The sequence below is a fragment of the Amia ocellicauda genome, chromosome 7 (assembly GCF_036373705.1).
Source record: "Amia ocellicauda isolate fAmiCal2 chromosome 7, fAmiCal2.hap1, whole genome shotgun sequence".
Classification (NCBI taxonomy): domain Eukaryota; kingdom Metazoa; phylum Chordata; class Actinopteri; order Amiiformes; family Amiidae; genus Amia; species Amia ocellicauda.
This window is the reverse complement of record NC_089856.1, coordinates 37,103,859-37,224,503: the sequence shown is the minus strand read 5'-3', so window position 1 is coordinate 37,224,503 and position 120,645 is coordinate 37,103,859. Positions and strand designations below refer to the sequence as shown.

At 41.1% G+C, this 120,645-nt stretch overlaps 7 protein-coding genes and 1 long non-coding RNA gene across 9 annotated transcripts; 7 read left to right on the top strand and 1 right to left on the bottom strand.

Annotated features, from left to right (window-relative positions):
- The first annotated feature begins 6,584 nt into the window (after positions 1-6,584).
- On the top strand, positions 6,585-12,242 carry LOC136753399 (extracellular calcium-sensing receptor-like). Its single transcript, XM_066709473.1, has 6 exons — positions 6,585-6,724; positions 6,892-7,183; positions 7,311-8,141; positions 10,388-10,612; positions 10,876-10,999; positions 11,332-12,242. The coding sequence occupies exons 1-6, from the start codon at positions 6,615-6,617 to the stop codon at positions 12,240-12,242; spliced, it is 2,493 nt and encodes an 830-aa protein (XP_066565570.1). The 5' UTR covers positions 6,585-6,614.
- A 1,262-nt stretch (positions 12,243-13,504) lies between these two features.
- LOC136754115 (extracellular calcium-sensing receptor-like) lies at positions 13,505-18,921 on the top strand. Its single transcript, XM_066710445.1, has 6 exons — positions 13,505-13,734; positions 13,955-14,246; positions 14,349-15,179; positions 16,877-17,104; positions 17,394-17,517; positions 18,011-18,921. The coding sequence occupies exons 1-6, from the start codon at positions 13,505-13,507 to the stop codon at positions 18,919-18,921; spliced, it is 2,616 nt and encodes an 871-aa protein (XP_066566542.1).
- A 10,364-nt stretch (positions 18,922-29,285) lies between these two features.
- Positions 29,286-34,249, top strand: LOC136753871 (extracellular calcium-sensing receptor-like). The gene is made up of 6 exons (XM_066710254.1): positions 29,286-29,368; positions 29,576-29,867; positions 30,179-31,009; positions 32,134-32,361; positions 32,905-33,028; positions 33,372-34,249. Exons 1-6 carry the CDS (start codon positions 29,301-29,303, stop codon positions 34,247-34,249), a joined length of 2,421 nt encoding a protein of 806 aa, XP_066566351.1. The 5' UTR covers positions 29,286-29,300.
- Positions 34,250-46,406: 12,157 nt separating this feature from the next.
- On the top strand, positions 46,407-50,594 carry LOC136754114 (extracellular calcium-sensing receptor-like). The gene is made up of 6 exons (XM_066710444.1): positions 46,407-46,621; positions 46,816-47,107; positions 47,238-48,068; positions 48,918-49,145; positions 49,360-49,483; positions 49,684-50,594. The coding sequence occupies exons 1-6, from the start codon at positions 46,407-46,409 to the stop codon at positions 50,592-50,594; spliced, it is 2,601 nt and encodes an 866-aa protein (XP_066566541.1).
- A 5,652-nt stretch (positions 50,595-56,246) lies between these two features.
- LOC136754113 (uncharacterized) lies at positions 56,247-57,160 on the bottom strand. The gene is made up of 3 exons (XR_010817538.1): positions 56,927-57,160; positions 56,716-56,811; positions 56,247-56,599 (listed from the first exon to the last, which is right to left on the bottom strand). It is a non-coding gene; the product is annotated as an uncharacterized LOC136754113 (long non-coding RNA).
- Positions 57,161-72,981: 15,821 nt separating this feature from the next.
- LOC136754112 (extracellular calcium-sensing receptor-like) lies at positions 72,982-76,680 on the top strand. The gene is made up of 6 exons (XM_066710443.1): positions 72,982-73,196; positions 73,304-73,595; positions 73,737-74,567; positions 74,900-75,127; positions 75,471-75,594; positions 75,770-76,680. Exons 1-6 carry the CDS (start codon positions 72,982-72,984, stop codon positions 76,678-76,680), a joined length of 2,601 nt encoding a protein of 866 aa, XP_066566540.1.
- A 14,829-nt stretch (positions 76,681-91,509) lies between these two features.
- LOC136754111 (extracellular calcium-sensing receptor-like) lies at positions 91,510-95,524 on the top strand. Its single transcript, XM_066710442.1, has 6 exons — positions 91,510-91,724; positions 91,925-92,216; positions 92,562-93,392; positions 93,759-93,986; positions 94,309-94,432; positions 94,614-95,524. The coding sequence occupies exons 1-6, from the start codon at positions 91,510-91,512 to the stop codon at positions 95,522-95,524; spliced, it is 2,601 nt and encodes an 866-aa protein (XP_066566539.1).
- Positions 95,525-112,010: 16,486 nt separating this feature from the next.
- Positions 112,011-115,988, top strand: LOC136754110 (extracellular calcium-sensing receptor-like). Of its 2 annotated transcripts, XM_066710440.1 has the most exons (6): positions 112,011-112,225; positions 112,416-112,707; positions 112,930-113,760; positions 114,227-114,454; positions 114,756-114,879; positions 115,078-115,988. In XM_066710440.1, the coding sequence occupies exons 1-6, from the start codon at positions 112,011-112,013 to the stop codon at positions 115,986-115,988; spliced, it is 2,601 nt and encodes an 866-aa protein (XP_066566537.1). The 2 variants fall into 2 exon arrangements, with proteins under 2 accessions (XP_066566537.1, XP_066566538.1); XM_066710441.1 differs by lacking the exon at positions 112,011-112,225 and having other exon boundaries at positions 112,435-112,707.
- Positions 115,989-120,645: the final 4,657 nt, after the last annotated feature.

The following is a 120,645-nucleotide window of genomic DNA, read 5'->3' as shown; positions in this document are numbered from 1 at the left end:
TATTATCAGAATCTTTGTCAGAGTAACAATTGTTTTAGGTAAAATAAAGATTAGGGCAGATTTTGCTGTGTCTTTGTCGTTCCTCGAAAAATATTACTTAACCTAATTACAAAACCTAATATTAACCTCAGCCATGTCTGTAACCTGTAGTCTGTTTCAGGAATAATAGTCACACAACAAACTCTCAGATTATGCAGGACAGATATATATTCAGAAACCTGCCACAGCAGTGGTATTGCAGGGCTGTTACATCACTTTTTAACAGGCAGTCTTTACTAGCAGCCTCACAGCCTTCAGCTCTGTAGGAACAGATGAGCCCAAATGTGATGAGACACATGTGGCAGGTAGAGATTTATTCACCCTCTATAAGTACAGGCTAGAGTAGTGACTGATGGTTGCTGGGCCTATGTGCAACAAAATTAGATGCCACAGATGGTGTAAGGCATGTAGGTTTTGTTGTGCCAACCACAAGCAGGATGTACAGATGTAACTAATCAGAATACATATATTTTGGATATTCCAAACAATAGCGTAGCCAGAAAAAATACTGTGGGTGTGCATCTGAAAAACTTGGTGTGCCACATCGAATTTTCTCTATAACATAGTCGTTAATTCTTTGATTGTTATTTTAAACATTACAGTGCAATCATTGTTTACATAGGCTTTTATTATTGTATTATTATAATTAGACCATAAGAGCCTAATGATGGGATCACACTACACGAATTTAAGCCCGATTTGACCCTCACGACAAATCGGCACTGATCGTCAAGATCCCCGCCGCCGATGCTCGTGTAGTGAGAGACGGGCTGATGCATCGCTGCCCTCCGATCCGATCGTAAGCTGGTCGGAGCCGCTGAGTTTATTAAACATGTTTCATATTAATGATTGGATCGGCGCCGATCGTGGAGAGTGACGTGATCAGCAGCCAATGAGCTGAGCTGACTGAAGAAGAGAGAAGAAACAGAAGAATAAACATGACGGGAGAATAAGATTTCCATACGTATTTATTAAAATTCTTCAAATACCAATGGTTGTTTCGGCGCAGGTTGTCTTAAAATACTCTAATACAGGGAAAATAATATGATACCAATTAGTATCTGTAATTGACCAGGTCTGCGCTAAAAATCGACCTTACAATACTATGCTCATACTGTGGGATGGATAGAGCCTGTGTCGCTCAGTGCAGCTCTCTGCTTTGTGTGTTTGTCCGACACACGAACACGAACAGCAACAGCAGTTTGTGGTCGTGCTCTTGTTGCGCAGATTTCCGCAGTTTTTCACAGATCTGCAGAAACATCTGCACTTCACGAACGTGTCCTGTAAACGTGCCCGTCCGTGTGTGTTGCCTTTTCTCTGTGCGGATCACTGGGTTTGTGCGGGATGTGGGGCTGCAGGCTGTGACGCAGATCGACGACAGGGATGTCAGATCAGTCAGTGTGTGTCCTGTACTGAAGGCTCGGCTGTGCGCGCTGCTCCACGACGCAAAAGACACAAATTCGGTTCAAAATAGTCGTTAAGTGTGAACCGCCACTGTTCACAAAATCGGGTCGGATTGTAGAAATCGTGTAGTGTGACCCCAGCATAAGGCTATAACAAAAAATGCATTCTGCATCTGATTTCTGGGTGTGCCAGCTGCCTCTTTGGGTGGCACAGGCACACCCGTGGCTATGCCACTGATTCCAAACCATATTAATAAAACCATGGAAGGAGGGATTAATTTTCTTCTTCTCATTTTTATGTCTATAGGTTCCGCAAAACAGATAATCAAATGTTACACATCTAATCTGTCTTCTTCTTTGTTCCTCAGAAGACTAAAATAACTATCCTGAGTCAAAATGAAGCATTATAATATGTCTAAAGGACAAGGTAGAAGGCAATACATTATTTAAATACACGATTTAGACAGTAGTGAAACACACATCCTCCTGGTTTAAACACATCAACACTATCAATCAGAAATGTTTGGAATTGATTCTTGACTTGTGGGTGAAATAACCATAACCTGGGAGTAACACTGTCCTAACATTTTATTAACAACATATTAATGTTACAGTAACACTGTCTTGTAGTTAAATATTAAATAAATATTTGATCAGAGGCAGCCATGTTATTGTAGGGCTGTTACATCACTTTGGCAGGTAGAGTTTTTCTCACTCTCCACATGATAAAATACAGATTTGAAATCCTGGTAGAGTGCTTGCTGGGCCAAGGTGCAACAAAAGCAGATGCTAAGCTTGTGAAGCATTTTGTGCATTACTATTAACATGGAAGAATAAACTATTTTGGATATGATTATTCATAAAACAAGCAGTAGTGTAGCCAAGGCCTGCAGGTATATGCTGTATGCCCACCTAATTTGGGGAGATTTTGCATATACCATTCAATAATGTATACGTATTGTAAAACCACATTATTTAACTCCGCAGACATACATCTTCTACTCTCCAATGACTTGCACTGCATGCAAGAATGTAATCACTAATTGAAAGTACATGTTGGCACACCAAGTGAGCAGCCAAGTGTTTTTTTGTTTTTCTTGCTAGGCCGCCCCTCTTATCGGAGTGATTGGCCAGTCAGTTTGTTTGGCATTGTGTGGTCAATTGTTTTTGGACTTGTCTAATGTAGAATTTTGCCATCAGACATCGGTTTTAACCATTTAAGAATTTAAGTTTCTATGTAGTGTTTTAACTAGTAAAATGATGCGTGTTCATGTTTGGTCCGAAAGCCTTGGGAGAATCAGGTTTATAAGCAGTTGCAACTCCCGATTAACGACCTCAAAAGTACTCGCTATCCATTTACAAAGGGCAGTACCAATCCTTTGATAGTAACCACGAGACACATTTACTCCTATCTTTTTTACATGAAAAAAGAAACACGGAATCAGATTGCAATTTTTTTTTTTTTTTTGGGGGGGGGTTGCCACGAGATAATTTTTTTAGTCCAAGACCATTTGTAGTTCTTGTAGGTAATCTTGCAGTAGGAAAGAACTGGAGAGGCAGGATAGAAACGTAATAAACAAACATATTACTTGTGTGAAACATTGTAACAGGACTCCTTCAGAATCCAGTGTGTGAAGGCATCTGGTGGCTTGAGTTACCACAAAGCCCTGTTGAATGCATTTAAGGTGCACCAGTTTATACCCATGTAGCTTCCCGTGTTTACAGATTTATGTCATCACAGACCATGCTACTTCAAGTAAATCGGTCACGTTTTTCCATTAAAAACCCTTCTGAATGGTCTCATACCGAGCACAGGGGGGCAATCTGACCCCGGGGTCCGTGACTCCTTCCCCAGCACGTCCAGGGGTCGCGAGTCTCGGGTGGACCAGCCAGCCTTTATGCACCTGGGGGTCAGGGAGTGATTGAAGAATTCCAGTGACCGTGTGCGGTATGTCCCAATGGAGGGTAGGCGATTGGCTGTATGATAAAGCAATAGTAAAAACACACACGCAAATGATAAAGCAATTAAACAACTGAATGAAAGGTAATTAAACAAACCAAGTGTAAGTAAATAATTAAATACACAAATAAACAGAATGTATATAATGTATATAAACGTGAATGATTGAAAATAAATACATATATATATATGTGTGTGTGTGTGTGTGTGTGTATACACAAAAATAGAAATATGCTATTCATAAAAAAAAATCCACAAACAATATTTAGCTTAAATGTTAAATCTAAATCTAAATGTTAAACATAAAATTTAAATCTAAATGTTCAATCTAAATCTATAAAATATATGCAAATACAGTCCCGCTCATATGGTGCAGGTCAGCCTTCTCACAGCAAGGGGTGTGGTATTATCTCTGTAAATGGCGGTGGCCGAAGTATACTGACAGCGAGTCCTGGGAGTCCCAAGTCACACACTTGCTCCCTACACCCTTCGACAAGTGTAAAATTCGCATGACGTTGTGCTGACATCTGAGAGTGTGTACTTGAGTGAGAGAGGGTGCAGGGTGTAGGGCGAAGCTAAAAACCTTAGAACATAAGAAGAACATAAGAAAGTTTGACCCATCGTGCTGATTTGATGTCCATTAAGAACTAAGTGATCCAAGGCTCCTATCCAGTCTTAAATGGGACACACTTCAGCGTCATCATTCAGCACGTTTATATTTGACCAAGAAATATCTATACAAGTCAGATTGTAATTTTAAAGAATGGGGACTGTTATAGCATTTGCACTGCTCCTCTTCCAGATACCTTTGACAAGTAGTGTCTGTACAAACATAATAGTTATTATAATAATAATGTGGAAATATATTGTTCACTTATATTCAGTAATTAATTAATTGATAGGTGCTGAAACATTGTTATTGCTGTACTTTCTAAACATATATTTAAATAATGATTATAGAATAATTGTATATTATCTATGTATTATACTTTACTTCATAAATAATTAATCAATATCTACAACTGTTTAGCTAGTTATATTTACATTACTTTTATATGCACCTGCCTCTGCCATATTTTCCCAATTTACTTGTCTCCAGCTTTAACACAAAGAGCTCTGGGGCTTCGGCGCTAAAACACTTCCAGATAGTATACTGTTTTGTACACTGCGTCAAAGGAAGCAGTGAAGCGCACAAAAAGCTTGATTAAGCTCCTTCACTCACTCCCTAAGGTATTGGGACACTCCTTAAGATGGCGACCATTGTACTTCCGCCGCACAAGGGAAGTGAACAAGGGAGCAAGTGTGTGATTTGGGATGCAGCCCAATATGAATATGTTTCTGTTATTTAGAAAAGAGAGATCCTGTCCTCACATTGCATTGATAAGGAAACAAATTGTCTTAAAGTCCTTAAGAGAAAAAAGCAGCAAAGTTTCAGCTTTCATCAGAAGCGCAACTCACAAAGTTTGTTTTTTCAGTTATTGAATTAACATTGTGGAAATTAAAAACATGTTGAAACTTCATAAATTCATATCTTATGAGGCATTCTAAGGGGGTGCTGGTGAAGTGCGGTCCAAGTTCCCGGTTGCGGATCACTACATGGATAGGGGAGCGGCGATCGGGACAAATAGGGCACTTTGTGGAAAAAGGGCAGGGGAATGAAAAGGTGCAGTGGATTGCGCCCACAGTTTGCAAAGACTATATTTATGATTAAAATAAATATTTAATCAAATGATAAATATTTATTTTTCAAAAAATGAAATTTAGCATTCATTTAAAACAATGAAATATTTATATTATGTGGGAAAAACGCCTCGGGAAAAAAAACACACATAACATTTAACTTAAATCTAAAAAAACACACTCGAAAAAAGTGTGCGCTGTTATAAAAAGCAAATGAGTAGTGTACGTGTGATGTCACCAACCATGAGTCCCTATACTGCAGTATGATGCATTGTGTTTCTTTTAATGTAATTCAGCATTGTAATTCTCAGACTTAATGCCTGATAAAATGGGATTCATGCAGTTTACTGCACTGTAACAATACTGCAATATTGAAATGTTGTATTAATGTATGATGCACTTTTTATGTTATGTTGTTGTTGGTGGGTTGGTGTTCCACTATATACAATTAAGATTGATTGATAATTCTTGAGTGAAAATTAAAGATCCTCATTGTTCAAAATTAAAAGGGACATATTCCAAAAATAACTAACCCAGTGAATTGCTACCACTATTGCTCTTTCATGTCTGTAATTTTACAATAAAATATCATAATCTGTCAGCAAAAATTGAATGACAACAAGAACCTGCATATTTATAATATTTTATAATATTTATTTATATTTTTTGCTCAGACTTTTCTTGCTTTCTATAATCCCAAACAATAATTGCACTTTTGAAGTGAAATGGTTTCAGTGTAATTATTCCCAAACAAAGTTCAGCTGTAAAATAATAATTATGGTTTTGTTATTCAATTTTAAGTCCAAATTAATTATTCTGTTATCTAAGGCTAAGACACACCTCACATAGATGTCTACAGGTTGGAGAATCTTATTTCTTGGCAGAATTATATTATAAAAAATGTATGGATAGTATCACTAGAAGATCATTTAAAAATATAAAAATGAATACAAGCTTTTTTTCTATGCAATCGAAAGAAAAATGATTCTTATAAACAGAAATCAGTTTTGTTAAAACATCTTACAGATACAAAATGAAAATTAAGTGAATGTTAATCAGTTATTCAGTGGACTATGCCTTACAATCAGATCTCTAAATCTTCGATAATTTTTAATCATGGCTAAATCATGTAATAAAAATCCATTATCAAAGTAAATTATCAAATGTTATTTTGGAAATGTGTAAATGGAAAAAGCCATTTGGGTGTTCAGTGGAAAAGAAGAGAATAAAATTATCTTAATAATTAAAATGTGCTTCAGATACTACTTCCTTTACTTTGTTTAGTCAAATCTTAGCCAGGGTACACCTACAGCAATAATGACATCCTTTATGTCACTCTATGCACGAATCTCCAAGGACTCACACGATGTATATATAGAAGCATTTTCTCAGACTTAAGTATACGTGAGGTTTTCTGTTCTGTAGTTATGAAACTTACTCAGAATGTTAATATATTACTCAGTTTAGTTTTAAACGTTATTGCAGAAGAAGAACCTGCATGCACGATTCAAGACACATTTGTTTTGAATGGTATGTATAAGAATGGGGATATTATTTTAGGAGGGATTTTTGCAATACACTTTAGTGCAGTAGTTCCCGACTTGCCGTTTATTTCCAAACCAGCACCATGGCAATGTGAGAGGTGAGTTGAGTCATGAAGAAAAATGCAGGACTCAATTGCAATTTTCCATACAACTACAAGTTTAATATGAATGTAATAGAGAGGATGATCTCTTCCTTTGTTAAAAAAGGAACTGATTCACAATGATCTTCATCGAATCTAACTCATATTTGTTTGTCTTCTGACAGTTTTGATTTTGCAGCTTTCCAGTGGGCACAGACCATGGTTTTTGCTATTGAGGAAATAAACAGAGACCCTTCCCTTCTTCCTAACATCACTCTGGGCTACAGGATGTTTGACAACTGTGTTAACCTGGCTGTGGCATTTCGGGCAGCCACAGCCCTGATCAGCGGAGTGGGTGACACTTTCACTGACTACAGCTGTACAGGGACACCCCCAGTCTTAGGCATTGTTGGGGATCCTGGGTCAACACATTCTATTGCCATATCGAGGATGCTGGGCCTTTTCCATATGCCGTTGGTACAGTATATTTATCTTTGTTTATATTTAATATTTGATAAAACTAGATACATGGGACAAATATTTAATAAGCCAGGAGAGGGAGATTTTTTATTTGATTTTTTAATGTGTGTATTTTTCATGGCAGGTCAGCTATTATGCCACATGCTCTTGCTTAAGCAATAAAGAAGAGTTCCCCTCATTTTTCAGGACTATCCCAAGTGATGCTTTCCAAGTCAAAGCCATGATTCACATTCTCAGGCATTATGGATGGACCTGGGTGGGGGCCATAGCAAGCAGTGATGACTACGGTCAATATGCTGTTAAAACATTTACAGAGGAAGTGAATAAATTTGGCTGTATATCATTCTCAGAAACTCTTCCCAGTGTGAATGCAAAGGATAGAATATTTAAAATTGTCAACATCATCAAACAGTCCAGTGCAAGAGTTATTGTTGTATTTTCCTCAGAAGCGTATTTTATTCCTTTGGCTGAAGAAATTGTTCGGCAAAATATCAGAGACAGACAGTGGATTGCCAGTGAAGCCTGGACTACCTCCAGTGTAATACTCAGTGAGGAAACATTCAGTTCATTTGGTGGCACAATAGGAATCGCCATTCGCAGAGGAGAAATCCCAGGGCTGAAAGAATTTCTGCTGGAGGTTCATCCTGTTTATGAATCAAAAAAATATTTAATCAATCAATTTTGGGAGAAAATGTTCGATTGCAAATTCCCAGAGAAAACAATTAATAACAGTTCATCTGTTCAGTTAAAGAGTAGAATATGTACAGGATCAGAAGATATCCAGAGTACACAGACTACATATAGTGATGTGTCGGAATTGAGGGCTTCCTACAATGTTTATAAAGCAGTGTATGCCTTGGCACATTCCCTTCATGATCTGATGTCCTGTGAACCTGGAAAAGGGCCCTTTGAAAATAACTCCTGTGCGGACATTTCACGTGTGCAGCCTTGGCAGGTAAAATGCAATAAAATAATAACAAAAACATAATCATTAACACCTGTTTGTTAGTCTTAGGTATGAAACATATAGTGATTCTACAGTTCTCATGAATTACATGTCAAAATCCATACCTTTAGGCTTATTCTTTGTAGTTGTGCAAATGTATTTCCTCCTTTATCATTAATTAAAATAATAATAGAGCATTTTGATATTGTTATGTAATATAACAAGCACTAGGATTATTGCCAGTTGCAGTTGTAGCAATTATCACAATTATTTTCATGTTAATTAACCAATCCAATTATGTTCATTGTAAACACAGGCAATTACTTGTCTATGTGGGTAACTGTAACTACACTAAATGCTTGTGGAAATAAAAATGATAATTATAACAAAACAGAACATGTTACAAATATTAAATAAATAAATAAAATGCAAAAGGTTCATAACACTGCAACATTGCATGTTAAATTCAAGGTCTGATGCAAAATTCCAATATTTGCACTTTTCACGTATATAACTATAAACAGTCAAATTACCTGTAGTCAGTAACTAGCAACTAAAACACATTATTTTAGCCTTAAGCCATAGTGTTTATAAATGCAATTAGTATGTATAATTACATTTTCAGTTACAGTGGGGGAAAAAAGTATTTGATCCCGTGCTGATTTTGTATGTTTGCCCACTGACAAAGAAATGATCAGTCTATAATTGTAATGGTAGGTGTATTTTAACAATGAGAGACAGAATAACAACAACAAAATCCAGAAAAACGCATTTCAAAAAAGTTATAAATTGATTTGCATGTTAATGAGGGAAATAAGTATTTGACCCCTTCGACTTAGTACTTGGTGGCAAAACCCTTGTTGGCAATCGCAGAGGTCAGACGTTTCTTGTAGTTGGCCACCAGGTTTGCACACATCTCAGGAGGGATTTTGTCCCACTCCTCTTTGCAGATCCTCTCCAAGTCGTTAAGGTTTCGAGGCTGACGTTTGGCAACTCGAACCTTCAGCTCCCTCCACAGATTTTCTATGGGATTAAGGTCTGGAGACTGGCTAGGCCACTCCAGAACCTTAATGTGCTTCTTCTTGAGCCACTCCTTTGTTGCCTTGGCTGTGTGTTTTGGGTCATTGTCATGCTGGAATACCCATCCACGACCCATTTTCAATGCCCTGGCTGAGGGAAGGAGGTTCTCACCCAAGATTTGACGGTACATGGCCCCGTCCATCGTCCCTTTGATGCGGTGCAGTTGTCCTGTCCCCTTAGCAGAAAAACACCCCCAAAGCATAATGTTTCCACCTCCATGTTTGACGGTGGGGATGGTGTTCTTGGGGTCATTCCTCCTCCTCCAAACACGGCGAGTTGAGTTGATGCCAAAGCGCTCGATTTTGGTCTCATCTGACCACAACACTTTCACCCAGTTCTCCTCTGAATCATTCAGATGTTCATTGGCAAACTTCAGACGGGCCTGTACATGTGCTTTCTTGTGCAGGGGGACCTTGCGGGCGCTGCAGGATTTCAGTCCTTCACAGCGTAGTGTGTTACCTATTGTTTTCTTGGTGACTATGGTCCCAGCTGCCTTGAGATCATTAACAAGACCCTCCCGTGTAGTTCTGGGCTGATTCCTCACCATTCTCATGATCATTGAAACTCCACGAGGTGAGATCTTGCATGGAGCCCCAGACCGAGGGAGACTGACAGTTATTTTGTGTTTCTTCCATTTGCGAATAATCGCACCGACTGTTGTCACCTTCTCACCAAGCTGCTTGGCGATGGTCTTGTAGCCCATTCCAGCCTTGTGTAGGTCTACAATCTTGTCAATGACATCCTTGGACAGCTCTTTGGTCTTGGCCATGGTGGAGAGTTTGGAATCTGATTGATTGATTGCTTCTGTGGACAGGTGTCTTTTATACAGGTAATGAGCTGAGATTAGGAGCACTCCCTTTAAGAGAGTGCTCCTAATCTCAGCTCGTTACCTGTATAAAAGACACCTGGGAGCCAGAAATCTTGCTGATTGATAGGGGATCAAATACTTATTTCCCTCATTAACATGCAAATCAATTTATAACTTTTTTGAAATGTGTTTTTCTGGATTTTTTTGTTGTTATTCTGTCTCTCACTGTTAAAATACACCTACCATTAAAATTATAGACTGATCATTTCTTTGTCAGTGGGCAAACGTACAAAGTCAGCAGGGGATCAAATACTTTTTTCCCTCACTGTATGTAAAAGTTAAAATATATTTTATTCCTTCTGACAAGCTCCTGCACTACCTGAAGAGAGTGAACTTCACTACTCACTATGGAGACAGGGTGTCCTTTGATGAGAATGGAGATGCTCTGGCAATCTATGATGTGATGAACTGGCAGAGGGCCGACGACGGCTCTGTGAAAATAGAAACAATCGGTCTGTTCGATGAGTCGGCTCCTGCTGGACAGGAACTTACACTCCATGAGGACAAGATCTTTTCATACAACTCTGAAACAGTTAAGTCTTCTGCTAAACAGACTTGCTTCTATTATATACAGAAAATGTTTTTTTGTTTCACATTTTAACCTTTGGGATTCTCCTCTTACAACCTTTTAACCTTATTGCTAATACAGCTTTAAATTACTACTATAATGCATTTAAAAAGGTTAAATCTTAATAGAAGCAGCAATACATTTGAGGGATTCAACAATGAAAATATTCAGTGTTTAGAAATGCAGGCAATGGAGTAAAGCTTGTTTAGGTAGATTTACATCTCTAGCCCCCCAGGTCTGTGTGCAGTGAAAGCTGTCTGCCTGGGACCAGAAAGGCAGCCAGGAAAGGGGAGCCACTCTGCTGTTTCGACTGTATACCTTGTGCAGTGGGAGAAATCAGCAACCACACAGGTAAGATGGGACCACATTACTTCAGATAAAACTTTAAACTTACAGTTTTTCTTATAGAGTACCACTGGAAGCCATTTTGATGGCATTGGCATTGAGATTTTTTATGGAATATTCTTTCATACAAATTTGAAATACACTGGAAACACCTTTTCTTTATATATGTATAGTTGACATTTTTTTTTCTTATTACCTTATTTGCATCATTCTCATTTGTCTCTGCCAGATTTTTATCTTTTCTATTTTTTGATTTGTTAGTTGTTGTTTTTTTAATATTTATGAATTGTCATACTTAAAATACCAGTTTTCTTACTGTTTGATATTCTTTCTCTCAGATTCTATTGAGTGTGTCAAATGTCCACCAGATTTCTGGTCCAACCCAAGAAGGGACCAGTGTGTGCTGAAGGACATTGAGTTTCTCTCCTATGAGGAGCCTCTGGGAATTTCCTTGACAACAATCTCATTATTTGGGGCATGTGTTTCAGCTGCAGTTTTAGCCGTGTTCATTTACTACAGGAACACCCCAGTTGTAAAAGCCAACAACTCAGAATTGAGCTTCCTCCTGCTGCTTTCATTGATTCTCTGCTTTCTTTGCTCGTTGCTCTTTATTGGCCAGCCACTGCACTTGACTTGTATGCTGAGACATGTTGTGTTTGGGATCAGCTTTGTTTTGTGTATCTCTTGTATTCTCGTCAAAACTATTGTCGTCATAATGGCATTTAAAGCCACACTTCCTGATAACAATGTCATGAAATGGTTTGGAGCTGCCCAACAGAGAGGCACTGTCTTTGTATTTACAGTAATCCAAGCTGTGATCTGTATCATATGGCTGAGCACAGCATCCCCTGTGCCTTTCAAAAACACCAAGTATCAAAACTCAAAAATCATTTTTGAGTGTAACATTGGATCCATCACTGGATTTAGCTGCCTGCTTGGGTACATAGGCTTGCTAGCCAGTGTGTGCTTTCTGCTGGCTTTCCTGGCCAGAAATCTGCCAGATAACTTTAATGAAGCCAAGTTCATCACTTTCAGCATGCTCATCTTCTGTGCAGTTTGGATTGCTTTCATTCCAGCATATGTCAGCTCTCCAGGGAAATACTCGGACACTGTTGAGATATTTGCCATCTTGGCTTCAAGCTTCGGTCTCCTCATCGCGATCTTTGTTCCAAAATGTTACATTATTCTGCTTCATCCAGAAGAAAACACCAAGAAATCCCTCATGGGGAGAACAGCTCCTAAGAAGTAACTTAAACATTACTTTCTTTAATCTTGTATTCATTGCATTGTTTTGAACTATATATCCTCATATTTTCTTTGCAAGTCCTTTTAATAGCTATTACTTTAGATAAAACTAGTGTAAACGACTTACAAAAATGGTCATAATGCCCCTACACCTTTTCTTAATTGTGACATTAAATATGTGACAGGTTTATTTTATTTTTTGAATTTTCAGTTATTTGTCTTTCTCCCACTTTAATGGTCTGGAGTCGATCACTCATTGTCAGATTGTTCAGCCTTTTAAAATAAGATATACCCATATTTTTAGATATTCTATATACACTCTTCATGAATCTTTCTGTTTTCACTTTCAAGATAGACTAGTGACCATTGAGTATGGGATGGGCGGTGTAGTGTGATCTTGAAAAATGCAAGCGTTGTGTAAATGTTAACTGGATTGCTTGTAAATCAGGGAAAGTACGGATTTCAGTTATATTTACTTTACTTTTTTGGAATTAAGAATAATAAAATGTTTGGTTCCTCTCTGTTTCTTTGTACTGTCTGCATTCCACTCATGCCAAACTAAAGAATGTGGTAAAAGCATTCACTGCACACTTTCACTTCACTTCAGCAGCTAAAGTGCTTAACATGGCATATCTCCCTAATATCAAAGGGCTGTTAAGTTATATCTTACACAGGAACCACAAAAGCATAGCATGTATATTATGTATTACATTCTATTCTGAAAATTAAAGAGATTATTAAAATTTGAGAACATGTTCTGCCCTACTATTTGACTAGGTGTAAGTAATAATGTTATTTCTTATAGTAGATAACTTTTTAATATATTTTTAATAATACTACTATCTTGATAGCATAATGGGTATATCGCACCTTTTGTATATAGTATGGAAAATAGAAAAATGATATACACACATATCAGATTTTGTACACACACAGTGAAATTGACATAACAAATATTTTGAGTATCATTTTGTTTATGAGTATAAAAAATTCAGAATCGCCTCCCCAGAAATAATGAAAACATAAGTGCATTCTAAGGCAATGAAAAAATAACAGATAAAAAAATAAATCACTCCGCATGCTAAATGTGGGGTTGTGCTTAATAGATGTTTAGCTGTAAAATGCATCTAGTGTCAGTAGTTCTCTACTTGCTTTAGCTGTGGGTTGTCACATAACGTCATATTGACAATATTGCTTAGCAAAGCACTCTCTGAGGATAAGATTGTCTATATAGCAGCGATAGCTTACATTAGAACAAGTAGAGTTATGTATTCAGCCACTATGAACATCATTCTGTGTCTTTCTTTATCACTGAGTTTGAATTATTTAGTTCTTTCATCTGAATTGCCAATTTGTGAAATTCAAGACAAATTTAAATTGAATGCACTGTACAAGAAAGGTGATATTGTTTTGGGGGGATTATTTGAAGCTCATTCAACAAGAGTGCATCCTGAATTGACCTTCACTTCAAAACCAGACCAGCTGCAATGTGAAGTGTGAGTTACAATCACTGAATGGTATATACTGGTATTAATTACTTTAGTTTAAAACCAGAAGTAAGGTATGAGGATTAAGGAACTCATATGAGATTTCATGTTAATCTCTTTAACTATAGCCATTTAGTCCATTGATGCATTTATTCTTCATTATCATTGAAAGTATTATCATTCAGTTAACTTCCTCTATTTCTCTAATGGTTCCTCTGTCTACTTTCAGCTTTTATTTTCCTGCTTTCCAGTGGGCACAGACCATGGTTTTTGCTATTGAGGAAATAAACAGAGACGCTGCCCTTCTTCCTAACATCACTCTGGGCTACAGGCTGTATGACAACTGTATCGACCTGGCATTGGCATTTCAGGCAGCCACAGCCCTGATCAGCGGAGAAGGTGACACTTTCACTGACTACAGCTGTACAGGGACACCCCCAGTCTTAGGCATTGTTGGGGATCCTGGGTCAACTAATTCTGTCGCCATATCAAGAATGTTGGGCCTTTTCCAGATGCCTCTGGTATATTAAACCTTTATGTATGCTACTTCTTCTATTCACATTGGATTTTTGGTTTGCGTGTGTAACTATCCTTTTAGTGTATGTTTGTTTGTGTATTTCTAGGTCAGCTATTATGCCACTTGCTCTTGTTTAAGCAACAGAAAAGACTTCCCTTCTTTCTTTAGGACTGTTCCAAGTGACACTTTCCAAGTCAAAGCAATGATTCAAATTATCAAGCACTATGGATGGACCTGGGTGGGGGCCATAGCAAGTGATGGTGACTATGGTCAATATGCTATTAAGAGTTTTATTGAGGAGTTTAATAAGTTTGGCTGTATATCATTCTCAGAAACTCTGCCCAGTGTCAATTCAATGTCTAGAATACTTAAAATCATCAACACCATCAAACAGTCAACTGCAAGAGTTATTGTTGTTTTTTTGGTAGAAGCTCAAATTATTCTATTTGTTAAAGAAATTGCTCGCCAAAACATCCGAGACAGACAGTGGATTGCCAGTGAATCCTGGACCACTGCCAATGGAATACTCAATGAGGAAACGTTCAGCTCATTTGGTGGCACAATAGGAATTGCTGTTCGCAGAGGAGAAATCCCAGGGCTGAAAGAGTTTCTACTCCAGGTTCGACCTGTCTTTGACCCCAACAACACTTTAATCAATCAGTTCTGGGAAGAAATGTTCAGTTGTAAATTCCCTGAAAAAAATAATAATAACAGTTCATCTGTTCTTGTAAGAAACAGAATATGTACAGGATCAGAGGATATCGATAGTACACAGTCTGGTTATACTGACGTGTCAGATTTGAGGCAATCTTACAATGTTTATAAAGCGGTGTATGCCTTGGCACATTCCCTTCATGATCTGATGTCCTGTGAATCAGGAAAAGGGCCCTTTGAAAATAACTCCTGTGCCGACATCACAAGTGTGCAGCCCTGGCAGGTAAGAAATACTGTTCTTTGGCTGCTAAATGTTTATAAAATGTTTTTATGTATATATACATTTAAAACTCCTTACATCCATTTATCATTTGGACACATCACATATACATATGAATCTTCTTCTAAAATTCAATGCTTAGTTTTTCCAAGTATTTAAAAAAAATATATATAAATATATGTACAGTACTGTGCAAAAGTTTTAGGCAGGTGTGAAAAATTTACAAATGTAAATAGATTATATTTATCAATTAACTAAATACAAAGTGAGTGAACACAAGAAAAATCTACATCAAATCAATATTTTGTGTGACCACCCTTTGCCTTCAAAACAGCATCAATTCTCCTAGGTACACTTGCACACAGTTTTTGAAGGAACTTGGCAGGTAGGTTGGCCCAAACATCTTGGAGAACAAACCACAGTTCTTTTGTGGATTTAGGCAGCCTCAGTTGCTTCTCTCGCTTCATGTAATCTCGATGATGTTTAGATCAGGGCTCTGTGGGGGCCATACCATCACTTCCAGGACTGCTTGTTCTTCTTTATGCTGAAGATAGTTCTAAATGACTTTCGCTGTATGTTTGGGGTTGTTGTCATGCTGCAGAATAAATTTGGGGCCAATCAGATGCCTCCCTGATGGTATTGCATGATGGATAAGTATCTGCCTGTACTTTTCAGCATTGAGGAGACCATTAATTCTGACCTAATCCCCAACTGCATTTGCAGAAATGCAGCCCAAAACGTGCAAGGAACCTCCACCATGCTTCACTGTTGCCTGCAGACACTCATTCGTCTACCGCTCTCCAGCCCATCGGCACACAAACTGGCTTTTGCTACAGCCAAATATTTCAAATTTTGACTCATCAGTCCAGAGCACCTGCTGCCATTTTTCTGCACCTCAGTTCCTGTGTTTTCGTGCATAGTTAAGTCGCTTGGCCTTGTTGCCATGTCGAAGTCTTCCATGAAGGCCACTTCTGACCAGACTTCTCCAGACAGTAGATAGGTGTACCAGGGTCCTGCTGTTTTCTGCCAATTCTGAGCTGATGGCACTACTGGACATCTTCCGATTGTGAAGGGAAGTAAGCATGATGTGTCTTTCATCTGCTGCAGTAAGTTTCCTTGGCCGACCACTGCATCTACAGTCCTCAGTGTTGCCTGTTTCTTTGTGCTTCTTCAAAAGAGCACATCTGGAAACCACTGTCTGCCTTCAAAGTTCTGCCTGGGAGAGACCTTGCTGATGCAGTATAACTACGTTGTGTCTTGTTGGTGTGCTCAGCCTTGCCATGGTGTATGACTTTTGACAGTAAACTGTCTTCAGCAACCTCACCTGGTTAGCTGAGTTTGGCTGTTCCTCACCCAGATTTATTCCTCTTCACAGCTGTGTCTGTTTCAGTTAATGATTGTGTTTCAACCTACTTATTCAATTGATGATCATTAGCACCTGTTTGGTATAATTGTTTAATCATACACCTGACTATATGCCTACAAAATCCCTGACTGTGTGCAAATGTACCTAGAAGAATTGATGCTGAAACTCTCTGAAAAGCTAAATATTTTTTTACAAATCACATGAAATCAAGCCAATACTAAAATACTGATTTGTATATTTTTTTATATTGTTCATTTCTTTATCAAGTTCTCTTCCAAACAGTTTTGTTAATCCAATGCATATTTACATTATTTAGTTTTTTTTTTATCCTGAGCTCCTGCACTACCTGCAGATAGTGAACTTCACTACTCACCATGGAGACAGGGTCTCCTTTGATGAGAATGGGAATGCTGTGGCAATGTATGATGTGATGAACTGGCAGAGGGCCGACGATGGCTCTGTGAAAATAGAAACAATCGGTCTGTTCGATGAGTCGGCTCCTGCTGGAGAGGAACTTACACTCCATGAGGACAAGATCTTTTGGAACTTCGATTCTAATGCTGTAAGTCATGCACGCAAGTGATATTCTTTTCTGAGGAACAAAGTTCTCTACCTTGACATTTATTCCTGATTTTCATATTATATGAAATTAATGCCTTTTCCTTAGTGTGCAATTGTATAATTTGCTGATATCAAAATACATTACAACATGTTACATCAAAATTCCTGAGAGATTTCACAGCAGATATATTTAAATGTGTATAACATCTTTCGCACACTTGAATTGAGAAAATGTAACTGGCAATCAATATTGGCAGTTTGAAGTAAAACATGGATGTGCACTTCTCTAGCCCCCCAGGTCTGTGTGCAGTGAAAGCTGTCTGCCTGGTACCAGAAAGGCAGCCAGGAAAGGGGAGCCACTCTGCTGTTTCGACTGTATACCTTGTGCAGAGGGAGAAATCAGCAACCACACTGGTAGGCAGGGAATACAACATGTGTCTTCACATAGAACTAATTTAAATTAGCAGTGTTTTTCTTTTTAAATGTACCACTAGTAATCATAAACCAGGGATATTCAAAGGCATTGATTTTGAAATACTTTTATATGTAACTTGTTCTGTCACACAGATTCCAGATAACATGGAAACTCCTTTTCTTTGTGTCTTTTATAAATTTATATATATATATATATATATATATATATATATATATATATATATATATATATATATATATATATATATATATATATATGTTTTTGGTCTTAATGTTTAGTTATAGTTTTTTTATTTTATTCCTGGCTAACATGATTCTTATTGTCCTATTTCATGTCATCATTTTGTTCCAGTTTCTCAGTCAGATATATATATATATATCTTTTGTCTATGTTCTGAATTATTTATTTAGAAAGTTTATGAATACTCAAAATAGAAATCATCTTTCTGGCTCATTAACTTCTTTCTCTCAGATTCCATTGATTGTGTCAAATGTCTACGAGATTTCTGGTCCAACCCAAGAAGAGACCAGTGTGTGCTGAAGGACATTGAGTTTCTCTCCTATAAAGAGCCTCTGGGAATTTCCTTGACAACAATCTCATTATTTGGGGCGTGTGTTTCAGCTGCAGTTTTAGCCGTGTTCATTTACTACAGGAACACCCCAGTTGTAAAAGCCAACAACTCAGAATTGAGCTTCCTCCTGCTGCTTTCATTGATTCTCTGCTTTCTTTGCTCGTTGCTCTTTATTGGCCAGCCACTGCACTTGACTTGTATGCTGAGACATGTTGTGTTTGGCATCAGCTTTGTTTTGTGTATCTCTTGTATTCTTATAAAAACTATTGTTGTCATAATGGCATTTAAAGCCACACTTCCTGATAACAATGTCATGAAATGGTTTGGAGCTGCCCAACAGAGAGGCACTGTCTTTGTATTTACAGTAATCCAAGCTGTGATCTGTATCATATGGCTGAGCACAGCATCCCCTGTGCCTTTCAAAAACACCAAGTATCAAAACTCAAAAATCATTTTTGAGTGTAACGTTGGATCCATCACTGGATTTAGCTGCCTGCTTGGTTACATAGGCTTGCTAGCCAGTGTGTGCTTTCTGCTGGCTTTCCTGGCCAGAAATCTGCCAGATAACTTTAATGAAGCCAAGTTCATCACTTTCAGCATGCTCATCTTCTGTGCAGTTTGGATCGCTTTCATTCCAGCATATGTCAGCTCTCCGGGGAAATACTCAGACGCTGTTGAGATATTTGCCATCTTGGCTTCAAGCTTCGGTCTCCTCATTGCGATCTTTGCTCCAAAATGTTACATTATTCTGCTTCATCCAGAGAAAAACACCAAAAAAACACTCATGGGGAGAGCAGCTCCTAGGAAGTAACTTAACCATTAATTTTCTGTAATGTTGACTGGTTCTGTAACATGTTACTATCTATCCTCATGGATTAATTGCAGAATAAAATCCCTTTAATGGCTATTAGCCTACCTAAGATGTAGAACTATTAAAAGTATCATAAAGTCATTTACTTCTTTATCAGTTTTAATTCTTTACCATATATAATGTGTTGCATGTTAATTGTGTGCAGAGTATTTTCCATTATTTGGTTTCTGGATACTTCAAAAAGTTTGTGTTACTTCTGCACTCCAATTTTTCAATTATTTGAAAAGTATGTGATTGATGGAAGGAGTAATGTGATCTCTGAATGCCATGGCATAAATGACACATGGGTAACTTGTGAAAGTGTAAATGATGTAAATGTGGGTTTAGTTTAATGTTTTGCACTTTAAATTTTAAAATGCTATTTAGAAATGTTTACTCTCTATTTCTCTGTACATCATCAGTCCATTCACCCCAGAGTAAATAACCTGGTTAAAGTATTACCTGCACTATTGAGCTGGTTTATGCAGGACACTGGAGAAAATAAATAAACGTTTAAAAAAATTAAATAACGAATTGGTAGCCATGTTTTCAATAAGTGTTGCTTTAAAAAGGAATCCCATTTCTTATACTTTGATTTCATTTTAATCTTTCAAAGCTGGCAACCAGGAGCAACAGGTTTCTCTGTTGGATCCATTTCTGCTCTTCCCTGTGACTGACACCTGGGCCTGGATCACTGCAGCCCCTGGGGATGGTGCTCTCCTGAACGCACAACATCAGAGCACCTCCCTCACTCCTACAGCAGCTCGAATTCACTCTGCTTGCTCTGCGTGGATACCAAGGCTGCGTCCCAAATCACACACTTGCTCCCTACACCCTTCGACAAGTGTACACTTTGCGTGACATTGTGCTGACGTCACAGAGTGTGCACTTGAGTGATCGAGGGTGTAGGGTGTAGGGTGAAGCTAAAAGCGTTCAATGGGACACACTTCAGCATCATCATTCAGCACCTTTATCTTTGACCGAAAAAGTACCTACGCAATCTTTACTTGTCAGATTGTAGTTTTAAAGAAAGGAGACTGGTATAGTTGTTGCACTGTTCCTCTTCCAAATATTTTTTTCAAGGATTTCGGCAAGTAGGAGACGTCTTTGCCGCGTTAGTTCCGTACTGAGCAAAGAGGAGTTTTTTTTTTTTTTATCATACATATGTTTATATATAAACGTTGAGATAATTTAAAATACTTTGATATTGCTTAATACAATGGAAACTTCACCTCATCTTACGAACGTACTTTACAATGCACCTGCTACATTTTTAATGTTTTAAATAATAGTATATTTTAGTTTAAATACAATAGGTAGTGGCCTAATATATTTTGCTTTACATTGGTTCAATATGAAATAGTCACTGCAAAAACAGAATGTAAACAGTAGTGCTCTATAAGAAATTGCATATAATAATACTAATGATAATAATGATGACGTTAATGATAACAACAACAACAATAATAATAATAAAGATACAAAAATAGTATGACACAGACATTCATGATACTCTCCCTTTAGGCAGATCGTCTGTTTTCTTACACCAGACTGAACCGGAGTATACCTGTTCTAAGGCTATACTTTGATGTGGAGCAAGACCTAAAGCAAGACTTTCGTCTGTCAAGAAGGTCAATGGATGCTCTGCTGCACCTTATCCACAGAGAGAGGGACCATGGCTGGGGACATGCCCTGGAGGTTCTGATGTTTGTGTACTGGCTGGCACACGGGCTCTCCATCAGGGTGGTGTCAAGTGTTTTTGGTGTCCCGAGAAGTACAGTGCACAGAGCAGTGCACAAGATTGCCAACGAGATTCTTGGACTACTGAGCAGAGTAATTGCATTCCCTAAGCCAGGAGCTGGATGACGTCGGACAGGGTTTTGGCCATCTGGCTCAGAATGCAGCCTTTAACAAGGCTGTGGGTGCACGGTACCCACCACCATTTTGGGTGATGAGCCAATCTGCCTCATCACACCCTACAAGGAGCCACTGCAGGGGAGAGTACAAGAGAGGTTTAACCGGTACCACTCAAGGGCTCATGCAATAATAGAACGAGCCTTTGGAATGATGAAAACCATGTGGAGGAGCATTTTCTTCAAAGCATTGGAGGTGCATCACACCTTTGTCCCGACAGTTATTTCAACCTGCGCCATCCTCCACAATGTCTGTTTGTCTGCTGGTGACCTCCTGGAGCCTGAGGCCAATGCAGCAGATGACAATGTGGATCCACTTCCTATACCTGGTCCTGGGCTGAATGAAAGGAGTGGCACTCCAAAAAGGAACCAGTTGGCAGACCAAATCTCTGCACCTGTTATTACTCCTGCACATTTGATGGCACATGATTACCTGTGATTAGGGCCATACCGAACACTTCTATAATGGGGGTGAAATGTTGGATTTCCCTGTTTGTTGAAATTTTGGAAGTCTCTGTTTGTTATTATTCCTCAATGTAAATAGTTGTATTTTAATACATTATTTGTAGAAGTTCATTTATTTTTGCTGTATATATATATATATATATATATATATATATTTACACACACACACACAATGTATATTTTATGTAACACAAAAAGTAAAATGTCAGTGTTCTCATTTTCTAAGACAGTGTTTGAGTATGTTTGTGAATAATAAATAAATCTCTTTGTTTGGGCCTCTGTTTGGCGGTGCCTTGCCTCATCCCTTGCTGCTTCCTTCTTTAAGAAATCTAATATTTTAGAATCTTCTCTCTTCCTTTTTTTGGGAGTGGGTGTTTTGGGGCTTTCTGGGGTCTGGGCTGACATCCCTGCTTCTGAGCTGGTGGCCTGCTCAGAAGAGCCTGCTGGTCTGGGAGTCAGCACAAGGGTGCCTGCTGCTGGTCTGTTGGCCTGCTCTGAATCTGCTGGTCTGGGGGCCTGCTCTGAATCTACTGGTGATGGGGGCTGGTCATCCAAAATGCATGAGGCAATTAAGTCAGGAGGATTAATAGAGGGCCTTCCCCCAATGCATTGGAATAAACCATAGCCACATTGCTGCTGTGGCTTCCCCTGCATCTACTCCTGTCCCTGTTGGTGGACATTTCAACTCCTATAACAAAGAAATTATAAATAATGTGTATGTGTGTACATGTGTGTATGTATAAATATATAATGTGTGTGTGTGTGTGTATATATATATATATATATATATATAGACCAAAGATTTGCTTAAGATTTTGTTAACTACTCAATTTACTGCCATAATTTGTTATATGATTATTAAGATACAAAACAATCTATCTAACCCTCCTTAAATCACTTTAAAACGTGTATTTTTTATTGATAGTTTTTTTCTACCTTCCCCTTCAGTTATGGACTGTCTAACAAGGTTCAAGTTACAATTAATCTATAAATTAACACATATCATTACATGTACCTTGTATTTTTTTTTAAGATTGTCCCACTTCTTGCTTGCCTAGATGTAGGATAGCTTCCACTCCAGTCCCACCTCTTTTAATATTGTTTTGTAAAACATGGTAGTTAGAATTTTTGCAGGAACAATTATGTGATGCGATAATACATATTTCTATTTATATTCTTCATACTGAAACAATTAGCTAGATATTGGATACTGCTTTGTATTATATTTTATAAAATTATAATTATATATTTTATATAATTAATTATATAAAATAAACATCATAGATAGTTGAATCATGTATTTCTACGAAGACACTCACTGCCAGCCCAGCTTTGCCGCATTTTGTTTCCCCGTGAACATGCCATCATTTGCAGCACAGAGCTGGATAAATTTAAGGGTCTCTTCATCGGTCCCTATATTTAATTAAAATATAAAATAGTAATAATTATAATTTGGAAAATATTGTTAGCTTATATCACGTCTTAGTTTTATAATACTTAATTAAGTAATTAATTAATTGATAGGTGATGAGATGTTTCTTTGCTGTACTTTCTAATCATATATTAAAATCATGATTTTAGAATAATTTTATATTATCTATCTATGTATTATGATTTCCTTCATAAACAATTTAACAATATCTACAATCTATTTTTACATTACATTTGTATGCACCTGCCTCCGCCATATTTCCCATTTGTCTTCGCCTTCAATGCAAAGAGTTCTGGGACTTCAGCACTAAAACACTTCCGCATAAGTGTGCTCTTTTGTACACTCCACTGAAGGGAGCTTTGAAGGGCACAAAAAGCTCGATTAGGCTCCCTTCACTCACTCCCTAAGGGCTTGGGACACCCCTTAAGATGGCCACCATAGTACTTCCGCTTCTCAAGGGAAGGGAACGAGGGAACAAGTGTGCGATTTGGGACGCAGTCCAAGGGCAGTTATCCTTCAAGTTGAGAAACCGTCCAGAAGAGGAGGGGGAGATCGGCGGCCGACAACGCCATGCTGCTCAGGGATGTCGTGGCCTACTCAAATGAGAGAAGGCTTCCCCTGGTCCTGATCAGCTTGGACCAGGAGAAAGCCTTCGACAGAGTGGGCCAGGAAAACCTGCAGCTTGTGATGGAGAGGATGTGTCTCAGTCTTGGCCTGAGGAGATGGGTTAAGATCATTTACATCAGCCTAAGCAGCAGGGTCCTCGTGAACCGCCACCTGACCAAACCATTTCCAGTCAGGTCGGGGGTTCGACAGGGTTGTCCCCTGTCGGCCCTGCTGTACGTCCTCTGTTTGGAGCCGTTCATGCAGGCGATCCACCGGGATGCCTGGGTCACAGGTTTCCCGGGTTCCGGTGGAGAGCAACTGAAATCCCTGGCCTACATGGACAACGTGGCTGTGGTTTGCACGGACGCGCTGTCCGTGGCCAGGGTTGAGGAACTGCTGGACGGCTTCTGCAGGGCGACGGGGGCTGCTGTCAATAAGGCCAAGAGTGATGTCTACCTCTCTCAGGCATGGCCTGTCGGCCGGGGCCCAACGACCGTGTTCCCTGTTCCCTGTTCCCAACATGGGCACCCGGAGCTGGGAGGAAGCCTTATCCAAGGTCCAAAGGGAGATCCACGGCTAGAGCACAAGGACCTTGACGATGGCTGGTAAGGTGCTGGTTGTAAAGACCATCCTCTTCCCGATACTTCTCTATGTCGGCATGGTATTTCCCCCAGACAGGCACACCGCGAAATTGGTAAACAGAATTATACTTTGGTTTGTCTGGGGGAGTGAAATGGAGAGGCTGAAACGAGTGCAGAGGGTGAAGGGCGCCCTGGACAGAGGTAGGGGGGTCCTGGACATTGTGCGGCTCATTAAGGCGCAGGGGCTGGCGTATGTGGTAAAGAACATCCAGGCTGCTGGCAAGAAAGTGAGTTTTATGAACTGCTTTTACTTTGCCAGCAGCCTGAGACCACTCGGCCTCTGCGCCATGGATAACACCAGGCCGCACTCGTGGGATCCCCCGCTGTTCTACAGGGCACTCCGAGCCTTTGCACTCGAAGTAGGCCTCCACAAAGCCGCGCTAGAAGAATAGAAGATTTTCCTCCCGAAACCTACCGGTTTATCTGGGCTAACGCTATGCACGTTTGCCTCACACGCAGAAATTGTCAAGTAGCAGTGTCTTTGAGCCCTGATTGGTAGTTTCATATCAAAATACACAGCAGTTTTTATGAGGTGATAATTACGGTAAAATTAATACATAAGAATAACGTGCAGCTCCAAAATGGGAAACGAACTCACCAAGACTCCCTGCAGCAATATTTTGGAAACGCATTAACCAAAAATACATTAAATGCGAAATAATGCAATGTGACAATTTTTGCAATTGCAAGAAGTTCTGAACTTTATTTTAAAATACTCATCTAACACCACAACTTTATTAAATACATTCGGAAACATACCTGTGTGTTCAAGTTCCAGTGAAAATAAAATATATAGCAATAGCTGGCTGTGTGTGTTTTAATGATATTTGTTTGTTGCTCCTCTTTCCTTTTCTGTCATTGCTAGTTTCGCAGAAGGGTGTTTGGCTTTTAGGTGGGTTAAGACACCAGCTGTATATTTGTGGTATATTAATTGCACTGCACATATTATACACTTTACAGTGTTTTAATTTACTTTGTCAAAGTATTTCCACGCAGAAATTCTCTGAGAGGAAGACATTGGTTTCGTTCTTGTAGCGCCGCAGATCTGCAGAATTGCACCAGAATTGCACCAATCCCATTGGCAGAGTCGCACGGATCTGTCATTGTCAGCCAATCACAGACAAGAAATAACAAATCCCACCCTCACGTCAATCTTCATTACAGCTACATAGAGAGCCAATCAACCGTACAGGCTTTAAAATAAAATCAACATTATTATTATTATTATTATTATTATTATTATTATTATTATTATTATTATTATTATTATTAAATACAGAGACAGATGACTTGAAAAGATTGGGTAGGTACTTTTTCGGTCAAAGGCAAAGGCACCGAATGCTGACGCTGAAGTGTGTCCCATTGAGTGCTTTTAGCTTCACCTACACCCTCCTCACTCAAGTGCACACTCTGTGACGTATGCACAACGTCACGCAAAGTGTACACTTGCCGAAGGGTGTAGGGAGCAAGTGTGCAATTTGGGACGCAGCCCAGGTGTGCGATTTCTAATAAACTGCAACATTATTGGCTTAAGCCATTTTATGTGAGCCTGGAGTTTTATTGGTTAGAATTGGAATGTCTGATCCTATTGGCTAGAAAGACTGAAGTGGGTTTGGCACAGTGAATGATTGACAGTTGGTCTGTCTCGCCGCAGATCAAACATACAGGCAAGCCAGCAGCTTTTTTTTTTTTTTTTTTTTGTCAGAGCTACTGTGGAGGGGTTAAAGAGCCACATGCGGCTCCGAAGCCGCGGGTTGTCGACCCCTGCCCTAGACTAAGGACTTTATTATAATTGTTTGATCATGCAGTGTTCATTAAGAAATAATATGAAAATAATGTAAAATAATTGGCAAGGAGGAAGCCTTTAAGAACTGGCAAATACAAGATCTGGGGGAGCTCAGGATCCCGTGATGGGACCCACCTCCGGGGACGGCGATCTCCCCCTGCTGGAGCCCGAGTCCAAGATCTTTTAACCTTTTTTATGAAAAGATTGGTTTTAAAAAATGACTTTAAAAAAAATGAATTTTAACTGTTTTTAAAGATTTAGTTGATTTTAAAAGCACTAGTTGTTTGGGTTTTTTGGTTAGTTTTGTTCTGTTTTTTTCTTTTGTCAAATACATTGGCTGTTTGGATTTTAATTTTAAATGCATCGGACTGTTTTGGTTTGTTTTTTATTTTATCGTTTTATTAGTTTTTTGCTTTGTCCGGTGCATTTTCAGTTAATTTCAATGTATTTGACCATATTGTTTATTTGTTTAATGGATTTATTTGGCAGTATTGCCCTGATCACAAGTTTATTTGATTTATTGCACGTATTTTGTTAATCACTATAAGATTTTAAAATAATTTTAAGTGATTTTAAGAATTGATTTAATTTTTTTTTTATCATAAGTATTAAAATTTGTTTTGAATGTTTTTATTATCGATTGTAAAATACTTAACCCAATAAAACAGTATTTACAATAATTGGCTGTAAACATGAAGTATATGTGATTAGTTTAACATGATTCTTTAGAATAAAACGTAACAGCATAATGCCGATTATTGCAAGAAAAAATATATTTTAAAATTCAAAATTGTGATGAATCCATACAGTGACGGAAAAAAGTATTTGATCCCCTGCTGATTTTGTACGTTTGCCCACTGACAAAGAAATGATCAGTCTAAGTGTACACTTGCCGAAGGGTGTAGGGAGCAAGTGTGCAATTTGGGACGCAGCCCAGGTGTGCGATTTCTAATAAACTGCAACATTATTGGCTTAAGCCATTTTATGTGAGCCTGGAGTTTTATTGGTTAGAATTGGAATGTCTGATCCTATTGGCTAGAAAGACTGAAGTGGGTTTGGCACAGTGAATGATTGACAGTTGGTCTGTCTCGCCGCAGATCAAACATACAGGCAAGCCAGCAGCTTTTTTTTTTTTTTTTTTTTGTCAGAGCTACTGTGGAGGGGTTAAAGAGCCACATGCGGCTCCGAAGCCGCGGGTTGTCGACCCCTGCCCTAGACTAAGGACTTTATTATAATTGTTTGATCATGCAGTGTTCATTAAGAAATAATATGAAAATAATGTAAAATAATTGGCAAGGAGGAAGCCTTTAAGAACTGGCAAATACAAGATCTGGGGGAGCTCAGGATCCCGTGATGGGACCCACCTCCGGGGACGGCGATCTCCCCCTGCTGGAGCCCGAGTCCAAGATCTTTTAACCTTTTTTATGAAAAGATTGGTTTTAAAAAATGACTTTAAAAAAAATGAATTTTAACTGTTTTTAAAGATTTAGTTGATTTTAAAAGCACTAGTTGTTTGGGTTTTTTGGTTAGTTTTGTTCTGTTTTTTTCTTTTGTCAAATACATTGGCTGTTTGGATTTTAATTTTAAATGCATCGGACTGTTTTGGTTTGTTTTTTATTTTATCGTTTTATTAGTTTTTTGCTTTGTCCGGTGCATTTTCAGTTAATTTCAATGTATTTGACCATATTGTTTATTTGTTTAATGGATTTATTTGGCAGTATTGCCCTGATCACAAGTTTATTTGATTTATTGCACGTATTTTGTTAATCACTATAAGATTTTAAAATAATTTTAAGTGATTTTAAGAATTGATTTAATTTTTTTTTTTATCATAAGTATTAAAATTTGTTTTGAATGTTTTTATTATCGATTGTAAAATACTTAACCCAATAAAACAGTATTTACAATAATTGGCTGTAAACATGAAGTATATGTGATTAGTTTAACATGATTCTTTAGAATAAAACGTAACAGCATAATGCCGATTATTGCAAGAAAAAATATATTTTAAAATTCAAAATTGTGATGAATCCATACAGTGACGGAAAAAAGTATTTGATCCCCTGCTGATTTTGTACGTTTGCCCACTGACAAAGAAATGATCAGTCTATAATTTTAATGGTAAAAAATCCAGAAAAACGCATTTCAAAAAAGTTATACATTGATTTGCTTGTTAATGAAGGAAATAAGTATTTGACCCCTTCGACTTAGTACTTGGTGGCAAAACCCTTGTTGGCAATCACAGAGGTCAGACGTTTCTTGTAGTTGGCCACCAGGTTTGCACACATCTCAGGAGGGATTTTGTCCCACTCCTCTTTGCAGATCCTCTCCAAGTCATTAAGGTTTCGAGGCTGACGTTTGGCAACTCGAACCTTCAGCTCCCTCCACAGATTTTCTATGGGATTAAGGTCTGGAGACCTACAGGACCTTTATGTGCTTCTTCTTGAGCCACTCCTTTGTTGCCTTGGCTGTGTGTTTTGGGTCATTGTCATGCTTGAATACCCATCCACGACCCATTTTCAATGCCCTGGCTGAGGGAAGGAGGTTCTCACCCAAGATTTGACTGTATATGGCCCCGTCCATCGTCCCTTTGATGTGGTGCAGTTGTCCTGTCCCAGTAGCAGATAAACACCACCAAAGCATAATGTTTCCACCTCCATGTTTGACGGTGGGAATGGTGTTCTTGGGGTCATAGGCAGCATTCCTCATCCTCCAAACACAGTGAGTTGAGTTGATGCCAAAGAGCTCAATTTTGGTCTTATCTGACCACAACACTTTCACCCAGTTCTCCACTGAATCATTCAGATGTTCATTGGCAAACATCGCTCGGCAGGGGGTTGTGAAAAACATGAATTTATGTGTGAAGACATGATATATACATATGATCAACTTCATTTATTAAAAATGAATTCCATATGAATGAGACTTTAAATCATTATGAATTCACATACTTGAATTACAAATTAATTTAATCTGAGTTTACAAGAATTACATAATGTATTCATGTGTTTTTCCTGTGTTGTACTATCGGAATTCATGAGGAATTAATGCCCATTATTGTAAAGTGTTACTCTATATAATCTCAAGCAAATTACAGGTTCTTCTACAACATGTATGTATAACATACTGCAACTCAAAAGGCAATTGATAATAACAACATCATTGTGTTGCACATGTTTCTCGGATCATTCATGTCAAAATAAAACTAATGTGTACAGTTTAGCCTTGGGATGTCACACAGCGTCATATTGACAATATTGCTTAGCAAGGGTCTCTCTGAGGGATAAGATAGTGTCTATATAGTAGCGATATCTTACATTAGAACACATAGGGTTATGTATTAAGCAGCTATGAAAGTCATTCTGTTTCTTTCTTTATTACTGGGTTCAGATTATTTCGCTTTTTCTTCTGATTTGCCAATTTGTAAACCACAAGGAAACTTTCAGCTGAATGGGTTGTATAAAAAAGGTGACTTTGTTTTGGGGGGAATATTTGAAATGCATTTAAAAACAGTACATCCTGAACTGACCTTCACTTCAAAACCAGAGCAGCTGAGATGTGAGACGTAAGTGATATCATTGGATGCTATGTTCAACAAACTACTTTACCTTTAAGTCAGAGGCAAGGAATGAGAAATAAGAAATTAAGAAGAGATTATAATCATTTAAAATAAATAAGTCCATTGGTGCATGATATTACTCATTATCATTCAATGCATTCTGATTCTCTTAATGTCCTCTATTTTTTTAATGCTTCTTCTGTTATCTTCCAGGTTTTATTTTCCAGCTTTCCAGTGGGCACAGACAATGGTTTTTGCCATAGAGGAAATAAACAAAGACCCTGCCCTTCTTCCTAACATCACTCTGGGCTACAGGCTGTATGACAACTGTGTCAACCTGGCCGTGGCATTTCGGGCAGCCACAGCCCTGATCAGCGGAGTGGGCGACACTTTCACCAACTACAGCTGTACAGGGACACCCCCAGTCTTAGGCATTGTTGGGGATCCTGGGTCAACTAATTCTATTGCCATATCCAGAATGCTGGGCCTTTTCCGTGTTCCTCTGGTATAGTCAAATAATGATAAAAGTATTGAGAATACAAATACATGTTAGTCCAGAACTATCTAACTTATTTAAATGTCAGCTAAAATAGACAGTCATGATTTGCTTTTCAATAATACTTCTGTTCACAACAATATTCTCCCAACAAATTTAAAAAGGTACAATTCTCAATTTCACATTTTCACCTTGTTATTGCTTTAAAATAATGAATGGGTCTGTGTGAAATCTGTGAAATTATTTTGTTTCCCTGTTATTTACATTTCCTGACATTTATGTATTTAAAATGCCTCTTTGTGTTTGTTTTCTATTGTCAGGTCAGCTATTATGCCACATGCTCCTGTTTAAGCAACATAAAAGAGTTCCCTTCATTTTTCAGGACAATCCCAAGTGATGCTTTCCAAGTCAAAGCCATGATTCAAATTATCAAGCACTATGGATGGACCTGGGTGGGGGCCATAGCAAGCGATGATGACTATGGTCAGTATGCTGTCAAGACTTTTATAGATCAAGCAAATAGATTTGGCTGCATCGCTTTCTCAGAAACTCTCCCCAGTGTCAGCACAAAGGCTCAAATAGTTAAAATTGTGGAAACTGTTAAGCAGTCAACTGCAAGAGTTATTGTTGTCTTCTCTTTAGTAGCATATTTTATTCCTTTAGCTAGAGAAATTGTTCACCAGAACATCAGAGACAGACAGTGGATTGCTAGTGAAGCCTGGACTACCTCCACTGGAATACTCAGTGAGGAAACATTCAGCTCATTTGGTGGCACAATAGGAATTGCCATTCGCAGAGGCGAAATCCCAGGGCTGCTAGAATTTCTCTTCCAGGTTAAACCTGCGTATGACCCCAGCTACACTTTAATCAACCAGTTTTGGGAGGAAATGTTCAATTGCAAATTCCAATTAATAACAAATAGTCCACATCTGTCAGCTCTGGTAAGGAGCAGAATATGTACAGGATCAGAGGATATCGAGAGTACACAGACAGCATATACTGATGTGTCGGAATTGAGAGCATCATACAATGTTTATAAAGCAGTGTACGCCTTGGCACATTCCCTTCATGATCTGATGTCCTGTGAATCAGGAAAAGGGCCCTTTGAAAATAACTCCTGTGCCGACATCACACGTGTGCAGTATGGGCAGGTGAGAAACACTGTTCTTTGACATGAAAATGAAAATTTGTTTATAAATTTTTTATGTTTATGATGAAATGACTTGTTGCACTAATCATTTGGATGATGAAAACAAAAACTTCTGGCATCTAGTTCTAGACACAAGCAAGAACATGCATATTTAAAACAGCAAATTTAAAAAAACCTTTTAAAACCTTTTTCCGCTTAAACCTCAAATATATTTTCAAGAATCTCTCTGAAAATACCTAGCAAATTTTTACAAATCAACAACTGAAAATGAGGTAAACTATAACTGTTATATATTGTGAGACTTTTTGATATAGGCCTACACTAAACCACATTTACATGATCTAAAAAAATCTAAATCATTACACCTTTGGTCAAAGTAGCTGGTACATGAGACTGCCCTGATCATCAAATTAAATCTGTTTCACTCCAGAAATAAATAATCCATAAAGCAAGCTTATAATTTGCAAACACACAATAATGCCATATTACTTACTGTATAATAATTATAAAAATAGCATGTATTGTATTCAGAAGCTCAATTCCATTCAGTTATGTTAAGAACATAAGAAAGTTTACAATCAAGAGGAGGCCATTCGAACTATCGTGCTCGTTTGGTGTTCATTAAGGATCCAAGGATCCTATCCAGTCTATTTTTAAATGTTCTCAAATTTTCAGCATCTACCACATCGCTGGGGAGTTTGTTCCAGATTGTGACAACTCTCTGTGTGAAGAAGTGTCTCCTGTTTTCTGTCTTGAATGCCTTGAAGCCCAATTTCCATTTGTGTCCCCGGGTGCGTGTGTCCCTGCTGATCTGGAAAAGCTCCTCTGGTTTGATGTGGTCGATGCCTTTCATTATTTTCAAGACTTGAATCAAGTCCCCACATAGTCTCCTCTGTTCCAGGGTGAAAAGGTTCAGTTCCCTCAGTCTCTCAGTAGGACATACCCTTCAGACCTGGAATAAGTCCGGTTGCTCTCCTCTGAACTGCCTGTAAAGCAGCGATATCTTTCTTGAAGTGTGGAGCCCAGAACTGTACACAGTATTCCAGATGAGCTCTAACTAGTGCATTGTACAGTCTTAATGTTATTCCAATACATTCCTTTAAATGGCTTTTAATTGATCTCAAGCTCCTGCACTACCTGAAGACAGTGAACTTCATTACTCACTATGGAGACAGGGTGTCCTTTGATGAGAACGGAGATGCTCTGGCAATCTATGATGTGATGAACTGGCAGAGGGCCGACGACGGCTCTGTGAAAATAGAAACAATCGGTCTGTTCGATGAGTCGGCTCCTGCTGGACAGGAACTTACACTCCAAGAGGACAAGATCTTTTGGAACTTTGATTCTAATGCTGTAAGTCATGCACGCAAGTGATATTCTTTTCTGAGGAACATAATTCTCTACCTTGACACATATTCCAGATTTTCATATCATATCCAATTAATGCCCTTTCCTTAGTGTGAAATTGTATAATTTGTTGATGTCAAAATACATTTCAATATTTTAAATCAAAATTCCTGATTGATTTCACGAGAGATACATTTAAATCTGTATAACATCTTTCGCACACTTGAATTGAGAAAATGTAACTAACATTTCATGATCTTCTGGAATTTCAATTTGAACACTGTAAATCATGTATTTCTGTGATATTCTGTTCTATCAAAAACATTAAATTCTCTGCCTTGATCTATTACAGATTCTAATTTTATTTCAGTGCCTACTCCTTATTTAGAAAATGTATAATTTGGTGTGGTAAAACAAATATGCCAGAAAAAATGTATTGCCTCAAGATTTAAAATGCATATTAAGAAATTAGCATACATGTATTGATAAATTGTAACTGTTGTTTAATTTTGGCAGCATGAGATGAACATGTTATTGTACTTTCTCTAGCCCCCCAGGTCTGTGTGCAGTGAAAGCTGTCTGCCTGGTACCAGAAAGGCAGCCAGGAAAGGGGAGCCACTCTGCTGTTTTGACTGTATACCTTGTGCAGTGGGAGAAATCAGCAACCACACTGGTAAGATGGGACCACATTACTTCAGATAAAACTTTAAACTTAGATTTTTTTATGAATATTCTGTCATACAGATTTAAAATAAACAGGAAATTATTTGTATATATATATGTTTTATATTTTTCCGGTCCATTTTTAGTTGTAATGTAAATTATTCCTGTGTACAAATGATTGTTATTATATCTGTTCTTGTGTCACTGTCAGATTTTTCTCTTTTCTATGTTTTGATTTTTTTTTCTTTTTTCAAATGATTATGAATGCTCATACTTAAAATTTCAGTCTTTTTACTGGTTGATTAACATCTTCTTTCTCTCAGACTCTATTGAGTGTGTCAAATGTCCACCAGATTTCTGGTCCAACCCAAGAAGAGACCAGTGTGTAATGAAGGACATTGAGTTTCTCTCCTATGAGGAGCCTCTGGGAATTTCCCTGACAACAATCTCATTACTTGGGGCGTGTGTTTCAGCTGGAGTTTTAGCCGTGTTCATTTACTACAGGAACACCCCAGTTGTAAAAGCCAACAACTCAGAATTGAGCTTCCTCCTGCTGCTTTCATTGATTCTCTGCTTTCTTTGCTCGTTGCTCTTTATTGGCCAGCCACTGCACTTGACTTGTATGCTGAGACATGTTGTGTTTGGGATCAGCTTTGTTTTGTGTATCTCTTGTATTCTCGTCAAAACTATTGTTGTCATAATGGCATTTAAAGCCACACTTCCTGATAACAATGTCATGAAATGGTTTGGAGCTGCCCAACAGAGAGGCACTGTCTTTGTATTTACAGTAATCCAAGCTGTGATCTGTATCATATGGCTGAGCACAGCATCCCCTGTGCCTTTCAAAAACACCAAGTATCAAAACTCAAAAATCATTTATCAGTGTAACGTTGGATCCATCACTGGATTTAGCTGCCTGTTTGGGTACATAGGCTTGCTAGCCAGTGTGTGCTTTCTGCTGGCTTTCCTGGCAAGAAATCTGCCAGATACCTTTAATGAAGCCAAGTTCATCACTTTCAGCATGCTCATCTTCTGTGCAGTTTGGATCGCTTTCATTCCAGCGTATGTCAGCTCTCCGGGGAAATACTCGGACGCTGTCGAGATATTTGGCATTTTGGCTTCAAGTTTCGGCCTCCTTATTGCAATTTTTGCTCCAAAATGTTACATTATTCTGTTTCGTCCAGAAAAAAACACGAAGAAATCCCTCATGGGGAGAACAGCTCCTAATTAGTAACTTATACATTCACTTTCCATAATGTTGTTTTCGTTGCATGTTCTATAACAGGTTCTATAATGTGATCTCTCCCCATGCATTGATTACAGAAAAAGGCCCTTTATCAATTACCTAAAATGTAGAATAATGCAGGGAACTATCCATCCATTTTTACCTTTCCCAGTTTGAAATTCTTGTACATGTTAATTTTGTGCACGGTACTTTCTATTATTGATGTTACCTGTTACTTCACTGATAGTGAGTTGCTTCTCCACTCTTTCAACTTGTCAGCTTTTTTTTAATTTTCCAATGAATGAAAGATTGCCCAGGAGAGCATTATGTGTTTGATTAGGAAAGTCATGTGATCTCAGAATTCCCAGCATATTATAATGGTCAGCCAGACTATTTGTGAAAGTGCATTTGCTTTAATTTGTATTAACTGCACTGCTTTGTAAAGTAAAATAAAACATCTTATTTCAAAATGTGTATTCTCAATTTCTCTGTAAATCATCAGTCTACTCACACCAGAGTAAAGAACCTGGTAAAAGTAGTCACTGCACTATTTCAGTGGTACATGCAACAGGTTTCTCTGTTGGTTCCCTTTCCATGTGACTGACACCTGGGCCTGGATCACTGCAGCCCCTGAGGACGGTGCTCTCCTGAACACCAGAGCACCTCCCTCACTCCTTAAAATAGCTCTAATTCACTCTGACTGCTATGAACAAAGCATGTAAGAACATTTACTTATTGTGCACATCTATACACACACACACTACAAACAGATGCACACTGCAAGTGGTAAAAAAAAAGAATATTGAAGCTATTGTTTCCATTAAGCTTATCATACAAAACAGGAAGATGCTAGAGTCCATTTAACTTATCAACATTCAAAATTTCATTTTGAAACTATCAAAAACAAAAAAATAACTGAAATAAATAACACAATTACAATAACTCAAAAACTCCCTTTCATGGATTTTCTGTTAGTTATATTTAATGCATTTTTATCCTATTAATATATAGTTATAGTTATTTACTATATGTTAATTACAGTTATTATTTTAGTTTAGTTATAGTTTAATAATATTAGTTACAGTGAAGGAAAAAAGTATTTGATCCCCTGCTGATTTTGTACGTTTGCCCACTGACAAAGAAATGATCAGTCTATAATTTTAATGGTAGGTATATTTTAACAGTGAGAGACAGAATAACAATAATTGATTTGCATGTTAATGAGGGAAATAAGTATTTGATCCCTTATCAATCAGCAAGATTTCTGGCTCCCAGGTGTCTTTTATACAGGTAACGAGCTGAGATTAGGAGCACTCTCTTAAAGGGAGTGCTCCTAATCTCAGCTCGTTACCTGTATAAAAGACACCTGTCCACAGAACCAATCAGTCAATCAGATTCCAAACTGTCCATCATGGCCAAGACCAAAGAGCTGTCCAAGGATGTCAGGGACAAGATTGTAGACCTACACAAGGCTGGAATGGGCTACAAGACCATCGCCAAGCAGCTTGGTGAGAAGGTGAGAACAGTTGGTGCGATTATTTGCAAATGGAAGAAACACAAAATAACTGTCAGTCTCCCTCGGTCTGGGGCTCCATGCAAGATCTCACCTCGTGGAGTTTCAATGAACATGAGAACTGTGAGGAATCACCCCAGAACTACACGGGAGGATCTTGTTAACGATCTCAAGGCAGCTGGGACCATAGTCACCAAGAAAACAATTGGTAACACACTATGCCGTGAAGGACTGAAATCCTGCAGCGCCCGCAAGGCCCCCCTGCTCAAGAAAGCACATGTACAGGCCCATCTGAAGTTTGCCAACATCTGAATGATTCAGAGGAGAACTAGGTGAAAGTGTTGTGGTCAGATGAGACCAAAATCAAGCTTTTTGGCATCAACTCAACTCGCCGTGTTTGGAGGAGGAGGAATGACCCCAAGAACACCATCCCCACCGTCAAACATGGAGGTGGAAACATTATGCTTTGGGGGTGTTTTTCTGCTAAGGGGACAGGACAACTGCACCGCATCAAAGGGACGATGGACGGGGCCATGTACCGTCAAATCTTGGGTGAGAACCTCCTTCCCTCAGCCAGGGCATTGAAAATGGGTCGTGGATGGTATTCCAGCATGACAATAACCCAAAACACACAGCCAAGGCAACAAAGGAGTGGCTCAAGAAGAAGCACATTAAGGTCCTGGAGTGGCCTAGCCAGTCTCCAGACCTTAATCCCATAGAAAATCTGTGGAGGGAGCTGAAGGTTCGAGTTGCTAAACGTCAGCCTCGAAACCTTAATGACTTGGAGAGGATCTGCAAAGAGGAGTGGGACAAAATCCTTCCAGAGATGTGTGCAAACCTGGTGGCCAACTACAAGAAACGTCTGACCTCTGTGATTGCCAACAAGGGTTTTGCCACCAAGTACTAAGTCGAAGGGGTCAAATACTTATTTCCCTCATTAACATGCAAATCAATGTATAACTTTTTTGAAATGCGTTTACTTTTTCCCCCACTGTATTATTACAGTTAATATAGTGGTGATAGCTTTGAATGTTCGGTATTAAGTTCGGTAATGTAAACTACCAACTCAGACTATCTGCAATTCTCATTCACTTATTTAATCATCAGTTTATGCTCATTTGGTGGGTTTTGACACAGGCGAGACACCATAAGTAGGCACTTCTAAAAACTTCTACACACAGGCGTAGGTTTGGTTTCAGGATTGGGGGGACATGGATATCTTTCTCTTGAAGTGTGGAGCCCAAACTGTACTCAGTATTCCAGATGAGCTCTAACTAGTACATTGTACAGTCTTAACATTACTTCCCTTGTTTTAAATTCTACACTTTTGACAATATACCCTAACATTCTGTTTGCTTTTTTATAATTGCTTCCCCATATTTCCACCATCTTAAACAGACATGAAAAGTCTATGGATCATTTCGAATGTTACCACAAATGGAAGGAACTCTACTCCAGACTGGTCTCACAAAAGACAATTGACAACAAAAATCAACGGATTATAATGGAATATAATCTGATTCACTCCCAACTGAACAATCAGTTCTGTCCATGCTCAGATCTGCTAAGTACTTTTTTTATTATATTAGACTGTACACCTGACAAGAGCAAAAGTACGGTGGCCCTGAAGTGCAAACCTGAAAAACAAAATGAAAAACTGAAAACAAAATGAAAACCTGAAAAACAAAATGAAAAACTGAAAACAAATTGAAATCCTGAAAAATAAATTACAAAACATGAAAAAAATAATATTTAGGACATATAAAAAATAAGGGGACCTGAAAAACAAATCCAAGGACCTAAAAAACTAATTTAAAGATCTGAAAAAACTAACTGAGGACACGAAAAAATAATTACGGGGACCTGAAAAACAAATCTGAGGACGTGAAAAATTCAGAAGCAATTACGGAAAGGGAGGGTATATAGTCAAACAGATTGGACTGTCAATTACTGTCAATTACTGTAACACACCATGCACTGTGGAGTGGCTGTGAAGTGCATTGCTGCTCTTCAAATCTGTTCGTAAAGTATTGACTGAAGGAGAAATATTTGTTTTTGTAGTCGTTACTTATTTATTTATACTTTTAATTTTTTTTATTTAAGCCATTGGATATACAAGTTAGGGCAAGTACACCAGTTCAAACTAAAACATCAAAAGAACCAGAAAAATGTAAGTGAAAGGATATCAAATAAAATAATCTAAACTGTGGTGCATTGCTGTATGTACTGTCCCAGCAGACACTCAACATAATTTAAACGTAGTTTTGTATTTCAGATTAAGTTGTGACGTTGAACAACAACACAAAGTCTGTTGCATAGGCCTCGTACTCACAAACTGCGGTTAGGTCGATAACTGTACTACACACACCTTTCGTTACTAAAGTGAGTGGGGTCGGAAGCCATGATTATGATCCCGATTTAACATTGAAGTTTGACTTTCTTATTCTTTATAAAAAAAGCCACGAATGTAATAATGTAAATTAATGGCTACAGGACAGAAGGGAACTTTCACATAACTATTTAAAAAGTGGTCAAAACTGACAATTAAAAATACAGTTATAGTAATGAATACGGCTTATTGAATGCCTTAGTTTAGTTCCTTTTTGTGTATCTGTTTATCTAGAATTGAGCAGACGTGTCCAGATGATTCAGGCTCTCAGTCACTGAGAAGCAAGAGCAAACTTGTGTCTTTTATTATTTTAAATGTTTTAAATCTACTATTTGTGAATAAAATTGGTGCTTGTTATTCCTTAATAATGCCTCGGCTGAATGATTTGAATATGCGATCTTGTGTTTCTGTTGTGTTTTGATCTGGAGATCTGTCATTCTTATTTAATATTAAATTAATTATTGAATTGGACTTGGTTCTGTTGAGCCTGTATAAGACGTCAGCTTTTTAAATAACTGTGCGTATTGGATAAGACACATTTTAGAAACACTCGGTCAAGCTTCCTGCGTTCGTACCTCACGGAGAGAGAAAGCGAAGTGTGACTGTAGTTCCGCTCTTCTGCAATGTATTTCTACAACATCAAGAGCAGGCTCTGAAAACACTGCAGCTACAGGACGAGCACAGCGAAGCAATGAGCAACACTGGATACAGGATAAGAGCAAAGGATACTTTTGGGAAATTAACATTTGCAGGTCAAAACATGGATAGACCATCGTCGTTTTGAACATCAGGCCAACGTAGGCACGTTGAGCAAAATCCAACGTCGGTCTGACCACTCATGATCCGTTGGGCCAACATTGGCCCAACGCTGTTGTGCTATCTGGGTTTCTACTGGGTTAAGTGCAGATAACAGTCTCATTACCTCTGAGCGTTTAACATTTAACTTATATTTTTGTTTTAATACCTGCCACATTGTGCAATAACCAAAGAGCTGTCCCAGTCCTCGCAACTCACACACAATGGCATTTCTCACATCCCTTAATGAAGAATAGTTACTTCTTTGGGATAACCCTAAGTGCTTTAACCTGCACTGTAAAAAAAATCCAGTAAAAAAATGGCAGCTGTGGTTGCCAGAAATGTACCGTAAAAAATACGGTCAAAATGTTCTTCTGTTTACGGATATACTTAAAAGTGAACTGTAAAATTTACGGTAAAAAACTGGCAGCTGTGGTTGCCAGAAATCTACCGTAAAAAATACGGTCAAAATATTCTTCTGTTTACACTATACTTAAAAGTGAACTGTAACATTTCAGTAAAAACTTGCAGTTTTGGTTGCCATAAAAAAAACATTCAGAACTGGTATGAAAAGCAAATACACTTTTTTATTTAAATACCACAAACATAGTAAATACATACTTTGGACAACCATATTCTTCTCCTTAAAACAGCAGTAAAAGAATGTACCCCCTGTTGGCTTCAACTTGCAGAACAAACATTTTGAATAATTGCAATCTTTACTAGAAAGCCACACATTCAATAACCTGAACAAGACAGCACACCTTTCTATTAACATAATGGATTAATCATTAACCAAATGCTTGGAAAGCATTAACATACAGCTTTTTACAATCTCAGATGCACAAAACAAAACTTCCTTTATGAAAACTTAAATGTATAAATTGAAAGGACATGAAAAGCATAACCATACAAAAATAAATAAATAAATAAATAAATAAATAAATAAATAAATAAATAAATAAATAAATGTGACATTTTACTTTAGGTACACACAATGTTTTGTTGGCTGCTCAAATAATTACTGGTATAGTACCATATGTACCATAAGTACAAAGCAGTATATAAGCCAAAAAAAGCTTTCTAAGAGGACAGGGGACTCACATTTAAGTAGTTTTTGACATTCAAAATTCAAGCATCTTTCAGTGTAAATTCAGATAACACAAAGTTGTAAAACATTCTCAGTGCCAACGTAATCTTCAGACATCTGTCAAAAAGGTTTTGTCCAACCTTAATCTGCTCTCCATTCATGATCAGCAAGGTCTGCTATGAGTGTAAGGACTTGGGGGCTCACTGGGAGCTGTTTTTTTTATTTTCCTCGATTCAACTTTGGTGCCCTTCTCTGGGTTTATACTGAAGAAGCACCTTAAAAAGATAATTGAATTACTGAATTTGTTGCTCACAAATATACACTGATTAAAGGGTTAGTTCACCAAAAAATAAAAGTTCTGTCATCATTTACTCACCCTCAAGTTGTTCCAAACCTGTATGAATTTCTTCCTTCTGTTGAACATGTGGGTAACCAAAGTTACTGGTGCCCATTGACTTCCATAGTATTGGAAAAAAAATACTATGGAAGTCAATAGGGACTAGAAACTGTCTGGTAACGCATATTTTTCAAAATATCTTTTGTGTTCAGCAGAAGAAACAGGTTTGGAACCTCTTGAGGGTGAGTAAATACCCAGCAATCATTTGGATGTTTAATGACCATTGAAAAGTCGTCCCTTTGACATGTCCCATCATGGTTGAAAAATAGTTCCAAAATGAAAGTTATGAAACGTACCTGAATGCATTTTTCAGAAATGTTCGGTGTTACATATTTTTACCGATTTATGCCGTCCTACCATGACTATTTTTGGCCAGGGACACGACATTGCCGTCGGACCAATGTTTGCTGGGTAATTACAGAATTTTCATTTTTGGGTGAACTATACCTTTAACCACAACAAAACTTTAGTGTACTATTTAGAGAGTACATTGTAAAGGAAGTCATTTATTAGTCAACTTTTATGCATTGTAACATTCTTTAAAATATATCATTTTTTAGATATGTCATTATTTTCTCATCATCTAGTCAATGTTCAATTTTTGGGTCAAAATTTGAACAATTTTTCTAACACTCTACAACAAGTTAACATTAATTACTCACCCTCATGTCGTTCCATCCCGTAAGACTTTAGTTAATCTTCGGGACACAAATTAAGAATTTAATGAAATCTGAGAGCTTTCTCTCCCTCCATTGACAGCTACACAACGACAACTTTCAAGCCCCAGAAAGGTAGTAAAGACATAATTAAAGCAATCATGTGACTCCAGTGGTTTAACTTCAATTTTATGAAGCAACATGAGTGCTGTGTTTCAGCAAAAAACTATTTACAAAAATATTGATCTGTAACACTTGTTGATGAGAGCATCATGACGCATGTGTTGTATGGATGCGAGAGCAGACATTGTGTGAACGCTTTTGTTAATATATTTTTTAAATAAAGTAGTAAATTATGCTCTTTTGCCCAAACAAAGCAATCGCGATGGTTCATAAATTGAGGTTTAATTGTGTTTTTAGTACCTTTCTGAAAGTAGTAGTTGCATAGCTGTCAATGGAGGGACAGAAAGCTCTCAGGTTTCATTAAAAATATCTCAATTTGTGTTCCAAACTTGAACGAAAGTCTTACGGGTTTGGAACGACATGAGGGAGAGTAATTAATGACAATTTACAGAATTTAACTAACCGTTTAACATGAACTAACGTTACTTTCAACATTAGTTAATGCACTGTGAACTAACATGAACAAACAATGAATGACTGTATTTTTCTTACAAAAACAGAGATTAAATACTGTTACAAATGTAATTCCCATTGTTAGTTCATGTTAGTTAGTACATTACCTAATGTTAACAAAGGAGACCTTACTGTAAAGTGTTACCACAAATTTAATGTAAAAAAAATGGTTTAATGCCTACCTTTGCATGAACTCCAGAGTAGAACCCAGTTCCAAAGGGTAATGAATGTTAAAACAGTAGTAACTGCCAAACATCATGCACAATGCAGAGATGAATGTGGAAATGTGTGGAGTTTTGGTCGATGCTCAGCATGAATAGTTTTGATGTATAGCAGGAAGAGCCTACAGACAAAAACAAACAATAAAATGCCTTTGGTTTTAATATATTTTTGAGCTTTAATCTCAGTGTGCTGACATTCACAACCAGCCATTCTGACAATGTAACTGTGAATTAACTGTAACAGTAACTTAACTATAGTTCACCCAAAAATGAAAATTCTGTCATCACTTACTCACCCTCATGTTGTTCCAAACCTGTATAAATGTCTTTGTACTGCTGAACACCAAGGAAGATATTCTGAAGAATGTTTGTAACCAAACAGTTGTGAGGCACCATTGACTCCCATAGTATTTTTTTCCTGGAAGTCAATGGTGCCAAATCGTCAATTTTGAAATGAGCCCATTTCACTTTCTTCTGACTCACCTGTATTTGCATCCAGGTCAGCAGGATGTTGCTCAGTTGAAACAGACGGTACAGTGAGGGAAAAAAAGTATTTGATCCCCTGCTGATTTTGTACGTTTGCCCACTGACAAAGAAATGATTAGTTTATAATTTCAATGGTAGGTGTATTTTAACAGTGAGAGACAGAATAACAACAAAAAAATCCAGAAAAACGCATTTCAAAAAAGTTACAAATGGATTTGCATGTTATTGAGGAAAAATAAGTATTTGACCCCTTCGACTTAGTACTTGGTGGCAAAACCCTTGTTGGCAATCACAGAGGTCAGACGTTTCTTGTAGTTGGCCACCAGGTTTGCACACATCTCAGGAGGGATTTTGTCCCACTCCTCTTTGCAGATCCTCTCCAAGTCATTAAGGTTTCGAGGCTGACGTTTGGAAATTCGAACCTTCAGCTCCCTCCACAGATTTTCTATGGGATTAAGGTCTGGAGACTGGCTAGGCCACTCCAGGACCTTAATATGCTTCTTCTTGAGCCACTCCTTTGTTGCCTTGGCTGTGTGTTTTGGGTCATTGTCATGCTGGAATACCCATCCACGACCCATTTTCAATGCCCTGGCTGAGGGAAGGAGGTTCTCACCCAAGATTTGACGGTACATGGCCCCGTCCATCGTCCCTTTGATGCAGTGTAGTTGTCCTGTCCCCTTAGCAGAAAAACACCCCCAAAGCATAATGTTTCCACCTCCATGTTTGACGGTGGGGATGGTGTTCTTGGGGTCATTCCTCCTCCTCCAAACACAGCAAGTTGAGTTGATGCCAAAGAGCTCGATTTTGGTCTCATATGACCACAACACTTTCACCCAGTTCTCCTCTGAATCATTCAGATGTTCATTGGCAAACTTCGGACAGGCCTGTACATGTGCTTTCTTGACCAGGGGGACCTTGCGGGCGGTGCATGATTTCAGTCCTTCACGGCGAAGTGTGTTACCAATTGTTTTCTTGGTGACTATGGTCCCAGCTGCCTTGAGATCATTAACAACATCCTCCCGTGTAGTTCTGGGCTGATTCCTCACCGTTCTCATGATCATTGAAACTCCACGAGGTGAGATCTTGCATGGAGCCCTAGACCGAGGGAGACTAACAGTTATTTTGTGTTTCTTCCATTTGTGAATAATCGCACCAACTGTTGTCACCTTCTCACCAAGCTGCTTGGCGATGGTCTTGTAGCCCATTCCAGCCTTGTGTAGGTCTACAATCTTGTCCCTGACATCCTTGGACAGCTCTTTGGTCTTGGCCATGGTGGAGAGTTTGGAATCTGATTGATTGATTGCTTCTGTGGACAGGTGTCTTTTATACAGGTAACGAGCCGAGATTAGGAGCACTCCCTTTAAGAGAGTGTTCCTAATCTCAGCTCGTTACCTGTATAAAAGACACCTGGGAGCCAGAAATCTTGCTGATTGATAGGGGATCAAATACTTATTTCCCTCATTAAAATGCAAATCAATTTATACCTTTTTTGAAATGCGTTTTTCTGGATTTTTTTGTTGTTATTCTGTCTCTCAGTGTTAAAATACACCTACCATTAAAATTATAGACTGATCATTTCTTTTTCAGTGGGCAAACGTACAAAATCAGCAGGGGATCAAATACTTTTTTCCCTCACTGTATCTCTGAAGCAGAATGCCGATGTGAATCGATAATGCTGTTTACTGAACAGTTCCTGTGCTTCCTAGACATATGAGAGGTAAAAGAGGACATGATTTGAAAAGCACTTTTGCACCCTCTCACTGGACAGTTAACTGCATTACCTTCCTTCATATGGTTCTTTAAGTGAGCAACAAGACTGTGCACATCCTGGCACTGATGACTACATAGTGAAATACTGCATGTCAAGGCCGTATCAACCACTGCATGTGCAGTCACAGCAGTGGTAGAGCTGTTATGGCGCCGATAGAAATGACTCTTAAATGCTACGTATTTGGAAAACGACTGTTTGCAAACATTTTAATGCATATTCAAAACTTATCCTGAACTCAACCAATAACCAATGCGAGATATCGTTTAAACATGAAGTTCGCCTCGCCATGGTTACAGCACGACATACTGCTAAACTGCATTACAAACGTTTCAAATCAAACAAATCAGAGCGAATTCGTTAATTTCCAATGTGTGGAAAGTAACACACTCCTACCACTAATCCTCCAGATCTTTTGTTCAAAAGTTTAACCCACAAAGATTCTATTTCGTTACTGGGATCTAATTTGAGTTCTTCTGCCTCAATGTCATTTTTGACGTATAATGCTACCCCACCACCTCTTTGATTTTTCCTGTCCCTCCTAAACTGTGTATCCTTTCAATTTGTATTCATCCCCATCATTTTCTGTAAGCTATGTTTCTGTCACTCCTACAACATCATAGTCACATGCCAGCACTGTGGCATCTAGGTCTAACATCTTGTTCCTTATACTCCTGGCATTGAGTCCCTAGTTTAAAAGATTCTCAATTACTCTGCACATACACTCTCCTAATGCATTAGCCCACATTCTGTTTAGATGTAGACCATCTGGTTTGTACAGGTCCCATCTATCTCAGAAGAAAGACCAATGCTCCATAAATATAAAACCCTCTTCCCTACACCAAGATTTCAACCGCATGTTAAACTTTCTAATCTCTGCCTGTCTCCCTGGCCATGCACGTGGAACTGGACAAGATATTTTCTTCTTTTGGAATTTCACAAATTTTCAAGACTGACAATGGTCAAGATTTCAGTAATTTCAGCAAATACCTAGGCTTCAGACACTGAAAATGTATCCCATACTGGCCAAAGGCAAACACAGCAGTTGCACATTTCATGCAAACCCTGAAAAAGACAGTCTCTGCTACTTCCTCATAAGGTAAACCATGGAAACAGAACCTTTACCAGTTTCTTATAAATTATTGTGGAACTCCTCACTGCACCACAGGCAAAACCACAGCAGAACTTCAACTTGGAAGAAAGCTGCACATCACACTACCCACCCTGGAACAACCTCCAGATGATTAACTGACTCCACAAAACTGACTACAATGCAAAGTAATGCATGAAACAGTTTGCAGATCTTCATAATAGAGCATGACTTCCAATTCTGAAGATAGGTGACACTGTACTTTGCCATCAGGTTATATAAGGCAAGTTGGTGACTCCTTTCCATGCAAAACCTTACAAAGTAGTGAAAGTGAAAGGCTCAATGGTGACTGCTTGACGTTGTGGACACAGCTTCATGCATAACCAAGGTCCAGCTAGATACCCGATTGAAAAAATGTAAATTGCTTGTCACATGTCAGAACCATGTGATTTTATGTTTAGCCTATGGTTATTGTTTTTACTGTTATTGGTGTATTGTATAGATTTGTTTTTTTTCCTTAGTTAGATAATGACAAGACATGTGCAAAATCATGGTATTGATCATGGAGTTAATTTCTTCCAAAACTCCAAAACAAATGTATTGTTGAAGAGTACCGGAAAAGTCAATTTCTTTAGATGAATTTGGTCTGTTGGAGAGTTCGTTCCTATAATCCAGTTTGTTGGATTATAACTACTGTTGTTAAGAGTTGTAAGCAGCCATGTTTGATATGTGTGCATTGTGTTTGAGTTAAAGAAACAAATGTTAATAATAATCAGACTGTCTGTCCTGTCTGTTCAATTTCTGTTACCATAGAGACATGTCACATGTAACAAACTGCATCCTAAAAGGCAATTCATAATACAAACATGTTATTATCAAAAACACTAGTACATATGTAATTTTGCCACATATGGGATATTGTGTTGCACATATTTTTGGATCACTCATGTCAACATATACTGATATAGAATATGTGTTTAGTTTCCTTGGTTTAGCTTTGGGATGTCACATAACGTCATACTGACAAATATTGCTTAGCAAAGGACTCTCTGAGGGATAAAATAGTGTCTATATAGTAACGATATCTTGCATAAAACAAGTAGGGATCGGTATTCAGCAGCTATGAAAGTCATTCTGTGTTTTTCTTTATTACTGGGGTCAGATTATTTAGTTATTTCCTCTGATCTACCAATTTGTAAATTGCAAGGAAACTTTCAGTTGAATGGGTTATACAAAAAAGGTGACATTATGTTGGGAGGATTATTTGAAGCACATTTAAAAACAGTACATCCTGAACTGACCTTCACTTCAAAACCAGAGCAGCTGAGATGTGAGAGGTGAGTGTAATACTATGGAATGCTACAAAACTACTTTAGTTTCAAACCAGAGACAAGGAATGAGAAATAAGGAATTAATAAGACATCCTTTCAATTAAAATTCAATTGTTGCATTATATTGTTCGCTATCAATCAATGTATTATGATGTATTTTAATATACACTATTTTTAATGTTTCTTCTATCATCTTTCAGCTTCTATTTTCCAGCCTTCCAGTCAGCACAGACTATGGCTTTTGCAATAGAGGAAATAAACAGAGACCCTGCTCTTCTTCCTAACATCACTCTGGGCTACAGGCTGTATGACAATTGTGTCAACCTGGCGGAGGCATTACGGGCAGCCACAGCCCTGATCAGCGGAGTGGGCGACACTTTCACTGACTACAGCTGTACAGGGACACCCCCAGTCTTAGGCATTGTTGGGGATCCTGTGTCAACTAATTCCATTTCCATATCTAGAATGCTGGGCCTTTTCCATGTTCCTTTGGTACTGAAAAAGAAAAAAAAATGTTTAACTGAATACATTATATATACTTCTACTGCAATTATAATTGTAAATTATGTAATGCTTTGTATAAGAAATTAAATATATTTTATGTGTTTATTTGTCTTTCCAGATCAGCTACTATGCCACATGCTCCTGTTTAAGCAACAGAAAAGAGTTCCCTTCATTTTTCAGGACTATCCCAAGTGATGCTTTCCAAGTCAAAGCCATGATTCAAATTATCAAGCACTATGGATGGACCTGGGTGGGGACCATAGCAAGTGATAATGACTATGGTCAGTATGCTGTCAAGACTTTTATTGATCAAGCAAATACATTTGGCTGCATCGCTTTCTCAGAAACTCTCCCCAGTGTCAGCACAAAGGCTCAAATACTTCAGATTGTGCAAACTATTAAGCAGTCAACAGCAAGAGTTATTGTTGTCTTCTCCCAGGGAGCATATTTTATTCCATTAGCTAGAGAAATTGTTCACCAAAACATCACAGACAGACAGTGGATTGCCAGTGAAGCCTGGACTACCTCCACTGTAATACTTAGTGTGGAAATGTTCAGCTCATTTGGTGGCACAATAGGAATCGCCATTCGCCGAGGAGAAATCCCAGGGCTGAAAGAGTTTCTCCTCCAGGTTCAACCTACCTTTGATACTAACAACAATTTAATCATCCAGTTCTGGGAAGAATGGTTCAATTGCAAATGCCAGCTGAAAACAATTAGTTCAAATTCTTCAGTTCTGGTACAGAGCAGAATATGTACAGGATTAGAGAATATCAAGAGTAAAAATAATTCTTATAGTGACATATCAAATTTGAGAGCATCATACAATGTTTATAAAGCAGTGTATGCCTTGGCACATTCCCTTCATAACCTGATGTCCTGTGAATCAGGAAAAGGGCCCTTTGAAAATAACTCCTGTGCCGACATCACACATGTGCAGCCCTGGCAGGTGAGGACATATTCTTTGAATGAGATAAATGTAAGTGACAGTGACAATTGTTATATGAATGAGATCTGAAAAAACTAAACAATAAAAGTTTTTCTTCAATTCTTTTATATGCATCAGTTATATGAATGAAAACTTTAATTATGTTTTGTTATTGATTTTTTTAAGTAAAATGCACGGGCATATGGTATATACAGAAGATATTTAGCTTTCCAAAGTTTTTAAACATATACATATGATAATACAAACATTGAGGTTTTTTTCAATCAAACATTTGCAAAAACAAGCACCTGTAAATTCTCAGTGCATCCACACCTGAGTTTTTGTAGTAGTAACAGGTAACAGTAGCTGGTAAATAATACATGGATTTTGTGATATCCAGAAATATGCAATTAATGCAAATCATATAATTTCATTTGATAGATCAATGGGTAACACTGTACAATAAGTCTCCCTAGTTACAGTATATTTACATAGTAGGTTACTCATAAGAACATGCATTATTACAATGTACTTAATGTGTAAAAATTATAAATGGTACATGTAAGTACACAATCGTCTGGTAAGGATGCCCACCGGGAGTCTACCTTTGAAGCTATACCAGGCATGGTCCACTTTTTATACATGAAGTAATGCATACTTACACTGTACTTATGAATAACTACAGATGTAGTTATTGAGCACCTACTATGTAAATACACAGTAACTAGGGAGACTCACTGTGAAGTGTTACCCATCAAGGTTACATTACTGCATGATAATTTAGAAAATAGCTCATATAAACAAATTCACTTCAATTCTAGTATGCAGTTTAAGGTGTTCATTTATTTTGCTTCACTGTCTAATCTCAAGCTCCTGCACTACCTGAAGACAGTGAACTTCACTACTCACTATGGAGACAGGGTGTCCTTTGATGAGAACGGAGACGCTCTGGCAATCTATGATGTGATGAACTGGCAGAGGGCTGACGACGGCTCTGTGAAAATAGAAACAATTGGTCTGTTCGATGAGTCAGCTCCTGCTGGACAGGAACTTACACTCCAAGGAGACAAGATCTTTTGGCATTTCGATTCGAACACCGTATGTCCCGAATATTGTTAAATTATCTTTAATTTTAAGATAATAGCTTTCTTTAATTCTGCAACTGTATCACTTGTTGATATAAAAATGCACTGAGAAACCATAAAGCAAAATGAATACAAATAACAATACAGGAATAATTTTCCATGTCAAAAACACATGCCATGAGAGAATTATTGCAGCATGCAGTGAAATTGTTTATTGTCATGTCTAGCCCCCCATGTCTGTGTGCAGTGAAAGCTGTCTGCCTGGTACCAGAAAGGCAGCCAGGAAAGGGGAGCCACTCTGCTGTTTCGACTGTATACCTTGTGCAGAGGGAGAAATCAGCAACCACACTGGTAAGCAGGGAATATTAATGTAAATTAACTGCAAATGTCATAATTCCAAAATGACCTTTCCTTTAAAACTGTGCAGAAAATACTAGTCATCATACCAGATCTCAGGGTATTAAGCTTAAAGAACATGAGAGGGGATAATGCATTTAATTTATTCTGTACATTTTTTTGGAATTATTTAAATTTGATCTTCTATTTTTCAGATTCAATTGAGTGTGTCAAATGTCCATCAGATTTCTGGTCCAACCGCAGAAAAGACCAGTGTGTGATGAAGGACATTGAGTTTCTGTCTTATGAGGAGCCTCTGGGAATATCCTTGACAACAATCTCATTATTTGGGGCATGTGTTTCAGCTGCAGTTTTAGCCGTGTTCATTTACTACAGGAACACCCCAGTTGTAAAAGCCAACAACTCAGAATTGAGCTTCCTCCTGCTGCTTTCATTGATTCTCTGCTTTCTTTGCTCGTTGCTCTTTATTGGCCAGCCACTGCACTTGACTTGTATGCTGAGACATGTTGTGTTTGGAATCAGCTTTGTTTTGTGTATCTCTTGTATTCTCGTCAAAACTATTGTTGTCATAATGGCATTTAAAGCCACGCTTCCTGATAACAATGTCATGAAATGGTTTGGAGCTGCCCAACAGAGAGGCACTGTTTTCTGCTTTACAGTAATCCAAGCTGTGATCTGTATCATATGGCTGAGCACAGCATCCCCTGTGCCTTTCAAAAACACCAAGTATCAAAACGCAAAAATAATTTTTGAATGTAACGTTGGATCCATCACTGGATTTAGCTGCCTGCTTGGTTACATAGGCTTGCTAGCCAGTGTGTGCTTTCTGCTGGCTTTCCTGGCAAGAAATCTGCCAGATAACTTTAATGAAGCCAAGTTCATCACTTTCAGCATGCTCATCTTCTGTGCAGTTTGGATCGCTTTCATTCCAGCGTATGTCAGCTCTCCGGGGAAATACTCGGACGCTGTCGAGATATTTGCCATCTTGGCTTCAAGCTTCGGTCTCCTTATTGCAATTTTTGCTCCAAAGTGTTACCTTATTCTGTTTCGTCCAGAGAAAAACACCAAGAAATCCCTCATGGGGAGAACAACTCCTAAAAGCTAATAGCTCTTTGCATGTTCTATAACAAGTTCTATAACATCTGCCCATGCATTGATTGCAGAATAAAGTTCCTATAATATATATTACCTAAGATGTAGAATTATAGTCTAATGCAGGGAACTACAGAAAATATCATAAAACAATGTAAACATTTTTGCAGTTTGAATTATGATTACATATCTAATGTGTCGCATGTTAATTTAGTGCAGGGTACTTTCCATTATTTATATAACCTGATACTTCACTGATAGTGAGATATATCGCCACTCTTTCAACCCATCAGCATATTATCAAGGTCAGCCATATTGTCTATGAAAGTGCAATTGATTTCATCTATATTTACTTCACTGCTTTGTAAATTCAATGAAAAAAATCTAGAAATGTTTGCTCTCTATTTCTCTGTACATCATCAGTGTAATCACACCAGAGAAAATAACCTGGTAAAAATATTCACTGCACTATTTCAATGCTACATGCAGGATACTAGCAAACATTATGAAAAAAGTATCACCTTAGAAGCCATCTTTATAAGTGATTACGTGAAAAAGGAATCACACCTCTTCTACTTTGTTATGATTGAAAAATTACAGCCAGCTGCAACAGATTTCTCTTTTGGTTCTCTTGCTCCTCTTCCCTGTGACTGACACCTGGGTCTGGATCACTGCAGCCCCTGAGGACAGTGCTCTCCTGAACATACAACAGCAGAGCACCTCCCTCACTCCTACAGCAGCTCGAGTTCACTATGCCTGCTCTGCAACAGCACACAGAACAGTTAGGTATCTTGCATATCTATATGAATTCAATCCTTTAATCAAAGTCCTGCTAAATTAGATTTTTACTATATATTATAAATACATAATTTATATATTATATATATATAATTTACTGCCATTATATTATTTGAATATATATATTAATAGAATGTAGCTGAATTCTACCAAATGTACAATAGTATATTGGTATTTTTTTGTATTGTTATCTATTAAGTATAATAAACTGATTAATATAGGAGATACAATTTGTGTATTAATTAATGTCTGATAAATGGTAAAAGATTACAGAACTCAATTGGATAACTAAAACAAATTTTGTTAAAAGTGTAAAACATAATGTGTATATAGACCATTTGCAGACTAATATTTATGAACATACGTACAGTGGCTCTCAAAAGTATTCATACCCCTTGGACTTTTCTACATTTCATTATGTTACAACATGAAATCAGAATGGATTTAATCAGGAGTTTTTGCCACTGATCAACATAGAAAATGTCCATAATGTCAAAGTGAAAATCATAATCAACAAATTGTTCTAAATGTATTACAAATACAAAACAGAAAATACTTGAATGCATAAGTAATCACCCCCTTTGCTATGACACACCTGATTGAGCTGTGGTGAGCTGTGGGCAGTATTGCAGATTTTCCACTTAAATGCTGCCTTTTAAGTACATTGTACATGAATACTGCTTTAACTGAAGTTATCGTTCAATTCGAAAGCACTGCCCAAGGGGGAGGGGTTTCTGTGCACTTCCATAGGAACCCGATCAAAAACGTCACTCTATCAAAGCAAGGACTCAGAACAGGTCCCTTCCCACTTCCTGTTCTATAAAATGTGACGTCGGCGCACATTCGTCGTCTTTTGCTACCCAAGAGCTTTCTGTGTGTGTGAGATTTCACTCTCTCAGCTTGCTGGGATCAAGCTCTGCTGTGCTGCACTGTCTGCGGGTGCAGCCTCGGTTCTAGGCCCTGCTTTGGCTGGTGGCCAAGTATCCTCGGACCCCCGGACCCCAGACCCCACGTCACTCGGTGTCCCTGGAAAACCCAGCACACATGGTGTGGTTAAGCCTACGGGCCTACACGGCACTTGTATACTGCACCTGGTGTTTGTACAGTGTTCTGTCCAGCAACAACAAGGTTGTATTTGGTTGGTGTTGCAGTGCCCCCGTGTCCATAAACGTTGCTTAGTGTAGCTTACACCCGGACCCGGCGATCTCCCATTCCGGCGAGTGATGATAGGGGTTTGGTGGCTCTGGACCTCCGTCTCTCCCAGAGCCCCTCTGTCTACTCCTCCAGACACTCAGCTTCGGAGACAGCTGCGCCTCCCGCGCCCACTCCTCCACCTGCATCTGCTGCTGCACCCACTGCCTCGGCTGCAACTGCCACAGCAGCTGCTCCCCCTGCGGCTGCCGTGCCCCCCCGCCTGATGTGCCGATGCATTCCAAGGCGTGGTGTGGATGTGAGTGAGGGACCCATTGCAGTGTGTGGCACTTCGCGTCGAAATCGCCACTCTCCTGGAGAAGCGAGCAATTTGCGAAGCACCCCCACTGTGGCAGCACGGCAGATTCTAAACCCCACACTAGTACCCAAGGGAAATGGCGGTTTCTGCCCCATCTTGGATTGGAGACACCTGATCCGTGCCTCAGGGTGTTGCGCTTCAGTACGCTCAACCTGCGCACCATGTCCCAGGCCATCAAGCCCGGCGACTGGTTCATTACGGTGGATCTGAAAGTCACTAATGCCCCGTTTCCACTAGCCATGTTTAGCTGCAGCTCAGTGTGGCCTTCCCGGTCCAGGGCATTTCCACTAGGGCTCAGCTGCACCTCTGCCTGTGCCTGAACTAGTTTCAGGAGCACAGTTTTGTATATTGTACCAGCTGAGTCCCAAACTGGTTCCGGTCAGTACTGTGACATACCTTACAAACGCCACTGGATTTGGAAATTGTAACTACAGTACAATTTGGAAGATGCGGTAGAAACTTTTCCAAAGAAGGAATATGTGTGTTTACCTTGGGAAAATGTTTCATCTGGAGCAGTTATTAATGTACGGTGGAAAAGTGCCACACAGGATTAATTGGTTGGAGCAGAAAGACATTTAAGAGGGTTTGAAAAGATTGCGAAAATTCTACTGGAGAAGGAACTGCATCATACTGCAATACAATGTGCTGTGCCGTTATAAATACACTCAAATATGACATATTTGTCCTGGATTTAAATTAAATGTCCTGATGTCTTGCAAATTCTCTCAAAATTATTTAAATGGAATGGTTTTTAGCTTCCCCCTGTTTACAATATCTTAAAACTATTAAAATGTTTAAAACAGAGGCTAATTTTTATGTGATCAATGAAGAATCATATATTTTAATTATATTTGTAATCCCTCATTAACTATATGTTAATGGTAATCCAAATACAGATGCTTTACCGACTGCAGAAATACAAACCTTACAACCTTACAAAACATAGCGATTAATACAACTGTTCCATTCATTACAGTGTCAGAGGTATTTTAATCCCTTTCAAAATAAAAGTTGATGTGACACGCAATGTAATTGATGTGTGATTCTTTTATTTTGCACATTGATAAAGCTGTAGGTATACAGAGAAAATGCTAACACTGAATTTGTGGAAAAACTGAGTAAATTATGGATCCCAGAGTGTTGCAGCCATATTTATATATACATGTTTTTGTTTTGTGAAACTGTCTGTGACTGTTATACTGTATATTTCATGATATAGATATGCAGTGGCTACCGGAGGTGGAAAGAGTACTGCAAAATCCTACTCAAGTAGAAGTACTGTTACTTTGATTAAATTTTACTCAAGTAGCAGTAAAAGTACTGGTATAAAAAACTACTCAAGTAAACATGATCTCCAAGCAAACACTAACACTATATATGTATATATTTTTTTGTCCTCAATCATGCCCCGAGTGCAGAGATTTGTAACAATAAAGTAAAGTAACAGTTGTATTGATTTAAAACTTTGTGTTTCTAAATGGCTGTAGCTGATATTTAAATAAATAAATACAAATAAAATCACAATACCAATTTACCTAGAACAAAAATAAATGTTGATATAACTTTATTGTTAGTTTATTGTGGGGAACATCACTGGTCAGGACAGGAGGCCGTATTTGGGACAGACTAAAACGAACGACAAAACAGAATGCCCATAAACTACAATGGGGAAAACAGAAGGCCTGTCTATATCTCCAAATCCCACACAGGAATTCAAAAATTCTGAACACACTTTATTTAAAATAACCTCATATATATATATATATACTCAGCAAAAAAAGAAATGTCCTCTCACTTTCAACTGCTTTTATTTTCAGCAAACTTAACGTGTAAATATTTGTATGAACATAAAAATATTCAACAACTAAGACATAAACTGAACAAGTTTCACAGACATGTGACAAACAGAAATGGAATAATGTGTCCCTGAACAAAGGGGGGGTCAAAATCAAAAGTAAAAGTCAGTATCTGGTGTGGCCACCAACTGCATGAAGTACTGTAGTGCATCTCCTCATGGACTGCACCAGATTTGCCAGTTCTTGCTGTGAGATGTTACCCCACTCTTCCACCAAGGCACTTGGAAGTTCCCGGGCATTTCTGGGGGGAATGGCCCTAGCCCTCACCCTCTGATCCAACAGGTCCATGACGTGCTCAATGGGATTGAGATCTGGGCTCTTCACTGGCCATGGCACAACACTGACATTCCTGTATTGCAGGAAATCACGTCCAGCAAAGGTGGGTTTGTGCCCATAGGTGACGTTGTTGCCGGTGATGTCTGGTAAGGACCTGCCTTACAACAGGCCTACAAGCCCTGAGTCCAGCCTCTCCCAGCCTATTCTGGACAGTCTGAGCACTGATGGAGGGATTGTGCATTCCTGGTGTAACTCGGGCAGCTGTTGTTGCCATTCTGTACTTGTCTCGCAGGTGTGATATTCGGATGAACCAATGCTGTGCAGGTGTTGTTACACATGGTCTGCAACTGCGAGGATGATCAGCTGTCCTTCCTGTCTCCCTGTAGCACTGTCTTAGGCGTCTCACAGTATGGACATTGCAATTTATTGCCCTGGCCACATCTGCAGTCCTCATGCCTCCTTGCAGCATGCCTAAGGCACATTCACACAGATGAGCAATGACCCTGGGTATCTTTCTTTGGGTGTTTTTCAGAATCAGTAAAGGGCGCTTTAGTGTCCTAAGTTTTCATAACTGTGACCTTAATTGCCTACCATCTGTAAGCTGTTAGTGTGTTAACAACCGTTCCACAGGTGCATGTTCATTCATAGTTTATGGTTCATTGAACAAGCATGGAAAACATGGTTTAAACCCTTTACAATAAAGATCTGTAAAGTTATTTGGATTTTTACAAAATTAATCTTTAAAACGCAGTGTCCTGAAAAATGTTTAATCTTTTAATCTAATGTTTAAATTTAATCTGCACCTGACGACACACAGTCCTGTCCTCTTGCAGGATTATTTATTTATTTAGATTGTAGCTATCCTGGCAAGTGTCTGTCAGTGTGTGCAGGGCACTCTAAGGGAAGGGGGGGGGGTTGTAAAAGTGTGTATGGAGGGTGGGCAGGTCAGTCTGGGGACACTGTCTGTGTGTGTTTTCGTATGCCAGGCCTGTCATTCCACTTTTATAGGAGGTTATTTTAAAGAAGGCATATTCAGGAGTTTAGGATTATCGTGTGGGATTTGGAGATATAGACCGTCCTTCGGTTTTCCCCCATTGCAGTTGTCTCCACCTATGGGCGTTAGGGGTGACCACACCAACCAGACTCCACCACTTCCCTCTACCCAGATTATCTCTCTCCCAGAGCAGGCTCGACAGACCCCAAAAGGCACCACAACACGGATGAGTAAGGTAGGTACAAGTTTTATTTTTCACACTATACAGGGCACGAAGTCTGTTCAGTCCCACATACATAGCATGTTACAATCACAATTATAATAGTAGAGACTATAATACTAATCCTAAAACTAAGTACAGTGCAAGTTAAAAATCCTAAAACCCTCACCAAAACAATATAAAATTACTAAGAAACTATACATCTACTAAAAAGTTTAGGAATGGTAGAGAACTCCAATCTCTCACTGTATTCCCGCAACTGGGACCACCACCACGAGCCCCGCAGGGAAGTGCGCGCCGCCGTTTGGCCACGAACCCATAGGCTTTACCAATGAGATCTGCAAAGGACAAGGAGGTCAGAGTCCTGCAAGCAAAAGATCAGTAGGTTAAGTCTGCAAAATGAAGCAAGGGGAACACATCCTGGTACACAATGCAGATCACACGAGTCTGTGCAACCATGCAAGAACACAACCGACTCACCTCCATCTCTCGCTCAGGTACAGTCACAGCAGTGACCCTGTCGCCGCAGTGGACAGTCTCTCCGGCAGAGGAAGGCGGCGATACAATACCCCGATCCTAACCAATGGAGGGAAAAACAGGACGCGTGTTGCTGATCCTTTTCAATAAAGAGGTCTTCACAACCGTATCCACACTCTGTTCATTTAAATCACACAACTCGGGTTCCTAGTACCAGCTTCATCGTAGCCTCTCGCCGTCAATTCGCTCTGCCGATTTCCTCTGCACTGGATCATCGGGTCTCGTCCGATTCCTCTTCGACAAGTTGTAATCCACCGAATGAGCCACTGGTCGCACAGGCTAATTCTCTGCCGTCTTCCTCTCCTGCCCTGGTCGTGCGGGGTTTTACGGCAGCTGCCCTGCTGGCTCACTGCGTCTGCGATAGGTCTGTGTTCCCCGTCAAAGGCCATTTCCAAGCTTTTAATAGCCGATTCCCTGGGCTAGGGGGGGCAGGTGAAAGCAATTAGTCTGATGACCCCGGGAAATCCACGTTCTGAATATTTTACTAATGACCCGAAAATGACCCGAAAATAACATAATTAAATAAACACACAATCAAACCACAAACAACAACCAATAAAGAGAATAGAACGCAATAAGTGAATAAAGTGCAACAGCAATAAAGATAACACAAAAAATAATATAAATCAATTAGTGAAAACAACCCAAGGTGATCAATGCTGTGACAGTCAGTGGGCATTCCATTTTGCAGTGCTAATTTGAAAATGGAGATATTGAGTTTTGATATAAATCAAGAATGTCAAATGTGTTGTGGCGCAAAAAAACAACAACAGTTTTTAGCATTGGGATTACAAGACATAACTCGTTATTAGATTAAACTGTGTATACTACGTGAAAATGGTACACTCTATGAGTATATCCATAGCAAGAACATGAATTATGTGTGGAATTGGCTTCATTGTCTCTTCAAATGTTTGCTCACTAATAGGGGTGTAACGATTCCACACATTTTCGATTCGGTTAAATTTTCGATTGTAGTTGTTATTTTTCTTCACATACTTGTCTCCAAATTAATAACTTTTGACAAAAATCGAACAATTAACACTGCCAGCCAGGACATGAACAATAACAGTATTAATAGTAAATGAACAGTAAGGGCTTATGAAACGCACTTTAATGCAGTGGTTCCCAAACTGTGGGGCGCGCCCCCCTGGGCTGGGTGCTGACGGTAAAAACTTACGATAGCTGGGGGGCTGCCGACGGTACAAATGAGAGAGCTGGGGGTTGTTTGGGTGGGGACTGACGGTATTTTCGCCGGAGTGCCAAACCGCGGTTTTTTTGGGGGGTATTTTGCCGCGGATCCCCTAGCACCCCCTAACGAACCCCTTGTGGGTCGCAGACCCCAGTTTGGGAACCTCTGCCCTATAATATAATTGGCATCAAACAGGTAATGATCAAACACTGATCCTGAGACCTGGCCTTGCAACGTAACCGAGACTGAATAGTAAACTTGCTGAGCCGAGGGGACACAGGGCAGGCAGACGGGCGCTATAGCAGGTGCAAATCTACAAATACAATACATAATGACAATAATATATGAATATGACTTCTAGAAAATCACGTTTCATGAATCAACACGATTATAACTTTTTCACAAAGACTGATGTTATTACAAATCCCAGATTGTCGGCTATATTGTACTCAGTATATTCTACCGCATAAACTGCATGTGTTGCGGTTGGAGAACAAAGTGTTTATAACTTATTACATTTGAGGAGTTCACAGCTGAAACGCCATATAGGTATTTAATTCAAATATTTAGTGACAAAAGAAGAACGGCTAAGCGGGAAAAATGCACACACGCAGAGATATTTATTGTCTGCTGTTGTTTGTTTTTGCTGATACTTGAATTAATATTGGTTTGGCGAAGCCAAATAAATTCATAAATCACGACCCCGTCTTTAAATTCGATGGTCGTCTCGTTTCGAATTCGATTAAAACATGTTCACCCCTACTGACTAACAATCGTGGCTATAGCTAGCTAATTTACCTCAGTACTGGAGACTGATTTATAATCTTTACTGACTGACCAACCGTGACCACGACACACACTGTGATTGGCCTGTTGGGTGCTGTGGGCGGTGTGCTGGACATTTGAATGTATTGCTCAACCATTGATTGGTCTTTCTGTCTGTAATCCACGTTTTTTTGTTTTGTTTTTTCATGACAACCTACAAAATTTTTACTCTATAACGAATGCCTTTTTTAAAAGTAGCGAAGTAAAATACTTACCTCAAAACATAACTTAAATTAAGCTATATTGTCAGTGTTAATCGGATCATGATACAGGGAGAAGTAACAGTTATTTACGATGTGCTGGTGAACAAAATAAACTAGATGAAGTTTTAAATTATGTCATTTGTTTTATATATAGTTTCAATGTGTCCCATTTCTACTTTTGAATATCTGGTATAACTTATACTATAAGACTGTGTTAGATATCATAAAAATATTTCAGCCCAAACAAAGTTTATTGCACTTTAATACCTCTAGTATTTCAGCCTCCAGTTTATAACACTAAATCCCAGAGTGCCAAGTGTCCCAGACTGCGTTTTTGACCTTTCGTGTCTAACAGTCACTTCCTAGGGCAGCTGTACCTCATGACATGAATGGAAATGCTGCCAGCAAAGTTTAGGTGCACGGTTACAGCTCTGCCACACAGAGGTGCACCTAAACATGGCCAGTGGAAACTGGGTATTACTTTCACATCTGTATTGCGCAGGTACACAGGAAGTTCCTACACTTCACCTACAAGGGCCGAGCATTTGCTGTTCTTCCCTTCGGCCTGTCGCTAGCCCCACACACTTTTTCCAAGTGCATGGATGTCGTGTTTACCCCCTTGCATTGCCAGGGGGTCCACGTCTTCAATTATGCGATGGTGCCAGAGAGAGTTGCCTCCATATACGTGTGTCTCTCCCTCTTCTGATTCAGGTGTCCCATTGTCAGAGGCTGCTGGGTCTCCTAGCAGCAGCATCACAGACCCTCCCCCTCGGCCTCCTCCGATTGAGGATCCTGCAGTGGTGGTTCGGGTCTTTACAGATACATCCTTGGTGCCTCGCCATATAAATGTCCTGGAGTTACAAGCAGTGCTCCTTGGACTGTGTAATTTCCTGCCAGTCCTACGGGACAGACGTGCTGGTTCGGACGCACAACACAACGGTGATTGCTTATATCAACAGGCAAGGAGGTCTCCAGTCCTGCAGATGCAGTCTATCACGCCGTCTGATTCTGTGGGCGTGGCTACAGCTCCGCTCCATCAGAGCAGTTCACCTTCATGGCCTATCCAACATGGCGGTGGACCTCCACTCTTGGGGAGGCCCCCTGGTTTCAGAATGGCGTCTCCACCCGCTTGTGATACAACAACTGTGGAGCTAGTTTGGCAGAGTGGAAGTGGATCTCTTTTCCTTGGCAGAGTCCACCCACTGCCCACTATTGCCTCGGTTCCACTGGCTTAAGCGTCATGTCGTGCCATGCCGTGCCAGACGCATCCGTCCTCAGACGCGTCCCAGAGCTTTTTTTGCAAAACCAGGCCATTGTGAATCCATCCCTCTGATGGGAGGAGCAGCGACTGTGGGTTTGGTTTGTGTTCGTGTTAAAAACAGAGACAGAGAACAACACTACGAGCGATACAGCCTGACGTGGAGAGGACTTGTGTGTCTGTTTTATTCTTTGTGCTTTACAGGATTGAAGACAGCGTAATAAATACACGTTTCTGTTAAGAGATATTAGTAAGAGCTAAACGTGTAGCGACAACATTATATTCAGACAAGCATGTTCCCATAAGAATACGTTTCCATGTGCAACAATAATACTAAATAGCAAATATGTATTATTATTATCGTCATCATTTGTGCTAGTATATATGTATTTTAAAAGGCACAGCGTGACTCCCTTAATTTATTACTCTTACTTCAGATTTGTAACTGCATATGATACTATTTGTCGTATTATTTATAATTTACTTATCAGTCTTCCTTAACCAGGGCAAGTTACAGTTTAAACAAAATACACACGTTTCACGATTTATAATCCAGCTACAATATAGCAGGTTTAATTTAACACACGTTAAAGTGTAAATGACAATATACAGCCAGTTGAGTAATGAATTATGTAGCGAATGTATTTGAATTTGTAACTAAATTTGTCAGAAGTGAAAAACAGAAGTATTCACATTTTCTCCACATTGTATTTTTCTTCAGTGAGCCGGTTTCATTAAGTACAGGTGTTGTGTGTGAAGATGCCACAGAAACAAGTTGTTTGTATTTGTAAGAGGACACTGAATTAGCCACAAATGTTTAATCTACTATTTGTGAATAAAATTGATGCTTATTATTCATTAATGCCTCTGCTGAGTGGTTTAAATATACAATGTTACATGTCTTTCCTTTGTGTTTTGATCTCAGGATCTGTAGGTGGCTACTTAATTTAATATTAAATGTGTTATTTAATTGGGCTTGGTTCTGTTGAGCATGTACACTCACCTAAAGGATTATTAGGAACACCATACTAATACTGTGTTTGACCCCCTTTCGCCTTCAGAACTGCCTTAATTCTACGTGGCATTGATTCAACAAGGTGCTGAAAGCATTCTTTAGAAATGTTGGCCCATATTGATAGTATAGCATCTTGCAGTTGATGGAGATTTGTGGGATGCACATCCAGGGCACGAAGCTCCCGTTCCACCACATCCCAAAGATGCTCTATTGGGTTGAGATCTGGTGACTGTGGGGGCCAGTTTAGTACAGTGAACTCATTGTCATGTTCAAGAAACCAATTTGAAATGATTCGACCTTTGTGACATGGTGCATTATCCTGCTGGAAGTAGCCATCAAAGGATGGGTACATGGTGGTCATAAAGGGATGGACATGGTCAGAAACAATGCTCAGGTAGGCCGTGGCATTTAAACGATGCCCAATTGGCACTAAGGGGCCTAAAGTGTGCCAAGAAAACATCCCCCACACCATTACACCACCACCACCAGCCTGCACAGTGGTAACAAGGCATGATGGATCCATGTTCTCATTCTGTTTACGCCAAATTCTGACTCTACCATCTGAATGTCTCAAGAGAAATCGAGACTCATCAGACCAGGCAACATTTTTCCAGTCTTCAACTGTCCAATTTTGGTGAGCTTGTGCAAATTGTAGCCTCTTTTTCCTATTTGTAGTGGAGATGAGTGGTACCCGGTGGGGTCTTCTGCTGTTGTAGCCCATCCGCCTCAAGGTTGTACGTGTTGTGGCTTCACAAATGCTTTGCTGCATACCTCGGTTGTAACGAGTGGTTATTTCAGTCAAAGTTGCTCTTCTATCAGCTTGAATCAGTCGGCCCATTCTCCTCTGACCTCTAGCATCAACAAGGCATTTTCGCCCACAGGACTGCCGCATACTGGATGTTTTTCCCTTTTCACACCATTCTTTGTAAACCCTAGAAATGGTTGTGCGTGAAAATCCCAGTAACTGAGCAGATTGTGAAATACTCAGACCGGCCCGTCTGGCACCAACAACCATGCCACGCTCAAAATGGCTTAAATCACCTTTCTTTCCCATTCAGACATTCAGTTTGGAGTTCAGGAGATTGTCTTGACCAGGACCACACCCCTAAATGCATTGAAGCAACTGCCATGTGATTGGTTGGTTAGATAGTTGCATTAATGAGAAATTGAACAGGTGTTCCTAATAATCCTTTAGGTGAGTGTATAACGTTGTATTGTATAATTCAAATTTTAGAAATACTCTGTCAAGCTTCCTGCATCCGTACCTCACAGGAAGAGAGAAAATGAAGCAGCACTGACACAGTGTGACTGTAGTTCTGCTCTTCTGCAATATATATCTACAACAGCAAGACCGGGCTCTGAAAACACTGCGGGCTACAGAACGAGGACGAGCAACACTGGATACAGGATAAGAGCAAAGGATACCTTTGGGGATGAGCATTTGCAGGTCAAAACACGGATACTGTATATACCGACCAACATTGGACCGACGTCAGGCAGTCGTCGTTTTGCTCATCGGGCCAACGTAGGCAATATTGGCCCGACGGCGTCTTCCAATGTCGGTCCGACCACTCATGATCCGTCGGGCCGACGTTGGCCCAACACTGCTGTGCTATCTGGGTTGGCACCCCAGTCCAGGCCTCCTCCAGCTTTGGGCCTGGCCCCTGAGTCTGATTGCCTGGGTCTGTCAGATATGGTAGTAGCCACTATTCAGTCGGTGAGAGCTCCCTCTATGAGGTCACAGTATTCACTGGCAGACGTTTAGCACCTGGTGCGAAGACAGTGGTTCACTGCCTGCATGGCGCCTTGATGTAGCGCCGGACACACTTTCCCAAGCCCCATTGAAGCAACTGAACTCAGCTGAGCTGAAGCTATTGTCACTTAAGACTGTGTTTTTGCTTGCAATCACCTCTGCAAAACACGTGAGCGAGTTACACGCCCTGTCTGTACACTAATCATGTGTCCATTTTGTGGGAAATGGTTCCAGGGTCACACTACGACCTAACCCTGCGTTCCTCTCGAAAGTGCTGTCTCCATTTCATGTTAACAGGCCTGTTGGGTTGATGGCTTTTCATCCTTCTCCCTTCGCTTCAGAGCAAGAAAATTGGCTTCACCTGCTCTGCCCTGTGCGGAGTGCACTAAGGATATTCAGTGCTCAGACCAACTATTTGTGTCCTATGCAGTGCGGACACAGGACCAGGTGCTTTCAACAGTGACTCTCGCATTGGATTGTGGACACTATTACCATGGCCTATGAGTCCACCGGGTCCCCGGTACCTGAACCATGGACGGATCTACATACTATGTGGCCCCTGGGCACAAGGGTCTTTGGAGGCACACCCACCACCCCCCCACCCCCCCACCCCCAAACTCATACAATGTTCCCACACACGAACACGCAACACCACCCACCCATTGCTTGTTATGACACACATGTCTATATTAAGACCATAGTACATCAAAAAAACACCTGTAGATAACTCACAGGATTTACAGCACAATCACTGCATCATGTAAAAAAAATATATATTCTACAAAAAAGGGACACTGCCTAAGAACACCTGTAGATCCACAATATTCAAGCAATAATAATAGCTTCAAAAGTGCTCAGATGAAACAAAGCAAATCTTCTGTCATGTGTTAAGTAGTAATTGCTAATAGTAGGCTATCCAATAAACCATAACCAGCGCAGAAGAGTAAACGACTCTCTCGTCTTCCTCCTAGCAAAGTCATCCACCACTTCATCGAAGTTAAGCTGTCTGACTAGGTCCAATTCTATGGTCATAAGCAAGAGAGAATTGAGGCACTTTTGGCACATCCTTGTCCTTAGTTCATTTTTAATCCAGACCAATTTGGAGAAAGAGCGCTCCCCCTCACAGTTAGTACGATGAAAACATTCGGGAAGGATGTTTCCGAATCCGAGTAGATCATTGTTTCGAACATCTTCATTGGGCACTTCTTTTGTTCTTCAGGCAAATATGATCTGAATTGGATCAGCTCATTCGCCAGGCTCATATTGCAACTCTCGTCTGCAAAGGTTCTCCGCTTTCTTGTGTGCTGGAGATCATACTTGTATGACTGCAATACACTGGGAACACTTAAAGCTGCCCTTTCAAAGCTCTCATACTGGTCTCGCTAAGCCGCCACAAAGTCCTGCAATGAAGATAAAAGTCGTGTGGCTGTATAAATGTTAATGTCATTTTTCTGTAAGTGTAGGCTTGTGGGCTGGAACCACTCAAGTATGGTGTCCCAGAAATGCGTAATGAATGCCATTTCCAAACTATCCAAGTGTAGTAGCTTCATATCTTGTTTTCCATTTCTCCTCCACATCTTTGGCTATATTTCCCAATACCTCTCTAATCTGTGCGTAATCTGAGTGCCTTAGTTGACTCTGCCCGAGTGCTCCACAGAGTAGTTGACAGTGATTTCAGTGCCAGTTTGACATCAGTGTTACGGAAAATTTTACCCCATCTATGTGTGAACGAGGAGCAAAATGCATATAGTGGCTGTATCATATCAAAACAAATTCCAGCTTCTGGGCTACTGCCATCTACAGTGTTAACATCAACTAAGTTTAGGGAATATGCTGCACATGGTACTTAGTGTATCAAAGGTTTTTTTTGTTTTAGGTGTGCTACTGTACCTTCCAGACATATTGCTCACCTTATCACATGACTGGCCCCTACAGTTTGACAGGTCCAATGCCATACTATCCTGCATGTGACGATGCAGCCTGCCAAGCTCTCCCTGGTGTGGCTTTCAATTGCCTTGAATGCAAGAAACCACTCCACAACATGTCCATCTACATTCATGAACCTGAAAATAAATGTCAGTTGGTCCACATGTGAGAGGTCTGTTACAGAAATTACAGAAATTACAGAAAAATATTTGGCATCACAAATTTCATCAGCTATGGCATATTTTGTTCTCTCCCCCATAAGCTCGTCACATATTGTAGATGATAGGTACGACATGCTGCCTTTTCCGCCAAACTTTTGGATGTGTTCCAAGATGATTTCCATTGTGAGGTGACCCTAAAATCTCATCATCCCCTCTGAATGCAAGTCCTCCTTCCCCTAAAAACTTGATCACTGCCACAACTCTTCTCAAAACTTCCTTCCAGTATTGCCTCTCAACATCCATTTGTTTAATCAACTCAGAGTCTATAGTCGCGGTGCTCTTTGATCACTGGTGAATTGCAAGCATAAAGGCTTTATGCTCCACACTCCTCTCGTGTTCTCCTATTATCTCTGAATGCTTCCAATCACTAAACCCTTCAACAAATGCATTTTTTTGGTTGGATAGCAACTTGCATGCAAAGCAATATATACACCCCGTTGAAGGATAGTACAGTAGCCACTGTCTAGATAAAGTCTGTCCATTTGGCATTGTGCAACTAACTAAATTTATTGTAAAACTCCGAGTCTAACCCCCAATAGTTTAATCCCTCTCTGATGCTGGGTATTTTGTAGGGAGCTGCTCTCCTTACAATCAATTTTGGATTTCACTGTGTCACTTGATGTATTGCCCCATAAAGCAGGGTCAGTGACTATCGCACCAGGAATTGGGGTCCTCATCCTCCACCTGCACCAAATGGCACTCTTTGTCCTCTTGCAGGTCCGAACCGTCCGGTTGTAGCTTGTCTGTGGCAGCCTGAGGTTGGGGTGACGTTATCTCGGGCTCTATTCCTGCCGGCTCTGGTTGCACTGCCAGCGCTGGGGCCTGGTTCTACGGTGGTGGTTCAAACTCAACCGACAGAACCGGCGCCAAAGTTGCCACTTCTTTCCCAGAGGAGTGGCTGACAGCTGGCACGGCAACCATGTTTACTCTGATAGTGATAGTGTCACACCCTAGTGGGTGTTTAGGGGCGACTATGCTACATGACCACGCCACCTCCTTTGTTAAACGAGAGATGACCTCGTTCAGGCTCAACAGAACCCCAAGACACTCCCACAAGGACAGGAAAATAACATGTATTAAATGAAATTCCAGTCAGGGCATGAAGACTGTCCTGGATGTCACAAGAAATTATAAAATAGAATTTTGCAGCTTAGGCTTCGGCGCTTACATTTGTCTGGTTCTACAGGTTGGACGTGACGGGACCGGTCCCTTCCATTGGGAATCCGGTGTTTGCTGCAGTCGAGCCCCAGTAGCCCACGGGTTCTGGCTCCTGATTTCCCCTCCCAGTCTGCAACTGTTAAGCGCATCCTGATGGAGCTTTCCCTTCCACTGGACTATGCCTTCCAGTTGCTCCTGGACTTGCTGACAGCCTGTCGAAGTGTTCCCAGGGTCTGTCATGCGGCCTACAGGTACGTTGCCTTATAAGGCCGTATATAGTTTGTTCATTATTGCATTGTGTTGTGGTGGTGCATGTGTCTGGCTTGTACCGCTAGCTTGTGTAGACTGGAGCTCACTGCCGCTGTTCCCAGCTGATGGTGCTCGAGTTGTTCTCGCTGCTTCACTGTGTGTATAGTTACTTAGTCAGCAGGTCTGTGGCCCACTCTGGCTGTGAGCCATAGAGCAAGAGACCGTTGCTGCTGTCCTCAGCGGTAAGCACTTGAGCGGGCTCTCGTGTTGCGCTGTGTACATAGTTCATTTGTCAGCACAGTAAAATACTGTTTTATTTGGTGAAGTATTTTACGTTTCAAATAAAAAACAATCAATACAAATTTTAATACTTGTGAGTAAAATTTTAAAAATCAATTCTTAAAATCACTTAAAATTTTAAAAATCTTAGTGATTAATATAACAAATAAACTCAAATAAACGTGCTTAAACAAAACAACAAAACAAACGTGATTAAAGCAAAAAATGCTACCAACAAAGGAGTCAAATACATTGAAAATAACTGAAAATGCACTGGACAAAAAAAAAATAAAAAAAAATAGTAAAAATAAAAAACAAACAAAAACGGTCCAATGCATTTAAAATTAAATCCAAATGGTCAATGTATTTGACAAATAAATATAACAAAACTAAACCAAAAAAAAACCAAACAACTAGTGTTTTAAAAACAACTAAATCTTTAAAAACAGTTAAAATTCATTTTTAAAAATCATTTAAAAAGACAATCATTCAGAAAAGGATTAAAAGATCTTGGACTCGGGCTCCAGCAGGGGGAACTGACCGTCCCCGGAGGTGGGTCCCATCATGGGATCCTGAGCTCCCCCAGATCTTGTATATGCCAGTTCTTAAAGGCTTCCTCCTTGCCCCTCTGATGGACCTCCAGATTGACATAATCCCTCACAAGCACCATGCCCCTCCGCGCGATGACAATTGGGTCCAGCTCCTGCTTATTGAATAGACAGATGTTCTGTCCCTTCCACAGGGCCTGCTTCACTGCGCAGACGACACGCCACCAGCACCTCAGGGTGGATGATGTCAATCCCCTGGCTGGACCATATAGGATCTGCTGGGCGGTCGCCCGCGCAGGAACGGCAAACCTGTGGAGGAACGGAGAAAACAGGAGCCAGACCCTGTAGGCGGAGGGGCAATCCCTAAAGATATGAGCCTCCGTCTCCTTCCCCAGGCAACCCTTGTAGGGGCAGATGTCATAAGGGGCTAGGCCCCTTCTGTGCATGAACACTCGGGTGGGGAGACACCGACTCATCCAGGAGACATCTTTCTGCGTATTTGTGAGGCAAACGTGCGTAGCGTTAGCCCAGATAAACCGGCAGGTTTCGGGAGGGAAATCTTCTATCCGGCTGGTCTCCTGGGTAGATCTCATCTGGCTATAGATGGTCTTATAATCCCAGGAGGCCAGCACGACTTTATGGAGGCCTACTTCGAGCGCAAAGGCTCGGAGCGCCCTGTAGAACGGCGGGGGATCCCACGAGTGCGGCCTGGTGTTATCCATGGCGCAGAGGCCGAATGGTCTCAGTTCTGCTGGCAAAGTAGAAGCGGTTCATAAAACTCACTTTCTTGCCAGCAGCCTGGATGTTCTTGACCACGTAGGCCAGCCCCTGCGCCTTTATCAGCCGCACAACGTCCGGGACCCCCCTGCCTCCATCCAGGGTACCCTTCACCATTTGCCTCTCCATTTTGCTCCCCCAGACAAACCGAAATATAATCCTGGTCACTAGTTTTGCGACGACCTTGTCTGGGGGGAAGATCATTCCTACGTAGAGGAGTATCGGGAAGAGGATGGCCTTCATGACCAGCACCTTACCGGCCATCATCAAGGTCCTTGTACTCCAGCCGTGGATCTTTCTTTGGACTTTAGATAAAGCCTCCTGTCAGCACAGTAAAGCTAATGTTGCCCTGCGTTAGCTGGTCTAATTAGCAGGCGTCAACTGCTCCTGTGTTCCATGTGTAGCGCATGAGTTGGTTCCTGCACCCCATGGTGTATATAGTTCATTTGTACAACATTGTAAAGCTGGTGTAGCCTCGCTCCAAGTGGGTTAGTGGAGCAAGCGGCCAATGCTCCCATGTAATGCGAAGAGTGCATGAATGGTTTTCCTGCACACCGTAATGTTTATGGTTGTGATTTTCATGGTACAACCTGCTGCTGTCCTGCATTAACTTCACTAATAGGTGACAACTGCTCCCATGTTACGTGGTGGTGCATGATCTGCTTCCTGCCATTCGCAATATGTATAGTTGTTATGACAGCACAGTGGAGCTGGTCGCACTGTACCATTCAGTCTGGAGTTGTGCTGTGGTCGCCTCAGGGTAGGCTCCCTTATCAGCTCGTTGCCTCCTTCCTTGAGATGGTTTTATTATACAGTAACCCCTCCTCCTTGGGCAGTGCTTCTGACTTAGGCACTGTAAATATCATAACGATAGGTTGCGAATGCAACCCCAGTTATCTGAAAAAGGAAGCACTGCCCAGGGGTTGCAAGGTCACGTGGGAGTCCTAGCTCCCAGCAAAAGAGGATGAACCTGTGGAGACGTCACATTGTATAGAACAGGAAGTGGGAAGGGACCTGTTCTGAGTGACGTGCGAATGGTGCCAATGGCAGCTTTGATATATTGACGTTTTCGATTGGGTTCCTATGGAAGTGGGCAGAAACCCCTCTCCCTTGGGGAGTGCTTCCTTTTTCAGATAACCAGGGTTGCATGCGCAACCTATTGTGGGGCAGTAGCTACAAGTGATTAACCTTTTGTTAGCTAAAGACTTAAATTAGCAAGATAGCTCTGTAATTGAAAATAATTTGTCAGCCACCTCCTCTCGCTGCCGCCTCAATGTTATGGTGTAGCACACAAGTAAGAAGACAGCTTTTTCTGAATTTGCACACTTTCTGAAGAAACAGCAAGCTAGTGTTGTGTTGGTGTTTCACAAGCAGTCTCTAACATTACTTCGGCCGATGCAACCTACCATCAGCATGTTCAAGCAAGTGTGGGGCTCTGTGCAACTTGCACACTCTCCAATACAGAAGCATGCTCCTCTTTGGGCATGCACAACATGCACTATGGCAAGCCAAATAATCATTTAGAGATATCTCTAAATCATTTAAAGATATTTGGAAATCAATTAGAGCTTTCTGTAAATCATTTAAAGATCTCATTTAAAAGAACATTTAGAGATATCTCTAAATGATTTGCAGATATCTTGAAATGATTTAGAGATATCTTAAAATCATTTAGAGATATCTACAAATGACTTGTTTATTTGGAGATATGTCTAAATCATTTAGAAATATCAGCAAATGACTTCCTGTTCATTTAGATATCTCTAAATAATTTTGAGATATCTTCAAATCACTTCCTGTATGTAGCCCAAGATTATCACTTCCTATTAACGTGTTTATTAATTTCTATGTAACTGAAACAGAAAACAGGAAGTGATAATCTCAGCCAAAATATAGGAAGTCACTTGAAGATATCTTGAAATGATTTGCAGATATCTTGAAATGATTAACAGATATCTTACAGATAAGCACCAATCAGGGGTAGGATATCAGAACATTTCCAAGGCACTGAATATCCCCCAGAGCACAGTATTAAGTCCATTATTAAGAAATGGAGAGAATATGGCACAACTGTGTATCTAGATCAGGCCGTCCTCAAAAACTGTGTATCCAGGCAAGAAGGGCACTAGTCAGAGAGGACACCAAGAGGCCTATGGCAACTCTAAAGGAGTTACAGTCTTCCATGGTTAAAAACAAAAAAGGTCAATGTCCTGGAGAGTCCCAGTTAAAGCCTGGACCTCAATCCAATTAAGAATATGTGGAAAGAGTTGAAAATTGTTGTGCACCAATTTGATGGAGCTTGAGCAATTTTGCAAAGAAGAATGGGAAAACATCGATGTGTCCATATGTGCAAAGCTGGTAGAGACTTATCCACATAGACTCATGGCTGTAATTGCTGCCAAAGGTGCCTCTACCAAGTATAATTACTAGGGTTCATTAAGTATGCATTTAAGTATTTTCTGTTTTGTAATTCATTTAGAACAATTTGCAGATTATATTTTTCATCTTGAAATTATGGAAATGTTCTGAGTTGATCAGTGGCAACAACTTCTGATTAAATTAATTCTGATTTCATGTTGCAACACAATGAAATGTGAGAGCTACTGTACATATATATATATATATATATATATATATATATATATATATAATGTATGAATGTAGATTAATAAATATTAAATACATATTTAAAATACATAAATAAAGTATGTATATATATATATATATATATATATATATATATATATATATATATATATATATATATATATATATATATATGAACATCTTGGGGTGGCCTTCATCCAGCAGTGGATCAATATAGGCTGATGATTATATACAGTGCTCAAAAATTAAGGGAACACGTAATCATCACAGTACAACACCAAGTCAATTAATCTTCAGGGATATAAATCTGACCAGTTTGGAAGCCTAAGTGATTGTGAATCAATGTCACCTGTTTTGGTGCTAATGAAAGTGACAAGTACACTGGAGAGGCAACAGCAAGACAACCCCCAAAAAGGGAATGGTTTTGCAGGTGGTGGCCACAGACAATTGCGCTCTCCTTATCCTTCCTGACTGAGTCTTCTCTAGTTTTGCATTTTGCTAGTGTCCTTGTCACTACTGGTACCATGAGGCGGTACCTGCAGCCCATTCAGGTTGCACAGGTAGTCCAGCTCCTCCAGGATGGCACATCCATATGTGCTGTCGGAAGAAGGTTTGCTGTGTCTCAAGAGCATGGAGGAGATACCAAGACACGGGCTGTCACATGAGGAGAGCTGGACAGGGCCGTAGAAAGGCATCAACCCAGCAGCAGGACCGGTAACTGCTCCTTTGTGCGAGGAGGAACGGGGGGAGCACTGCCAGAGCCCTACAAAATGACCTCCAGCGGGCTACTGGTGTGCATGTTTCTGACCAAACTGTCAGAAACAGACTCCATGAGGGTGGCATGAGGGCCCAACGTCCTCTAGTGGGACCTGTGCTCACAGCCCAGCACTTTGCAGCTCGATTGGCATTCTCCAGAGAACACCAGAATTGGCAGGTCCACCACTGGTGCCCCATTCTCTTCACAGATGAGAGCAGGCTCACACTGAGCACATGTGACAGACATGAAAGAGTCTGGAGATGCCATGGTGAACAATATGCTGCCTGCAACATCATCCAGCATGACCGGTTTTGCAGTGGGTCAGTGATGGTCTGGGGAGGCATGTCCTTGGAGAGTCGCACAGACCTCCACGTGCTAGCCAACGGTACCCTGACTGCTATTAGGTACCAGGATGAAATCCTCAGACACATTGTCAGACCTTACGCTGGTGCAGTGGTTCCTACTGGTGCAGGACAATGCCCGGCCTGAAGTGGCCAGAGTGTGTAGGCAGTTCCTGGATGACGAAGGCCTTGATGCCATTCACTTGCCCTCACGTTCCCCAGAGCTGAATCCAATTGAGAACCTTTGGGACGTTATGTATCGGTGCATCCGACGCCACCAAGTAGTGCCACAGACTGTCCAGGAGCTCACTGATGCCCCGATCCAGGTCTGGGAGGAAATCCCCCAGCACACCATCCTCCATCTCATCAGGAGCATGCCCAGACATTGTTGGGAGTGCATACAGGCACGTGGGGGCCATACACACTACTGAGTCACATTATGAGTTGCCATGATGAAATTCACGCAAGTTGGGACAGTCTGTGATTTCAATTGTTTACTTTGATTTTCGATGTGAGTTTGAATCCAGCCCTCAATCGGTTGGTGATTTTGATTTCCATTGACCGTTGTTATGTCATTTTGTTTTCAATGAATTACACAATGTACAGTAAAGATTTTGATCTTTAATATATTTTGTTCATTGAGATCCTATGTGTGATTTAAGTGTTCCCTTAATTTTTTGGAGCAGTGTATATATGTATCATCATGTATGATGTAAATATTATAAACTGATCAGATGTGTGGTAAATGGTTAAACTAACATATCACAAACCTCTGTTTTAAAGTTTTGAATATATTCGGTTATAAGTGTTTTACTATATTCAGACTTGTGGATTCACAAATGCTTCCCCATTTATTTATTTAGTTTTTTAAAATTTCAAGAAAATAATGTTCTCCTACATCATACGTATATGAACATATACTGCAGCCCAAAAGGCAATTAAAAATAACAACATGCAATCAAAAACTACTTGTTTTAGCTTTGGGATGTCACATAGCATCATATTGACTGTATTGCTTAGCAAAGAACTCTCTGGGGATACAATATGTATATATAGCGGTATCTTACATTAGAACAGGTAGGGTTATGTATTCAGTAGCTATGAAAGTCATTCTGAGTCTTTCTTTATTACTGGGTTCAGATTATTTAGTTATTTCTTCTGATTTGTCAATTTGTAAACTGCAAGGAAACTTTCAGTTGAATGGGTTGTACAAGAAAGGCGACATTGTTTTGGGGGGATTATTTCAACCACATTTTGAAACAATACATCCTGAACTGACTTTCACTTCAAAACCAGAGCAGCTGAGATGTGAGAGGTGAGTGATATTAGTGACTACTATGGAGTGCTACAAACTACTTTATCAATCAATGTGCTATCATTCTGTTAATTTCTTCTAATTTTGTAATGGTTCCACTTCTTCAGCTTTTATTTTCAAGACTTCCAGTGGGCACAGACCATGGTTTTTGCTATAGAGGAAATAAACAGAGACCCTGCCCTTCTTCCCAACATCACTCTGGGCTACAGGCTGTATGACAACTGTGTTGACCTGGCAGGAGCTTTTCGGGCAGCCACAGCCCTGATCAGCGGAGTGGCCGACACTTTCATTGACTACAGCTGTACAGGGACACCTCCAGTCTTAGGCATTGTTGGGGATCCTGGGTCAACTAATTCCATTTCAATATCCAGAATGCTGGGCCTTTTCCATCTTCCTTTGGTACTGTAAAATAAAGATATGTAAAATCTTGATTATTACATGTATAATTTTAAATGATATAATGCTTTGAATGATAAATGAAATATCCAAAATTGTACATATTTAAAATACTTTAGTTTTTGTGTTTGTTTGTCTTTTCAGATCAGCTATTATGCCACATGCTCTTGTTTAAGCAACAGAAAAGAGTTCCCTTCATTTTTCAGGACTATCCCAAGTGATATTTTCCAAGTCAAAGCCATGATTCAAATTATCAAGCACTATGGATGGACCTGGGTGGGGGCCATAGTAAGTGATGAACATTATGGTCAGTATGCTCTAAAGACTTTTGTTGAAGAAGAAAATACATTTGGCTGCCTAGCGTTCACAGCAACTCTCCACAGTGGCATCACAAAGGCTAAAATACTTAAAATTGTGCAAACTATTAAGCAGTCAACAGCAAGAGTTATTGTTGTCTTCTCCAGGGAAGCATATTTTATTCCTTTAGCTAGAGAAATTGCTCGCCAAGACATCCAAGACAGACAGTGGATTGCAAGTGAATCCTGGACGACCTCCAGTGTAATATTCACTGCGGAAACTTTCAGCTCATTTGGTGGCACAATAGGAATTGCTGTTCGCAGAGGAGAAATCCCAGGGCTGAAAGAGTTTCTCCTCCAGGTTCGACCTGTCTTCGACCCCAACAATAATTTAATCAACCAATTCTGGGAAGAAATTTTCAATTGCAAATTCCAGTTGAAAACAATTAGTTTAAACTCATCAGATCTTGTAAAGAGCAGAATATGTACAGGATCAGAGGATATTGAGAGTACAAAGACTGCATATAATGATGTGTCAGGATTGAGAGGTTCCTACACTGTTTATAAAGCAGTGTATGCCTTTGCACATTCCCTTCATAACCTGATGTCCTGTGAACATGGAAAAGGTCCCTTTGAAAATAACTCCTGTGCGGACATCACACGTGTGCAGCCCTGGCAGGTGAGATATTGTTTTTTGGATCAGATAAATGTCAATGAATATTGTATACGGTCAATCTCTGCAAAATAAATTAAACTATGTTCTTAAATTCCTAACTTGAATATATCTTGTATTCTATTATTTAAATTAACTCAAGTTACAGTGGCTGGTAAATAATGCATGGATCTTATGATCTGCAGGAATAAATGTCTCATAAGTGCAAATATTATCAAATAAAAATATAAATCAATATTACACTAATGCATTATTACTTGTACTAATTTTAACAAATGCAGCACCATTCAAATAAATAATTTTAAGGTGTTCATTTAGCTTCACTTTCTAATCTCAAGCTGCTGCACTACCTGGAGAGAGTGAACTTCACAACTCACTATGGAGACAGGGTGTCCTTTGATGAGAATGGGGACGTTCCTGCAATCTATGATGTGATGAACTGGCAGAGTGACAACGACGGCTCTGTGAAAATAGAAACAATCGGTCTGTTTGATGAGTCGGCTCCTGCTGGACAGAAACTTACACTGCAAGAGGACAAGATCTTTTGGAATTTTGACTCTAACACCGTATGACCTGTATATTTTGTTAAATGACAAAAATGTGAAATGCACTATAATTAAACATAGTTTTTTAAAATATCTTTCTTTAAACCAAAAAAAAAGCAAAATAAAATTTAAACTATAGATGAATAATTTTCCTTTTCAGATAAGAGACAAAATACATGAATAAAATCTTAAGCATGCCTGAACTGAGATTCCTTATGTTGTAAGTCGTCCTGGATAAGGGCGTCTGCCAATAAATAAATACATGATAATAATATTATTATTATTATTATTATTATTATTATTATTATTAACTATTGTGTGACACAATAATTGCAGCATGAACATGATTATTATCGTGCTCTAGCCCCCCAGGTCTGTGTGCAATGAAAGCTGTCTACCTGGTACCAGAAAGGCAGCCAGGAAAGGGGAGCCACTCTGCTGTTTCGACTGTATACCTTGTGCAGAGGGAGAAATCAGCAACCACACTGGTAGGCAGAAATTACTTACTGACATTACATGCCATGATTTCAAAATTACTTTCTTTAAAAAACTGTGCAGAACATACCATTTGATTTTAGGCCTAAATAAATGAAAACAACATTATACTTCAAAAGTACATTATACTTCAAATGTATGTTTTAAATAAATGTGTTGTTTTTTCAGATTCTGTCGAGTGTGTCAAATGCCCACCAGATTTCTGGTCCAACCCAAGAAGAGACCAGTGTGTGCTGAAGGACATTGAGTTTCTCTCCTATGAGGAGCTTCTGGGAATTTCTTTGACAATTATCTCTTTACTTGGGGCGTGTGTTTCAGCTGGAGTTTTAGTCGTGTTCATTTGCTACAGGAACACCCCAGTTGTAAAAGCCAACAACTCAGAACTGAGCTTCCTCCTGCTGCTTTCATTGATTCTCTGCTTTCTTTGCTCGTTGCTCTTTATTGGCCAGCCACTGCACTTGACTTGTATGCTGAGACATGTTGTGTTTGGGATCAGCTTTGTTTTGTGCATCTCTTGTATTCTCGTCAAAACTATTGTTGTCATAATGGCATTTAAAGCCACACTTCCTGATAACAATGTCATGAAATGGTTTGGAGCTGCCCAACAGAGAGGCACTGTCTTTGTATTTACAGTAATCCAAGCTGTGATCTGTATCATATGGCTGAGCACAGCATCCCCTGTGCCTTTCAAAAACACCAAGTATCAAAACTCAAAAATCATTTTTGAGTGTAACGTTGGATCCATCACTGGATTTAGCTGCTTACTTGGGTACATAGGCTTGCTAGCCAGTGTGTGCTTTCTGCTGGCTTTCCTGGCCAGAAATCTGCCAGATAACTTTAATGAAGCCAAGTTCATCACTTTCAGCATGCTCATCTTCTGTGCAGTTTGGATTGCTTTCATTCCAGCATATGTCAGCTCTCCAGGGAAATACTCGGACGCTGTTGAGATATTTGCCATCTTGGCTTCAAGCTTCAGTCTCCTCATTGCGATCTTTGCTCCAAAATGTTACATTATTTTGCTTAATCCAGAGAAAAACACCAAGAAAGCCCTCATGGGGAGAACAGCTCCTAAAAAGTAACTTAGAAATTCAGTTTCCATAATGTTGATTTTGTTGCATGTTCAATAATATATTACTTTTCACCATGAACTGGTTTGAAGAAAAAAGTAAATTTCATAACTATTACCGAAGATATATAACTAGTCTAATGCAGAGAGCTATTAAAATGGTAATACAATTATTTACAAAGATTCCTCTTGAAATTCTTGTACATATGTGTCACATTTTAATTTTTTGTAGAGTACTTTCTATTATTTATGTTCCCTGATACTGCAGTGATAGTGACTTGCTTCTCCATTCTTTCAACTTGTCAGCTATTCGAAAAGCATCCAAAAAATCTAAGAATGCCCAGATAAGCATTGTGTGTTTGATGGGGGAAGTAATATGTTCTTGGAATTCCATGCCTATTATAAAAGGTCAATTACAGTGATTTTGCATATGCTATTGTTTTCATTAGTATGTACTTCATTGCTTTGTAAATCAAATTAAAAAATCTTATTTACAAATGCTTTCTCTCTATTTCTCTGTAAATGTTCAATCCACTCACACCAGAGTAAAGAACGTTGTAAAAATATTAACTGCATTATTATACTGGTACATGCATCAAGTTTCACTGTTGGTATACTTTCTGCTTTTCCCTGTGACTGACACCTCAGCCTGGATCACTGCAGCCCCTAAGGACAGTGCTCTTCTGAACGCAAAACACCAGAGCACCTCCCTCACTAATTACTGCAGCTATAATTGACTCTACCTGCTTTGAAAGAAACACCAAGAACAGTTGCTTATTGTACTAATCTATATTACACAATTTGTAGATTTCTCAGATCCAACCCTTTCATTACAGCCATGCAAAATGAGATACCTGGGCTGCCACAGAACGATGACCACAGTCACGCTCTTACTGTGAACTGTCTACAATCAGTATGCACAAAGCGGGGCTAAAAAGGTCGACTCATACGGCCTCCTTACAATAGCAAGGCCGTCTGCGCTCCTAGTGCAACTAGGAGCGATGCCATAGAACTACTTGCACAATATATGGCACGGAGCAATCAAAACAACTCATGCGCCCTCCACACATTAACATGGCAGTGGACACCTGATCCCACAGGAACACTGCCCAAGGGGGAGGGGTTACTGTATAACAAAGGAGGAGGCAGCGAGCTGATAAGGGAGCCTGCCCTGAGGCGACTGCTAGGGGGCCTCGGCAACATAACTCCAGACAGTAATCCCAGGGGCTCCGTCTGGCTCGCTGCAGGGACCGTTCCCTCTCCTGGGGAGTGCGCATCAGCATCTCTTCCATGGAGGGGCCAAAAGTAAAGCCCAGCAATATGGGCGCATCTAGGAGGCAGGTCCTGTTTGTGACAGGCACTCGTCTTGCCGTTGCGCCGCCACTCTTCCCTGTCTTTAACACGCTCGTGAGGGCACGGCTGCCGTGGCTAGTGCAGTCGAGGCAGTCAGGCAGCAGACACAGGCGGAGCAGCGAGCGCGGTGGGCGGAGGAGACAGAGGGGCTTGGGGAGAGGTGGATATCCAGCGCCACCGAAACCCCTACCGTCACTCGCTGGAGTGGAAGTTCACCCCCGCAGCGGACCTGGAAGTCGCGGCCAGATCGCGCCCACTGTCTCCAGTGTAGCGTTAAGGGGGGGTGTATTTTGATAGAGCATTCTAGCCCTTAGCTGGAGCTCTGATATAAAGAAGACTTCTCCCCCAAAGTTACCAGACTTCCTGAGCTCATCGGCCCATGAACTGTTCTATGTCAAATGATAGTTTAGGGAGTCGGCTCACCTAGAATGGGCCAAATGGCTTGGAATCCCCGCTGTAAAAACCCTTTGAAGCGGGCAAGAGCCGAAATCCTGAAACAGAGCTACGAACCCAGGCCAACCGGCATTTCTAAAAGATGGCATGGATTGGGATCAGGCATGAATCGAGCCTCCTCCAATAGGAGACTGGGGGTTGGCACAAATCCAACCTCGCAAACTCAAGCACCAATCATCTATCAGGCATATAAAGTAGCGCACAACACTTTTTCTTTCTCTCTCACCTGAACCAGTAACTCGCTGCCTCAACTCAACTTAGCTCTGTTGCCAGAACCGTAACCGGAATCCAACCAAGTCTTTGCCAGCAACAGAAGAGTTTAACTGGGAGAAGGAGATTGAGCCATAAATAATTCTTTATAGAACTTTTTTAAGTAAAGAACTTTAGAACCTGTGCCTGCCGCCTGTACCCATCTGATCAGTGGAGTGTATGCAGCTGGACAATTGACTGTAATACAGAAGTGTTCAGTCATTTAAATAGCTATTGAGTCTTAAGAAACTTGACCCTTGGAAACTAACAGGGCCCTGCTTTCCTCAAAGATTTTGTCTTCAAGTTACTATGGTGGAAAACCCTGCTTGCCAAGAAGACATCCTGTGCACACCCTTGGAGCCTTCAGACCAGTGGAAAATCTGTTTGGAAAAGACTCTACTTTTGTGAAAACCCAATTTCCAGGAGCATCGACTGAAGTGGAAGTTATTGGACAAAGCCAATCCGGACTGCCTTTGTTCCAAACCACATGGACCTCATGCCGTGTGCTTTTATTTGAGCCCGAAGACAGAGAGGCCTCTCTGCGACGAAGTTCAGATAAGTTTAACAGATTGAAGTTTATTATTAAATGTTATTCTGTGAGTCATAAACTTTAGAATGTGTAATATAATTTAGTATTTTCTTAAATATAAATGAGTGCTGCATTGAACTGTTTTGTTTGACAATTTTAGAAATAAAATCTGTCAACGCCGAGAAATATCTTCTCATTCCTGTTTAACTGTTTAGTCTGAAATTGACACACGTTAATAGACACTAGATTATAGGTGGACCTGCCTATTCTTAATCACTGAACAGTAATCAATTAGGGAAAATTGTGGTAACAAGAAATTATAGAATCTTTCTCGGCACCCAAACGTGAATGAGACTGATATATATAACTAGAAGTTATTTGGCATAAACACTAACCTGCATTAGTTATTTAATGTCCAACTAACAATACTAATGAGAGACTCACCTTCGTCTTACTAACCGGCATTGTAGTCAATGCGTTTGTAATTTTGTGTAACGTGTGTTATCATATGCGATTCCATGTTCTTTGATTTGGTCACGGAAGTGATTTGTATTTGATATGTTCTTGAGTGAATTTTTATTAGTTTTTCCCTTTTTGTATAACTAGTGTGGTGCTACATTTTATCTTTGTTTTTAATAAATTTGAGAATTTATATCTTTGGAATTGGTGTCTGTGTCCAATTATTGCAGAAATTGAGTTCTACAACATTCTAGGATTCTTGATAATGTGATACTTAAATTCACTTCTTTAACTGAAATTTCTAAGTGTACCTTACGCTACACCAGGCAGGCAAGGTGCATCGGCCGCAAGCGGCACAGTGGCAGGGTCATGAGCACATGCGAGTGAACAGGGAAATGTGCAGCGGGGCGCCGGTCACTGTTTGCACCAGGAGGCACACAACAACTGAAACGCCGCCGCGACAAGTGGAGCACCTAGCAGGCTCACTGCTGTAAGTACATCTCCACCCAGCAATGTTTATGTACACGGGGGCACTGTAACACCAACCAAATGCAACCTTGCTGTTGGCGGACTCAACACTGTGTATACCAAGCACCAGGTGCTGGATACAAGCACTGCGTAGGTCCGTAGGCTAAACCACAACGGGTGTACCGGGTTTTGCGGGGACACTGGGTGCGCGGAGTCCGGGGTCTGAGGGGGCCGAGGGTAGTAGACCACCAGCCGTAGCGGGATCTAAAACCGATGCCTACACACACACGGACCAGGAGAGCTAGCAGAGCTCGTTCTCAGCGAACTGAGAGAGCGAGATCTCCTACAGCCGCAGAAGTGGGCTGTAGTGCGGGCGCAAGCCGTCGGAGGAGCACCTCATGTGGGTGAGATCTCTTATGACACACAGAGGCTCAGGCTGGGCAGCCGGGCCTTGGATTTTACTGCTGCTGCTAGCACTCCTGCTGTGGAGGAAAAGGTCCTGTGGACAAAAAACCAACACAGCAAGCAGTCAAAATATACATAGCACTATATAAACACGACGTAAACATGAAGTATTTACAAGTTGCCACAGAGAGAGACAGGAGAGTACAGGTGAGAGGCAGCCATCTTGTTGTTTGACTAGTTTCAGACCAGTAGTCTGGTCATAGTGTGTTACCAATTGTTTTCTTGGTGACTATGGTCCCAGCTGCCTTGAGGTCATTAACAAGATCCTCCCGTGTAGTTCTGGGCCAATTCCTCACTGTTCTCATGATCATTGAAACTCCACGAGGTGAGATCTTGCATGGAGCCCCAGACCGAAGGAGACTGACAGTTATTTTGTGGTTCTTCCATTTGCGAATAATCGCACCAACTGTTGTCACCTTCTCACCAAGCTGCTTGGCGATGGTCTTGTAGCCCATTCCAGCCTTGTGTAGGTCTACAATCTTGTCCCTGACATTCTTGGACAGCTCTTTGGTCTTGGCCATGGTGGAGAGTTTGGAATCTGATTGATTGATTGCTTCTGTGGACAGGTGTCTTTTATACAGGTAACGAGCTGAGATTAGGAGTTGGTGCTCCTAATCTCAGCTCGTTACCTGTATAAAAGACACCTGGGAGCCAGAAATCTTGCTGATTGATAGGGGATCAAATACTTATTTCCCTCATTAACATGCAAATCAATTTATAACTTTTTTGAAATGTGTTTTTCTGGATTTTTTGGTTGTTATTCTGTCTCTCACTGTTAAAATACACCTACCATTAAAATTATAGACTGATCATTTCTTTGTCAGTGGGCAACCGTACAAAATCAGCAGGGGATCAAATACTTTTTTCCCTCACTGTAGGTAGACAAAAGCTACTTAAAGCAGCTGTTGAGAAAGAGCTGTGCTGTTTCTCACTGACAAAAGTTAGGCAATTGACTAGGCAGCAGGATCCAAGAGACATAAAAAACAAACAAAAAAACCCCTAACATTTAGAAGCATGTGGCCACTACAGTGTCAGGTTTGCAGAATGATTGCCTTCCTGGATGAACTCATCCAAGGCGGTTTCATTTGTGAATGTTGTCAACAGGTTGAAATCCTAGAGATTAAGGTTCGTGATCTTGAGGCTCAGCTTGTTGATCTGCGCTGTATGATATAGAAGAATTGGTCAATCAGCCCATGAGAGAGATGGTGTGCATGTCAAAACTTAGGAGAGTTGAGACCTTAGAGAAGGACAGTGTAGAGAACTGCTGGGTTACAGTAGGTCGTAACCGCAGAAAAGGGCGTGCACAACCCTTAAAGACACCCCAAGAGCTAGAATTGCTCAACAGGTTCCAACTGCTGGACACCGAGTTGGACAGTGACAGCTCAGAGGGTGATGGGGGGGCAGTTGAGCACCACAGCACCATGGTGCCCACTCCCCCCCAGAAGAGGGAGGTAGTTATAGTAGGAGACTCAATTCTTAGAGGTGTAGATCACACAGTGTGTTCTAGTGATAAGGAGACCCGCATGGTATCTTGCCTGCCTGGTGCTCAGGTTGCAGATCTCCCTAAACTAGTAGACGGGCTACTAGCCAAAGCCGGGGGGAATCCACTGGTCATGGTCCACATTGGAACCAATGACATAGGAAAAGGTAGGACAGAGGTTCTGCAAGACAAATTTAAAGAGTTTGGAACAAAAATAAAGAGCAGAACCTCCACGGTAGTTTTCAACATGGTTGAAATCTTGGTGTAGGGAAGAGGGGTTTAGGTTTATGGAGCATTGGTCTTTCTTCTGGGATAGATGGGACCTGTACAGACTGGATGGTCTACATCTAAACAGAAGGGGGGCTAATGCATTGGGAGAGCGTATGTGCAGTGAAATTGAGAATCATTTAAACTAGGAACCAGTGGGGCAGGGAGCTCTGACAATGTGAGATATTCCTCTAAAGAAAGAAAACCAAGGGAAACTGCTAGTAGGAAAGTCCTGAAATGTTTGTACCTCAATGCCAGGAGTATAAGGAACAAGATGTTAGACTTGGAAGCCACAGTGCTAGCATGTGACTATGATGTTGTAGGAGTGACAGAAACATGGCTTACAGAAAATGATGGGGATGAATACAAGTTGGAAGGATACACACAGTTTAGGAGAGATAGGCAAAATTGAAGAGGGGGTGGGGTAGCATTACATGTGAAAAATGACTTTGAGGCAGAAGAACTCATATTAGATCCCAGGAACGGAACAGAATCTTTGTCGGTGAAACTTTTGAACAAGAGATCTGGAGGATTAGTGGTAGGAGTGTGTTACAGGCCACCAAACTCAGATATTCAGAAAGATGCTGCATTGTACAGTGTAATCAGGACTGCATGTAGCAAGGATGTGGCTGTTGTAATGGGGGATTTCAATTTCCCAAACTTAGATTGGGAAAGCCCAGTGGGGACTACAGAAGCAGAAATAGAAATGGTTGAGATGGTAAATGACTGCTTTCTATCTCAATTTGTCAGGGAACCAACCAGAGAGAGTCCATGCATTGACTTGATCTTTTCAAATGACCAAGATAGAGTCAGGGGGACAGTAGTTAGAGAACCAATGGCAAATTGTGATCACAATATGGTTAGCTTTGAGGCATTCTTTCAAAAAACAAGGTCCAAGTCTAAAACAATGGTCTACAATTTTAGAAAAGCAAACCTTGAAGGTATGAGACGGCACTTAGAAGAGGTAGACTAGAGCACACTGGATACAGAGTCAGTTGAAAATGGATGGTTACATTTTAAGAATATACTACTTGAGGCTCAGGAGCAATTTGTACCAAAACTTAGCAAATTGAGGACCAAGAAACACTGGCCAAAATGGTTTAATAGAGGTATGCAAAAAAATATAAAGAGAAAGAAAATGTTGTATAGAGCATACAAAAGGGATGGAGATGAAACAAAATACATAGAATATGTTCAGCTGCAAAGAGATCTTAAGAAAGGGATCAGGAAAGCAAAGAGGGAAATAAAAAGAAACATAGCTCTTGGAGCTAAAATCAATGCAAAGAGCTTTTTTCAATATTACAACAGCAAGCGGTCAATAAAGGGGGAAGTGAAACAGATTAAGGGCAAAAAGGGAGGTATCTTGGAAAACAAACAAGATGTAGCAAATGTTCTAAATGAGTATTTCACAGAGGTTTTTACAAAAGAAAAAACAGATGACATGCCACAGGTTAACAATCAGTCCAGTCAAACCCTAAGAGAGATCAGGATAAATGAGGAGGAGGTACTAAAGGGACTAGCAGAATTAAAAACCAACAAATCACCTGGGCCAGATGGGATATTTCCAACAGTACTTAAAGAAATTAGGGAAATTATTTATAGGCCGCTAACTCAAATATTCCAAATGACACTTAGAACACGGGATGTGCCAACTGACTGGAAGACAGCAAATGTCATACCAATCCACAAGAAAGGGGACAAAACTGAGCCAGGAAATTACAGACCAATCAGTCTCACCTGCATTACTTGTAAAATGTGGGTTTAGACGAGGCAGATCATGTCATACTAATTTATTAGAATTTTTTGAACATGCAACTGCAGCTGTAGATCATGTGAAAGCATATATGATATGATATACTTTGATTTCCAAAAAGCTTTTGATAAGGTTCCACACCAAAGACTTATCCTCAAATTGGAAGCTGTAGGCATTCAGGGTAATGTAAGTAGATGGATTATGAACTGGTTGATGTATAGGAAACGGAGGGTGTCGATTAGAGGAGTTGCTTCTAACTGGAGTGAGGTTGTTAGTGGAGGTCCACAGGGATCAGTACTAGGGCCTTTGCTTTTTCTAATCTATATTAATGATCTGGACTCTGGGATAGTTAGCAAACTGGTCAAATTTGCAGATGATACTAAAATAGGTGGCTCAGCAGATACAATCTCGGCAGCACAGGCTATTCAAAGGGATTTAGATAATATTCAGTTGTGGGCCGACACCTGGCAAATGAAATTCAATGTGGACAAGTGCAAGGTAATACATGCAGGTAACAAAAATGTCCACTATAATTACACTATGGGAGTTACACATCTAGATGAAGTAACACATGAGAAAGACCTAAGAGTCTATGTGGACTCCTCACTTTCTCCATCCAAACAATGTGGGGAAGCAATAAAAAAGGCAAACAGAATGCTAGGGTATATTGTCAAAAGTGTAGAATTTAAAACAAGGGAAGTAATGTTAAGATTGTACAATGCGCTAGTTAGACCTCATCTGGAATACTGTGTACAGTTCTGGGCTCCACACTTCAAGAAGGATATCACTGCTCTAGAGGCAGTTCAGAGGAGAGCAACCAGACTTATTCCAGGTCTGAAGGGAATGTCCTACTCGGAGAGACTGAGGGAACTGAACCTTTTCACCCTGGAACAGAGGAGACTACGTGGGGACTTGATCCAAGTATTCAAAATCATGAAAGGCATCGACCACATCAAACCAGAGGAGCTTTTCCAGATCAGCAGGGACACAAATGGAAATTGGGCTTCAATGCATTCAAAACGGAAAACAGGAGACACTTCTTTACACAGAGAGTAGTCACAATCTGGAACAAACTCCCCAGCGATGTGGTAGGTGCTGAAAGTTTGGGAACATTTAAAAATAGACTGGATAGGATCCTTGGATCACTTGGATATTAATGGACACCAAACGAGCATGATGGGTCGAATGGCCTCCTCTCATTTGTAAACTTTCTTATGACTATTTTTTTTTTTTTTAAAGGCTCTCCTTTTGAACGAAACTGAAACCGAACGTGCAGCCGGACCTCCAGTGCGCGGATGGGACAGAATCAGGATTAGCTATCAACAATAACTAAACACACACAAGAGAGATGATGTGTAGCGAAAACGGTGATGAACATCACTATGAAGTGATAATCTGGGGCTACATACAGGAAGTCATTTGAAGATCTCTAAATGATTTGCAGATATCTCTAATTGATTTAGAGATGTCTCTAAATGATACTTTGGCTTGCCATATGCGACCATGCCACCTCTTTTTAAACACGAGACACTATCTTTCTCTCCCCTAGCAGGCTCAACCAGACCCCAGAACACCACCACACAGAAGGTGAGTTTTGCAGTAAATTATTTTATAGCGGTGGACAGGGCATGAAGACTGTACCAGCACAAGGGAAACCATACCAAAAATGGAAAATAGGAAATACTAAATATATAAAACCTATTTCTAAAATGACTTTAAAGGGGCAATAATACTAGTAAAACCCTACCTAAGGAAAAAAAAATAGAATAACCCAATTCCCCTAATCTAAAATAGTCAAAAATAGCAAAATAGCAGCAAAGTGTAACAATATCCCTCTAACACATTCCCTCCCTTCTCAAAGGAGGTTAAACTGTCTCTTTTAGCACGATGCCAGGACCCCGTTGGCCAACTAGGACCCCAACAAGCTGCAGGTAAGAAATAACCATTAGTTTAAATTCCCAAATTGAACAATTCCCAAAGAACTAATCACTAGCTCTTCTTTCTTTGTTCAGATGTCACTATTTGGGAAGAAAGCAGGTGGCTACAGAGACCCAGCACAAGGTAACCCCAGGAAAGATTTGGAAATGTCACGTAAAAATTCACTGTCTCAATAAATCAATTTCTTCTATTGCCATATATGCTCTCTTTACTTCAATACTCCCCAGAAACAAAGAATGGGATACTTAGCGCCTTGCAGTCTCTCCATTGACTCCAGTGGTTAAGTGTCCTTTTATTTATGTTCATCCATGTTCTAATGGGCTTCCTCTTTGCAGTTGTTTATAATCCTTCTTCGGGAGTTCTTTGCCATTCTCACTGTCTCCTACTGTCTCTCATCGCCCGCTTTCCCTCCAGCCCAATGCTTCAGTTTAGTACCCAAGCTGCACTCCATGCATGCTGTTTCTCAGTCAGTTGCTCCTCTTGAATAATCAAAACTTCAGTCTTTATAGGCAGTTAGGGAAACAGGGACACAGGTGAAAAAAATCAAGTATTTCAGTCCAGATAAGTCCATGTGGGAATGTTGATCATGTGGTGGTATGCAACAGACAAAGAAGCAATAACCCAATCACCCAATTAAAATAAATATGCTAAAAAACACACAAAATAAACATAAGAGAAGCAACACTTCATTATAAATAAACAACCAGTGAATCAAAGTGCACAAAATACAAAAGAAGAATAATAGTGAAGAAAAAACTAAATTAGATAATTAACTAATTAAGTCCACCACGCCCCACCAGTGACATTAACTTACTGGTATGACTTGGGGAAATATCATGCCTACATAGAGAAGAATAGGGAAGAGGATAGCCTTTATGACCAGCACCTTACCAGTCATCGTCAAGGTCCTTGTGTTCCAGACGTGGATCTTCTTTCGTACTTTAGTGCCTGTGTTGGTTCCGTCGATCCTGATCCCCAGAACCTTGATAGCCGGCTTTAATGGGGATGTGAAAGTAGGCATCTGTCGGAGGGCTAGAATAGGAATTATGGGGAATAGAATCCCTTGTGCTGCCCCGGAAGGGGCACTTTGCAGATTGGTCTCTTCTCCAGGAGAGCGGCGATTTCATCATGAAGTGCTGGTCCCTCACTTGCGTCAACAACACATCTCGGAAGGCTGGTAGGCATGTCTGAAACTGCAGAGAGTAGCCAACTGATATAATTTGGAGTTGCCAATTGTAGAGTTGCCGGGGGCCAGAGGCTGCTGGAACGCCTCAGAGCCACGGCTCAGAGGTGGGAGGAGGCAGGGTCAGACCAAGCCTCCTCCAACTGCGAGCTGCCATGGGCTGCTGGGGGCCAGGGGTGTGTGCCTGGGGGGGGTGCCTGCCTGCCGGAAAGGTACTGATGGACGATGGCAGGAGGGCGGGGCCGTTACCTGGGGTGTGGCCTTGGAGCCAAGATCGGGGGGCCTACCCTTTATCAAGCTCCTTCAGGCTGCCTAATGTGCCTGTGGTACAACGGGGTAAACACGGGTCATCTGCAGGGATAGCTCTCTCTTCTGGAGGGTGCGCTTCAGCCAAAGTGAAGCCCAGCAAAATGGGGGCATAAATAAGATGGGTCCTGTCCGTCTCAGGGACACACAGAGCTGGTGGACGGTTAAAGGACCGGAGTCGAGCCGCTTAGGCTCCTGCCTTGTAAGCCCCCCGGAGCAGGGTCTCTGTTACACGACACTACCTGTTTGGGCAGGCCAGGTCATGAGGCTCTGCAGACAGCGGAGGTAAGGAGACTAGCGTGGCGATGGTGGAGTTGACCCTCGGGAAGTCCACCATGCCCGCTTCAGCTGCACCATGGGTCCTGGCATAAGCCTCCCCTGACCAAGCCTGGGCAGGAGCTGTTTCTGGATGGTCCCAGGTCACTCTCAACTCGTTGAGGAGGTCCAGGAGCAGCGGGAGGGCCCATGTGGGCCTCTTTGAGCGGTGATCTCTCTCAAGCTTCTTCTCCATCTTCTCCTCCTGAGCATGGCGCATATGGCTTTTCCCCTCTGATCCAGACAGCAGGGTGTCATCAGCATCAGCTCCAAAACCACCTCTGGGTGTGAGCATCATGGGGTGGCAAATGCAATGCATGTTGTAGTTACGCTCCTAGCAGTGGTTGTGCTGGTTTAGTGGCTCCAGTCTTCATCCTGCTCCAGCAATGCTTCCTTCGGCTTTGGTGCTTCCCGCTCTTTCAACAGTACTTGCTGTTCTGACTGGGGTATTTTCAGTTTTGGCTGGGACACTTCTCCCTCTAGCCCCAGCAGCATCTGTTCTGGCTGTGATGGTTCCGGGCCATTTGGGGCTGCTCATCCTCCTGGGTTATCTGGTGTAAGGCGTCTGTGGACTGATCTGTGAACACCCTACTGCCCACCTGCATTTACACATTCATGCACTTCAGCTCTGCCAGGTGCAGATGGTTTTCTATCATGCAGTGGCGCAGTATGTCTTTCAATGTAATGCTGTCCATGGTCTATCTTTCTCTTGAACTCAAATATACATACGGGTGACAACTTAATGGAAAAACCTGAATAAATTAGTGAAGGAACATAAAGAATGCAGATGTCTCCAAAGAGGTGTACTGCATGATACAATTAAGCAATTAACATCCTATCATGCTCTGTGGCATGTATAAAAATGCTGAGCAGGCCCAGTTGACCTTGATTTTGGATCATGATGGCAAGAGGAAAGGATCTAAGTGACTTTGAAAGAGGGGTCATTATTAGGGCACAAATGGCAGGAGCTTCAGTCAGAAAGACTGCTCAACTGGCTAGTGTTCTTGACAAGTGGGCGAGTGCATGTGTGGTGACACCAAAAGAACTGTACAGGATTGATGCTTGACCCCTACAGTGAGGGGGTCCGGAGGCTCTGTTATGCCATGGGGGGCATTTTCCTGGCATGGTTTGGGTCCACTTTTCACCTTAGAGGGAAGGGTCTCTGCAAATCATTACAAAGTTATTCTGAATGATCGCCTTTATCTTCTGGTGAAACATTTATATCCTGATGGGAGTGGTCTCTTCCAAGATGACAATGCCACCATCCACAGGGCAGGAGGGGTCACTGAATGGTTTGATGAGTATGACAATTATATGAATCATATGCTATGGCCTTTGCAGTCACCAGATCTCAATCTCCCAATTGAACACCTATGGGAGATTTTGGACCACCATGTTAGACAGCGCTCTCCACCACCATCATCAAAACACCAAATGAGGGAATATCTTTTGGAAGAATGGCATTACATCCCTCCAGTAGAGTTTCAGAGACTCGTAAAATGTATGCCAAGGTGGATTGAGGCTCTTCTGGTGGCTCTTGGTGGCCCAGCACCGTACTGAGATGCTTTATGTTGGTTTTTGCTTTATTTCGTCACCCGTCTGTATATATATATATATATATATTTAATCTACTAAGTATTACAAATACATTATTATTTTTCATAGGAGATGCTCTTATCCAGGGCGACTTACAAATATATCACATTGTTTTTAAATACAATAATTACTTATTATACATTTTAATGTTATTTGAGCAATCTAGGTTAAGAAAAAGGGTACAACTGCAGTGTCCCCTACCTGGAATAAAACCCACAACTCCCTGCTTGGGAGTCCAGAACCATAATCACTACACCACACTGCTGGTCAGATAAAAATAGTGTTGCTGATGAATGGATAAAGATAACCACTAGATGTCAAAGAGTTACTGTTTTAAGACAAACATGTTTTATAAACAAATAGTAAAAAGCTAAAAACAAAACGTGCATATGAACCTTTTACATATAGCACACACATTATATACACTCACCTAAAGGATTATTAGGAACACCATACTAATACTGTGTTTGACCCCCTTTCACCTTCAGAACTGCCTTAATTATATGTGGCATTGATTCAACAAGGTGCTGAAAGCATTCTTTAGAAATGTTGGCCCATATTGATAGGATAGCATCTTGCAGTTGATGGAGATTTGTGGGATGCACATCCAGGGCACGAAGCTCCCGTTCCACCACACCCCAAAGATGCTCTATTGGGTTGAGATCTGGTGACTGTGGGGGCCAGTTTAGTACAGTGAACTCATTGTCATGTTCAAGAAACCAATTTGAAATGATTGGACCTTTGTGACATGGTGCATTACCCTGCTGGAAGTAGCCATCAGAGGATGGGTACATGGTGGTCATAAAGGGATGGACATGGTCAGAAACAATGCTCAGGTAGGCCGTGGCATTTAAACGATGCCCAATTGGCACTAAGGGGCCTAAAGTGTGCCAAGAAAACATCCCCCACACCATTACACCACCACCACCAGCCTGCACAGTGGTAACAAGGCATGATGGATCCATGTTCTCATTCTGTTTACGCCAAATTCTGACTCTACCATCTGAATGTCTCAACAGAAATCGAGACTCATCAGACCAGGCAACATTTTTCCAGTCTTCAACTGTCCAATTTTGGTGAGCTTGTGCAAATTGTAGCCTCTTTTTCCTATTTGTAGTGGAGATGAGTGGTACCCGGTGGGGTCTTCTGCTGTTGTAGCCCATCCGCCTCAAGGTTGTACGTGTTGTGGCTTCACAAATGCTTTGCTGCATACCTCGGTTGTAACGAGTGGTTATTTCAGTCAAAGTTGCTCTTCTATCAGCTTGAATCAGTCGGCCCATTCTCCTCTGACCTCTAGCATCAACAAGGCATTTTCGCCCACAGGACTGCCGCATACTGGATGTTTTTCCCTTTTCACACCATTCTTTGTAAACCCTAGAAATGGTTGTGCGTGAAAATCCCAGTAACTGAGCAGATTGTGAAATACTCAGACCGGCCCGTCTGGCACCAACAACCATGCCACGCTCAAAATTGCTTAAATCACCTTTCTTTCCCATTCAGACATTCAGTTTGGAGTTCAGGAGATTGTCTTGACCAGGACCACACCCCTAAATGCATTGAAGCAACTGCCATGTGATTGGTTGGTTAGATAATTGCATTAATGAGAAACTTAACAGGTGTTCCTAATAATCCTTTAGGTGAGTGTATATATATATATATATATATATATATATACTGAAAATGTGTGTGTTTGTGTAAAAAGAAATCTCAAGCAATAAAAGTTATCCTACACCATTTATGAATAACGAAAACTGAATACCAGCAGACAATTAATAATAACATGCATTTCAAAAACAAATGTACAAAGAGTACATCTGTAAATTTTCCATATGTGAGATAGTGTTCTACATGTTTTTTGGATTATTAATGTAAAAAAACAACAAATGTGTTCTCTACATGGTTTAGCTTTGGGATGTCACATAGCATCATATTGGCAATATTAGCAGAGGTCTCTCTGAGGGATAAGATACTGTCTATATAATAGCAATATCTTACAATAGAACAGGTAGGGTTATGTATTCAGCAGCTATGAAAGTCATTCTGTGTCTTTCTTTATTACTGGGTTCAAATTATTTTGTTCTTTCTTCTGATTTGCCAATTTGTAAACTGCAAGGAAACTTTGAGTTGAATGGGTTGTACAAAAACGGTGACATTGTTTTTGGGGGATTATTTGAAGCACATTTAAAAACAGTACATCCTGAACTGACCTTCACTTCAAAACCAGAGCAGCTCAGATGTGAGAGGTGAGTGTAAACACTGAATACTATGGAGTGCTACAAAACTACTTTACTTTCAAACCAGAGGCAAGGTTTGAGAAAAACTGAATTAATAAGAGATTACATTAAAAAGTATTTTTTTGTCAGATATTGTTCAACATTATTCAAAGTATTATGATTATTTAAATGTCCTCTAGTTTTTTAATGCTTCTTCTATCATCTCCCAGTTTTGATTTTCCAGCCTTCCAGGCAGCACAGACTATGGCTTTTGCTATCGAGGAAATAAACAGAGACCCTGCCCTTCTCCCTAACATCACTCTGGGCTACAGGTTGTATGACAACTGTGTCAACCTGGCAGGAGCGTTTCGGGCAGCCACAGCCCTGATAAATGGAGTGGGTGACACTTTCACTGACTACAGCTGTACAGGGACACCCCCAGTCTTAGGCATTGTTGGGGATCCTGGGTCAACTAATTCCATTTCCATATCCAGAATGCTGGGCCTTTTCAAAGTTCCCTTGGTAATGTAAAATGCATATGAGGCTAGTAATTTACAGATTAAAGAATAATTCAATTAAAAGTGAAATGTATCAATGAAAAAATTATCTAAAACTATCAAAATAAATTATATATACATATATTATTAGTTAAAATTAATTATTCTTCACTTTGCTTTATATATATGTGTATACATTTTTTACATATATAAATCTAAATCTATATATAGAAAGTATCATTATTAATATGGTTAGTATTCTTATTATTATAAGTATGATTATGATAAACACTTGCATTAATATATTTATTTTTACAAAAATTGTACATAATTAAAATACTCTTTTTTGGGGGTTTGTGTATCTTTCCAGGTCAGCTATTTTGCCACGTGCTCATGTTTAAGCAACAGAAAAGAGTTCCCTTCGTTTTTCAGGACTATCCCAAGCGATGCTTTCCAAGTCAAAGCCATAATTCAAATAATCAAGCACTATGGATGGACCTGGGTGGGGGCCATAGCAAGCAGTGATGACTATGGTCAGTATGCTGTCAAGACTTTTATCGAACAAGCAAATAGCTTTGGCTGCATTGCTTTCTCAGAAACTCTCCCCAGTGTCAGCACAAAGACTGAAATACTTAAAATTGTAAAAACTATTAAGCAGTCAACAGCAAGAGTTATTGTTGTTTTCTCCTCTGGAGCATATTTTATTCCATTAGCTAGAGAAATTGTTTACCAAGACATCCGAGACAGACAGTGGATTGCCACTGAAGCCTGGACTACCCTTACTGTAATACTCAATGAGGAAACGTTCAGCTCATTCGGTGGCACAATAGGAATCGCCATTCACAGTGGAGAAATCCCAGGGCTAAAAGAGTTTCTCCTCCAGGTTCGACCTGTCTTTGACAGCAACAACAATTTAATCAACCAGTTCTGGGAAGAAATGTTCAATTGCAAATTCCAGTTGAAAACAATTCGTTTAAATTCGTCAGAACTGGAAAAGGGCAAAATATGTACAGGATCAGAGGATATCAAGAGTACACAGACTGCTTATACTGCCATATCAAATTTGAGAGAATCTTACAATACTTATAAAGCAGTGTATGCCTTGGCACATTCCCTTCATAATCTGATGTCCTGTGAACCAGGAAAAGGTCCCTTTGAATATAACTCTTGTGCCAACATCACAAGTGTGCAGCCCTGGCAGGTAAGAATTTGCATTTTTATATTATACATTTAAGTGTCAATGAATATTGTTATGTTATTGAAATCTGGAAAAAAAAAAATATATATATATATATAAATTTTGAATGCATCAGTTATATGTATGAAATGAAGTGATAGTGAGAGCATCACAATCTAACGCCTTTTGACTTAGGTAACAGTACCTGGTAAAGAATGCATGGATCTTGTGATATTAAGAAATAATTGTCCTATAAATGCAAATATTTTCAATTGAAAAGATAGATCATTCAAGCATTACTGTATGATTATTTTGAAAACAGCTCATATTAATAAACTCACATCCATGTCATAATGAAATGTCATTTATTTTGCTTCACTAATCTCAAAGCTTCTCCACTACATGAAGACAGTGAATTTCAGTACTCAGTATGGAGACAGGGTGTCCTTTGATGAGAATGGGGACACTCCAGCAATCTATGATGTGATGAACTGGCAGAGGGGCAACGATGGCTCTATGAAAATAGAAAAAAATGGTCTGTTTGATGAGTCGGCTCCTGCTGGACAAGAACTTACACTCCAAGAGGACAAGATCTTTTGGAATTTTGATTCTAACAGTGTATGTCCTGTATTTTCTGTTAAATTATGAATATGTGAAATGCAGTGAAATGAAATGTATATGACCAGTTTTAATGTATCCTAAATTAATTCTACAACTGTATCTCTTGTTTATAATTAAAATGCATTGAAATTTATCAAAATGAAATAAATCTGACTATAAAGGAATAATTTTATAAAAACACAAGCAGATTTTACTACAGAAAGACCTACACATATACAAAATATATGAATAAAAGCTTATGCATGCCCAAATTGAGGTAATATAAGTGTTAGAGAATAATTGTAGCATGATGTGAACATTTTTTATTGTCGTGTTCCAGCCACCCAGGTCTGTGTGCAGTGAAAGCTGTCTGCCTGGGACCAGAAAGGCAGCCAGGAAAGGGGAGCCACTCTGCTGTTTCGACTGTATACCTTGTGCAGAGGGAGAAATCAGCAACCACACTGGTAGGCAGAGTTTTTGTACTGACATTTGACATACTGACTGATTTTTCCTGCAATGTCATCATTTCAAAATAACCTTTCATGAAAAACTGTGCTGAACTATTAGATTTTCAGGGTTAACCTTTTTGAATATACTATACATAAAAGTGATATTCTGCATCTCCTTCTCATTTTCTTCTCTCAGATTCAATTGAGTGTGTAAAATGTCCACCAGATTTCTGGTCCAACCCGAGAAGAGACCAGTGTGTGCTGAAGGACATTGAGTTTCTCTCCTATGAGGAGCCTCTGGGAATTTCCCTGACAACAGTCGCTCTGTTCGGGTCATGTGTTTCAGCTGGAGTTTTAGCTGTGTTCATTTACTACAGGAACACCCCAGTTGTGAAAGCCAATAACTCAGAACTGAGCTTCCTCCTGCTGCTTTCATTGATTCTCTGCTTTCTTTGCTCGTTGCTCTTTATTGGTCAGCCACTGCACTTGACTTGTATGCTGAGACATGTTGTGTTTGGGATCAGCTTTGTTTTGTGTATTTCTTGTATTCTCGTCAAAACTATTGTTGTCATAATGGCATTTAAAGCCACACTTCCTGATAACAATGTCATGAAATGGTTTGGAGCTGCCCAACAGAGAGGCACTGTCTTTGTATTTACAGTAATCCAAGCTGTGATTTGTATCATATGGCTGACCACAGCATCCCCTGTGCCTTTCAAAAACACCAAGTATCAAAACTCAAAAATCATTTTTGAGTGTAACGTTGGATCCATCACTGGATTTAGCTGCTTACTTGGGTACATAGGCTTGCTAGCCAGTGTGTGCTTTCTGCTGGCTTTCCTGGCCAGAAATTTGCCAGATAACTTTAATGAAGCCAAGTTCATTACTTTCAGCATGCTCATCTTCTGTGCAGTTTGGATTGCTTTTATTCCAGCATATGTCAGCTCTCCGGGGAAATACTCAGACGCTGTTGAGATATTTGCCATCTTGGCTTCAAGCTTCGGTCTCCTCATTGCGATCTTTGCTCCAAAATGTTACATTATTCTGCTTCATCCAGAGAAGAACTCCAAGAAAGCCCTTATGGGAAGAACAGCTCCAAAGAAGTAACTTATACATTCAGTTTGCATACTGTTGTTTTTGTTACATTTTCTATAACATATTTTTTTTCCCCCATGCACTGTTTGCAGGAAAAAGGTTAATTTAATAGCTATTAAGATGTAGAATTATGATCTAATGCAGAGGACTGCTATAACAGTCATAATATAATTTACACAAAGTAATTTTGAAATTCTTGGACATATCTAATGTGTCACAAGTTCATTTTGTGCAGGGTACTTTTTATTATTTATGTTCTCTGATACTGCAGTGAAACTTAAATCAAGTTTTCAGCTATTTGAGAACTTTCCAAAGAATCAAAGAACGTGGAGGTGAGCATTGTGTGTTTGATGGGTGAAATTGTGTGATCTTGAAATTTAATGCGTATTATAAAGGTCAACTAGAGTGTTTGTGAAAGTGCAAATGTTTTCATTTGAATTGACTTCACTATTTGTAAATTAAATAAAAAAAAATGTTATTTAGAAATGTGTGCTCTCTAGTTCTCTTTACATCATCAATGTACTCACATCAGAATAAAGAACCTGATAAAAGTATTAACTGTACTGTATCACTGGAACATGCAGGGTACTAGACAACAGTATAAAAAAATACACCTTAGGAGTCATCTTTATAAGCGATTATGTGAATAAGGAATCATACCTCTGCTACTTTGCTAAGATTTAAATATTTCAAATATGGAAGCCAGTTGCATCAGCTTTATCTGTTGGTTCTCTTGCTCCTCTTCCCTGTGACTGACACCTGGGCCTGGATCACTGCAGCCTGAGGATGGTGCTCTCCTGAACGCACAACACCAGAGCACCTCCCTCACTCCTACAGCAGCTCAAATTCACTCTGCCTGCTCTGCAACAGCACACAGAACAGTTATTGTGCACGTCTATACGAATTCCATACTTTAATCAAAGTCATGCTAAATGTGATTCATACTGCCATAATATGACTTACATTTCATAACTTTTCTGGACAAATGAATATAGCTGAATTTTACCTAATTTACCAGACTTTTATTGAGGACGAAAATACAGTTGGCTGCCTAGCAAGGGAGATTCTAGGATTTTGGAAATGTGGGGGTCACAAGGGGGGCATATAACTGAGGTGTCTGTAGGGGTTGTCCGGGCAGATTTTTTTGTAAAATGGCTAGAAACTCAGTTTGTAAGCTAGGACTATAGCAAATGACAAAGATGAGATGGGCAATTCATAAAAAATAGGGCACCATATTTGTTACAGTTCAAATTATTTTTAAACTGACATTAATACAATAGACAACAGTGATACCTTATTGCCATGAACACAATATACAATATAGACAACTTCTCCAGGATTGTTGTGCTGGAGACAGCCGCACGTCCCACACTTGCGTATCCGCCTGCAGCCGCTGCTGCACAGGCTGCTGCTATCGTACCTACCACGGCAGCTGCTTTCCCTGCTGCAGCCACCCCCCTCTGCCTGACGTGCTCGAGGTGCGAACCGCTACGGCTGCGCATGATCCTGCACGTGAACGAAAGGGAAGAGCGGTGGAGCAACACCCACGGGCACCCTCCCCCTCTTCAGAGTCATCGCTTGCTTCCTTCCTGCTGTGCCGTCAGCGATGAAGGTCAGGCTCCGTGGACAGGGAACGCTATGAGGCCAGCCATGCTCTAAACATCAGGATGGACCAAGTCTGCACTCTGCTGGCTGCGCAGGCAGCATAAGGTGCCGCCCCCCCCATGCCGTTGGAGACAGAGGGGAGTCTGTCTGCCCCATCTCAGGAAGAGGGCAGTGGACGGGCCACCTGGGAGGAGGACCACCTGTCTAGCTTGCGGAGGAGCTGGTCGCACCCACCCCTCCTCCTCCGTTGGTTGTGGACAGCCCTCCTGCTCCTATGGGACAGAACTGGGAGTTCTGGGAAGTAATCCAGAGGGCTGTGGAGGCTCTCCAACTCCCCTGGCCCTCTGATCCTGCCCCACTGCGCTCCAGATTCGAAAGGGGTAAGTGCACCTACCGGCCTACACAGGCCCTCCCACTGCTGCCTGACCTCCTCGAAGAACTGAGGGCCACCTGGGACCATCCAGCAACAACGCCCGCCCTAGCCAGGAGAGGGGAGGCTTATGCCAGTACCCAGTGCATAAGCAGGCTTGAAGAATTTCCACCGGGCTTGTCTCCCTACTTCCGCTGTCTGCAGAGCCACGCGACCTGGCCTGCCCGAACAAGCAGTGACGCATCACGAAACTCCCACCTCAAGGTGCTGTGATTCAAGATGCTCAACCTGCGCACCATGTCCCAGGCCATCAAGCCCGGTGACTGGTTCACCCTGGTGGATCTGAAAGATGTGTACTTTCACATCCCCATTGTGCAGGTGCACAGGAAGTTTCTATGCTTCGCCTTTTAGGGCGTAAGTGGATCTCTTTGCCTCGGCAAAGTCCACACGCTGCCCACTATGGTTCTCCATCCAAGAACCCTCAGGAACCCTAGGGATCGACACGCTAGCCCACACATGGCCTCCACAGATGTCTCCTTCAAGCATTCCCACCATTCCCCCTTCTTCCAGTGGTCATGGAGAAGGTCAGGAGAGAACGAGCGACAGTTCTGCTGATAGCCCCACGATGGGCTCACAGATTCTGGTTTGCAGTCCTGATCGCCATCCTCCACTGAGATTCTTGGCAGCTCCCAGTGATAGCAGACTTGTTGTCCCAGGTGCAGGGCATGCTTTGGAACCCCAATCTGGGGTCGGCAAGAGCTCCCTCTACGAGGTCGCAGTATTCCTACCACTGGCAGACGTTTAGCACCTGGTGCCAAGACGGTGGTCAAGACCCAATTAATTGCCCCATTGGGGTCATATTACAGTTTCTGTTGGACCAGGGCAAGTCCCCGTCCATGTCTCAAAGTGTATCTGGCGGCCATCTCTGCATGTCATGTCCAGATTGATGGCGAGCCCAAATCATCTCAGTTGTTGGCTGTGCAGTTTGTAAAGGGAGCTCAATGGCTGTGGCCTCCTCGCACCCCTTCACTGCTCGCATTGCGTCTTGATGTAGTGCTGGACACACTTTTCCAAGCCCCATTTGAGCCACTGAACTCAGATGAGCTGAAGCTGGTGTCATTTAAGACTGCGTTTTTGCTGGCAATCACCTGCAAAACACATGAGCAAGATACACGCTCTGTCCGTACACCCATCATGTGTCTGTTATGCAGGAGATGGCTCCAAGGTCATGCTATGGCCTAACCCTGCATTCCTCCCGAAAGTGCTGTCTCTATTCCATGTCAACAGGCCTATTGAGTTGATGGCTTTCATCCTCCTCCCTTTGCTTCGGATCAAGAGAGTCGGCTTCACCTGCTCTGCCCTGTGCGGGCCCTCAAGTGCAATTTGGAATGCACTTAAGGACATTCCCCGATCAGACCAATTGTTTGTATCTTATGGAGCGTGCACACAGGGCCAGGCACTTTCAAAGCAGCGTCTCTCGCATTGGATTGTAGACGTCATTACCATGGCCTACGAGTCCACTGGGACCCCAGTGTCTGAACACCTGGTGGCCCACTCGAGTCAAGGCGTTGCCACATCATGGGCCCTTTTTCAAGGCACCCCCTTGGCAGACATTTGGGACACGCCGCTTACATATGCCCAGTTCTCCAGGTTGGACATGATAGGACCGGTCCCTTCCATTGGGAACTCGGTGTTGGCTGCATTCAAGCCCCAGTAGCCTATGGCTCTGGCTCCTGCCTTTCCTCTCCCAGTCTGCCCCTGTTAAGTGCATCCTAATGGAGCTATTGTACCGTGTGTTCTCTTCCACCGGACTATGCCTCCCAGTCAAGCACCCATGCGAGCTGCTCCTGGTTTTGCTGACAGCCTGTTGATGTGTCCAGGGCCTGTCATGTGGCCTCCAGGTATGTTGCCGATGCGATGTTGTACGATGCCGCCCTGTATATAGTTCGTTCATTATGCATTGTGTGGCGGTGGTGCATGCATCTGGCCTGTACCCTGCTCTGTATATATTATATGTGTTAAACAGCAGGACTGTGGCTCTGTTCTGAAGATGTGTAGAATGGAGTTCACCGCCATTGTTTCCAGCTGATGGCACTTGAGTTTCACTGCCTCACTGTACACATGGTTCTTTGGTCAGCAGGTCTGTGGCCCACTCTGGCTGTGTGCCATAGAGCAAGAGTACTCTGCTGCTGCTGTCCTCAGCGGTAGGCATGTGAGCAGGCTCTTGTGCTCCGCTGTGTATATAGTTAATTTGTCAGCACAGTAGAGCTAAATGTTGTCCTGCATTAGCCGGTCTAACCAACAGGCTGTGTTCCTGTGTTCCATGGGTGGTGCCTGAGTTCGTTCCTGCACCATATGGTGTATACAGTTCTTGTCAGCTCTTACACTCTGTACTATTCAGTTGAGTAGGATGGTCCTACCTCCCGGCAAAAGAGGACAAACCTGCGCTGACATCATGTTTTATAGAACAGGAAGTGGGAAGGGATCTGTTCTGAGTGACGAGCGCAGGGGCCAATGGCAGCTTTGATAAAGTGATGTTTCGATCGGATTCCTATGGAAGTGTGCAGAAACCCCTCCCCCTTGGGCAGTGCTTCCTTTTTTTCAGATAACCGGGGTTGCATATGCAACCTATCATTATGATAGTTACAGTGCCTTGTGAAAGTATTCACCCCCCTTGGCATTTTAACTATTTTGTTTCCTTACAACCTGGAATAAAAATTTATTTTTTGGGGGTTTGTATCTGAAGACTCTGTATAGGAAGTTGAAGAAAGTGTTTTGTGATTATTATATAATGTTTTATATTAATACTAGCATTAGAAGTAGTTTTGTATACAGACTGAGCAGATTAGATTTAGCAGGACAAGTAAAGGGTCAACAAGGTCGATTTGTTAGAAATTCCTGTCAGTAATGAAAGATTACACAGTGCCGAAATAGCCTACAGCTGTCTGCTGAGAATTTGTTTATGACTTAATCGTTTCTCCAGATAGGCAGGAATTGTTTCTGTTAAAGAGCGATTGACACTAGGTAAATGACGACCGTGGGATCGCATCTTCCTAGTGCACATCAAAGACGGACATCTGCTTTGGATCCATCACCTCTTCACGGGAGGACAGATCGTAAAACGGACCCGGACCTGTATCTTCTGATTGGATGAACGGCCATAAGATGTTACGTCATTTTTCCTATAAAGTTGTACTCATGTTTGTCAACATTAAGTCTCACTGAAGGAATTATTTCTGACGTGGAGCTTCCGAGCCGGCTTGATTAAAGTTCTATTTGCTTTATCTCCGCGACTTCCCACTTATTTCTGAGACGGTTCTACAGTATCATTTGATTTACACAACATGCCTACCACTTTGAAGATGCAAAATATTTTTTATTGTGAAACAAACAAGAAATAAGACAAACATACTGAAAACTTGAGAGTGCATAACTATTCACCCCCCCAAAGTCAATACTTTGTAGAGCCACCTTTTGCAGCAATTACAGCTACAAGTCTCTTGGGGTACATCTGTATAAGCTTGGCACATCTAGCCACTGGGATTTTTGCCCATTCTTCAAGTTGAAGTTGGATAGGTTCCGCTGGTGTACAGATTCTCAATTGGATTGAGGTCTGGGTTTTGACTAGGCCATTCCAAGACATTTAAATGTTTCCCCTTAAACCACTTGAGTGTTGCTTTAGCAGTATGCTTAGGGTCATTTCCCTCAAGAACTTCCCTGTATTTAGCGCCATCTATTATTCCTTCAATTCTGACCAGTTTCCCAGTCCCTGGCGATGAAAAACATCCCCACAACATGATGCTGCCACCACCATGCTTCACTGTGGGGATGGTGTTCTCGGGGTGATGAGAGATGTTGGGTTTGTGCCAGACATATCGTTTTCCTTGATAGTCTCATCTGACCAGAGTGCCTTCTTCCATATGTTTGGGGAGTCTCCCATATGCCTTTGTTTGCTTATTTTTTTCTTTAAGTAATGGCTTTTTTCTGGCCACTGTTCCGTAAAGCCCAGCTTTGCGGAGTGTACGGCTTAAAATGGTCCTATGGACAGATACTCCAATGTATATGTTCAGTCTGCTGTAACCAGCGCCTGTCACTGCTGTCATTGTGTCTTCAAAATAAATGCCTAAAACATGCTGTTGATACTATATTCATAATTGGCCTCCACAAGCATGTCTTTTCACTGACATGCCAATTCTGCCCTCTCACTCCGTTATCAACTCAACCCAACTGTTCCTTTTCAAATTGTTAAAGCCCCAATTAAATAAAACCTTCCTGATTGGTCTTTACAGACATCAGTCATTTATTGACAACCAATAGTTAAGGCTTAAATAGGCGATCACTATCACTTTACACATCATCATTCATGTATGATCGAAATCCCAGGGCTGAAAGAGTCTCTCCTCCTGGTTCGACCTGTCTTTGACCCCAACAACAATCCCAGTTCTGGGAAGAAATATTAAATTGCAAATTCCAGTATAAATTCTTCACATCCTGTAAAGTGTGAAATGTGTACAGGATGAAAGGATATCAAGAAAACAAAGACTGCTTAGAGTGACATCAAATTTGAGAGCATTTTATAATGATTATAAAGCAGTGTACGCCTTGGCACATTTCCTTCATGATCTGATGTCCTGTGAATCAGGAAAAGGACCCCTTGAAAATAACTCCTCACACTTGTGCCGCCCAGGCAGGTGAAGAAGCCGCCAGCCTGGCCAGTATCACACCTTGGAGTATCTGTGCAATATTCCCTGTGCCTGTTTATATATTTTGCCTTTATTTTGTTAGTTTGTTATGTTAGTTTATTTTCTGGCAGACCAGGTCATCTTTGAACAGTTTACATGCGTGCTGTCCAGCTCCACAGCAGAGTGGGTGAAACCCCACCGTCCAGGGTCTCTGTAGGAAGTTACCCACCTTGCTGAGAACCAGCTCACTGCTTGGAAGGACCCTGGCAGTCAGGGACATGGGGTAGACCACCACCCCCCATGAAAATCAGATTGACTTCCCCTCTGGCTGCCTCTCACTTTCCCATACTCACACACTCTGCACGTTCCCCGTCCCTTCCCAACCCCTCTACCCAGAGAAAACACATAGCTCAGGCCCCTAATTATTTTCCCTCAGTTTGCAGAGTGCTATCCCCTGAAGTGGCTGCAGTGATGTACGGATGTACTGGGATCTCTGAGTGCAACCTGGTATAGTGTTTACGATAGAGGCAGACTTCTCCGGTGTTTGTGCTTTTCAGTTGCCTGCACACCGTGTTCCAGTGACGGATTTCAGGATTCCAGTAAAGCCCTTCTGGACTCTGGCTATAGTAAAACGCTCATCCAAAATGGCATGGCTCCACGGGGCAAGGGCAGGAGGGGCACTAAGGTAGCTTTTTCAGATAACCGGGGTTGCATTCGCAACCCATTGTTATCTTTCAAGTCGGAAGCACTGCCCAAGGGGAAGGGGTTACTGTATAACAAAACCATGCAAAGGGAGAAGGCAGCGAGCTGATAAGGGAGCCTCCCCCGAACTGTACCACTAGGGGGCCTTGGCAACATAACTCCAGACAGTAACCTCAGGGGTCCCCTAGGGCCGCACCTGAGCCACCCAGAAGCGAGGACTGTAGTCACACTCTTACGGTGAAGAACAATTTCTTTCCCTGTGTGTCTATGTAAACAAGGTCACTGTCTCACTGTGCTATGGTACTGTGCTATAGTTCAACCATGATACCTAGAAGAGTCTGATAAGAACCGGTTTTCACCAGCAATTTGGGCTTGATACATCATACCCTTATATTAAACATTACATATGCCTTAATTCTCCCTAGTTTTCCTATATATGGGTCTTCCTGAGCAGTTGCCAGGCAGAAACTGAACTTACACTCATCACGGGACAGACATGTGGGCCCTGTTATCTTTCTCTCCTCTCTGGTCTGCATAAAAGTGCTTGTAGATTGTAACTTCTCTAAGACTGTTCTTAAGATCTGTTCTTGCCTCTTGAACCTCTTCCTTGCAGCTGCTTGTAATAAAAACCTTTTGATTGGAGGTGCATCTCTCTCTGGAATTCTGTCTATTCACTGTGAACTATCTAGAATCAGCATATAGAAAGCGGGGCTACAGAGTGTCAACTCTTACGCACTCTGCAAACAATAGCAAGAGTGGCTGCTTTACTAGTACAGCTAGGAGCGAGGCCATATCTACTTGCACAATATCTGGCTCAGGAATTCAATCAATCTCCATGTATTATCATGGCAGTGTATCCCTAATCCCATAGGAACAGGACCATAGACCCGTTGAAAAACAAAACATAATACATAGCCGGCTAGTCAACAGAGTGACCGAGCTGAACAACAATATACAATATGTACATATCACGGAACAGTAAGACCTTCATGCTGTCAGCGCGCAGCACAGGAGCATCCTACTGAACAGAATAGTACTGGAAGAGCTCCACTGTGCTGACAATTTAGATTTCATACAAACAAACTATATACACCACAGGCCGCAAAAACGAACTCATGCGCCACCCATGGAACACAGAAGTTGAAGTCTGCTGGTTAGACTGGCTAACGCAGGGCAACATTAGTTCTACTTTGTTAACAAATATACTATATATACAGCAGAACACGAGAGTGAGAGGGCAGCAGCAGCGAACTCTTGCTCTATGCCACACAGCCAGAGCGGGCCACAGACCTGCTGTCCAACACAAATTATATACATACAGAGCAGGGTACAGGCCAGACACATGCACCACAGCAACACAATGCATAATCAACAAACTATATACAGGGAGATCTCGTAAGGCAACGTACCTGGAGGCCGCATGACAAACCCTGGGAACACATCGACAGGGCTGTCAGCAAGTCCAGGAGCAGCTCACATGGGTGCTTGACTAGAAGGCATAGTCCGGTGGAAGGGAAGACACGGTTCAAATAGCTCCGTCAGGATGCACTTAACAGGGGCAGACTGGGAGAGGAAAGGCCCGTAGGCTACTGGGGCTCGACTGCAGCCAACACCAAGTTCCCAATGGAAGGGACTGGTCCCATCATATCCAACCTGTAGAACCAGGCAAATGTAAGTGGCGAGTCCCAAGCTGCAGCCGCACAAATGTCTGCCAAGGGGGCGCCTTGAAAAAGGGCCCACAATGTGGCAACGCCTCGAGTCAAGTGAGCCTCCAGGTGTTCAGGCACCAGGATCCCAGTGGACTCATAGGCCATGGTAATGGAGTCTACAATCAAATGCGAGAGGCGCTGCTTTGAAAGCACCTGGCCCTGTGACCACGCTCCATAAGACACAAACAATTGGTCTGAACGCTGAATGTCCTTAGTGCGTTCCAAATAGCACCTGAGGGCCCCGGACAGAAGAGAGCAGTTGAAGCCGACTCTGACGCGAAGGGAGGAGGATGAAAAGACATCAACTCAATAGGCCTGTTGACTTGAAATGGAGACAGCACTTTTGGGAGGAACACTGGGTTAGGCCTTAGTGTGACACTGGAACCATCTCCAGCAAAATGGACAAACAATGGGTGTACGGACAGGGTGTGTAACTCGCTCACGTGTTTTGCAGAGGTGATGATTGCCAGCAAAAACACAGTCTTAAATGACACTAGCTTCAGCTGAGTCCAGTGGCTCAAATTGGGCTTGGAAAAGTGCGTACAGCACTACATCAAGATGCCATGTGGGCAGTGAAGGGGTGCGAGGAGGCTGCAGCTGTTGAGCTCTCTTTAAAAACTGCACAGCCAAGAAATGAGACCCAGGGGGCTCGCCATCAGTCCAGACATGACATGCAGAGATGGCCGCCAGATACACTTTGAGCGTGGATGGGGACTTGCCCTGGTCCAACAGCTCATGTAGAAATTATAATATGACCCCAATCGGGCAATTAATTGGGTCTTGACGGCCGTCTTGGCACCAGGTGCTAAATGTCCTCCAGCGGTAGGAATACTGCGACCTCGTAGAGGGAGCTCTCTCCGACTGAATAGTGGCTACTACCACGTCTGACAGACCCCAGGCAATCAATCGCTCCCACTCAGGGACCAGGCCCAGAGCTGGAGGAGGCATGGATTTGGGTACCAAAGCGTGCCCTGCACCTGGGACAACAAGTCCGCTCTCACTGGGAGATGCCAAGGCTCACGTGGAGGAGGACGATCAGGTCTGCAAACCAGAATCTGCGAGGCCACCGTAGGGGTATCAGCAGAACTGTTGCTCATTCTCTCCTGACCTTCTCCAGGACCACCAGGAGAAGGGGGAACAGTGGGAACACATAAAGGAGACATGTAGACTAGCGCATTGATCCCTAGGGTTCCCGAGCGATCTCGGATGGAGAACCATAGTGGGCAGTGTGTGGACTCTGCCAAGGCAAAGAGATCCACGTCCGCCCTGCCAAACCAGTTCCACAGTTGCTGTATCACAAGCGGCTGGAGGGTCCATTCCGAGACCGGGAGGCCTCCCCGAGAGGAGGTCCGCCGCTGTGTTGGACAGGCCTGGGAGGTGAACTGTTCTGTTGGAGCGGAACCATAGCCGCGGTGTGCTAGACAGTACAGTCTGCGTGACCGGAGACCTCCTTGCCTGTTGATATAGGCAACCACTGCTGTGTTATCCATCCGAACCAGCGCATGACTGTCCCGTAGGACTGGCAGGAAATGAGACAGTCCAAGGAGTGCTGCTTGTAACTCCAGGATGTCCATGCACTTGGAAAAAGTGCGTGGGGCTAGCAATAGGCCGATGGGGAGAACAGCAAACTCGAACACTTGGCCCTCAAAGGCAAAGCACGGGGGCTCTGTACACGGGGGCTCTGCAACACCAACCAAACACAACCTTGCTGTTGCCAGACAGAACACTGTATATGCCAAGCACCAGGTGCTGGATACAAGTGCCACATAGGCCCGTAGGCTTAACCACAACATGTGTGCCAGGGTTTCCAGGGACACCGGGTGATGCAGGGTCCGGGGTCTGAGGGGGCCGAGGGTAGAAGGCCACCAGCTGAAATGGGGCTTAAAACTGAGGCCAGCACACATGGCTGAGGAAGCGAAGCCAGAAGAACAGGGTCTGATAAGAATCAGTTTTCTCCAGCAAATGGGGCTTGATACATTGTACAAATCCCCCTTATATTAAACATTATGTATGCTTTAATTTTCCCCGTTTTAACCATATATGGGTTTTCCTAACAAGTTGTCAGGCAGAAACTGAACTTACACTCCTCAAGATCGCCTCTTGAACCTCTTTCTTGCAGCTGCTTGTATTAAACACCTTTGCCTGGAAACATATAACTCTCTCCGGATTTTTACGACTCTTCAATGCTTTATAAAACAATAATACGATAGTACTATCTTGACTGAACTCTGGAGTGGAGGGTCTTGAGTTCAATCCCAGGTGGGGGACACTGCTGTACTTTACCTAGATTGCTCCAGAAAATGCCCAGTTGTATAAATGGGTAAAGTTTAAAAAATAATAATGTGATACATTGTAACACCTTATTCAACATATTGAAGTCACCTTGTGTAAGGGTGTCAACTAATGATAATAATAATATACATGCTTCAAATTGCCACTGAATAAGCAAGATAAACTAAAATGAAATGCCTAAACAAAGGAATTTTTAAATGTTGTAACAATCAAAGTGTTGTTCAATGTGTGATGTACTATACCTTGCCATATTTCACACAATGTGCCACAGAAACACTGGCGATGCCAGGTACACACTCAATGATGCACATGCTCTGATTAAGAGGCTGTCACTAAATTGTCAGTCGATCAGGGCCTTCCTGCTGAAAAAGTGCAGACATAACATGATTTATCCTCCCAGAGCTTCTGTAGTGCTGCCGGTTGCTACACCTAGCACTATGTTACAGAGCTCTCCTTTCCTGATGGAAGCAGCTGAAGGCAACCGAAGACGGCCATACCATGGCCAACCCACCAGCCCTCCAGAGTCCAATACATTAGGTGCAGCAAGCAGGTGACTGAGAGCAAGTGACAGACAGCTCAAGGACGGCAGCTGGAACACTGGGACCACAGGCATGCATACAGGGTGTAGTGGCAGGAGCGGGGGATGATGGAGGGCAGACACAACAGGGGAGCAGAAGAGGTGTGCTGCGGTGATGGCACAACATTGAGGGGATGCAGCAACCAGGACCCCTCCATCATCAAGTAGGGCTTTTCGGGGGCTGCAGGGGCTGGCTCCATCCTTCTGGTTCTGGAACTTCTTTCCCTCCTGAACATGACACATATGGTTTCTCCCCCTCTGATCCAGACAGAAGTGTGTTCCCCTCTGGGCACGTCATCAGCATCAGCTCCATGTCCCCCTCTGGGTGTGGAGATGCTTTGTACCCACTCAGGGCAGACAATGCTGTTATGCAACACCTCCTCCTCTGGGTGCAGCAGCAGTGATGGTCATGCCTTACTCTCTGGGTATGGCAGTGGCACTATAGCATTAGGTTGCAGAAAATGAAATGCATCTTGTAGTTCTGCACCTAGCAATGGTTGTGTTGATAATTTTGTTTCTGGCCTTCATCCTGCTCCAGCTGTGCTTTCACTGGCTTTGGTGCTGCTGGCTCTGGCAACAGCACTTGCTGTTCTGGCTGGAGTATTTTCAGTTTTGGCAGTTTGGGCACTTCTCCCTCTAGCCCCAGCAACATCTCTTCTGGCTGTGGTGGCTCTGGCCAGAGGCTTAGTCCAGCCAGGACACTGTGAAGCTTCTAGAACCTCCAGCAAACTCTTGGACTGTCAGCATCTCCCTCTCAGGCTCTGGGGATATTGGTGTCTACTCCCTCTGTGGCTCTGGGGACACGAGTCACACCATCAACAGCACCTTGTCGTATGGGCACATTAACTCCTCATTGACATACTCCATACAGAAGTGCAAATAGGGACAATGTTCCAAGCCAGTTTGGCCTGCTGATCGTCCTGGTCTCTTAGGTGTATGGTGTCCGTGGACTGATTTGTGAACAACCTACTTTCCGCCAGCATTTGTGCATTCCTGTGCTTCTGCTCTGCCAGGTGCAGACAGGTTTCTTCCATGTAGTGGTGCAGTAGGTATTTCAAGGGTAACTCTTGGCACTGACCACACAGCCTGATTCATCCTTCCACGGCTTCTGGGAGGTGTAGTGGAGGCCTGCTGGCCAAGTAGCTGGCCAATTTATACATCTGAAGGTTTACTTGAGCAATCTAGGTAAAGAACAGGGGTACAACTGCAGTGTCCCCTACCTGGAATAAAACCCACAACTCTCTGCTTGGGAGTCCAGAGCAATAACCACTGCTGTTTCTGATAAATTGATAAAGATAACCTCAATACAGTTAACTAGATGTGAAGGGGTAACTACAACTGTTAAAGTTATAAGACAGCAGTTTTACAAGCAAATAATGAAAAGCTAAAAACACCATTATATACACCATTTTCATATTGCACACACATACAGCTCTGGAACAAATTAAGAGACCACTGCATTTTTTTCTTAAATCAGCATCTCTACATGTATGGCAGCCATTCCATTCCATTCATATTTTTATTTGGAATTTGGGAATTTTGGTTGTCAGTAGTTTATAGAATAAAACAAAAATGTGAATTGTACCAAAACACATACCTATGTAGCGTTATGTTGGGTATATTTTGATAAGAGCATTTTAGCTCTGAGCTGAAGCACTGATCTAAAGAAGACCTCCCCCCCCCCAAAGTTAACAGATTTCCTTAACTCATCAGCTTGGAACTGGTTTACATCAAAGTGACAGTTTTGGGGAGGATGGCACCGAGAATAGGCCAAATAGTTTGGAATCCTGCTATGAGATGTCTGGAGAAAGGGGCCTGTAAGTAATAAAAAACTCTTTGAAGTGGACGAGAGCCAAAATCCCGACATAGAGCTACGAACCCGGGCCAACCGGCATTTCCAAAAGATGGCATGGATTGACATCAGTCATAAATCAAGCCCCCCTCCAATAGGACACTGGGGGCTGAAACCGAAATCTAATCTCAAAAACTCAAGAACCAATCACCTATTGAACTGACAGACTATAAAGAACAGCGCACGGTCTCTCTCTCTCTCTCTCTCTCTCTCTCTCTCTCTCTCTCTCTCTCTCTCTCTCTCTCTCTCTCTCTCTCTCTCTCTCTCTCTCTCCTGAACCAGAAACTCGCTGCCACAGCTCAACCTGTAGCTCTGTTGCCTGAACCGGAACCAGAAACCAACCAAGTCTTTGCCGGCAACAGAAGAGTTAAACTGGGAGAAGGAGATTGAGCCGTACGAAGAATTATTTTAAAGGACTTTATTAAATAAAAAACTTTACAGACTGCGCTGCCCGCCTGTGCCCACCTGATCAGTGGAGTTTACAGTTGGACAATTGAGTCGATTGTATACGAAAGTGTCAGTCATTTAAATAGCTATTTGAGTCTTAAGAAACTTGACCCTTGGAACGGACAGGGCCCTGCTTTCCTCAAAGACTTTGTCTTCAAATAAGTACGGTGAGAGACCCTGCTTGCCAAGAAGATTTTGTGCACAGCCTTGGAGCCTTCAAACCAGTGGAAAATCTGTTTGGAAAAGACTCTACATTCGCGAAACCCCAACTTCCAGGTGCTTCGACTGAGTGGAAGTTCTTGGACAAAGCCGAACCGGACTGCCTTTATTCGAAACCACACGGACCTCGCGCCGTGTGCTGTTATCTGAGCCCGAAGCCAGAGAGGTCTCTCTGCGACGAAGTTCAGATAAGTTTAACAGTTTGGAGTTCATGATTCATGACATTTGAGAAATCAATTAGAAATGTTAATCTGTGATTCATAACTCTAGAATGTGTAATATCATTTAGTTTTCTTAAATATAAATGTGTGTTGCATTAAACTGTTTTGTTGATAATTTTAGAAATAAAATCTGTCAACGCCGAGAAATATCTTCTCATTCCGGTTTAACTGTTTAGTCTGAAATTGACACAAGTTAATAGACACCAGATTATAGGTGGCCCTGCCTATCCTTAATCATTGAATAATAATCAGTTAAGGGAAATTGTGGTAAAAAGTAATGATAGGATATTTCTCGGCACCTAAACGTAAATGAGACTGATATATATATAACGAGAAGTTACCTGACATAAATACTAACCTGCATAGTTATTTAATGTCTGACTAACAATACTAATGAGAGACTTACCTTCGTCTTACTAACCGGTATTGTAGTCAATGCGTTTATAACCTTTTTTGTTTAACGATTTGTGTGTTATCATATGTGATCCCATGGTCTTTGATTTGGTCACGGAAGTGATTTGTCTTTGATTTGTTGATCTAGAGTTGAATTTTAATTAGTTTTTCCCTTTTGTATAATTAGTGTAGTGCTACATTTAGTCTTTGTTTTTGAATAAATTTGACAATTTATATCTTTGGAATCGGTGTATGCGTCCAATTATTACAGAAATTGAGTTCTACAAGATTCCAGGATTCGTGATAAGGTGATACTATAAATTCACTTCTTTAATTGAAATGTATAAGTTTACCTTACGCTACACCTATAAATAGTAAAACCAGTGAAACTGATAATTTTGCAGTTGTTTCCTAATATATATATGTATATATATTATTGTGAAGCCCGGACTCTCCCCTTACTGTCCGAAGGGAGGCAGAAAAACAGGCTGTACTCCACGGGTTCTGGGATTTGTTGGGAAAAATGTATGTACTTGTTTTCTTCTTAACAGTATTATTTTCTTCACAGGTCTCCTACTGTGTCCTGACAGAACCCAACCCTTACTGCGCCCACTCTTCAGGGCGGGTCCCAACAATCCCAGCTCCTAATATCTTACACTACACAACTTATCAGATCTACTAAACAAAGAAACCTGGTGTGAGGGCCAACCAAAGGTTTATACTAAATAACTACAACACAAAACACTGGCTGGTCCACTGACTACACCCCTAAACCAAACCAAACCAAACCAAACCAAACCAAACCAAACCGTCAGCGCAAAACTCCCTTGCTACCGGCCCAACACTGTGCCTCCTTGTCCTCTACCCCACCCCTCCTTATATATGTCAGGTGGCTGGGGTTGATTGACCTTAATTGCTCAATCACCCCAACCACCTGCAGTCCATAAGCAGACAGGGAGTGACAATTAACCCCCTCCCTGTCACACTCCTCCTCCCCCAGTGTTTCACGACCCAGGTTTTTATTTTGTAACCTCTGCTTCTGTCACAATATATATATATATATATATATATATATATATATATATATGCATATATGTATGTGTGCTTCTGTGTAAAAAGAAATCTCAAGCAAAAAAAGTTACAAAAACTTAATCCCAGCAGGCAATTAATAATAACAACATGCATTTCAAAAACACATGTACAAAAAGTACATCTGTAAATGTGCCATATGTAGGATATTGTGTTCCACATGTTTTTCAGATCATTAATGTAAAAACACAACTAATATGTTCTCTGCTTGGTTTAGCTTTGGGATGTCACATAGCATCATATTGGCAAAATTAGCAAGTTTCTCTCTGAGGGATAAGATACTGTCTATATAATAACAATATCTTACAATAGAACAAGTAGAGTTATGTATTAAGCAGCTATGAAAGTCATTCTGTGTCTTTCTTTTTTACTGGGTTCGGATTATTTAACTCTTTCTTATGATTTGACAATTTGTAAACTGCAAGGAAACTTTGAGTTGAATGGGTTGTACAAAAAAGGTGACATTGTTTTGGGTGGACTATTTGAAGCACATTTAAAAACAGTACATCCTGAACTGACCTTCACTTCAAAACCAGAGCAGCTGAGATGTGAGAGGTGAGTGTAATCACTGAATATTACGTAGTGTTACAAACTATTTTAATACAAACATGAGAAAAAATAAATGAATAAGAGATTAAATTAAAAATACATTTTTTTCATGATATTGTTCAACGTCATTCAATGTATGTATTATGATAATCTTAATGCCCTCTAGTTTTTTCAAGCCTCTTCTATCATCTTCCAGCTTCTATTTTCCAGCCTTCCAGGCGGCACAGACAATGGCTTTTGCAATAGAGGAAATAAACAGAGACCCTGCCCTTCTTCCTAACATCACTCTGGGCTACAGGCTCTATGACAACTGTGTCAACCTGGCAGGAGCGTTTCGAGCAGCCACAGCCCTGATCAGCGGAGTGGGCGACACTTTCACTGACTACAGCTGTACAGGGACACCCCCAGTCTTAGGCATTGTTGGGGATCCTGGGTCAACTAATTCCATTTCCATATCCAGAATGCTGGGCCTTTTCCATGTTCCTTTGGTACTGTGATATAAATATATACTACTTTGAACTAGAAGAATAATTAAAGTTAAATTAAATATACTACATCCTCCTCCTCAACATCATTATTATTATTATAATTATCACATAAATTATAAAATAAATTATAATTTTACATGATTTAATACTTTGTACATGAACAATTCAACATTTTAGATATTCAACATACCTAAATATTTTTCTGTTTGTTTCTCTTTCCAGGTCAGCTATTATGCCACATGCTCCTGTTTAAGCAACAGAAAACAGTTCCCTTCATTTTTCAGAACTATCCCAAGCGATGCTTTCCAAGTCAAAGCCATGATTCAAATTATCAAGCACTATGGATGGACCTGGGTGGGGGCCATAGCAAGCAGTGATGACTATGGTCAGTATGCTGTCAAGACTTTTATTGAACAAGCAAATACATTTGGCTGCATAGCTTTCTCAGAAACTCTCCCCAGTGTCAGCACAAAGGCTCAAATACTTAACATTGTAAAAACTATTAAGCAGTCAACAGCAAGAGTTATTGTTGTTTTCTCCTCTGGAGCATATTTTATTCCGTTAGCTAGAGAAATTGTTTACCAAGAAATTACAGACAGACAGTGGATTGCCAGTGAAGCCTGGACTACCTCCACTGTAATACTTAGTGCAGAAACGTTCAGCTCATTTGGTGGCACAATAGGAATCGCCATACACAGTGGAGAAATCCCAGGGCTGAAAGAGTTTCTCCTCCAGGTTCGACCTGTCTTTGACAGCAACAACAATTTAATCAACCAGTTCTGGGAAGAAATGTTCAATTGCAAATTCCAGTTAAAAACAATTACTTCAAATTCTTCAGAACTGAAAAAGAGCAGAATATGTACAGGATCAGAGGATATCAAGAGTACACAGACTGCCTATACTGCCATATCAAATTTGAGAGAATCCTATAATGCTTATAAAGCAGTGTACGCCTTGGCACATTCCCTTCATAATCTGATGTCCTGTAAATCAGGAAAAGGTCCCTTTGAATATAACTCCTGTGCCAACATCACAAGTGTGCAGCCCTGGCAGGTGAGAAATTGTTTTTTTATACAATAAATGTAATTTTATTATACGATCGAAATAGGTATATATATATATATATATATATATATATATATAGATATATATATCTATATATAGATATATATATATATATAGATATTAAGCTCATAATTTGAATGTCTCACTTATATGCATAAGAAACTTGAATTTTGTTATAGAAAAGAAAAAAGTAACATGTACAGGATGTATTTAAGTGATGGTGACTGCATTACAACCGAATGTATTTTGACTTAGGTAACAGTAGCTGGTAAAGAATGCATGGATCTTGTGATACTGAGAAATAATCGTCATATAAATGCAAATTTTACCAATTGAAAAGATAGATCAATGAAACATTACTGCAAGATTATTTCGAAAAGAGCTTTTATTAACAAGCTCACTTCCATTTAATGACAAAATGTCATTTATTTTTCTTCACTATTTAATCTCAAAGCTTCTGCACTACCTGAAGAGAGTGAACTTCACTACTCACTATGGAGACAGGGTGTCCTTTGATGAGAATGGGGACACTCCAGCAATCTATGATGTGATGAACTGGCAGAGGGCCGACGACGGCTCTGTGAAAATAAAAACAATCGGTTTGTTTGATGAGTCGGCTCCTGCTGGACAGGAACTTACACTCCAAGAGGACAAGATCTTTTGGCATTTCGATTCGAGCACCGTATGACTTGTATTTTCTGTTAAATTATGAACATGTTAAATGCATTGACACGAAATGTATGTCACCAATTTTAATATAATATCCATAATTAATTCTACAACTGTATCACTTATTACAATTATTTAAATGCATACAATCTATAAAACGAATAATTTTCCATGTCAAAAAGACAAGCAGATTTTACTACAGAAAGACATAAAAAAATATATTAATTAAAGATTAAGCATGCCTGAATTGAGGTAATATTAATGGGATTGAATTATCGCAGCATGACGTGAACATATTTATTATCGTGTTCTAGCCCCCCAGGTCTGTGTGCAGTGAAAGCTGTCTGCCTGGGACCAGAAAGGCAGCCAGGAAAGGGGAGCCACTCTGCTGTTTCGACTGTATACCTTGTGCGGAGGGAGAAATCAGCAACCACACTGGTAAGCAGAGTTTTTGTACTTACATACTATAGATTTACTGCAATGTCATGATTCCAAAATGACCTATCATGAAAAACATACTATCTGATTTTCAGGGTGGACCTACATTTAACAAGTTAAGGTGGACCTAAAACAAGTTTTAATTACTTTTATTTAAAAAGTGATTTTCTTAATCTGCTTGTCTTTTTTTTCTCTCAGATTCTATTGTGTGTGTCGAATGTCCACCAGATTTCTGGTCCAACCCTAGAAGGGACCAGTGTGTGCTGAAGGACATTGAGTTTCTCTCCTATGAGGAGCCTCTGGGAATTTCCCTGACAACAGTCTCTCTGTTCGGGTCATGTGTTTCAGCTGGAGTTTTAGTCGTGTTCATTTACTACAGGAACACCCCAGTTGTAAAAGCCAACAACTCAGAACTGAGCTTCCTCCTGCTGCTTTCATTGATTCTCTGCTTTCTTTGCTCGTTGCTCTTTATTGGCCAGCCACTGCACTTGACTTGTATGCTGAGACATGTTGTGTTTGGGATCAGCTTTGTTTTGTGCATCTCTTGTATTCTCGTCAAAACTATTGTTGTCATGATGGCATTTAAAGCCACACTTCCTGATAACAATGTCATGAAATGGTTTGGAGCTGCCCAACAGAGAGGCACTGTTTTCTGCTTCACAGTAATCCAAGCTGTAATCTGTATCATATGGCTGAGCACAGCATCCCCTGTGCCTTTCAAAAACACCAAGTATCAAAACTCAAAAATCATTTTTCAGTGTAACGTTGGATCCATCACTGGATTTAGCTGCCTGCTTGGTTACATAGGCTTGCTAGCCAGTGTGTGCTTTCTGCTGGCTTTCCTGGCCAGAAATCTGCCAGATAACTTTAATGAAGCCAAGTTCATCACTTTCAGCATGCTCATCTTCTGTGCAGTTTGGATCGCTTTCATTCCAGCGTATGTCAGCTCTCCGGGAAAATACTCGGACGCTGTTGAGATATTTGCCATCTTGGCTTCAAGCTTCGGTCTACTTATTTCGATATTTGCTCCAAAATGTTACATTATTCTCCTTCATCCGGAGAAAAACACCAAGAAATCCCTCATGGGGAGAGCAGCTCCTAAGAAGTAACTTAAAAAATAAATTCACTTACATTAAGGTGGTTTTTCGTTACATTTTCTATAATAGGTTCTAAAACATGTGCCCATGCATTGCAGACTAAAGTTCCTGTAATATATATTACCTAAGATGTAAAATTATAGTCTAATGCAGGGAGCTACAGAAAATATCATAAAACAATGTAAAGCTTTTTGCAGTTTGAATTTTGTGTCTAATGTGTCTAATGTGTCGCATGTTAATTTTGTGCAGGGTACTTTCCATTTTTTATATAACCTGATACTTCACTGATAGTGAGATGTATCACCACTCTTTCAACCCATCAGCATATTATCAAGGTCAGCCAGATTGTTTATGAAAGTGCAATTGTTTTCATCTGTATTTACTTCACTGCTTTATAAATTAAACGAAAAAAATCTAGAAATGTTTGCTCTCTATTTCTCTGTACATCATCAGTGTAATCACACCAGAGAAAATAACCTGGTAAAAGTATTCACTGCACTATTTCACTGCTACATGCAGGATACTAGCAAACATTATGAAAAAAATATACAAGTATCACCTTAGAAGCCATCTTTATATGTAATTATGTGAAAAAGGAATCACACCTCTACTACTTTGCTATGATTGAAATCATTAAAAAATGACAGCCAGCTGCAACAGGTTTCTCTGTTGGTTTCTTTACTGCTCTTCTCTGTGACTGACACCTGGGCCTGGATCACTGCAGCCCCTGAGGACAGTGCTCTCCTGAACATACAAAAGCAGAGCACCTGCCTCACTCCTACAGCAGCTCGAATTCACTCTGCCTGCTCTGCAACAGCACACAAAACAGTTTTTTAATGTGCACATCTATACGAATTCCATACTTTAATCAAAATCATGCTAAATTTGATTGATACTGCCATAATATGACTTACATTTCATAACTTTTCTGGACAAATTAATATAGCTGCATTTTACCTAATTTACCAGACATTTATTGAGGAAGAAAATACAATTGGCTGTCTAGCAAGGGAGATTCTAGGATTTAGGAAATGGCATATCTATACGAATTCAATCCTTTATATTGCCTATGCCATTATATTATTTGAAGATATATTAATAGAATATAGCTGAATTCTACCAAATGTACAAGACTAAATTGGCATTGTTTTGTATTATTATCTATTAAGTATAATAAACTGATTTATATAGGATATATCATTTGTTTATTAATGAATGTCTGATAAATGGTAAAAGAAGGCAAATGGCAAAGCTCAGTTGGATGACTAAAACAAATTTTGTTAAAAGTGTAAAACATAATGTGTATATAGACCATTTGCAGACTAATATTTATGAACATACATACAGTGGCTCTCAAAAGTATTCATACCCCTTGGCCTTTTCTACATTTCATTGTGTTACAACATGAAACCAGAGTTTTTGCCACTGATCAACACAGAAAATGTCCATAAAGTCAAAGTGAAAATTATAAGCTACAAATTGTTCTAAATGTATTACAAATACAAAACAGAAATTACTTGAATGCATACGTAATCATCCCCTTTGCTATGACACACCTGATTGAGCTGTGGTGAAACCAGTTGTCTTTAGAAGTCATGTAATTAGTTGAATGGAGTCCACCTCTGTGCAATTAAGGTGTGTCACATGATTTCAGGTTAAATACACCAGACTGGGAGATCCCACAGTTGGTTATTACCAGGGGTTAAACTGGAATTGTGGAGGGGGGGTGATCCCTATTTGTGGCGGGGCGCATCAGGGCAGAATTTGAGACACTGGTGATAATTTTCCATCAATGTTTTGTCTCTGGTTTCTACTTTATTGTTTAGAGACAGAAAGCCAAAAGACACCTATTGCCAATTTAGGGGGGAAAATGTATATCAACAATGCAGTATTGCACATTTTCCACTTAAATGCTGCCTTTTAAGTACATTATACATGCATACTGCTTTAACTGAAGTTATCGTTCAAGTTGGAAGCACTGCCCAAGGGGAAGGGTTTCTGTGCTCTTCCGTAGGAACCCGATCAAAAATGTCACTCTATCAAAGCTGCCATTGGTCCCTGCGCTCGTCACTCAGAACATGTCCCTTCCCACTTCCTGTTCTATAAAACGTGACGTTGGAACACGTTCATCGTCTTTTGCCATTTTGCTGTACCCGAGAACATGAGCTTTCTGTGTCTGTGAGATTTCACTCTCTCAGCTTGCTGGGATCAAGCTCTGCTGCGCTGCACTGTCCTCAGTTCTAGGAAAAATAATAATAATACATCTATTATCTATTCATCTGTCATTCCGATCATGCATTAAAGCCTAAAAAGCATAAAAATAATATGATATCGTTGATCAAAAATGCAGGTATGTATTGGGTCATCTTTATGTCATTCAATCTACTTCACATTGCTTGGCACACACACATTTTGTGTGAGCTGAGAAAGAGAAAGAGAGAAAGCACACTGGTTACAGAGCTTGTCATTGTTGGCATCTGGTGGCAAGACTTGAGTTGAAGGGCGGCTATGGATATAAGAAGCTTTTTCAAAAAGAAAGGCAAGGAGGCACAGGCGAGGCTAGAGGAGGTGGAGGACAAGGACGATTTATCTCCTGTAGCTGTAGAAGCAGATGAGTCAGGACATGAGAGGTCCACTGCCTCATCTAGAAGTACAGCTAAATGTATAATGTAGCTAGCTAATGTTACTTCTGGCTGGAAATTTGTTCAGATAATTTTTTCTTTCCTTTTTCGTCCAAAATCTACTCATTAAAAAGTGCAACAGATTAATACATTTAGCTGCTCAAAATCTTTTTTTTTTTCCTTCCGGACCCTACTACTTTGGGTTTGTATTCTGGGCTAAGTCCCGAATGTATTGTAATCCTAGCAATGCCTCTGCCGACTGGCAACAGCCCCCCCCTGCGGGGGAGGCCTATTCCAGAATCCAGGGTGCGGCTGAAGCGGGCCTGGTGGACTTCCCCCGAGTGGACTCCACCATCGCTGTGCTGGTCTCCTTACCTCCGCTGTCCACAGAGTCACGTGACTTGGCCTGTCCTGAAAGGCAATGTCACGTGATGGAGACCCTGCTCCAGAGGGCCTACGAAGCTGAAGCCCAAGCGGTTCGCCTGAGTAACACCAAAAGCCTGCTGGCCCATTACCTGGACCAGCTGGACGAGGTCCTGGACCTAGCCACTGCATCACAGGCCCCGCCCCCTATCAGAGAGATAGCAGTGGTGTCCGACTTGCTGGTCAAAGTGATGCATTACGGCACAAGTGCAAATGGACACTTCTTGGCAACAATTGTGGTGGCATGCCGACAGCTCTGGCTGTCACAGGCAAGACGGGTGCCTGTCACGGACAGGACCCGCCTCATAGATGTCATATCATATCACCAGGCTTTACTTTCGGCCCCTCCATGGAGGAGATGCTGACACGCACTCCTCAGGAGAGGGAACAGTCCCTGCAGCTAGCCAGGGTCTACCCGGTTACACCCTCGGCCCAGCCTCACAGGAAGCCATCAGGAGCTCGATGTCTTCCGACCTCAGCTCCCAGGCAGCAGTCCCGCACCCCGGCCGATCTTCCAACCGGCAGGCAGATGCCCCCCACGGCAACCCGGCACCAGACTTTATGTCCTGGCCACTGGCAGTCCGGCTCGAGTGTTTGAGTTTGCTTTTTGCCCCTTCGGCCTGTCGCTAGCCCCACGCTCTTTCTCCAAGTGCATGGACATCATGCTTGCCCCCATGTCTTCAATTATGTGCTGGTGCTAGAGAAAGTTGCCTCAATACACACGTGTCTCTCCCTCTTCTGATTGAGAGCTTGCATCAGGGTGTCCCCTTGCCAGGGGCTGCTGGGCCTCCTAGCAGCAGCATCACAGAACCTCCACCTCGTCCTCCGATTGAGGACGCTGTAGTGGTGGTTCGGGTCTTTATAGATGCATCCTCGCCGCGTTAAAGCATGCTGAGTGACAGTCAATCCAGTGTGCTGGAAGGTGCTCCATTGATGGCAGAGCCGTTATATTACCGAATGGTGATGATGACAGATGCCTCCAAATGAGGTTGGGGAGCAGTCTGTGACGGCTATGGTGTCCGAGGCAGGTCGACGGAACCAGTATGGGCCCTCCATATCAATGTCCTGGAGTTAAAAGCAGTGTTCCTTGGACTGTGTAATTTCCTGCCAGTGCTACAGGACAGACATGTGCTGGTTTGGACAGACAACACAGCGGTTGCTTATATCAACGGCAAGAAGGTCTCTGGTCGCGCAGACTGTCTAGCACGTCGTCTGCTTCTGTGGGCGAAGCTACAGCTCTGCTCCATCAGAGCAGTTCACCTCCCCAACACGGCAGTGGATCTCCTCTCCTGGGGAGGCTCCCTGGTTTCGGAATGGCGCCTCCACCTGCTTGTGATACAACAACCGTGGAGCCACCAGGCGGTGTGGGCGTGTCATCCCCGGGCAGCGGCAGACTGACTTCCCTCTCGAGCTCAGGAAAGTCACCCCCCTCAGGCTGCGGAGGCAGGAGTAGTCGGAGTTCCGCCTCCGAAGGTGGTGGTGGGAGCGGCAGGCCATCCCCCGCAGAACGCGGAGCGGGCAGAACGTCCCCCTCAGTTGCTGGGGACAGGGCAACCAGGCACGCATCCGCTGGGCTCCCCTTAGCAGCACATGCAAAGGCTGCTGAGGAGGAGCCCATGCATGTC

Bases quoted from the DNA above. Each gene is read 5' to 3' on its own strand.
- LOC136754111 (XM_066710442.1), top strand. From the start codon at position 91,510: ATGAAAGTCATTCTGTGTCTTTCTTTATTACTGGGTTCAAATTATTTT. The intron at 91,725-91,924 runs GTGAGTGTAAAC...ATCATCTCCCAG, and splicing joins GAGCAGCTCAGATGTGAGAG to TTTTGATTTTCCAGCCTTCC. The intron at 93,987-94,308 runs GTATGTCCTGTA...GTCGTGTTCCAG, and splicing joins GGAATTTTGATTCTAACAGT to CCACCCAGGTCTGTGTGCAG.
- LOC136754115 (XM_066710445.1), top strand. From the start codon at position 13,505: ATGTATTCAGCCACTATGAACATCATTCTGTGTCTTTCTTTATCACTG. The intron at 13,735-13,954 runs GTGAGTTACAAT...GTCTACTTTCAG, and splicing joins GACCAGCTGCAATGTGAAGT to CTTTTATTTTCCTGCTTTCC. The intron at 14,247-14,348 runs GTATATTAAACC...GTGTATTTCTAG, and splicing joins GCCTTTTCCAGATGCCTCTG to GTCAGCTATTATGCCACTTG.
- LOC136753871 (XM_066710254.1), top strand. From the start codon at position 29,301: ATGCATTTAAAAACAGTACATCCTGAACTGACCTTCACTTCAAAACCA. The intron at 29,369-29,575 runs GTAAGTGATATC...GTTATCTTCCAG, and splicing joins GAGCAGCTGAGATGTGAGAC to GTTTTATTTTCCAGCTTTCC. The intron at 29,868-30,178 runs GTATAGTCAAAT...TTCTATTGTCAG, and splicing joins GCCTTTTCCGTGTTCCTCTG to GTCAGCTATTATGCCACATG.
- LOC136753399 (XM_066709473.1), top strand. From the start codon at position 6,615: ATGTATAAGAATGGGGATATTATTTTAGGAGGGATTTTTGCAATACAC. The intron at 10,613-10,875 runs GTTAAGTCTTCT...TTACATCTCTAG, and splicing joins TTTCATACAACTCTGAAACA to CCCCCCAGGTCTGTGTGCAG. The intron at 11,000-11,331 runs GTAAGATGGGAC...TCTTTCTCTCAG, and splicing joins AGAAATCAGCAACCACACAG to ATTCTATTGAGTGTGTCAAA.
- LOC136754112 (XM_066710443.1), top strand. From the start codon at position 72,982: ATGAAAGTCATTCTGAGTCTTTCTTTATTACTGGGTTCAGATTATTTA. The intron at 74,568-74,899 runs GTGAGATATTGT...TCTAATCTCAAG, and splicing joins CACGTGTGCAGCCCTGGCAG to CTGCTGCACTACCTGGAGAG. The intron at 75,595-75,769 runs GTAGGCAGAAAT...TTGTTTTTTCAG, and splicing joins AGAAATCAGCAACCACACTG to ATTCTGTCGAGTGTGTCAAA.
- LOC136754114 (XM_066710444.1), top strand. From the start codon at position 46,407: ATGAAAGTCATTCTGTGTTTTTCTTTATTACTGGGGTCAGATTATTTA. The intron at 49,146-49,359 runs GTATGTCCCGAA...TGTCATGTCTAG, and splicing joins GGCATTTCGATTCGAACACC to CCCCCCATGTCTGTGTGCAG. The intron at 49,484-49,683 runs GTAAGCAGGGAA...TCTATTTTTCAG, and splicing joins AGAAATCAGCAACCACACTG to ATTCAATTGAGTGTGTCAAA.
- LOC136754110 (XM_066710440.1), top strand. From the start codon at position 112,011: ATGAAAGTCATTCTGTGTCTTTCTTTTTTACTGGGTTCGGATTATTTA. The intron at 113,761-114,226 runs GTGAGAAATTGT...TTAATCTCAAAG, and splicing joins CAAGTGTGCAGCCCTGGCAG to CTTCTGCACTACCTGAAGAG. The intron at 114,880-115,077 runs GTAAGCAGAGTT...TTTTTCTCTCAG, and splicing joins AGAAATCAGCAACCACACTG to ATTCTATTGTGTGTGTCGAA.